Source organism: Channa argus, chromosome 14, assembly GCF_033026475.1.
Source record: "Channa argus isolate prfri chromosome 14, Channa argus male v1.0, whole genome shotgun sequence".
NCBI classification, from domain to species: Eukaryota; Metazoa; Chordata; class Actinopteri; order Anabantiformes; family Channidae; genus Channa; species Channa argus.
In genome coordinates, this window is record NC_090210.1 from 1 (window position 1) to 143,065 (window position 143,065).

The 143,065-nt window shown below is 41.4% G+C and overlaps 71 pseudogenes; all 71 read right to left on the reverse strand.

Annotated features, from left to right (window-relative positions):
* Positions 1-265: 265 nt before the first annotated feature.
* LOC137099096 (5S ribosomal RNA) lies at positions 266-384 on the reverse strand (annotated as a pseudogene).
* Positions 385-1,241: 857 nt separating this feature from the next.
* LOC137099093 (5S ribosomal RNA) lies at positions 1,242-1,360 on the reverse strand (annotated as a pseudogene).
* Positions 1,361-2,213: 853 nt separating this feature from the next.
* On the reverse strand, positions 2,214-2,332 carry LOC137099041 (5S ribosomal RNA; annotated as a pseudogene).
* An 857-nt stretch (positions 2,333-3,189) lies between these two features.
* Positions 3,190-3,308, reverse strand: LOC137099054 (5S ribosomal RNA; annotated as a pseudogene).
* Positions 3,309-4,165: 857 nt separating this feature from the next.
* Positions 4,166-4,284, reverse strand: LOC137099042 (5S ribosomal RNA; annotated as a pseudogene).
* Positions 4,285-5,152: 868 nt separating this feature from the next.
* Positions 5,153-5,271, reverse strand: LOC137099097 (5S ribosomal RNA; annotated as a pseudogene).
* Positions 5,272-7,087: 1,816 nt separating this feature from the next.
* On the reverse strand, positions 7,088-7,206 carry LOC137099099 (5S ribosomal RNA; annotated as a pseudogene).
* An 856-nt stretch (positions 7,207-8,062) lies between these two features.
* On the reverse strand, positions 8,063-8,181 carry LOC137099043 (5S ribosomal RNA; annotated as a pseudogene).
* An 857-nt stretch (positions 8,182-9,038) lies between these two features.
* LOC137099044 (5S ribosomal RNA) lies at positions 9,039-9,157 on the reverse strand (annotated as a pseudogene).
* An 868-nt stretch (positions 9,158-10,025) lies between these two features.
* LOC137099100 (5S ribosomal RNA) lies at positions 10,026-10,144 on the reverse strand (annotated as a pseudogene).
* Positions 10,145-11,960: 1,816 nt separating this feature from the next.
* Positions 11,961-12,079, reverse strand: LOC137099101 (5S ribosomal RNA; annotated as a pseudogene).
* Positions 12,080-12,936: 857 nt separating this feature from the next.
* Positions 12,937-13,055, reverse strand: LOC137099094 (5S ribosomal RNA; annotated as a pseudogene).
* Positions 13,056-13,912: 857 nt separating this feature from the next.
* LOC137099022 (5S ribosomal RNA) lies at positions 13,913-14,031 on the reverse strand (annotated as a pseudogene).
* An 857-nt stretch (positions 14,032-14,888) lies between these two features.
* On the reverse strand, positions 14,889-15,007 carry LOC137099102 (5S ribosomal RNA; annotated as a pseudogene).
* Positions 15,008-15,864: 857 nt separating this feature from the next.
* On the reverse strand, positions 15,865-15,983 carry LOC137099029 (5S ribosomal RNA; annotated as a pseudogene).
* Positions 15,984-16,840: 857 nt separating this feature from the next.
* LOC137099023 (5S ribosomal RNA) lies at positions 16,841-16,959 on the reverse strand (annotated as a pseudogene).
* Positions 16,960-17,815: 856 nt separating this feature from the next.
* Positions 17,816-17,934, reverse strand: LOC137099103 (5S ribosomal RNA; annotated as a pseudogene).
* Positions 17,935-18,791: 857 nt separating this feature from the next.
* On the reverse strand, positions 18,792-18,910 carry LOC137099030 (5S ribosomal RNA; annotated as a pseudogene).
* Positions 18,911-19,767: 857 nt separating this feature from the next.
* LOC137099024 (5S ribosomal RNA) lies at positions 19,768-19,886 on the reverse strand (annotated as a pseudogene).
* Positions 19,887-20,742: 856 nt separating this feature from the next.
* On the reverse strand, positions 20,743-20,861 carry LOC137099105 (5S ribosomal RNA; annotated as a pseudogene).
* An 856-nt stretch (positions 20,862-21,717) lies between these two features.
* Positions 21,718-21,836, reverse strand: LOC137099106 (5S ribosomal RNA; annotated as a pseudogene).
* Positions 21,837-22,694: 858 nt separating this feature from the next.
* On the reverse strand, positions 22,695-22,813 carry LOC137099107 (5S ribosomal RNA; annotated as a pseudogene).
* An 858-nt stretch (positions 22,814-23,671) lies between these two features.
* On the reverse strand, positions 23,672-23,790 carry LOC137099108 (5S ribosomal RNA; annotated as a pseudogene).
* An 858-nt stretch (positions 23,791-24,648) lies between these two features.
* Positions 24,649-24,767, reverse strand: LOC137099109 (5S ribosomal RNA; annotated as a pseudogene).
* Positions 24,768-25,620: 853 nt separating this feature from the next.
* On the reverse strand, positions 25,621-25,739 carry LOC137099111 (5S ribosomal RNA; annotated as a pseudogene).
* An 857-nt stretch (positions 25,740-26,596) lies between these two features.
* On the reverse strand, positions 26,597-26,715 carry LOC137099027 (5S ribosomal RNA; annotated as a pseudogene).
* Positions 26,716-27,571: 856 nt separating this feature from the next.
* On the reverse strand, positions 27,572-27,690 carry LOC137099112 (5S ribosomal RNA; annotated as a pseudogene).
* An 853-nt stretch (positions 27,691-28,543) lies between these two features.
* LOC137099113 (5S ribosomal RNA) lies at positions 28,544-28,662 on the reverse strand (annotated as a pseudogene).
* Positions 28,663-29,519: 857 nt separating this feature from the next.
* Positions 29,520-29,638, reverse strand: LOC137099045 (5S ribosomal RNA; annotated as a pseudogene).
* Positions 29,639-30,494: 856 nt separating this feature from the next.
* LOC137099114 (5S ribosomal RNA) lies at positions 30,495-30,613 on the reverse strand (annotated as a pseudogene).
* An 856-nt stretch (positions 30,614-31,469) lies between these two features.
* On the reverse strand, positions 31,470-31,588 carry LOC137099115 (5S ribosomal RNA; annotated as a pseudogene).
* Positions 31,589-32,445: 857 nt separating this feature from the next.
* On the reverse strand, positions 32,446-32,564 carry LOC137098999 (5S ribosomal RNA; annotated as a pseudogene).
* Positions 32,565-33,421: 857 nt separating this feature from the next.
* LOC137099000 (5S ribosomal RNA) lies at positions 33,422-33,540 on the reverse strand (annotated as a pseudogene).
* An 856-nt stretch (positions 33,541-34,396) lies between these two features.
* Positions 34,397-34,515, reverse strand: LOC137099033 (5S ribosomal RNA; annotated as a pseudogene).
* Positions 34,516-35,372: 857 nt separating this feature from the next.
* Positions 35,373-35,491, reverse strand: LOC137099001 (5S ribosomal RNA; annotated as a pseudogene).
* Positions 35,492-36,344: 853 nt separating this feature from the next.
* Positions 36,345-36,463, reverse strand: LOC137099002 (5S ribosomal RNA; annotated as a pseudogene).
* An 857-nt stretch (positions 36,464-37,320) lies between these two features.
* Positions 37,321-37,439, reverse strand: LOC137099040 (5S ribosomal RNA; annotated as a pseudogene).
* Positions 37,440-38,296: 857 nt separating this feature from the next.
* Positions 38,297-38,415, reverse strand: LOC137099052 (5S ribosomal RNA; annotated as a pseudogene).
* An 853-nt stretch (positions 38,416-39,268) lies between these two features.
* Positions 39,269-39,387, reverse strand: LOC137099003 (5S ribosomal RNA; annotated as a pseudogene).
* Positions 39,388-40,244: 857 nt separating this feature from the next.
* Positions 40,245-40,363, reverse strand: LOC137099005 (5S ribosomal RNA; annotated as a pseudogene).
* An 857-nt stretch (positions 40,364-41,220) lies between these two features.
* LOC137099006 (5S ribosomal RNA) lies at positions 41,221-41,339 on the reverse strand (annotated as a pseudogene).
* An 856-nt stretch (positions 41,340-42,195) lies between these two features.
* On the reverse strand, positions 42,196-42,314 carry LOC137099007 (5S ribosomal RNA; annotated as a pseudogene).
* An 853-nt stretch (positions 42,315-43,167) lies between these two features.
* On the reverse strand, positions 43,168-43,286 carry LOC137099008 (5S ribosomal RNA; annotated as a pseudogene).
* Positions 43,287-44,143: 857 nt separating this feature from the next.
* Positions 44,144-44,262, reverse strand: LOC137099047 (5S ribosomal RNA; annotated as a pseudogene).
* An 856-nt stretch (positions 44,263-45,118) lies between these two features.
* Positions 45,119-45,237, reverse strand: LOC137099009 (5S ribosomal RNA; annotated as a pseudogene).
* An 856-nt stretch (positions 45,238-46,093) lies between these two features.
* On the reverse strand, positions 46,094-46,212 carry LOC137099010 (5S ribosomal RNA; annotated as a pseudogene).
* An 857-nt stretch (positions 46,213-47,069) lies between these two features.
* Positions 47,070-47,188, reverse strand: LOC137099011 (5S ribosomal RNA; annotated as a pseudogene).
* Positions 47,189-48,044: 856 nt separating this feature from the next.
* LOC137099034 (5S ribosomal RNA) lies at positions 48,045-48,163 on the reverse strand (annotated as a pseudogene).
* An 857-nt stretch (positions 48,164-49,020) lies between these two features.
* On the reverse strand, positions 49,021-49,139 carry LOC137099012 (5S ribosomal RNA; annotated as a pseudogene).
* Positions 49,140-49,993: 854 nt separating this feature from the next.
* Positions 49,994-50,112, reverse strand: LOC137099048 (5S ribosomal RNA; annotated as a pseudogene).
* An 857-nt stretch (positions 50,113-50,969) lies between these two features.
* On the reverse strand, positions 50,970-51,088 carry LOC137099013 (5S ribosomal RNA; annotated as a pseudogene).
* Positions 51,089-51,945: 857 nt separating this feature from the next.
* Positions 51,946-52,064, reverse strand: LOC137099055 (5S ribosomal RNA; annotated as a pseudogene).
* An 857-nt stretch (positions 52,065-52,921) lies between these two features.
* LOC137099016 (5S ribosomal RNA) lies at positions 52,922-53,040 on the reverse strand (annotated as a pseudogene).
* Positions 53,041-53,896: 856 nt separating this feature from the next.
* Positions 53,897-54,015, reverse strand: LOC137099018 (5S ribosomal RNA; annotated as a pseudogene).
* An 857-nt stretch (positions 54,016-54,872) lies between these two features.
* Positions 54,873-54,991, reverse strand: LOC137099019 (5S ribosomal RNA; annotated as a pseudogene).
* An 868-nt stretch (positions 54,992-55,859) lies between these two features.
* LOC137099020 (5S ribosomal RNA) lies at positions 55,860-55,978 on the reverse strand (annotated as a pseudogene).
* An 857-nt stretch (positions 55,979-56,835) lies between these two features.
* Positions 56,836-56,954, reverse strand: LOC137099021 (5S ribosomal RNA; annotated as a pseudogene).
* An 869-nt stretch (positions 56,955-57,823) lies between these two features.
* On the reverse strand, positions 57,824-57,942 carry LOC137099095 (5S ribosomal RNA; annotated as a pseudogene).
* Positions 57,943-58,799: 857 nt separating this feature from the next.
* Positions 58,800-58,908, reverse strand: LOC137099053 (5S ribosomal RNA; annotated as a pseudogene).
* Positions 58,909-59,761: 853 nt separating this feature from the next.
* LOC137099049 (5S ribosomal RNA) lies at positions 59,762-59,880 on the reverse strand (annotated as a pseudogene).
* Positions 59,881-60,737: 857 nt separating this feature from the next.
* Positions 60,738-60,856, reverse strand: LOC137099037 (5S ribosomal RNA; annotated as a pseudogene).
* Positions 60,857-61,723: 867 nt separating this feature from the next.
* On the reverse strand, positions 61,724-61,842 carry LOC137099031 (5S ribosomal RNA; annotated as a pseudogene).
* An 856-nt stretch (positions 61,843-62,698) lies between these two features.
* Positions 62,699-62,817, reverse strand: LOC137099056 (5S ribosomal RNA; annotated as a pseudogene).
* An 853-nt stretch (positions 62,818-63,670) lies between these two features.
* Positions 63,671-63,789, reverse strand: LOC137099050 (5S ribosomal RNA; annotated as a pseudogene).
* Positions 63,790-64,645: 856 nt separating this feature from the next.
* LOC137099038 (5S ribosomal RNA) lies at positions 64,646-64,764 on the reverse strand (annotated as a pseudogene).
* An 867-nt stretch (positions 64,765-65,631) lies between these two features.
* LOC137099032 (5S ribosomal RNA) lies at positions 65,632-65,750 on the reverse strand (annotated as a pseudogene).
* Positions 65,751-66,606: 856 nt separating this feature from the next.
* LOC137099057 (5S ribosomal RNA) lies at positions 66,607-66,725 on the reverse strand (annotated as a pseudogene).
* Positions 66,726-67,582: 857 nt separating this feature from the next.
* On the reverse strand, positions 67,583-67,701 carry LOC137099025 (5S ribosomal RNA; annotated as a pseudogene).
* An 857-nt stretch (positions 67,702-68,558) lies between these two features.
* LOC137099026 (5S ribosomal RNA) lies at positions 68,559-68,677 on the reverse strand (annotated as a pseudogene).
* Positions 68,678-76,229: 7,552 nt separating this feature from the next.
* Positions 76,230-76,348, reverse strand: LOC137099036 (5S ribosomal RNA; annotated as a pseudogene).
* An 864-nt stretch (positions 76,349-77,212) lies between these two features.
* On the reverse strand, positions 77,213-77,331 carry LOC137099035 (5S ribosomal RNA; annotated as a pseudogene).
* Between the last annotated feature and the right edge of the window lie 65,734 nt (positions 77,332-143,065).

Here is a 143,065-nt window from a genome sequence, read left to right on the forward strand (position 1 = left end):
GAAGTGTAGGATGGACCAATCAGCTTCCTGTACTGCCCCCCAATCCGGCCAATCAGGCAGGGCACCTATAAGAACAAGAAAATAAAAACAACACATATGGCCAGGACCGTAACATGGTCTACTAGTAATGAAGCACGATGGTTGGCAAACCAATAAAGTAGCAAAACAGCAATGAAAGAACAAAATTTGATGAAAATATAGAACAATTTCTATGAATAAATAGGCAGTAACACCAGCTTGTGCTGCCCGTAAACCCAAGCAAAAAAGCTTACAGCACCTGGTATTCCCAGGCGGTCTTCCTACCAAGTACTAACCAGGCCCGGCTCTATTTGGCTGCCGAGATCGGACGAGATCGGGCGCTTAGAGAGCGGTGTGGCCGTAAGCTGCATTTGACATCATCAACAGCTCTTAAAAACGCTAGAGAAGCAGAATGCATGACACTTGCTAAGAAGAAGATAAATGTGGCAAAGTACAAAGTACTATAACTGTACTGGTCTGTTACGCCCCTGTCTAGGGGGTCAGGGTGCAACATACAAAGATAAATTAGCATGTTCCCTCTCCGATCCCCAAACCAAAATCCAGGATCGAGATGTTCCAACAGAATGATATTTATTTTAAACGAAAGAAAGTGTCAAACAAAACATGACACTACAACTCAGGGCGAACCAAGGCCAACATAATAAACAAAATAAGCCATTTCCCACAGAAAGTGCTAGCTAGCCTGATAGAAATAAACAAACCAAAAGACAGTCGCTAACCCTAACTCCCTAATGTGAAAACAGTCCAAAGAAAATGGCAGTTCACCCCTACAGATTTAATACTATTTACAAAATATACAATTTATAAACAAAACCACGGCACAAAACCTAACAATTCAAAAATGCTAAATAAGGTTTGGAAACCAAGAACAGCAAACAGGTGCTGATGCCAGAAAGAGCCTCGCTAGCTGTTGGGAACCGTACTTTTAAAACTCCAGGAAGTGAAGGATGGACCAATCAGCTTCCTGTACTGCCCCCCAATCCGGCCAATCAGGCAGGGCACCTATAAGAACAACAAAATAAAAACAACACATATGGCCAGGACCGTAACATGGTCTACTAGTAATGAAGCACGATGGTTGGCAAACCAATAAAGTAGCAAAATAGCAATGAAAGAACAAAATTTGATGAAAATATAGAACAATTTCTATGAATAAATAGGCAGTAACACCAGCTTGTGCTGCCCGTAAACCCAAGCAAAAAAGCTTACAGCACCTGGTATTCCCAGGCGGTCTTCCTACCAAGTACTAACCAGGCCCAGCTCTATTTGGCTGCCGAGATCGGACGAGATCGGGCGCTTAGAGAGCGGTGTGGCCGTAAGCTGCATTTGACATCATCAACAGCTCTTAAAAACGCTGGAGAAGCAGAATGCATGACACTTGCTAAGAAGAAGATAAATGTGGCAAAGTACAAAGTACTATAACTGTACTGGTCTGTTACGCCCCTGTCTAGGGGGTCAGGGTGCAACATACAAAGATAAATTAGCATGTTCCCTCTCCGATCCCCAAACCAAAATCCAGGATCGAGATGTTCCAACAGAATGATATTTATTTTAAACGAAAGAAAGTGACAAACGAAGAATGACACAACTCAGGACGAACCAAGGCCAACATAATAAACAAAATAAGCCATTTCCCACAGAAAGTGCTAGCTAGCCTGATAGAAATAAACAAACCAAAAGACAGTCGCTAACCTTAACTCCCTAATGTGAAAACGGTCCAAAGAAAATGGCAGTTCACCCCTACAGATTTAATACTATTTACAAAATATACAATTTATAACAAAACCACGTCACAAAACCTAACAATTCAAAAATGCTAAATAAGGTTTGGAAACCAAGAACAGCAAACAGGTGCTGATGCCAGAAAGAGCCTCGCTAGCTGTTGGGAACCGTACTTTTAAAACTCCAGGAAGTGTAGGATGGACCAATCAGCTTCCTGTACTGCCCCCCAATCCGGCCAATCAGGCAGGGCACCTATAAGAACAAGAAAATAAAAACAACACATATGGCCAGGACCGTAACATGGTCTACTAGTAATGAAGCACGATGGTTGACAAACCAATAAAGTAGCAAAACAGCAATGAAAGAACAAAATTTGATGAAAATATGGAACAATTTCTATGAATAAATAGGCAGTAACACCAGCTTGTGCTGCCCGTAAACCCAAGCAAAGAAGCTTACAGCACGTGGTATTCCCAGGCGGTCTTCCTACCAAGTACTAACCAGGCCCGGCTCTATTTGGCTGCCGAGATCGGACGAGATCGGGAGCTTAGAGAGTGGTGTGGCCGTAAGCTGCTTTTGACATCATCAACAGCTCCTAAAAACGCTGGAGAAGCAGAATGCACAACACTTGCTAAGAAGAAGATAAATGTGGCAAAGTACAAAGTACTATAACTGTACTGGTCTGTTACGCCCCTGTCTAGGGGGTCAGGGTGCAACATACAAAGATAAATTAGGATGTTCCCTCTCCGGTCTCCAAACCATAATCCAGGATCGAGATGTTCCAACAGAATGATATTTATTTTAAACGAAAGAAAGTGTCAAACAAAACATGACACTACAACTCAGGGCGAACCAAGGCCAACATAATAAACAAAATAAGCCATTTCCCACAGAAAGTGCTAGCTAGCCTGATAGAAATAAACAAACCAAAAGACAGTCGCTAACCCTAACTCCCAAATGTGAAAACAGTCCAAAGAAAATGGTAGTTCACCCCTACAGATTTAATACTATTTACAAAATATACAATTTATAAACAAAACCACGGCACAAAACCAAACAATTCAAAAATGCTAAATAAGGTTTGGAAACCAAGAACAGCAAACAGGTGCTGATGCCAGAAAGAGCCTCGCTAGCTGTTGGGAACCGTACTTTTAAAACTCCAGGAAGTGAAGGATGGACCAATCAGCTTCCTATACTGCCCCCCAATCCGGCCAATCAGGCAGGGCACCTATAAGAACAACAAAATAAAAACAACACATATGGCCAGGACCGTAACATGGTCTACTAGTAATGAAGCACGATGGTTGGCAAACCAATAAAGTAGCAAAACAGCAATGAAAGAACAAAATTTGATGAAAATATAGAACAATTTCTATGAATAAATAGGCAGTAACACCAGCTTGTGCTGCCCGTAAACCCAAGCAAAGAAGCTTACAGCACGTGGTATTCCCAGGCGGTCTTCCTACCAAGTACTAACAAGGCCCGGCCCTATTTGGCTGCTGAGATCGGACGGGATCGGGCGCTTAGAGAGCAGTGTGGCCGTAAGCTGCATTTGACATCATCAACAGCTCTTAAAAACGCTGGAGAAGCAGAATGCATGACACTTGCTAAGAAGAAGATAAATGTGGCAAAGTACAAATTACTATAACTGTACTGGTCTGTTACGCCCCTGTCTAGGGGGTCAGGGTGCAACATACAAAGATAAATTAGCATGTTCCCTCTCCGATCCCCAAACCAAAATCCAGGATCGAGATGTTCCAACAGAATGATATTTATTTTAAACGAAAGAAAGTGTCAAACAAAACATGACACTACAACTCAGGGCGAACCAAGGCCAACATAATAAACAAAATAAGCCATTTCCCACAGAAAGTGTTAGCTAGCCTGATAGAAATAAACAAACCAAAAGACAGTCGCTAACCCTAACTCCCTAATGTGAAAACAGTCCAAAGAAAATGGCAGTTCACCCCTACAGATTTAATACTATTTACAAAATATACAATTTATAAACAAAACCACGGCACAAAACCTAACAATTCAAAAATGCTAAATAAGGTTTGGAAACCAAGAACAGCAAACAGGTGCTGATGCAAGAAAGAGCCTCGCTAGCTGTTGGGAACCGTACTTTTAAAACTCCAGGAAGTGAAGGATGGACCAATCAGCTTCCTATACTGCCCCCCAATCCGGCCAATCAGGCAGGGCACCTATAAGAACAACAAAATAAAAACAACACATATGGCCAGGACCGTAACATGGTCTACTAGTAATGAAGCACGATGGTTGGCAAACCAATAAAGTAGCAAAACAGCAATGAAAGAACAAAATTTGATGAAAATATAGAACAATTTCTATGAATAAATAGGCAGTAACACCAGCTTGTGCTGCCCGTAAACCCAAGCAAAGAAGCTTACAGCACGTGGTATTCCCAGGCGGTCTTCCTACCAAGTACTAACCAGGCCCGGCTCTATTTGGCTGCCGAGATCGGACGAGATCGGGAGCTTAGAGAGTGGTGTGGCCGTAAGCTGCTTTTGACATCATCAACAGCTCCTAAAAACGCTGGAGAAGCAGAATGCACAACACTTGCTAAGAAGAAGATAAATGTGGCAAAGTACAAAGTACTATAACTGTACTGGTCTGTTACGCCCCTGTCTAGGGGGTCAGGGTGCAACATACAAAGATAAATTAGGATGTTCCCTCTCCGGTCTCCAAACCATAATCCAGGATCGAGATGTTCCAACAGAATGATATTTATTTTAAACGAAAGAAAGTGTCAAACAAAACATGACACTACAACTCAGGGCGAACCAAGGCCAACATAATAAACAAAATAAGCCATTTCCCACAGAAAGTGCTAGCTAGCCTGATAGAAATAAACAAACCAAAAGACAGTCGCTAACCCTACCTCCCTAATGTGAAAACAAGAAAAAACAATCAAAAGAAAATGGCAGTCCACCCCTACAGATTTAATACTATTTACAAAATATACAATTTATAAACAAAACCACGGCACAAAACCTAACAATTCAAAAATGCTAAATAAGGTTTGGAAACCAAGAACAGCAAACAGGTGCTGATGCCAGAAAGAGCCTCGCTAGCTGTTGGGAACCGTACTTTTAAAACTCCAGGAAGTGTAGGATGGACCAATCAGCTTCCTGTACTGCCCCCCAATCCGGCCAATCAGGCACGGCACCTATAAGAACAAGACAATAAAAAAAAACACACATGGCCAGGACCGTAACATGGTCTACTAGTAATGAAGCACGATGGTTGACAAACCAATAAAGTAGCAAAAAAGCAATGAAAGAACAAAATTTGATGAAAATATGGAACAATTTCTATGAATAAATAGGCAGTAACACCAGCTTGTGCTGCCCGTAAACCCAAGCAAAAAAGCTTACAGCACCTGGTATTCCCAGGCGGTCTTCCTACCAAGTACTAACCAGGCCCGGCTCTATTTGGCTGCCGAGATCGGACGAGATCGGGCGCTTAGAGAGCGGTGTGGCCGTAAGCTGTATTTGACATCATCAACAGCTCTTAAAAACGCTAGAGAAGCAGAATGCATGACACTTGCTAAGAAGAAGATAAATGTGGCAAAGTACAAAGTACTATAACTGTACTGGTCTGTTAGGCCCCTGTCTAGGGGGTCAGGGTGAAACATACAAAGATAAATTTGCATGTTCCCTCTCCGATCCTCAAACCAAAATCCAGGATTGAGATGTTCCAACAGAATGATATTTATTTTAAACGAAAGAAAGTGTCAAACAAAACATGACACTACAACTCAGGGCGAACCAAGGCCAACATAATAAACAAAATAAGACATTTCCCACAGAAAGTGCTAGCTAGCCTGATAGAAATAAACAAACCAAAAGACAGTCGCTAACCCTAACTCCCTAATATGAAAACGGTCCAAAGAAAATGGCAGTTCACCCCTACAGATTTAATACTATTTACAAAATATACAATTTATAAACAAAACCACGGCACAAAACCTAACAATTCAAAAATGCTAAAAAAGGTTTGGAAACCAAGAACAGCAAACAGGTGCTGATGCAAGAAAGAGCCTCGCTAGCTGTTGGGAACCGTACTTTTAAAACTCCAGGAAGTGAAGGATGGACCAATCAGCTTCCTATACTGCCCCCCAATCCGGCCAATCAGGCAGGGCACCTATAAGAACAACAAAATAAAAACAACACATATGGCCAGGACCGTAACATGGTCTACTAGTAATGAAGCACAATGGTTGGCAAACCAATAAAGTAGCAAAACAGCAATGAAAGAACAAAATTTGATGAAAATATAGAACAATTTCTATGAATAAATAGGCAGTAACACCAGCTTGTGCTGCCCGTAAACCCAAGCATTGGTATTCCCAGGCGGTCTTCCAACGAAGTACTAACCAGGCCCGGCTCTATTTGGCTGCCGAGATCGGACGAGATCGGGAGCTTAGAGAGCGGTGTGGCCGTAAGCTGCTTTTGACATCATCAACAGCTCCTAAAAACGCTGGAGAAGCAGAATGCACAACACTTGCTAAGAAGAAGATAAATGTGGCAAAGTACAAAGTACTATAACTGTACTGGTCTGTTACGCCCCTGTCTAGGGGGTCAGGGTGCAACATACAAAGATAAATTAGGATGTTCCCTCTCCGGTCTCCAAACCATAATCCAGGATCGAGATGTTCCAACAGAATGATATTTATTTTAAACGAAAGAAAGTGTCAAACAAAACATGACACTACAACTCAGGGCGAACCAAGGCCAACATAATAAACAAAATAAGCCATTTCCCACAGAAAGTGCTAGCTAGCCTGATAGAAATAAACAAACCAAAAGACAGTCGCTAACCCTAACTCCCTAATGTGAAAACGGTCCAAAGAAAATGGCAGTTCACCCCTACAGATTTAATACTATTTAAAAAATATACAATTTATAACAAAACCACGTCACAAAACCTAACAATTCAAAAATGCTAAAAAAGGTTTGGAAACCAAGAACAGCAAACAGGTGCTGATGCCAGAAAGAGCCTCGCTTGCTGTTGGGAACCGTACTTTTAAAACTCCAGGAAGTGTAGGATGGACCAATCAGCTTCCTGTACTGCCCCCCAATCCGGCCAATCAGGCAGGGCACCTATAAGAACAAGAAAATAAAAACAACACATATGGCCAGGACCGTAACATGGTCTACTAGTAATGAAGCACGATGGTTGGCAAACCAATAAAGTAGCAAAACAGCAATGAAAGAACAAAATTTGATGAAAATATAGAACAATTTCTATGAATAAATAGGCAGTAACACCAGCTTGTGCTGCCCGTAAACCCAAGCAAAAAAGCTTACAGCACCTGGTATTCCCAGGCGGTCTTCCTACCAAGTACTAACCAGGCCCGGCTCTATTTGGCTGCCGAGATCGGACGAGATCGGGCGCTTAGAGAGCGGTGTGGCCGTAAGCTGCATTTGACATCATCAACAGCTCTTAAAAACGCTAGAGAAGCAGAATGCATGACACTTGCTAAGAAGAAGATAAATGTGGCAAAGTACAAAGTACTATAACTGTACTGGTCTGTTACGCCCCTGTCTAGGGGGTCAGGGTGCAACATACAAAGATAAATTAGCATGTTCCCTCTCCGATCCCCAAACCAAAATCCAGGATCGAGATGTTCCAACAGAATGATATTTATTTTAAACGAAAGAAAGTGTCAAACAAAACATGACACTACAACTCAGGGCGAACCAAGGCCAACATAATAAACAAAATAAGCCATTTCCCACAGAAAGTGCTAGCTAGCCTGATAGAAATAAACAAACCAAAAGACAGTCGCTAACCTTAACTCCCTAATGTGAAAACGGTCCAAAGAAAATGGCAGTTCACCCCTACAGATTTAATACTATTTACAAAATATACAATTTATAACAAAACCACGTCACAAAACCTAACAATTCAAAAATGCTAAATAAGGTTTGGAAACCAAGAACAGCAAACAGGTGCTGATGCCAGAAAGAGCCTCGCTAGCTGTTGGGAACCGTACTTTTAAAACTCCAGGAAGTGTAGGATGGACCAATCAGCTTCCTGTACTGCCCCCCAATCCGGCCAATCAGGCAGGGCACCTATAAGAACAAGAAAATAAAAACAACACATATGGCCAGGACCGTAACATGGTCTACTAGTAATGAAGCACGATGGTTGACAAACCAATAAAGTAGCAAAACAGCAATGAAAGAACAAAATTTGATGAAAATATGGAACAATTTCTATGAATAAATAGGCAGTAACACCAGCTTGTGCTGCCCGTAAACCCAAGCAAAGAAGCTTACAGCACGTGGTATTCCCAGGCGGTCTTCCTACCAAGTACTAACCAGGCCCGGCTCTATTTGGCTGCCGAGATCGGACGAGATCGGGAGCTTAGAGAGTGGTGTGGCCGTAAGCTGCTTTTGACATCATCAACAGCTCTTAAAAACGCTGGAGAAGCAGAATGCATGACACTTGCTAAGAAGAAGATAAATGTGGCAAAGTACAAAGTACTATAACTGTACTGGTCTGTTACGCCCCTGTCTAGGGGGTCAGGGTGCAACATACAAAGATAAATTAGCATGTTCCCTCTCCGATCCCCAAACCAAAATCCAGGATCGAGATGTTCCAACAGAATGATATTTATTTTAAACGAAAGAAAGTGTCAAACAAAACATGACACTACAACTCAGGGCGAACCAAGGCCAACATAATAAACAAAATAAGCCATTTCCCACAGAAAGTGTTAGCTAGCCTGATAGAAATAAACAAACCAAAAGACAGTCGCTAACCCTAACTCCCTAATGTGAAAACAGTCCAAAGAAAATGGCAGTTCACCCCTACAGATTTAATACTATTTACAAAATATACAATTTATAAACAAAACCACGGCACAAAACCTAACAATTCAAAAATGCTAAATAAGGTTTGGAAACCAAGAACAGCAAACAGGTGCTGATGCAAGAAAGAGCCTCGCTAGCTGTTGGGAACCGTACTTTTAAAACTCCAGGAAGTGAAGGATGGACCAATCAGCTTCCTATACTGCCCCCCAATCCGGCCAATCAGGCAGGGCACCTATAAGAACAACAAAATAAAAACAACACATATGGCCAGGACCGTAACATGGTCTACTAGTAATGAAGCACGATGGTTGGCAAACCAATAAAGTAGCAAAACAGCAATGAAAGAACAAAATTTGATGAAAATATAGAACAATTTCTATGAATAAATAGGCAGTAACACCAGCTTGTGCTGCCCGTAAACCCAAGCAAAGAAGCTTACAGCACGTGGTATTCCCAGGCGGTCTTCCTACCAAGTACTAACCAGGCCCGGCTCTATTTGGCTGCCGAGATCGGACGAGATCGGGAGCTTAGAGAGTGGTGTGGCCGTAAGCTGCTTTTGACATCATCAACAGCTCCTAAAAACGCTGGAGAAGCAGAATGCACAACACTTGCTAAGAAGAAGATAAATGTGGCAAAGTACAAAGTACTATAACTGTACTGGTCTGTTACGCCCCTGTCTAGGGGGTCAGGGTGCAACATACAAAGATAAATTAGGATGTTCCCTCTCCGGTCTCCAAACCATAATCCAGGATCGAGATGTTCCAACAGAATGATATTTATTTTAAACGAAAGAAAGTGTCAAACAAAACATGACACTACAACTCAGGGCGAACCAAGGCCAACATAATAAACAAAATAAGCCATTTCCCACAGAAAGTGCTAGCTAGCCTGATAGAAATAAACAAACCAAAAGACAGTCGCTAACCCTACCTCCCTAATGTGAAAACAAGAAAACACAATCAAAAGAAAATGGCAGTCCACCCCTACAGATTTAATACTATTTACAAAATATACAATTTATAAACAAAACCACGGCACAAAACCTAACAATTCAAAAATGCTAAATAAGGTTTGGAAACCAAGAACAGCAAACAGGTGCTGATGCCAGAAAGAGCCTCGCTAGCTGTTGGGAACCGTACTTTTAAAACTCCAGGAAGTGTAGGATGGACCAATCAGCTTCCTGTACTGCCCCCCAATCCGGCCAATCAGGCACGGCACCTATAAGAACAAGACAATAAAAAAAAACACACATGGCCAGGACCGTAACATGGTCTACTAGTAATGAAGCACGATGGTTGACAAACCAATAAAGTAGCAAAAAAGCAATGAAAGAACAAAATTTGATGAAAATATGGAACAATTTCTATGAATAAATAGGCAGTAACACCAGCTTGTGCTGCCCGTAAACCCAAGCAAAAAAGCTTACAGCACCTGGTATTCCCAGGCGGTCTTCCTACCAAGTACTAACCAGGCCCGGCTCTATTTGGCTGCCGAGATCGGACGAGATCGGGCGCTTAGAGAGCGGTGTGGCCGTAAGCTGTATTTGACATCATCAACAGCTCTTAAAAACGCTAGAGAAGCAGAATGCATGACACTTGCTAAGAAGAAGATAAATGTGGCAAAGTACAAAGTACTATAACTGTACTGGTCTGTTAGGCCCCTGTCTAGGGGGTCAGGGTGAAACATACAAAGATAAATTTGCATGTTCCCTCTCCGATCCTCAAACCAAAATCCAGGATTGAGATGTTCCAACAGAATGATATTTATTTTAAACGAAAGAAAGTGTCAAACAAAACATGACACTACAACTCAGGGCGAACCAAGGCCAACATAATAAACAAAATAAGACATTTCCCACAGAAAGTGCTAGCTAGCCTGATAGAAATAAACAAACCAAAAGACAGTCGCTAACCCTAACTCCCTAATATGAAAACGGTCCAAAGAAAATGGCAGTTCACCCCTACAGATTTAATACTATTTACAAAATATACAATTTATAAACAAAACCACGGCACAAAACCTAACAATTCAAAAATGCTAAATAAGGTTTGGAAACCAAGAACAGCAAACAGGTGCTGATGCAAGAAAGAGCCTCGCTAGCTGTTGGGAACCGTACTTTTAAAACTCCAGGAAGTGAAGGATGGACCAATCAGCTTCCTATACTGCCCCCCAATCCGGCCAATCAGGCAGGGCACCTATAAGAACAACAAAATAAAAACAACACATATGGCCAGGACCGTAACATGGTCTACTAGTAATGAAGCACAATGGTTGGCAAACCAATAAAGTAGCAAAACAGCAATGAAAGAACAAAATTTGATGAAAATATAGAACAATTTCTATGAATAAATAGGCAGTAACACCAGCTTGTGCTGCCCGTAAACCCAAGCATTGGTATTCCCAGGCGGTCTTCCAACGAAGTACTAACCAGGCCCGGCTCTATTTGGCTGCCGAGATCGGACGAGATCGGGAGCTTAGAGAGCGGTGTGGCCGTAAGCTGCTTTTGACATCATCAACAGCTCCTAAAAACGCTGGAGAAGCAGAATGCACAACACTTGCTAAGAAGAAGATAAATGTGGCAAAGTACAAAGTACTATAACTGTACTGGTCTGTTACGCCCCTGTCTAGGGGGTCAGGGTGCAACATACAAAGATAAATTAGGATGTTCCCTCTCCGGTCTCCAAACCATAATCCAGGATCGAGATGTTCCAACAGAATGATATTTATTTTAAACGAAAGAAAGTGTCAAACAAAACATGACACTACAACTCAGGGCGAACCAAGGCCAACATAATAAACAAAATAAGCCATTTCCCACAGAAAGTGCTAGCTAGCCTGATAGAAATAAACAAACCAAAAGACAGTCGCTAACCCTAACTCCCTAATGTGAAAACGGTCCAAAGAAAATGGCAGTTCACCCCTACAGATTTAATACTATTTAAAAAATATACAATTTATAACAAAACCACGTCACAAAACCTAACAATTCAAAAATGCTAAAAAAGGTTTGGAAACCAAGAACAGCAAACAGGTGCTGATGCCAGAAAGAGCCTCGCTTGCTGTTGGGAACCGTACTTTTAAAACTCCAGGAAGTGTAGGATGGACCAATCAGCTTCCTGTACTGCCCCCCAATCCGGCCAATCAGGCAGGGCACCTATAAGAACAAGAAAATAAAAACAACACATATGGCCAGGACCGTAACATGGTCTACTAGTAATGAAGCACGATGGTTGGCAAACCAATAAAGTAGCAAAACAGCAATGAAAGAACAAAATTTGATGAAAATATAGAACAATTTCTATGAATAAATAGGCAGTAACACCAGCTTGTGCTGCCCGTAAACCCAAGCAAAAAAGCTTACAGCACCTGGTATTCCCAGGCGGTCTTCCTACCAAGTACTAACCAGGCCCGGCTCTATTTGGCTGCCGAGATCGGACGAGATCGGGCGCTTAGAGAGCGGTGTGGCCGTAAGCTGCATTTGACATCATCAACAGCTCTTAAAAACGCTAGAGAAGCAGAATGCATGACACTTGCTAAGAAGAAGATAAATGTGGCAAAGTACAAAGTACTATAACTGTACTGGTCTGTTACGCCCCTGTCTAGGGGGTCAGGGTGCAACATACAAAGATAAATTAGCATGTTCCCTCTCCGATCCCCAAACCAAAATCCAGGATCGAGATGTTCCAACAGAATGATATTTATTTTAAACGAAAGAAAGTGTCAAACAAAACATGACACTACAACTCAGGGCGAACCAAGGCCAACATAATAAACAAAATAAGCCATTTCCCACAGAAAGTGCTAGCTAGCCTGATAGAAATAAACAAACCAAAAGACAGTCGCTAACCCTAACTCCCTAATGTGAAAACAGTCCAAAGAAAATGGCAGTTCACCCCTACAGATTTAATACTATTTACAAAATATACAATTTATAAACAAAACCACGGCACAAAACCTAACAATTCAAAAATGCTAAATAAGGTTTGGAAACCAAGAACAGCAAACAGGTGCTGATGCCAGAAAGAGCCTCGCTAGCTGTTGGGAACCGTACTTTTAAAACTCCAGGAAGTGTAGGATGGACCAATCAGCTTCCTGTACTGCCCCCCAATCCGGCCAATCAGGCAGGGCACCTATAAGAACAACAAAATAAAAACAACACATATGGCCAGGACCGTAACATGGTCTACTAGTAATGAAGCACGATGGTTGGCAAACCAATAAAGTAGCAAAATAGCAATGAAAGAACAAAATTTGATGAAAATATAGAACAATTTCTATGAATAAATAGGCAGTAACACCAGCTTGTGCTGCCCGTAAACCCAAGCAAAAAAGCTTACAGCACCTGGTATTCCCAGGCGGTCTTCCTACCAAGTACTAACCAGGCCCAGCTCTATTTGGCTGCCGAGATCGGACGAGATCGGGCGCTTAGAGAGCGGTGTGGCCGTAAGCTGCATTTGACATCATCAACAGCTCTTAAAAACGCTAGAGAAGCAGAATGCATGACACTTGCTAAGAAGAAGATAAATGTGGCAAAGTACAAAGTACTATAACTGTACTGGTCTGTTATGCCCCTGTCTAGGGGGTCAGGGTGAAACATACAAAGATAAATTTGCATGTTCCCTCTCCGATCCTCAAACCAAAATCCAGGATTGAGATGTTCCAACAGAATGATATTTATTTTAAACGAAAGAAAGTGTCAAACAAAACATGACACTACAACTCAGGGCGAACCAAGGCCAACATAATAAACAAAATAAGCCATTTCCCACAGAAAGTGCTAGCTAGCCTGATAGAAATAAACAAACCAAAAGACAGTCGCTAACCCTAACTCCCTAATATGAAAACGGTCCAAAGAAAATGGCAGTTCACCCCTACAGATTTAATACTATTTACAAAATATACAATTTATAAACAAAACCACGGCACAAAACATAACAATTCAAAAATGCTAAATAAGGTTTGGAAACCAAGAACAGCAAACAGGTGCTGATGCAAGAAAGAGCCTCGCTAGCTGTTGGGAACCGTACTTTTAAAACTCCAGGAAGTGAAGGATGGACCAATCAGCTTCCTATACTGCCCCCCAATCCGGCCAATCAGGCAGGGCACCTATAAGAACAACAAAATAAAAACAACACATATGGCCAGGACCGTAACATGGTCTACTAGTAATGAAGCACGATGGTTGGCAAACCAATAAAGTAGCAAAACAGCAATGAAAGAACAAAATTTGATGAAAATATAGAACAATTTCTATGAATAAATAGGCAGTAACACCAGCTTGTGCTGCCCGTAAACCCAAGCAAAAAAGCTTACAGCACCTGGTATTCCCAGGCGGTCTTCCTACCAAGTACTAACCAGGCCCGGCTCTATTTGGCTGCCGAGATCGGACGAGATCGGGAGCTTAGAGAGCGGTGTGGCCGTAAGCTGCATTTGACATCATCAACAGCTCCTAAAAACGCTGGAGAAGCAGAATGCACAACACTTGCTAAGAAGAAGATAAATGTGGCAAAGTACAAAGTACTATAACTGTACTGGTCTGTTACGCCCCTGTCTAGGGGGTCAGGGTGCAACATACAAAGATAAATTAGGATGTTCCCTCTCCGGTCTCCAAACCATAATCCAGGATCGAGATGTTCCAACAGAATGATATTTATTTTAAACGAAAGAAAGTGTCAAACAAAACATGACACTACAACTCAGGGCGAACCAAGGCCAACATAATAAACAAAATAAGCCATTTCCCACAGAAAGTGCTAGCTAGCCTGATAGAAATAAACAAACCAAAAGACAGTCGCTAACCCTAACTCCCTAATGTGAAAACGGTCCAAAGAAAATGGCAGTTCACCCCTACAGATTTAATACTATTTACAAAATATACAATTTATAACAAAACCACGTCACAAAACCTAACAATTCAAAAATGCTAAATAAGGTTTGGAAACCAAGAACAGCAAACAGGTGCTGATGCCAGAAAGAGCCTCGCTTGCTGTTGGGAACCGTACTTTTAAAACTCCAGGAAGTGTAGGATGGACCAATCAGCTTCCTGTACTGCCCCCCCAATCCGGCCAATCAGGCAGGGCACCTATAAGAACAAGAAAATAAAAACAACACATATGGCCAGGACCGTAACATGGTCTACTAGTAATGAAGCACGATGGTTGACAAACCAATAAAGTAGCAAAACAGCAATGAAAGAACAAAATTTGATGAAAATATGGAATAATTTCTATGAATAAATAGGCAGTAACACCAGCTTGTGCTGCCCGTAAACCCAAGCAAAAAAGCTTACAGCACCTGGTATTCCCAGGCGGTCTTCCTACCAAGTACTAACCAGGCCCGGCTCTATTTGGCTGCCGAGATCGGACGAGATCGGGCGCTTAGAGAGCGGTGTGGCCGTAAGCTGCATTTGACATCATCAACAGCTCTTAAAAACGCTGGAGAAGCAGAATGCATGACACTTGCTAAGAAGAAGATAAATGTGGCAAAGTACAAAGTACTATAACTGTACTGGTCTGTTACGCCCCTGTCTAGGGGGTCAGGGTGCAACATACAAAGATAAATTAGGATGTTCCCTCTCCGGTCTCCAAACCAAAATCCAGGATCGAGATGTTCCAACAGAATGATATTTATTTTAAACGAAAGAAAGTGTCAAAAAAAACATGACACTACAACTCAGGGCGAACCAAGGCCAACATAATAAACAAAATAAGCCATTTCCCACAGAAAGTGCTAGCTAGCCTGATAGAAATAAACAAACCAAAAGACAGTCGCTAACCCTAACTCCCTAATGTGAAAACAGTCTAAAGAAAATGGCAGTTCACCCCTACAGATTTAATACTATTTACAAAATATACAATTTATAAACAAAATCACGGCACAAAACCTAACAATTCAAAAATGCTAAATAAGGTTTGGAAACCAAGAACAGCAAACAGGTGCTGATGCCAGAAAGAGCCTCGCTAGCTGTTGGGAACCGTACTTTTAAAACTCCAGGAAGTGTAGGATGGACCAATCAGCTTCCTGTACTGCCCCCCAATCCGGCCAATCAGGCAGGGCACCTATAAGAACAAGAAAATAAAAACAACACATATGGCCAGGACCGTAACATGGTCTACTAGTAATGAAGCACGATGGTTGGCAAACCAATAAAGTAGCAAAACAGCAATGAAAGAACAAAATTTGATGAAAATATAGAACAATTTCTATGAATAAATAGGCAGTAACACCAGCTTGTGCTGCCCGTAAACCCAAGCAAAAAAGCTTACAGCACCTGGTATTCCCAGGCGGTCTTCCTACCAAGTACTAACCAGGCCCGGCTCTATTTGGCTGCCGAGATCGGACGAGATCGGGCGCTCAGAGAGCGGTGTGGCCGTAAGCTGCATTTGACATCATCAACAGCTCTTAAAAACGCTAGAGAAGCAGAATGCATGACACTTGCTAAGAAGAAGATAAATGTGGCAAAGTACAAAGTACTATAACTGTACTGGTCTGTTACGCCCCGGTCTAGGGGGTCAGGGTGAAACATACAAAGATAAATTTGCATGTTCCCTCTCCGATCCTCAAACCAAAATCCAGGATTGAGATGTTCCAACAGAATGATATTTATTTTAAACGAAAGAAAGTGTCAAACAAAACATGACACTACAACTCAGGGCGAACCAAGGCCAACATAATAAACAAAATAAGCCATTTCCCACAGAAAGTGCTAGCTAGCCTGATAGAAATAAACAAACCAAAAGACAGTCGCTAACCCTAACTCCCTAATATGAAAACGGTCCAAAGAAAATGGCAGTTCACCCCTACAGATTTAATACTATTTACAAAATATACAATTTATAAACAAAACCACGGCACAAAACCTAACAATTCAAAAATGCTAAATAAGGTTTGGAAACCAAGAACAGCAAACAGGTGCTGATGCAAGAAAGAGCCTCGCTAGCTGTTGGGAACCGTACTTTTAAAACTCCAGGAAGTGAAGGATGGACCAATCAGCTTCGTATACTGCCCCCCAATCCGGCCAATCAGGCAGGGCACCTATAAGAACAACAAAATAAAAACAACACATATGGCCAGGACCGTAACATGGTCTACTAGTAATGAAGCACGATGGTTGGCAAACCAATAAAGTAGCAAAACAGCAATGAAAGAACAAAATTTGATGAAAATATAGAACAATTTCTATGAATAAATAGGCAGTAACACCAGCTTGTGCTGCCCGTAAACCCAAGCAAAAAAGCTTACAGCACCTGGTATTCCCAGGCGGTCTTCCTACCAAGTACTAACCAGGCCCGGCTCTATTTGGCTGCCGAGATCGGACGAGATCGGGAGCTTAGAGAGCGGTGTGGCCGTAAGCTGCTTTTGACATCATCAACAGCTCCTAAAAACGCTGGAGAAGCAGAATGCACAACACTTGCTAAGAAGAAGATAAATGTGGCAAAGTACAAAGTACTATAACTGTACTGGTCTGTTACGCCCCTGTCTAGGGGGTCAGGGTGCAACATACAAAGATAAATTAGGATGTTCCCTCTCCGGTCTCCAAACCATAATCCAGGATCGAGATGTTCCAACAGAATGATATTTATTTTAAACGAAAGAAAGTGTCAAACAAAACATGACACTACAACTTAGGGCGAACCAAGGCCAACATAATAAACAAAATAAGCCATTTCCCACAGAAAGTGCTAGCTAGCCTGATAGAAATAAACAAACCAAAAGACAGTCGCTAACCCTAACTCCCTAATGTGAAAACGGTCCAAAGAAAATGGCAGTTCACCCCTACAGATTTAATACTATTTACAAAATATACAATTTATAACAAAACCACGTCACAAAACCTAACAATTCAAAAATGCTAAATAAGGTTTGGAAACCAAGAACAGCAAACAGGTGCTGATGCCAGAAAGAGCCTCGCTTGCTGTTGGGAACCGTACTTTTAAAACTCCAGGAAGTGTAGGATGGACCAATCAGCTTCCTGTACTGCCCCCCAATCCGGCCAATCAGGCAGGGCACCTATAAGAACAAGAAAATAAAAACAACACATATGGCCAGGACCGTAACATGGTCTACTAGTAATGAAGCACGATGGTTGGCAAACCAATAAAGTAGCAAAACAGCAATGAAAGAACAAAATTTGATGAAAATATAGAACAATTTCTATGAATAAATAGGCAGTAACACCAGCTTGTGCTGCCCGTAAACCCAAGCAAAAAAGCTTACAGCACCTGGTATTCCCAGGCGGTCTTCCTACCAAGTACTAACCAGGCCCGGCTCTATTTGGCTGCCGAGATCGGACGAGATCGGGCGCTTAGAGAGCGGTGTGGCCGTAAGCTGCATTTGACATCATCAACAGCTCTTAAAAACGCTAGAGAAGCAGAATGCATGACACTTGCTAAGAAGAAGATAAATGTGGCAAAGTACAAAGTACTATAACTGTACTGGTCTGTTACGCCCCTGTCTAGGGGGTCAGGGTGAAACATACAAAGATAAATTAGGATGTTCCCTCTCCGGTCTCCAAACCAAAATCCAGGATCGAGATGTTCCAACAGAATGATATTTATTTTAAACGAAAGAAAGTGTCAAAAAAAACATGACACTACAACTCAGGGCGAACCAAGGCCAACATAATAAACAAAATAAGCCATTTCCCACAGAAAGTGCTAGCTAGCCTGATAGAAATAAACAAACCAAAAGACAGTCGCTAACCCTAACTCCCTAATGTGAAAACAGTCTAAAGAAAATGGCAGTTCACCCCTACAGATTTAATACTATTTACAAAATATACAATTTATAAACAAAATCACGGCACAAAACCTAACAATTCAAAAATGCTAAATAAGGTTTGGAAACCAAGAACAGCAAACAGGTGCTGATGCCAGAAAGAGCCTCGCTAGCTGTTGGGAACCGTACTTTTAAAACTCCAGGAAGTGTAGGATGGACCAATCAGCTTCCTGTACTGCCCCCCAATCCGGCCAATCAGGCAGGGCACCTATAAGAACAAGAAAATAAAAACAACACATATGGCCAGGACCGTAACATGGTCTACTAGTAATGAAGCACGATGGTTGGCAAACCAATAAAGTAGCAAAACAGCAATGAAAGAACAAAATTTGATGAAAATATAGAACAATTTCTATGAATAAATAGGCAGTAACACCAGCTTGTGCTGCCCGTAAACCCAAGCAAAAAAGCTTACAGCACCTGGTATTCCCAGGCGGTCTTCCTACCAAGTACTAACCAGGCCCGGCTCTATTTGGCTGCCGAGATCGGACGAGATCGGGCGCTCAGAGAGCGGTGTGGCCGTAAGCTGCATTTGACATCATCAACAGCTCTTAAAAACGCTAGAGAAGCAGAATGCATGACACTTGCTAAGAAGAAGATAAATGTGGCAAAGTACAAAGTACTATAACTGTACTGGTCTGTTACGCCCCGGTCTAGGGGGTCAGGGTGAAACATACAAAGATAAATTTGCATGTTCCCTCTCCGATCCTCAAACCAAAATCCAGGATTGAGATGTTCCAACAGAATGATATTTATTTTAAACGAAAGAAAGTGTCAAACAAAACATGACACTACAACTCAGGGCGAACCAAGGCCAACATAATAAACAAAATAAGCCATTTCCCACAGAAAGTGCTAGCTAGCCTGATAGAAATAAACAAACCAAAAGACAGTCGCTAACCCTAACTCCCTAATATGAAAACGGTCCAAAGAAAATGGCAGTTCACCCCTACAGATTTAATACTATTTACAAAATATACAATTTATAAACAAAACCACGGCACAAAACCTAACAATTCAAAAATGCTAAATAAGGTTTGGAAACCAAGAACAGCAAACAGGTGCTGATGCAAGAAAGAGCCTCGCTAGCTGTTGGGAACCGTACTTTTAAAACTCCAGGAAGTGAAGGATGGACCAATCAGCTTCGTATACTGCCCCCCAATCCGGCCAATCAGGCAGGGCACCTATAAGAACAACAAAATAAAAACAACACATATGGCCAGGACCGTAACATGGTCTACTAGTAATGAAGCACGATGGTTGGCAAACCAATAAAGTAGCAAAACAGCAATGAAAGAACAAAATTTGATGAAAATATAGAACAATTTCTATGAATAAATAGGCAGTAACACCAGCTTGTGCTGCCCGTAAACCCAAGCAAAAAAGCTTACAGCACCTGGTATTCCCAGGCGGTCTTCCTACCAAGTACTAACCAGGCCCGGCTCTATTTGGCTGCCGAGATCGGACGAGATCGGGAGCTTAGAGAGCGGTGTGGCCGTAAGCTGCTTTTGACATCATCAACAGCTCCTAAAAACGCTGGAGAAGCAGAATGCACAACACTTGCTAAGAAGAAGATAAATGTGGCAAAGTACAAAGTACTATAACTGTACTGGTCTGTTACGCCCCTGTCTAGGGGGTCAGGGTGCAACATACAAAGATAAATTAGGATGTTCCCTCTCCGGTCTCCAAACCATAATCCAGGATCGAGATGTTCCAACAGAATGATATTTATTTTAAACGAAAGAAAGTGTCAAACAAAACATGACACTACAACTTAGGGCGAACCAAGGCCAACATAATAAACAAAATAAGCCATTTCCCACAGAAAGTGCTAGCTAGCCTGATAGAAATAAACAAACCAAAAGACAGTCGCTAACCCTAACTCCCTAATGTGAAAACGGTCCAAAGAAAATGGCAGTTCACCCCTACAGATTTAATACTATTTACAAAATATACAATTTATAACAAAACCACGTCACAAAACCTAACAATTCAAAAATGCTAAATAAGGTTTGGAAACCAAGAACAGCAAACAGGTGCTGATGCCAGAAAGAGCCTCGCTTGCTGTTGGGAACCGTACTTTTAAAACTCCAGGAAGTGTAGGATGGACCAATCAGCTTCCTGTACTGCCCCCCAATCCGGCCAATCAGGCAGGGCACCTATAAGAACAAGAAAATAAAAACAACACATATGGCCAGGACCGTAACATGGTCTACTAGTAATGAAGCACGATGGTTGGCAAACCAATAAAGTAGCAAAACAGCAATGAAAGAACAAAATTTGATGAAAATATAGAACAATTTCTATGAATAAATAGGCAGTAACACCAGCTTGTGCTGCCCGTAAACCCAAGCAAAAAAGCTTACAGCACCTGGTATTCCCAGGCGGTCTTCCTACCAAGTACTAACCAGGCCCGGCTCTATTTGGCTGCCGAGATCGGACGAGATCGGGCGCTTAGAGAGCGGTGTGGCCGTAAGCTGCATTTGACATCATCAACAGCTCTTAAAAACGCTAGAGAAGCAGAATGCATGACACTTGCTAAGAAGAAGATAAATGTGGCAAAGTACAAAGTACTATAACTGTACTGGTCTGTTACGCCCCTGTCTAGGGGGTCAGGGTGCAACATACAAAGATAAATTAGGATGTTCCCTCTCCGATCTCCAAACCATAATCCAGGATCGAGATGTTCCAACAGAATGATATTTATTTTAAACGAAAGAAAGTGTCAAACAAAACATGACACTACAACTTAGGGCGAACCAAGGCCAACATAATAAACAAAATAAGCCATTTCCCACAGAAAGTGCTAGCTAGCCTGATAGAAATAAACAAACCAAAAGACAGTCGCTAACCCTAACTCCCTAATGTGAAAACGGTCCAAAGAAAATGGCAGTTCACCCCTACAGATTTAATACTATTTACAAAATATACAATTTATAACAAAACCACGTCACAAAACCTAACAATTCAAAAATGCTAAATAAGGTTTGGAAACCAAGAACAGCAAACAGGTGCTGATGCCAGAAAGAGCCTCGCTTGCTGTTGGGAACCGTACTTTTAAAACTCCAGGAAGTGTAGGATGGACCAATCAGCTTCCTGTACTGCCCCCCAATCCGGCCAATCAGGCAGGGCACCTATAAGAACAAGAAAATAAAAACAACACATATGGCCAGGACCGTAACATGGTCTACTAGTAATGAAGCACGATGGTTGGCAAACCAATAAAGTAGCAAAACAGCAATGAAAGAACAAAATTTGATGAAAATATAGAACAATTTCTATGAATAAATAGGCAGTAACACCAGCTTGTGCTGCCCGTAAACCCAAGCAAAAAAGCTTACAGCACCTGGTATTCCCAGGCGGTCTTCCTACCAAGTACTAACCAGGCCCGGCTCTATTTGGCTGCCGAGATCGGACGAGATCGGGCGCTTAGAGAGCGGTGTGGCCGTAAGCTGCATTTGACATCATCAACAGCTCTTAAAAACGCTAGAGAAGCAGAATGCATGACACTTGCTAAGAAGAAGATAAATGTGGCAAAGTACAAAGTACTATAACTGTACTGGTCTGTTACGCCCCTGTCTAGGGGGTCAGGGTGAAACATACAAAGATAAATTTGCATGTTCCCTCTCCGATCCTCAAACCAAAATCCAGGATTGAGATGTTCCAACAGAATGATATTTATTTTAAACGAAAGAAAGTGTCAAACAAAACATGACACTACAACTCAGGGCGAACCAAGGCCAACATAATAAACAAAATAAGCCATTTCCCACAGAAAGTGTTAGCTAGCCTGATAGAAATAAACAAACCAAAAGATAGTCGCTAACCCTAACTCCCTAATGTGAAAACACTCCAAAGAAAATGGCAGTCCACCCCTACAGATTTAATACTATTTACAAAATATACAATTTATAAACAAAACCACGGCACAAAACCTAACAATTCAAAAATGCTAAATAAGGTTTGGAAACCAAGAACAGCAAACAGGTGCTGATGCCAGAAAGAGCCTCGCTAGCTGTTGGGAACCGTACTTTTAAAACTCCAGGAAGTGTAGGATGGACCAATCAGCTTCCTGTACTGCCCCCCAATCCGGCCAATCAGGCACGGCACCTATAAGAACAAGACAATAAAAAAAAACACATATGGCCAGGACCGTAACATGGTCTACTAGTAATGAAGCACGATGGTTGACAAACCAATAAAGTAGCAAAACAGCAATGAAAGAACAAAATTTGATGAAAATATGGAACAATTTCTATGAATAAATAGGCAGTAACACCAGCTTGTGCTGCCCGTAAACCCAAGCAAAAAAGCTTACAGCACCTGGTATTCCCAGGCGGTCTTCCTACCAAGTACTAACCAGGCCCGGCTCTATTTGGCTGCCGAGATCGGACGAGATCGGGCGCTTAGAGAGCGGTGTGGCCGTAAGCTGCATTTGACATCATCAACAGCTCTTAAAAACGCTGGAGAAGCAGAATGCATGACACTTGCTAAGAAGAAGATAAATGTGGCAAAGTACAAAGTACTATAACTGTACTGGTCTGTTACGCCCCTGTCTAGGGGGTCAGGGTGAAACATACAAAGATAAATTTGCATGTTCCCTCTCCGATCCTCAAACCAAAATCCAGGATTGAGATGTTCCAACAGAATGATATTTATTTTAAACGAAAGAAAGTGTCAAACAAAACATGACACTACAACTCAGGGCGAACCAAGGCCAACATAATAAACAAAATAAGCCATTTCCCACAGAAAGTGTTAGCTAGCCTGATAGAAATAAACAAACCAAAAGATAGTCGCTAACCCTAACTCCCTAATGTGAAAACACTCCAAAGAAAATGGCAGTCCACCCCTACAGATTTAATACTATTTACAAAATATACAATTTATAAACAAAACCACGGCACAAAACCTAACAATTCAAAAATGCTAAATAAGGTTTGGAAACCAAGAACAGCAAACAGGTGCTGATGCCAGAAAGAGCCTCGCTAGCTGTTGGGAACCGTACTTTTAAAACTCCAGGAAGTGTAGGATGGACCAATCAGCTTCCTGTACTGCCCCCCAATCCGGCCAATCAGGCACGGCACCTATAAGAACAAGACAATAAAAAAAAACACATATGGCCAGGACCGTAACATGGTCTACTAGTAATGAAGCACGATGGTTGACAAACCAATAAAGTAGCAAAACAGCAATGAAAGAACAAAATTTGATGAAAATATGGAACAATTTCTATGAATAAATAGGCAGTAACACCAGCTTGTGCTGCCCGTAAACCCAAGCAAAAAAGCTTACAGCACCTGGTATTCCCAGGCGGTCTTCCTACCAAGTACTAACCAGGCCCGGCTCTATTTGGCTGCCGAGATCGGACGAGATCGGGCGCTTAGAGAGCGGTGTGGCCGTAAGCTGCATTTGACATCATCAACAGCTCTTAAAAACGCTGGAGAAGCAGAATGCATGACACTTGCTAAGAAGAAGATAAATGTGGCAAAGTACAAAGTACTATAACTGTACTGGTCTGTTACGCCCCTGTCTAGGGGGTCAGGGTGAAACATACAAAGATAAATTTGCATGTTCCCTCTCCGATCCTCAAACCAAAATCCAGGATTGAGATGTTCCAACAGAATGATATTTATTTTAAACGAAAGAAAGTGTCAAACAAAACATGACACTACAACTCAGGGCGAACCAAGGCCAACATAATAAACAAAATAAGCCATTTCCCACAGAAAGTGTTAGCTAGCCTGATAGAAATAAACAAACCAAAAGATAGTCGCTAACCCTAACTCCCTAATGTGAAAACACTCCAAAGAAAATGGCAGTCCACCCCTACAGATTTAATACTATTTACAAAATATACAATTTATAAACAAAACCACGGCACAAAACCTAACAATTCAAAAATGCTAAATAAGGTTTGGAAACCAAGAACAGCAAACAGGTGCTGATGCCAGAAAGAGCCTCGCTAGCTGTTGGGAACCGTACTTTTAAAACTCCAGGAAGTGTAGGATGGACCAATCAGCTTCCTGTACTGCCCCCCAATCCGGCCAATCAGGCACGGCACCTATAAGAACAAGACAATAAAAAAAAACACATATGGCCAGGACCGTAACATGGTCTACTAGTAATGAAGCACGATGGTTGACAAACCAATAAAGTAGCAAAACAGCAATGAAAGAACAAAATTTGATGAAAATATGGAACAATTTCTATGAATAAATAGGCAGTAACACCAGCTTGTGCTGCCCGTAAACCCAAGCAAAAAAGCTTACAGCACCTGGTATTCCCAGGCGGTCTTCCTACCAAGTACTAACCAGGCCCGGCTCTATTTGGCTGCCGAGATCGGACGAGATCGGGCGCTTAGAGAGCGGTGTGGCCGTAAGCTGCATTTGACATCATCAACAGCTCTTAAAAACGCTGGAGAAGCAGAATGCATGACACTTGCTAAGAAGAAGATAAATGTGGCAAAGTACAAAGTACTATAACTGTACTGGTCTGTTACGCCCCTGTCTAGGGGGTCAGGGTGCAACATACAAAGATAAATTAGCATGTTCCCTCTCCGATCCCCAAACCAAAATCCAGGATCGAGATGTTCCAACAGAATGATATTTATTTTAAACGAAAGAAAGTGACAAACAAAAAATGACACAACTCAGGGCGAACCAAGGCCAACATAATAAACAAAATAAGCCATTTCCCACAGAAAGTGCTAGCTAGCCTGATAGAAATAAACAAACCAAAAGACAGTCGCTAACCCTAACTCCCTAATGTGAAAACGGTCCAAAGAAAATGGCAGTTCACCCCTACAGATTTAATACTATTTACAAAATATACAATTTATAACAAAACCACGTCACAAAACCTAACAATTCAAAAATGCTAAATAAGGTTTGGAAACCAAGAACAGCAAACAGGTGCTGATGCCAGAAAGAGCCTCGCTTGCTGTTGGGAACCGTACTTTTAAAACTCCAGGAAGTGTAGGATGGACCAATCAGCTTCCTGTACTGCCCCCCAATCCGGCCAATCAGGCAGGGCACCTATAAGAACAAGAAAATAAAAACAACACATATGGCCAGGACCGTAACATGGTCTACTAGTAATGAAGCACGATGGTTGGCAAACCAATAAAGTAGCAAAACAGCAATGAAAGAACAAAATTTGATGAAAATATAGAACAATTTCTATGAATAAATAGGCACTAACACCAGCTTGTGCTGCCCGTAAACCCAAGCAAAAAAGCTTACAGCACCTGGTATTCCCAGGCGGTCTTCCTACCAAGTACTAACCAGGCCCGGCTCTATTTGGCTGCCGAGATCGGACGAGATCGGGCGCTTAGAGAGCGGTGTGGCCGTAAGCTGCATTTGACATCATCAACAGCTCTTAAAAACGCTAGAGAAGCAGAATGCATGACACTTGCTAAGAAGAAGATAAATGTGGCAAAGTACAAAGTACTATAACTGTACTGGTCTGTTACGCCCCTGTCTAGGGGGTCAGGGTGCAACATACAAAGATAAATTAGGATGTTCCCTCTCCGATCCTCAAACCAAAATCCAGGATTGAGATGTTCCAACAGAATGATATTTATTTTAAACGAAAGAAAGTGTCAAACAAAACATGACACTACAACTCAGGGCGAACCAAGGCCAACATAATAAACAAAATAAGCCATTTCCCACAGAAAGTGTTAGCTAGCCTGATAGAAATAAACAAACCAAAAGATAGTCGCTAACCCTAACTCCCTAATGTGAAAACACTCCAAAGAAAATGGCAGTTCACCCCTACAGATTTAATACTATTTACAAAATATACAATTTATAAACAAAACCACGGCACAAAACCTAACAATTCAAAAATGCTAAATAAGGTTTGGAAACCAAGAAAAGCAAACAGGTGCTGATGCCAGAAAGAGCCTCGCTAGCTGTTGGGAACCGTACTTTTAAAACTCCAGGAAGTGTAGGATGGACCAATCAGCTTCCTGTACTGCCCCCCAATCCGGCCAATCAGGCAAGGCACCTATAAGAACAACAAAATAAAAACAACACATATGGCCAGGACCGTAACATGGTCTACTAGTAATGAAGCACGATGGTTGGCAAACCAATAAAGTAGCAAAACAGCAATGAAAGAACAAAATTTGATGAAAATATAGAACAATTTCTATGAATAAATAGGCAGTAACACCAGCTTGTGCTGCCCGTAAACCCAAGCAAAAAAGCTTACAGCACCTGGTATTCCCAGGCGGTCTTCCTACCAAGTACTAACCAGGCCCGGCTCTATTTGGCTGCCGAGATCGGACGAGATCGGGCGCTTAGAGAGCGGTGTAGCCGTAAGCTGCATTTGACATCATCAACAGCTCTTAAAAACGCTGGAGAAGCAGAATGCATGACACTTGCTAAGAAGAAGATAAATGTGGCAAAGTACAAAGTACTATAACTGTACTGGTCTGTTACGCCCCTGTCTAGGGGGTCAGGGTGCAACATACAAAGATAAATTAGGATGTTCCCTCTCCGGTCTCCAAACCATAATCCAGGATCGAGATGTTCCAACAGAATGATATTTATTTTAAACGAAAGAAAGTGTCAAACAAAACATGACACTACAACTCAGGGCGAACCAAGGCCAACATAATAAACAAAATAAGCCATTTCCCACAGAAAGTGCTAGCTAGCCTGATAGAAATAAACAAACCAAAAGACAGTCGCTAACCCTAACTCCCTAATGTGAAAACGGTCCAAAGAAAATGGCAGTTCACCCCTACAGATTTAATACTATTTACAAAATATACAATTTATAACAAAACCACGTCACAAAACCTAACAATTCAAAACTGCTAAATAAGGTTTGGAAACCAAGAACAGCAAACAGGTGCTGATGCCAGAAAGAGCCTCGCTTGCTGTTGGGAACCATACTTTTAAAACTCCAGGAAGTGTAGGATGGACCAATCAGCTTCCTGTACTGCCCCCCAATCCGGCCAATCAGGCAGGGCACCTATAAGAACAAGAAAATAAAAACAACACATATGGCCAGGACCGTAACATGGTCTACTAGTAATGAAGCACGATGGTTGGCAAACCAATAAAGTAGCAAAACAGCAATGAAAGAACAAAATTTGATGAAAATATAGAACAATTTCTATGAATAAATAGGCAGTAACACCAGCTTGTGCTGCCCGTAAACCCAAGCAAAAAAGCTTACAGCACCTGGTATTCCCAGGCGGTCTTCCTACCAAGTACTAACCAGGCCCGGCTCTATTTGGCTGCCGAGATCGGACGAGATCGGGCGCTTAGAGAGCGGTGTGGCCGTAAGCTGCATTTGACATCATCAACAGCTCTTAAAAACGCTGGAGAAGCAGAATGCATGACACTTGCTAAGAAGAAGATAAATGTGGCAAAGTACAAAGTACTATAACTGTACTGGTCTGTTACGCCCCTGTCTAGGGGGTCAGGGTGCAACATACAAAGATAAATTAGCATGTTCCCTCTCCGATCCCCAAACCAAAATCCAGGATCGAGATGTTCCAACAGAATGATATTTATTTTAAACGAAAGAAAGTGACAAACGAAGAATGACACAACTCAGGGCGAACCAAGGCCAACATAATAAACAAAATAAGCCATTTCCCACAGAAAGTGCTAGCTAGCCTGATAGAAATAAACAAACCAAAAGACAGTCGCTAACCTTAACTCCCTAATGTGAAAACGGTCCAAAGAAAATGGCAGTTCACCCCTACAGATTTAATACTATTTACAAAATATACAATTTATAACAAAACCACGTCACAAAACCTAACAATTCAAAAATGCTAAATAAGGTTTGGAAACCAAGAACAGCAAACAGGTGCTGATGCCAGAAAGAGCCTCGCTAGCTGTTGGGAACCGTACTTTTAAAACTCCAGGAAGTGTAGGATGGACCAATCAGCTTCCTGTACTGCCCCCCAATCCGGCCAATCAGGCACGGCACCTATAAGAACAAGAAAATAAAAACAACACATATGGCCAGGACCGTAACATGGTCTACTAGTAATGAAGCACGATGGTTGACAAACCAATAAAGTAGCAAAACAGCAATGAAAGAACAAAATTTGATGAAAATATGGAACAATTTCTATGAATAAATAGGCAGTAACACCAGCTTGTGCTGCCCGTAAACCCAAGCAAAAAAGCTTACAGCACCTGGTATTCCCAGGCGGTCTTCCTACCAAGTACTAACCAGGCCCGGCTCTATTTGGCTGCCGAGATCGGACGAGATCGGGCGCTTAGAGAGCGGTGTGGCCGTAAGCTGCATTTGACATCATCAACAGCTCTTAAAAACGCTAGAGAAGCACAATGCATGACACTTGCTAAGAAGAAGATAAATGTGGCAAAGTACAAAGTACTATAACTGTACTGGTCTGTTACGCCCCTGTCTAGGGGGTCAGGGTGCAACATACAAAGATAAATTAGCATGTTCCCTCTCCGATCCCCAAACCAAAATCCAGGATCGAGATGTTCCAACAGAATGATATTTATTTTAAACGAAAGAAAGTGTCAAACAAAACATGACACTACAACTCAGGGCGAACCAAGGCCAACATAATAAACAAAATAAGCCATTTCCCACATAAAGTGTTAGCTAGCCTGATAGAAATAAACAAACCAAAAGACAGTCGCTAACCCTAACTCCCTAATGTGAAAACAGTCCAAAGAAAATGGCAGTTCACCCCTACAGATTTAATACTATTTACAAAATATACAATTTATAAACAAAACCACGGCACAAAACCTAACAATTCAAAAATGCTAAATAAGGTTTGGAAACCAAGAACAGCAAACAGGTGCTGATGCCAGAAAGAGCCTCGCTAGCTGTTGGGAACCGTACTTTTAAAACTCCAGGAAGTGTAGGATGGACCAATCAGCTTCCTGTACTGCCCCCCAATCCGGCCAATCAGGCAGGGCACCTATAAGAACAAGAAAATAAAAACAACACATATGGCCAGGACTGTAACATGGTCTACTAGTAATGAAGCACGATGGTTGGCAAACCAATAAAGTAGCAAAACAGCAATGAAAGAACAAAATTTGATGAAAATATAGAACAATTTCTATGAATAAATAGGCAGTAACACCAGCTTGTGCTGCCCGTAAACCCAAGCAAAGAAGCTTACAGCACGTGGTATTCCCAGGCGGTCTTCCTACCAAGTACTAACCAGGCCCGGCTCTATTTGGCTGCCGAGATCGGACGAGATCGGGAGCTTAGAGAGTGGTGTGGCCGTAAGCTGCTTTTGACATCATCAACAGCTCCTATAAACGCTGGAGAAGCAGAATGCACAACACTTGCTAAGAAGAAGATAAATGTGGCAAAGTACAAAGTACTATAACTGTACTGGTCTGTTACGCCCCTGTCTAGGGGGTCAGGGTGCAACATACAAAGATAAATTAGCATGTTCCCTCTCCGATCCCCAAACCAAAATCCAGGATCGAGATGTTCCAACAGAATGATATTTATTTTAAACGAAAGAAAGTGTCAAACAAAACATGACACTACAACTCAGGGCGAACCAAGGCCAACATAATAAACAAAATAAGCCATTTCCCACAGAAAGTGCTAGCTAGCCTGATAGAAATAAACAAACCAAAAGACAGTCGCTAACCCTAACTCCCTAATGTGAAAACGGTCCAAAGAAAATGGCAGTTCACCCCTACAGATTTAATACTATTTACAAAATATACAATTTATAACAAAACCACGTCACAAAACCTAACAATTCAAAAATGCTAAATAAGGTTTGGAAACCAAGAACAGCAAACAGGTGCTGATGCCAGAAAGAGCCTCGCTTGCTGTTGGGAACCGTACTTTTAAAACTCCAGGAAGTGTAGGATGGACCAATCAGCTTCCTGTACTGCCCCCCAATCCGGCCAATCAGGCAGGGCACCTATAAGAACAAGAAAATAAAAACAACACATATGGCCAGGACCGTAACATGGTCTACTAGTAATGAAGCACGATGGTTGGCAAACCAATAAAGTAGCAAAACAGCAATGAAAGAACAAAATTTGATGAAAATATAGAACAATTTCTATGAATAAATAGGCAGTAACACCAGCTTGTGCTGCCCGTAAACCCAAGCAAAAAAGCTTACAGCACCTGGTATTCCCAGGCGGTCTTCCTACCAAGTACTAACCAGGCCCGGCTCTATTTGGCTGCCGAGATCGGACGAGATCGGGCGCTTAGAGAGCGGTGTGGCCGTAAGCTGCATTTGACATCATCAACAGCTCTTAAAAACGCTAGAGAAGCAGAATGCATGACACTTGCTAAGAAGGAGATAAATGTGGCAAAGTACAAAGTACTATAACTGTACTGGTCTGTTACGCCCCTGTCTAGGGGGTCAGGGTGCAACATACAAAGATAAATTAGCATGTTCCCTCTCCGATCCCCAAACCAAAATCCAGGATCGAGATGTTCCAACAGAATGATATTTATTTTAAACGAAAGAAAGTGTCAAACAAAACATGACACTACAACTCAGGGCGAACCAAGGCCAACATAATAAACAAAATAAGCCATTTCCCACAGAAAGTGCTAGCTAGCCTGATAGAAATAAACAAACCAAAAGACAGTCGCTAACCCTAACTCCCTAATGTGAAAACGGTCCAAAGAAAATGGCAGTTCACCCCTACAGATTTAATACTATTTACAAAATATACAATTTATAACAAAACCACGGCACAAAACCTAACAATTCAAAAATGCTAAATAAGGTTTGGAAACCAAGAACAGCAAACAAGTGCTGATGCCAGAAAGAGCCTCGCTAGCTGTTGGGAACCGTACTTTTAAAACTCCAGGAAGTGTAGGATGGACCAATAAGCTTCTTGTACTGCCCCTCAATCCGGCCAATCAGGCAGGGCACCTATAAGAATAAGAAAATAAAAACAACACATATGGCCAGGACCGTAACATGGTCTACTAGTAATGAAGCACGATGGTTGGCAAACCAATAAAGTAGCAAAACAGCAATGAAAGAACAAAATTTGATGAAAATATAGAACAATTTCTATGAATAAATAGGCAGTAACACCAGCTTGTGCTGCCCGTAAACCCAAGCAAAAAAGCTTACAGCACCTGGTATTCCCAGGCGGTCTTCCTACCAAGTACTAACCAGGCCCGGCTCTATTTGGCTGCCGAGATCGGACGAGATCGGGCGCTTAGAGAGCGGTGTGGCCGTAAGCTGCATTTGACATCATCAACAGCTCTTAAAAACGCTGGAGAAGCAGAATGCATGACACTTGCTAAGAAGAAGATAAATGTGGCAAAGTACAAAGTACTATAACTGTACTGGTCTTTTACGCCCCTGTCTAGGGGGTCAGGGTGCAACATACAAAGATAAATTAGGATGTTCCCTCTCCGGTCTCCAAACCAAAATCCAGGATCGAGATGTTCCAACAGAATGATATTTATTTTAAACGAAAGAAAGTGTCAAAAAAAACATGACACTACAACTCAGGGCGAACCAAGGCCAACATAATAAACAAAATAAGCCATTTCCCACAGAAAGTGTTAGCTAGCCTGATAGAAATAAACAAACCAAAAGATAGTCGCTAACCCTAACTCCCTAATGTGAAAACACTCCAAAGAAAATGGCAGTCCACCCCTACAGATTTAATACTATTTACAAAATATACAATTTATAAACAAAACCACGGCAAAAAACCTAACAATTCAAAAATGCTAAATAAGGTTTGGAAACCAAGAACAGCAAAGAGGTGCTGATGCCAGAAAGAGCCTCGCTAGCTGTTGGGAACCGTACTTTTAAAACTCCAGGAAGTGTAGGATGGACCAATCAGCTTCCTGTACTGCCCCCCAATCCGGCCAATCAGGCAGGGCACCTATAAGAACAAGAAAATAAAAACAACACATATGGCCAGGACCGTAACATGGTCTACTAGTAATGAAGCACGATGGTTGGCAAACCAATAAAGTAGCAAAACAGCAATGAAAGAACAAAATTTGATGAAAATATAGAACAATTTCTATGAATAAATAGGCACTAACACCAGCTTGTGCTGCCCGTAAACCCAAGCAAAAAAGCTTACAGCACCTGGTATTCCCAGGCGGTCTTCCTACCAAGTACTAACCAGGCCCGGCTCTATTTGGCTGCCGAGATCGGACGAGATCGGGCGCTTAGAGAGCGGTGTGGCCGTAAGCTGCATTTGACATCATCAACAGCTCTTAAAAACGCTAGAGAAGCAGAATGCATGACACTTGCTAAGAAGAAGATAAATGTGGCAAAGTACAAAGTACTATAACTGTACTGGTCTGTTACGCCCCTGTCTAGGGGGTCAGGGTGCAACATACAAAGATAAATTAGGATGTTCCCTCTCCGATCCTCAAACCAAAATCCAGGATTGAGATGTTCCAACAGAATGATATTTATTTTAAACGAAAGAAAGTGTCAAACAAAACATGACACTACAACTCAGGGCGAACCAAGGCCAACATAATAAACAAAATAAGCCATTTCCCACAGAAAGTGTTAGCTAGCCTGATAGAAATAAACAAACCAAAAGATAGTCGCTAACCCTAACTCCCTAATGTGAAAACACTCCAAAGAAAATGGCAGTTCACCCCTACAGATTTAATACTATTTACAAAATATACAATTTATAAACAAAACCACGGCACAAAACCTAACAATTCAAAAATGCTAAATAAGGTTTGGAAACCAAGAAAAGCAAACAGGTGCTGATGCCAGAAAGAGCCTCGCTAGCTGTTGGGAACCGTACTTTTAAAACTCCAGGAAGTGTAGGATGGACCAATCAGCTTCCTGTACTGCCCCCCAATCCGGCCAATCAGGCAAGGCACCTATAAGAACAACAAAATAAAAACAACACATATGGCCAGGACCGTAACATGGTCTACTAGTAATGAAGCACGATGGTTGGCAAACCAATAAAGTAGCAAAACAGCAATGAAAGAACAAAATTTGATGAAAATATAGAACAATTTCTATGAATAAATAGGCAGTAACACCAGCTTGTGCTGCCCGTAAACCCAAGCAAAAAAGCTTACAGCACCTGGTATTCCCAGGCGGTCTTCCTACCAAGTACTAACCAGGCCCGGCTCTATTTGGCTGCCGAGATCGGACGAGATCGGGCGCTTAGAGAGCGGTGTGGCCGTAAGCTGCATTTGACATCATCAACAGCTCTTAAAAACGCTGGAGAAGCAGAATGCATGACACTTGCTAAGAAGAAGATAAATGTGGCAAAGTACAAAGTACTATAACTGTACTGGTCTGTTACGCCCCTGTCTAGGGGGTCAGGGTGCAACATACAAAGATAAATTAGGATGTTCCCTCTCCGGTCTCCAAACCATAATCCAGGATCGAGATGTTCCAACAGAATGATATTTATTTTAAACGAAAGAAAGTGTCAAACAAAACATGACACTACAACTCAGGGCGAACCAAGGCCAACATAATAAACAAAATAAGCCATTTCCCACAGAAAGTGCTAGCTAGCCTGATAGAAATAAACAAACCAAAAGACAGTCGCTAACCCTAACTCCCTAATGTGAAAACGGTCCAAAGAAAATGGCAGTTCACCCCTACAGATTTAATACTATTTACAAAATATACAATTTATAACAAAACCACGTCACAAAACCTAACAATTCAAAAATGCTAAATAAGGTTTGGAAACCAAGAACAGCAAACAGGTGCTGATGCCAGAAAGAGCCTCGCTTGCTGTTGGGAACCATACTTTTAAAACTCCAGGAAGTGTAGGATGGACCAATCAGCTTCCTGTACTGCCCCCCAATCCGGCCAATCAGGCAGGGCACCTATAAGAACAAGAAAATAAAAACAACACATATGGCCAGGACCGTAACATGGTCTACTAGTAATGAAGCACGATGGTTGGCAAACCAATAAAGTAGCAAAACAGCAATGAAAGAACAAAATTTGATGAAAATATAGAACAATTTCTATGAATAAATAGGCAGTAACACCAGCTTGTGCTGCCCGTAAACCCAAGCAAAAAAGCTTACAGCACCTGGTATTCCCAGGCGGTCTTCCTACCAAGTACTAACCAGGCCCGGCTCTATTTGGCTGCCGAGATCGGACGAGATCGGGCGCTTAGAGAGCGATGTGGCCGTAAGCTGCATTTGACATCATCAACAGCTCTTAAAAACGCTAGAGAAGCAGAATGCATGACACTTGCTAAGAAGAAGATAAATGTGGCAAAGTACAAAGTACTATAACTGTACTGGTCTGTTACACCCCTGTGTAGGGGGTCAGGGTGCAACATACAAAGATAAATTAGCATGTTCCCTCTCCGATCCCCAAACCAAAATCCAGGATCGAGATGTTCCAACAGAATGATATTTATTTTAAACGAAAGAAAGTGTCAAACAAAACATGACACTACAACTCAGGGCGAACCAAGGCCAACATAATAAACAAAATAAGCCATTTCCCACAGAAAGTGCTAGCTAGCCTGATAGAAATAAACAAACCAAAAGACAGTCGCTAACCCTAACTCCCTAATGTGAAAACAGTCCAAAGAAAATGGCAGTTCACCCCTACAGATTTAATACTATTTACAAAATATACAATTTATAAACAAAACCACGGCACAAAACCTAACAATTCAAAAATGCTAAATAAGGTTTGGAAACCAAGAACAGCAAACAGGTGCTGATGCCAGAAAGAGCCTCGCTAGCTGTTGGGAACCGTACTTTTAAAACTCCAGGAAGTGTAGGATGGACCAATCAGCTTCCTGTACTGACCCCCAATCCGGCCAATCAGGCAGGGCACCTATAAGAACAACAAAATAAAAACAACACATATGGCCAGGACCGTAACATGGTCTACTAGTAATGAAGCACGATGGTTGGCAAACCAATAAAGTAGCAAAACAGCAATGAAAGAACAAAATTTGATGAAAATATAGAACAATTTCTATGAATAAATAGGCAGTAACACCAGCTTGTGCTGCCCGTAAACCCAAGCAAAAAAGCTTACAGCACCTGGTATTCCCAGGCGGTCTTCCTACCAAGTACTAACCAGGCCCGGCTCTATTTGGCTGCCGAGATCGGACGAGATCGGGCGCTTAGAGAGCGGTGTGGCCGTAAGCTGCATTTGACATCATCAACAGCTCTTAAAAACGCTGGAGAAGCAGAATGCATGACACTTGCTAAGAAGAAGATAAATGTGGCAAAGTACAAAGTACTATAACTGTACTGGTCTGTTACGCCCCTGTCTAGGGGGTCAGGGTGCAACATACAAAGATAAATTAGCATGTTCCCTCTCCGATCCCCAAACCAAAATCCAGGATCGAGATGTTCCAACAGAATGATATTTATTTTAAACGAAAGAAAGTGACAAACGAAGAATGACACAACTCAGGGCGAACCAAGGCCAACATAATAAACAAAATAAGCCATTTCCCACAGAAAGTGCTAGCTAGCCTGATAGAAATAAACAAACCAAAAGACAGTCGCTAACCTTAACTCCCTAATGTGAAAACGGTCCAAAGAAAATGGCAGTTCACCCCTACAGATTTAATACTATTTACAAAATATACAATTTATAACAAAACCACGTCACAAAACCTAACAATTCAAAAATGCTAAATAAGGCTTGGAAACCAAGAACAGCAAACAGGTGCTGATGCCAGAAAGAGCCTCGCTAGCTGTTGGGAACCGTACTTTTAAAACTCCAGGAAGTGTAGGATGGACCAATCAGCTTCCTGTACTGCCCCCCAATCCGGCCAATCAGGCACGGCACCTATAAGAACAAGAAAATAAAAACAACACATATGGCCAGGACCGTAACATGGTCTACTAGTAATGAAGCACGATGGTTGACAAACCAATAAAGTAGCAAAACAGCAATGAAAGAACAAAATTTGATGAAAATATGGAACAATTTCTATGAATAAATAGGCAGTAACACCAGCTTGTGCTGCCCGTAAACCCAAGCAAAAAAGCTTACAGCACCTGGTATTCCCAGGCGGTCTTCCTACCAAGTACTAACCAGGCCCGGCTCTATTTGGCTGCCGAGATCGGACGAGATCGGGCGCTTAGAGAGCGGTGTGGCCGTAAGCTGCATTTGACATCATCAACAGCTCTTAAAAACGCTAGAGAAGCACAATGCATGACACTTGCTAAGAAGAAGATAAATGTGGCAAAGTACAAAGTACTATAACTGTACTGGTCTGTTACGCCCCTGTCTAGGGGGTCAGGGTGCAACATACAAAGATAAATTAGCATGTTCCCTCTCCGATCCCCAAACCAAAATCCAGGATCGAGATGTTCCAACAGAATGATATTTATTTTAAACGAAAGAAAGTGTCAAACAAAACATGACACTACAACTCAGGGCGAACCAAGGCCAACATAATAAACAAAATAAGCCATTTCCCACATAAAGTGTTAGCTAGCCTGATAGAAATAAACAAACCAAAAGACAGTCGCTAACCCTAACTCCCTAATGTGAAAACAGTCCAAAGAAAATGGCAGTTCACCCCTACAGATTTAATACTATTTACAAAATATACAATTTATAAACAAAACCACGGCACAAAACCTAACAATTCAAAAATGCTAAATAAGGTTTGGAAACCAAGAACAGCAAACAGGTGCTGATGCCAGAAAGAGCCTCGCTAGCTGTTGGGAACCGTACTTTTAAAACTCCAGGAAGTGTAGGATGGACCAATCAGCTTCCTGTACTGCCCCCCAATCCGGCCAATCAGGCAGGGCACCTATAAGAACAAGAAAATAAAAACAACACATATGGCCAGGACTGTAACATGGTCTACTAGTAATGAAGCACGATGGTTGGCAAACCAATAAAGTAGCAAAACAGCAATGAAAGAACAAAATTTGATGAAAATATAGAACAATTTCTATGAATAAATAGGCAGTAACACCAGCTTGTGCTGCCCGTAAACCCAAGCAAAGAAGCTTACAGCACGTGGTATTCCCAGGCGGTCTTCCTACCAAGTACTAACCAGGCCCGGCTCTATTTGGCTGCCGAGATCGGACGAGATCGGGCGCTTAGAGAGTGGTGTGGCCGTAAGCTGCTTTTGACATCATCAACAGCTCCTAAAAACGCTGGAGAAGCAGAATGCACAACACTTGCTAAGAAGAAGATAAATGTGGCAAAGTACAAAGTACTATAACTGTACTGGTCTGTTACGCCCCTGTCTAGGGGGTCAGGGTGCAACATACAAAGATAAATTAGCATGTTCCCTCTCCGATCCCCAAACCAAAATCCAGGATCGAGATGTTCCAACAGAATGATATTTATTTTAAACGAAAGAAAGTGTCAAAAAAAACATGACACTACAACTCAGGGCGAACCAAGGCCAACATAATAAACAAAATAAGCCATTTCCCACAGAAAGTGTTAGCTAGCCTGATAGAAATAAACAAACCAAAAGATAGTCGCTAACCCTAACTCCCTAATGTGAAAACACTCCAAAGAAAATGGCAGTCCACCCCTACAGATTTAATACTATTTACAAAATATACAATTTATAAACAAAACCACGGCAAAAAACCTAACAATTCAAAAATGCTAAATAAGGTTTGGAAACCAAGAACAGCAAACAGGTGCTGATGCCAGAAAGAGCCTCGCTAGCTGTTGGGAACCGTACTTTTAAAACTCCAGGAAGTGTAGGATGGACCAATCAGCTTCCTGTACTGCCCCCCAATCCGGCCAATCAGGCAGGGCACCTATAAGAACAAGAAAATAAAAACAACACATATGGCCAGGACCGTAACATGGTCTACTAGTAATGAAGCACGATGGTTGGCAAACCAATAAAGTAGCAAAACAGCAATGAAAGAACAAAATTTGATGAAAATATAGAACAATTTCTATGAATAAATAGGCAGTAACACCAGCTTGTGCTGCCCGTAAACCCAAGCAAAAAAGCTTACAGCACGTGGTATTCCCAGGCGGTCTTCCTACCAAGTACTAACCAGGCCCGGCTCTATTTGGCTGCCGAGATCGGACGAGATCGGGCGCTTAGAGAGCGGTGTGGCCGTAAGCTGCATTTGACATCATCAACAGCTCTTAAAAACGCTGGAGAAGCAGAATGCATGACACTTGCTAAGAAGAAGATAAATGTGGCAAAGTACAAAGTACTATAACTGTACTGGTCTGTTACGCCCCTGTCTAGGGGGTCAGGGTGCAACATACAAAGATAAATTAGCATGTTCCCTCTCCGATCCCCAAACCAAAATCCAGGATCGAGATGTTCCAACAGAATGATATTTATTTTAAACGAAAGAAAGTGACAAACAAAAAATGACACAACTCAGGGCGAACCAAGGCCAACATAATAAACAAAATAAGCCATTTCCCACAGAAAGTGCTAGCTAGCCTGATAGAAATAAACAAACCAAAAGACAGTCGCTAACCCTAACTCCCTAATGTGAAAACGGTCCAAAGAAAATGGCAGTTCACCCCTACAGATTTAATACTATTTACAAAATATACAATTTATAACAAAACCACGTCACAAAACCTAACAATTCAAAAATGCTAAATAAGGTTTGGAAACCAAGAACAGCAAACAGGTGCTGATGCCAGAAAGAGCCTCGCTTGCTGTTGGGAACCGTACTTTTAAAACTCCAGGAAGTGTAGGATGGACCAATCAGCTTCCTGTACTGCCCCCCAATCCGGCCAATCAGGCAGGGCACCTATAAGAACAAGAAAATAAAAACAACACATATGGCCAGGACCGTAACATGGTCTACTAGTAATGAAGCACGATGGTTGGCAAACCAATAAAGTAGCAAAACAGCAATGAAAGAACAAAATTTGATGAAAATATAGAACAATTTCTATGAATAAATAGGCACTAACACCAGCTTGTGCTGCCCGTAAACCCAAGCAAAAAAGCTTACAGCACCTGGTATTCCCAGGCGGTCTTCCTACCAAGTACTAACCAGGCCCGGCTCTATTTGGCTGCCGAGATCGGACGAGATCGGGCGCTTAGAGAGCGGTGTGGCCGTAAGCTGCATTTGACATCATCAACAGCTCTTAAAAACGCTAGAGAAGCAGAATGCATGACACTTGCTAAGAAGAAGATAAATGTGGCAAAGTACAAAGTACTATAACTGTACTGGTCTGTTACGCCCCTGTCTAGGGGGTCAGGGTGCAACATACAAAGATAAATTAGGATGTTCCCTCTCCGATCCTCAAACCAAAATCCAGGATTGAGATGTTCCAACAGAATGATATTTATTTTAAACGAAAGAAAGTGTCAAACAAAACATGACACTACAACTCAGGGCGAACCAAGGCCAACATAATAAACAAAATAAGCCATTTCCCACAGAAAGTGTTAGCTAGCCTGATAGAAATAAACAAACCAAAAGATAGTCGCTAACCCTAACTCCCTAATGTGAAAACACTCCAAAGAAAATGGCAGTTCACCCCTACAGATTTAATACTATTTACAAAATATACAATTTATAAACAAAACCACGGCACAAAACCTAACAATTCAAAAATGCTAAATAAGGTTTGGAAACCAAGAAAAGCAAACAGGTGCTGATGCCAGAAAGAGCCTCGCTAGCTGTTGGGAACCGTACTTTTAAAACTCCAGGAAGTGTAGGATGGACCAATCAGCTTCCTGTACTGCCCCCCAATCCGGCCAATCAGGCAAGGCACCTATAAGAACAACAAAATAAAAACAACACATATGGCCAGGACCGTAACATGGTCTACTAGTAATGAAGCACGATGGTTGGCAAACCAATAAAGTAGCAAAACAGCAATGAAAGAACAAAATTTGATGAAAATATAGAACAATTTCTATGAATAAATAGGCAGTAACACCAGCTTGTGCTGCCCGTAAACCCAAGCAAAAAAGCTTACAGCACCTGGTATTCCCAGGCGGTCTTCCTACCAAGTACTAACCAGGCCCGGCTCTATTTGGCTGCCGAGATCGGACGAGATCGGGCGCTTAGAGAGCGGTGTGGCCGTAAGCTGCATTTGACATCATCAACAGCTCTTAAAAACGCTAGAGAAGCAGAATGCATGACACTTGCTAAGAAGAAGATAAATGTGGCAAAGTACAAAGTACTATAACTGTACTGGTCTGTTACGCCCCTGTCTAGGGGGTCAGGGTGCAACATACAAAGATAAATTAGCATGTTCCCTCTCCGATCCCCAAACCAAAATCCAGGATCGAGATGTTCCAACAGAATGATATTTATTTTAAACGAAAGAAAGTGTCAAACAAAACATGACACTACAACTCAGGGCGAACCAAGGCCAACATAATAAACAAAATAAGCCATTTCCCACATAAAGTGTTAGCTAGCCTGATAGAAATAAACAAACCAAAAGACAGTCGCTAACCCTAACTCCCTAATGTGAAAACAGTCCAAAGAAAATGGCAGTTCACCCCTACAGATTTAATACTATTTACAAAATATACAATTTATAAACAAAACCACGTCACAAAACCTAACAATTCAAAAATGCTAAATAAGGTTTGGAAACCAAGAAAAGCAAACAGGTGCTGATGCCAGAAAGAGCCTCGCTAGCTGTTGGGAACCGTACTTTTAAAACTCCAGGAAGTGTAGGATGGACCAATCAGCTTCCTGTACTGCCCCCCAATCCGGCCAATCAGGCAAGGCACCTATAAGAACAACAAAATAAAAACAACACATATGGCCAGGACCGTAACATGGTCTACTAGTAATGAAGCACGATGGTTGGCAAACCAATAAAGTAGCAAAACAGCAATGAAAGAACAAAATTTGATGAAAATATAGAACAATTTCTATGAATAAATAGGCAGTAACACCAGCTTGTGCTGCCCGTAAACCCAAGCAAAAAAGCTTACAGCACCTGGTATTCCCAGGCGGTCTTCCTACCAAGTACTAACCAGGCCCGGCTCTATTTGGCTGCCGAGATCGGACGAGATCGGGCGCTTAGAGAGCGGTGTGGCCGTAAGCTGCATTTGACATCATCAACAGCTCTTAAAAACGCTGGAGAAGCAGAATGCATGACACTTGCTAAGAAGAAGATAAATGTGGCAAAGTACAAAGTACTATAACTGTACTGGTCTGTTACGCCCCTGTCTAGGGGGTCAGGGTGCAACATACAAAGATAAATTAGGATGTTCCCTCTCCGGTCTCCAAACCATAATCCAGGATCGAGATGTTCCAACAGAATGATATTTATTTTAAACGAAAGAAAGTGTCAAACAAAACATGACACTACAACTCAGGGCGAACCAAGGCCAACATAATAAACAAAATAAGCCATTTCCCACAGAAAGTGCTAGCTAGCCTGATAGAAATAAACAAACCAAAAGACAGTCGCTAACCCTAACTCCCTAATGTGAAAACGGTCCAAAGAAAATGGCAGTTCACCCCTACAGATTTAATACTATTTACAAAATATACAATTTATAACAAAACCACGTCACAAAACCTAACAATTCAAAAATGCTAAATAAGGTTTGGAAACCAAGAACAGCAAACAGGTGCTGATGCCAGAAAGAGCCTCGCTTGCTGTTGGGAACCATACTTTTAAAACTCCAGGAAGTGTAGGATGGACCAATCAGCTTCCTGTACTGCCCCCCAATCCGGCCAATCAGGCAGGGCACCTATAAGAACAAGAAAATAAAAACAACACATATGGCCAGGACCGTAACATGGTCTACTAGTAATGAAGCACGATGGTTGGCAAACCAATAAAGTAGCAAAACAGCAATGAAAGAACAAAATTTGATGAAAATATAGAACAATTTCTATGAATAAATAGGCATTAACACCAGCTTGTGCTGCCCGTAAACCCAAGCAAAAAAGCTTACAGCACCTGGTATTCCCAGGCGGTCTTCCTACCAAGTACTAACCAGGCCCGGCTCTATTTGGCTGCCGAGATCGGACGAGATCGGGCGCTTAGAGAGCGGTGTGGCCGTAAGCTGCATTTGACATCATCAACAGCTCTTAAAAACGCTGGAGAAGCAGAATGCATGACACTTGCTAAGAAGAAGATAAATGTGGCAAAGTACAAAGTACTATAACTGTACTGGTCTGTTACGCCCCTGTCTAGGGGGTCAGGGTGCAACATACAAAGATAAATTAGCATGTTCCCTCTCCGATCCCCAAACCAAAATCCAGGATCGAGATGTTCCAACAGAATGATATTTATTTTAAACGAAAGAAAGTGACAAACGAAGAATGACACAACTCAGGGCGAACCAAGGCCAACATAATAAACAAAATAAGCCATTTCCCACAGAAAGTGCTAGCTAGCCTGATAGAAATAAACAAACCAAAAGACAGTCGCTAACCTTAACTCCCTAATGTGAAAACGGTCCAAAGAAAATGGCAGTTCACCCCTACAGATTTAATACTATTTACAAAATATACAATTTATAACAAAACCACGTCACAAAACCTAACAATTCAAAAATGCTAAATAAGGTTTGGAAACCAAGAACAGCAAACAGGTGCTGATGCCAGAAAGAGCCTCGCTAGCTGTTGGGAACCGTACTTTTAAAACTCCAGGAAGTGTAGGATGGACCAATCAGCTTCCTGTACTGCCCCCCAATCCGGCCAATCAGGCACGGCACCTATAAGAACAAGAAAATAAAAACAACACATATGGCCAGGACCGTAACATGGTCTACTAGTAATGAAGCACGATGGTTGACAAACCAATAAAGTAGCAAAACAGCAATGAAAGAACAAAATTTGATGAAAATATGGAACAATTTCTATGAATAAATAGGCAGTAACACCAGCTTGTGCTGCCCGTAAACCCAAGCAAAAAAGCTTACAGCACCTGGTATTCCCAGGCGGTCTTCCTACCAAGTACTAACCAGGCCCGGCTCTATTTGGCTGCCGAGATCGGACGAGATCGGGCGCTTAGAGAGCGGTGTGGCCGTAAGCTGCATTTGACATCATCAACAGCTCTTAAAAACGCTAGAGAAGCACAATGCATGACACTTGCTAAGAAGAAGATAAATGTGGCAAAGTACAAAGTACTATAACTGTACTGGTCTGTTACGCCCCTGTCTAGGGGGTCAGGGTGCAACATACAAAGATAAATTAGCATGTTCCCTCTCCGATCCCCAAACCAAAATCCAGGATCGAGATGTTCCAACAGAATGATATTTATTTTAAACGAAAAAAAGTGTCAAACAAAACATGACACTACAACTCAGGGCGAACCAAGGCCAACATAATAAACAAAATAAGCCATTTCCCACATAAAGTGTTAGCTAGCCTGATAGAAATAAACAAACCAAAAGACAGTCGCTAACCCTAACTCCCTAATGTGAAAACAGTCCAAAGAAAATGGCAGTTCACCCCTACAGATTTAATACTATTTACAAAATATACAATTTATAAACAAAACCACGGCACAAAACCTAACAATTCAAAAATGCTAAATAAGGTTTGGAAACCAAGAACAGCAAACAGGTGCTGATGCCAGAAAGAGCCTCGCTAGCTGTTGGGAACCGTACTTTTAAAACTCCAGGAAGTGTAGGATGGACCAATCAGCTTCCTGTACTGCCCCCCAATCCGGCCAATCAGGCAGGGCACCTATAAGAACAAGAAAATAAAAACAACACATATGGCCAGGACTGTAACATGGTCTACTAGTAATGAAGCACGATGGTTGGCAAACCAATAAAGTAGCAAAACAGCAATGAAAGAACAAAATTTGATGAAAATATAGAACAATTTCTATGAATAAATAGGCAGTAACACCAGCTTGTGCTGCCCGTAAACCCAAGCAAAGAAGCTTACAGCACGTGGTATTCCCAGGCGGTCTTCCTACCAAGTACTAACCAGGCCCGGCTCTATTTGGCTGCCGAGATCGGACGAGATCGGGAGCTTAGAGAGTGGTGTGGCCGTAAGCTGCTTTTGACATCATCAACAGCTCCTAAAAACGCTGGAGAAGCAGAATGCACAACACTTGCTAAGAAGAAGATAAATGTGGCAAAGTACAAAGTACTATAACTGTACTGGTCTGTTACGCCCCTGTCTAGGGGGTCAGGGTGCAACATACAAAGATAAATTAGCATGTTCCCTCTCCGATCCCCAAACCAAAATCCAGGATCGAGATGTTCCAACAGAATGATATTTATTTTAAACGAAAGAAAGTGTCAAACAAAACATGACACTACAACTCAGGGCGAACCAAGGCCAACATAATAAAGAAAATAAGCCATTTCCCACAGAAAGTGCTAGCTAGCCTGATAGAAATAAACAAACCAAAAGACAGTCGCTAACCCTAACTCCCTAATGTGAAAACGGTCCAAAGAAAATGGCAGTTCACCCCTACAGATTTAATACTATTTACAAAATATACAATTTATAACAAAACCACGTCACAAAACCTAACAATTCAAAAATGCTAAATAAGGTTTGGAAACCAAGAACAGCAAACAGGTGCTGATGCCAGAAAGAGCCTCGCTTGCTGTTGGGAACCGTACTTTTAAAACTCCAGGAAGTGTAGGATGGACCAATCAGCTTCCTGTACTGCCCCCCAATCCGGCCAATCAGGCAGGGCACCTATAAGAACAAGAAAATAAAAACAACACATATGGCCAGGACCGTAACATGGTCTACTAGTAATGAAGCACGATGGTTGGCAAACCAATAAAGTAGCAAAACAGCAATGAAAGAACAAAATTTGATGAAAATATAGAACAATTTCTATGAATAAATAGGCAGTAACACCAGCTTGTGCTGCCCGTAAACCCAAGCAAAAAAGCTTACAGCACCTGGTATTCCCAGGCGGTCTTCCTACCAAGTACTAACCAGGCCCGGCTCTATTTGGCTGCCGAGATCGGACGAGATCGGGCGCTTAGAGAGCGGTGTGGCCGTAAGCTGCATTTGACATCATCAACAGCTCTTAAAAACGCTAGAGAAGCAGAATGCATGACACTTGCTAAGAAGGAGATAAATGTGGCAAAGTACAAAGTACTATAACTGTACTGGTCTGTTACGCCCCTGTCTAGGGGGTCAGGGTGCAACATACAAAGATAAATTAGCATGTTCCCTCTCCGATCCCCAAACCAAAATCCAGGATCGAGATGTTCCAACAGAATGATATTTATTTTAAACGAAAGAAAGTGTCAAACAAAACATGACACTACAACTCAGGGCGAACCAAGGCCAACATAATAAACAAAATAAGCCATTTCCCACAGAAAGTGCTAGCTAGCCTGATAGAAATAAACAAACCAAAAGACAGTCGCTAACCCTAACTCCCTAATGTGAAAACGGTCCAAAGAAAATGGCAGTTCACCCCTACAGATTTAATACTATTTACAAAATATACAATTTATAACAAAACCACGGCACAAAACCTAACAATTCAAAAATGCTAAATAAGGTTTGGAAACCAAGAACAGCAAACAGGTGCTGATGCCAGAAAGAGCCTCGCTTGCTGTTGGGAACCGTACTTTTAAAACTCCAGGAAGTGTAGGATGGACCAATCAGCTTCCTGTACTGCCCCCCAATCCGGCCAATCAGGCAGGGCACCTATAAGAACAAGAAAATAAAAACAACACATATGGCCAGGACCGTAACATGGTCTACTAGTAATGAAGCACGATGGTTGGCAAACCAATAAAGTAGCAAAACAGCAATGAAAGAACAAAATTTGATGAAAATATAGAACAATTTCTATGAATAAATAGGCACTAACACCAGCTTGTGCTGCCCGTAAACCCAAGCAAAAAAGCTTACAGCACCTGGTATTCCCAGGCGGTCTTCCTACCAAGTACTAACCAGGCCCGGCTCTATTTGGCTGCCGAGATCGGACGAGATCGGGCGCTTAGAGAGCGGTGTGGCCGTAAGCTGCATTTGACATCATCAACAGCTCTTAAAAACGCTAGAGAAGCAGAATGCATGACACTTGCTAAGAAGAAGATAAATGTGGCAAAGTACAAAGTACTATAACTGTACTGGTCTGTTACGCCCCTGTCTAGGGGGTCAGGGTGCAACATACAAAGATAAATTAGGATGTTCCCTCTCCGATCCTCAAACCAAAATCCAGGATTGAGATGTTCCAACAGAATGATATTTATTTTAAACGAAAGAAAGTGTCAAACAAAACATGACACTACAACTCAGGGCGAACCAAGGCCAACATAATAAACAAAATAAGCCATTTCCCACAGAAAGTGTTAGCTAGCCTGATAGAAATAAACAAACCAAAAGATAGTCGCTAACCCTAACTCCCTAATGTGAAAACACTCCAAAGAAAATGGCAGTTCACCCCTACAGATTTAATACTATTTACAAAATATACAATTTATAAACAAAACCACGGCACAAAACCTAACAATTCAAAAATGCTAAATAAGGTTTGGAAACCAAGAAAAGCAAACAGGTGCTGATGCCAGAAAGAGCCTCGCTAGCTGTTGGGAACCGTACTTTTAAAACTCCAGGAAGTGTAGGATGGACCAATCAGCTTCCTGTACTGCCCCCCAATCCGGCCAATCAGGCAAGGCACCTATAAGAACAACAAAATAAAAACAACACATATGGCCAGGACCGTAACATGGTCTACTAGTAATGAAGCACGATGGTTGGCAAACCAATAAAGTAGCAAAACAGCAATGAAAGAACAAAATTTGATGAAAATATAGAACAATTTCTATGAATAAATAGGCAGTAACACCAGCTTGTGCTGCCCGTAAACCCAAGCAAAAAAGCTTACAGCACCTGGTATTCCCAGGCGGTCTTCCTACCAAGTACTAACCAGGCCCGGCTCTATTTGGCTGCCGAGATCGGACGAGATCGGGCGCTTAGAGAGCGGTGTGGCCGTAAGCTGCATTTGACATCATCAACAGCTCTTAAAAACGCTGGAGAAGCAGAATGCATGACACTTGCTAAGAAGAAGATAAATGTGGCAAAGTACAAAGTACTATAACTGTACTGGTCTGTTACGCCCCTGTCTAGGGGGTCAGGGTGCAACATACAAAGATAAATTAGGATGTTCCCTCTCCGGTCTCCAAACCATAATCCAGGATCGAGATGTTCCAACAGAATGATATTTATTTTAAACGAAAGAAAGTGTCAAACAAAACATGACACTACAACTCAGGGCGAACCAAGGCCAACATAATAAACAAAATAAGCCATTTCCCACAGAAAGTGCTAGCTAGCCTGATAGAAATAAACAAACCAAAAGACAGTCGCTAACCCTAACTCCCTAATGTGAAAACGGTCCAAAGAAAATGGCAGTTCACCCCTACAGATTTAATACTATTTACAAAATATACAATTTATAACAAAACCACGTCACAAAACCTAACAATTCAAAAATGCTAAATAAGGTTTGGAAACCAAGAACAGCAAACAGGTGCTGATGCCAGAAAGAGCCTCGCTTGCTGTTGGGAACCATACTTTTAAAACTCCAGGAAGTGTAGGATGGACCAATCAGCTTCCTGTACTGCCCCCCAATCCGGCCAATCAGGCAGGGCACCTATAAGAACAAGAAAATAAAAACAACACATATGGCCAGGACCGTAACATGGTCTACTAGTAATGAAGCACGATGGTTGGCAAACCAATAAAGTAGCAAAACAGCAATGAAAGAACAAAATTTGATGAAAATATAGAACAATTTCTATGAATAAATAGGCAGTAACACCAGCTTGTGCTGCCCGTAAACCCAAGCAAAAAAGCTTACAGCACCTGGTATTCCCAGGCGGTCTTCCTACCAAGTACTAACCAGGCCCGGCTCTATTTGGCTGCCGAGATCGGACGAGATCGGGCGCTTAGAGAGCGATGTGGCCGTAAGCTGCATTTGACATCATCAACAGCTCTTAAAAACGCTAGAGAAGCAGAATGCATGACACTTGCTAAGAAGAAGATAAATGTGGCAAAGTACAAAGTACTATAACTGTACTGGTCTGTTACACCCCTGTGTAGGGGGTCAGGGTGCAACATACAAAGATAAATTAGCATGTTCCCTCTCCGATCCCCAAACCAAAATCCAGGATCGAGATGTTCCAACAGAATGATATTTATTTTAAACGAAAGAAAGTGTCAAACAAAACATGACACTACAACTCAGGGCGAACCAAGGCCAACATAATAAACAAAATAAGCCATTTCCCACAGAAAGTGCTAGCTAGCCTGATAGAAATAAACAAACCAAAAGACAGTCGCTAACCCTAACTCCCTAATGTGAAAACAGTCCAAAGAAAATGGCAGTTCACCCCTACAGATTTAATACTATTTACAAAATATACAATTTATAAACAAAACCACGGCACAAAACCTAACAATTCAAAAATGCTAAATAAGGTTTGGAAACCAAGAACAGCAAACAGGTGCTGATGCCAGAAAGAGCCTCGCTAGCTGTTGGGAACCGTACTTTTAAAACTCCAGGAAGTGTAGGATGGACCAATCAGCTTCCTGTACTGACCCCCAATCCGGCCAATCAGGCAGGGCACCTATAAGAACAACAAAATAAAAACAACACATATGGCCAGGACCGTAACATGGTCTACTAGTAATGAAGCACGATGGTTGGCAAACCAATAAAGTAGCAAAACAGCAATGAAAGAACAAAATTTGATGAAAATATAGAACAATTTCTATGAATAAATAGGCAGTAACACCAGCTTGTGCTGCCCGTAAACCCAAGCAAAAAAGCTTACAGCACCTGGTATTCCCAGGCGGTCTTCCTACCAAGTACTAACCAGGCCCGGCTCTATTTGGCTGCCGAGATCGGACGAGATCGGGCGCTTAGAGAGCGGTGTGGCCGTAAGCTGCATTTGACATCATCAACAGCTCTTAAAAACGCTGGAGAAGCAGAATGCATGACACTTGCTAAGAAGAAGATAAATGTGGCAAAGTACAAAGTACTATAACTGTACTGGTCTGTTACGCCCCTGTCTAGGGGGTCAGGGTGCAACATACAAAGATAAATTAGCATGTTCCCTCTCCGATCCCCAAACCAAAATCCAGGATCGAGATGTTCCAACAGAATGATATTTATTTTAAACGAAAGAAAGTGACAAACGAAGAATGACACAACTCAGGGCGAACCAAGGCCAACATAATAAACAAAATAAGCCATTTCCCACAGAAAGTGCTAGCTAGCCTGATAGAAATAAACAAACCAAAAGACAGTCGCTAACCTTAACTCCCTAATGTGAAAACGGTCCAAAGAAAATGGCAGTTCACCCCTACAGATTTAATACTATTTACAAAATATACAATTTATAAACAAAACCACGGCACAAAACCTAACAATTCAAAAATGCTAAATAAGGTTTGGAAACCAAGAACAGCAAACAGGTGCTGATGCAAGAAAGAGCCTCGCTAGCTGTTGGGAACCGTACTTTTAAAACTCCAGGAAGTGAAGGATGGACCAATCAGCTTCCTATACTGCCCCCCAATCCGGCCAATCAGGCAGGGCACCTATAAGAACAACAAAATAAAAACAACACATATGGCCAGGACCGTAACATGGTCTACTAGTAATGAAGCACGATGGTTGGCAAACCAATAAAGTAGCAAAACAGCAATGAAAGAACAAAATTTGATGAAAATATAGAACAATTTCTATGAATAAATAGGCAGTAACACCAGCTTGTGCTGCCCGTAAACCCAAGCAAAGAAGCTTACAGCACGTGGTATTCCCAGGCGGTCTTCCTACCAAGTACTAACCAGGCCCGGCTCTATTTGGCTGCCGAGATCGGACGAGATCGGGAGCTTAGAGAGTGGTGTGGCCGTAAGCTGCTTTTGACATCATCAACAGCTCCTAAAAACGCTGGAGAAGCAGAATGCACAACACTTGCTAAGAAGAAGATAAATGTGGCAAAGTACAAAGTACTATAACTGTACTGGTCTGTTACGCCCCTGTCTAGGGGGTCAGGGTGCAACATACAAAGATAAATTAGGATGTTCCCTCTCCGGTCTCCAAACCATAATCCAGGATCGAGATGTTCCAACAGAATGATATTTATTTTAAACGAAAGAAAGTGTCAAACAAAACATGACACTACAACTCAGGGCGAACCAAGGCCAACATAATAAACAAAATAAGCCATTTCCCACAGAAAGTGCTAGCTAGCCTGATAGAAATAAACAAACCAAAAGACAGTCGCTAACCCTAACTCCCAAATGTGAAAACAGTCCAAAGAAAATGGTAGTTCACCCCTACAGATTTAATACTATTTACAAAATATACAATTTATAAACAAAACCACGGCACAAAACCAAACAATTCAAAAATGCTAAATAAGGTTTGGAAACCAAGAACAGCAAACAGGTGCTGATGCCAGAAAGAGCCTCGCTAGCTGTTGGGAACCGTACTTTTAAAACTCCAGGAAGTGTAGGATGGACCAATCAGCTTCCTGTACTGCCCCCCAATCCGGCCAATCAGGCAGGGCACCTATAAGAACAAGAAAATAAAAACAACACATATGGCCAGGACCGTAACATGGTCTACTAGTAATGAAGCACGATGGTTGGCAAACCAATAAAGTAGCAAAACAGCAATGAAAGAACAAAATTTGATGAAAATATAGAACAATTTCTATGAATAAATAGGCAGTAACACCAGCTTGTGCTGCCCGTAAACCCAAGCAAAAAAGCTTACAGCACCTGGTATTCCCAGGCGGTCTTCCTACCAAGTACTAACCAGGCCCGGCTCTATTTGGCTGCCGAGATCGGACGAGATCGGGCGCTTAGAGAGCGGTGTGGCCGTAAGCTGCATTTGACATCATCAACAGCTCTTAAAAACGCTAGAGAAGCAGAATGCATGACACTTGCTAAGAAGAAGATAAATGTTGCAAAGTACAAAGTACTATAACTGTACTGGTCTGTTACGCCCCTGTCTAGGGGGTCAGGGTGCAACATACAAAGATAAATTAGGATGTTCCCTCTCCGGTCTCCAAACCATAATCCAGGATCGAGATGTTCCAACAGAATGATATTTATTTTAAACGAAAGAAAGTGTCAAACAAAACATGACACTACAACTCAGGGCGAACCAAGGCCAACATAATAAACAAAATAAGCCATTTCCCACAGAAAGTGCTAGCTAGCCTGATAGAAATAAACAAACCAAAAGACAGTCGCTAACCCTAACTCCCAAATGTGAAAACAGTCCAAAGAAAATGGTAGTTCACCCCTATAGATTTAATACTATTTACAAAATATACAATTTATAAACAAAACCACGGCACAAAACCAAACAATTCAAAAATGCTAAATAAGGTTTGGAAACCAAGAACAGCAAACAGGTGCTGATGCCAGAAAGAGCCTCGCTAGCTGTTGGGAACCGTACTTTTAAAACTCCAGGAAGTGTAGGATGGACCAATCAGCTTCCTGTACTGCCCCCCAATCCGGCCAATCAGGCAGGGCACCTATAAGAACAAGAAAATAAAAACAACACATATGGCCAGGACTGTAACATGGTCTACTAGTAATAAAGCACGATGGTTGGCAAACCAATAAAGTAGCAAAACAGCAATGAAAGAACAAAATTTGATGAAAATATAGAACAATTTCTATGAATAAATAGGCAGTAACACCAGCTTGTGCTGCCCGTAAACCCAAGCAAAGAAGCTTACAGCACGTGGTATTCCCAGGCGGTCTTCCTACCAAGTACTAACAAGGCCCGGCCCTATTTGGCTGCTGAGATCGGACGGGATCGGGCGCTTAGAGAGCAGTGTGGCCGTAAGCTGCATTTGACATCATCAACAGCTCTTAAAAACGCTGGAGAAGCAGAATGCATGACACTTGCTAAGAAGAAGATAAATGTGGCAAAGTACAAAGTACTATAACTGTACTGGTCTGTTACGCCCCTGTCTAGGGGGTCAGGGTGCAACATACAAAGATAAATTAGCATGTTCCCTCTCCGATCCCCAAACCAAAATCCAGGATCGAGATGTTCCAACAGAATGATATTTATTTTAAACGAAAGAAAGTGTCAAACAAAACATGACACTACAACTCAGGGCGAACCAAGGCCAACATAATAAACAAAATAAGCCATTTCCCACAAAAAGTGTTAGCTAGCCTGATAGAAATAAACAAACCAAAAGACAGTCGCTAACCCTAACTCCCTAATGTGAAAACAGTCCAAAGAAAATGGCAGTTCACCCCTACAGATTTAATACTATTTACAAAATATACAATTTATAAACAAAACCACGGCACAAAACCTAACAATTCAAAAATGCTAAATAAGGTTTGGAAACCAAGAACAGCAAACAGGTGCTGATGCCAGAAAGAGCCTCGCTAGCTGTTGGGAACCGTACTTTTAAAACTCCAGGAAGTGTAGGATGGACCAATCAGCTTCCTGTACTGCCCCCCAATCCGGCCAATCAGGCAGGGCACCTATAAGAACAAGAAAATAAAAACAACACATATGGCCAGGACCGTAACATGGTCTACTAGTAATGAAGCACGATGGTTGGCAAACCAATAAAGTAGCAAAACAGCAATGAAAGAACAAAATTTGATGAAAATATAGAACAATTTCTATGAATAAATAGGCAGTAACACCAGCTTGTGCTGCCCGTAAACCCAAGCAAAAAAGCTTACAGCACCTGGTATTCCCAGGCGGTCTTCCTACCAAGTACTAACCAGGCCCGGCTCTATTTGGCTGCCGAGATCGGACGAGATCGGGCGCTTAGAGAGCGGTGTGGCCGTAAGCTGCATTTGACATCATCAACAGCTCTTAAAAACGCTAGAGAAGCAGAATGCATGACACTTGCTAAGAAGAAGATAAATGTTGCAAAGTACAAAGTACTATAACTGTACTGGTCTGTTACGCCCCTGTCTAGGGGGTCAGGGTGCAACATACAAAGATAAATTAGCATGTTCCCTCTCCGATCCCCAAACCAAAATCCAGGATCGAGATGTTCCAACAGAATGATATTTATTTTAAACGAAAGAAAGTGTCAAACAAAACATGACACTACAACTCAGGGCGAACCAAGGCCAACATAATAAACAAAATAAGCCATTTCCCACAGAAAGTGCTAGCTAGCCTGATAGAAATAAACAAACCAAAAGACAGTCGCTAACCCTAACTCCCTAATGTGAAAACGGTCCAAAGAAAATGGCAGTTCACCCCTACAGATTTAATACTATTTACAAAATATACAATTTATAACAAAACCACGTCACAAAACCTAACAATTCAAAAATGCTAAATAAGGTTTGGAAACCAAGAACAGCAAACAGGTGCTGATGCCAGAAAGAGCCTCGCTAGCTGTTGGGAACCGTACTTTTAAAACTCCAGGAAGTGTAGGATGGACCAATCAGCTTCCTGTACTGCCCCCCAATCCGGCCAATCAGGCAGGGCACCTATAAGAACAAGAAAATAAAAACAACACATATGGCCAGGACCGTAACATGGTCTACTAGTAATGAAGCACGATGGTTGGCAAACCAATAAAGTAGCAAAACAGCAATGAAAGAACAAAATTTGATGAAAATATAGAACAATTTCTATGAATAAATAGGCAGTAACACCAGCTTGTGCTGCCCGTAAACCCAAGCAAAAAAGCTTACAGCACCTGGTATTCCCAGGCGGTCTTCCTACCAAGTACTAACCAGGCCCGGCTCTATTTGGCTGCCGAGATCGGACGAGATCGGGCGCTTAGAGAGCGGTGTGGCCGTAAGCTGCATTTGACATCATCAACAGCTCTTAAAAACGCTAGAGAAGCAGAATGCATGACACTTGCTAAGAAGAAGATAAATGTGGCAAAGTACAAAGTACTATAACTGTACTGGTCTGTTACGCCCCTGTCTAGGGGGTCAGGGTGCAACATACAAAGATAAATTAGCATGTTCCCTCTCCGATCCCCAAACCAAAATCCAGGATCGAGATGTTCCAACAGAATGATATTTATTTTAAACGAAAGAAAGTGTCAAAGAAAACATGACACTACAACTCAGGGCGAACCAAGGCCAACATAATAAACAAAATAAGCCATTTCCCACAGAAAGTGTTAGCTAGCCTGATAGAAATAAACAAACCAAAAGATAGTCGCTAACCCTAACTCCCTAATGTGAAAACAGTCCAAAGAAAATGGCAGTTCACCCCTACAGATTTAATACTATTTACAAAATATACAATTTATAAACAAAACCACGGCACAAAACCTAACAATTCAAAAATGCTAAATAAGGTTTGGAAACCAAGAACAGCAAACAAGTGCTGATGCCAGAAAGAGCCTCGCTAGCTGTTGGGAACCGTACTTTTAAAACTCCAGGAAGTGTAGGATGGACCAATCAGCTTCCTGTACTGCCCCCCAATCCGGCCAATCAGGCAGGGCACCTATAAGAACAAGAAAATAAAAACAACACATATGGCCAGGACCGTAACATGGTCTACTAGTAATGAAGCACGATGGTTGGCAAACCAATAAAGTAGCAAAACAGCAATGAAAGAACAAAATTTGATGAAAATATAGAACAATTTCTATGAATAAATAGGCAGTAACACCAGCTTGTGCTGCCCGTAAACCCAAGCAAAAAAGCTTACAGCACCTGGTATTCCCAGGCGGTCTTCCTACCAAGTACTAACCAGGCCCGGCTCTATTTGGCTGCCGAGATCGGACGAGATCGGGCGCTTAGAGAGCGGTGTGGCCGTAAGCTGCATTTGACATCATCAACAGCTCTTAAAAACGCTAGAGAAGCAGAATGCATGACACTTGCTAAGAAGAAGATAAATGTGGCAAAGTACAAAGTACTATAACTGTACTGGTCTGTTACGCCCCAGTCTAGGGGGTCAGGGTGAAACATACAAAGATAAATTTGCATGTTTCCTTTTCCGATCCTCAAACCAAAATCCAGGATTGAGATGTTCCAACAGAATGATATTTATTTTAAACGAAAGAAAGTGTCAAACAAAACATGACACTAAAACTCAGGGCGAACCAAGGCCAACATAATAAACAAAATAAGCCATTTCCCACAGAAAGTGCTAGCTAGCCTGATAGAAATAAACAAACCAAAAGATAGTCGCTAACCCTAACTCCCTAATGTGAAAACAAGAAAAAACAATCAAAAGAAAATGGCAGTCCACCCCTACAGATTTAATACTATTTACAAAATATACAATTTATAAAGAAAACCACGGCACAAAACCAAACAATTCAAAAATGCTAAATAAGGTTTGGAAACCAAGAACAGCAAACAGGTGCTGATGCCAGAAAGAGCCTCGCTAGCTGTTGGGAACCGTACTTTTAAAACTCCAGGAAGTGTAGGATGGACCAATCAGCTTCCTGTACTGCCCCCCAATCCGGCCAATCAGGCAGGGCACCTATAAGAACAAGAAAATAAAAACAACACATATGGCCAGGACCGTAACATGGTCTACTAGTAATGAAGCACGATGGTTGGCAAACCAATAAAGTAGCAAAACAGCAATGAAAGAACAAAATTTGATGAAAATATAGAACAATTTCTATGAATAAATAGGCAGTAACACCAGCTTGTGCTGCCCGTAAACCCAAGCAAAAAAGCTTACAGCACCTGGTATTCCCAGGCGGTCTTCCTACCAAGTACTAACCAGGCCCGGCTCTATTTGGCTGCCGAGATCGGACGAGATCGGGCGCTTAGAGAGCGGTGTGGCCGTAAGCTGCATTTGACATCATCAACAGCTCTTAAAAACGCTAGAGAAGCAGAATGCATGACACTTGCTAAGAAGAAGATAAATGTGGCAAAGTACAAAGTACTATAACTGTACTGGTCTGTTACGCCCCTGTCTAGGGGGTCAGGGTGCAACATACAAAGATAAATTAGCATGTTCCCTCTCCGATCCCCAAACCAAAATCCAGGATCGAGATGTTCCAACAGAATGATATTTATTTTAAACGAAAGAAAGTGTCAAAGAAAACATGACACTACAACTCAGGGCGAACCAAGGCCAACATAATAAACAAAATAAGCCATTTCCCACAGAAAGTGTTAGCTAGCCTGATAGAAATAAACAAACCAAAAGATAGTCGCTAACCCTAACTCCCTAATGTGAAAACAGTCCAAAGAAAATGGCAGTTCACCCCTACAGATTTAATACTATTTACAAAATATACAATTTATAAACAAAACCACGGCACAAAACCTAACAATTCAAAAATGCTAAATAAGGTTTGGAAACCAAGAACAGCAAACAAGTGCTGATGCCAGAAAGAGCCTCGCTAGCTGTTGGGAACCGTACTTTTAAAACTCCAGGAAGTGTAGGATGGACCAATCAGCTTCCTGTACTGCCCCCCAATCCGGCCAATCAGGCAGGGCACCTATAAGAACAAGAAAATAAAAACAACACATATGGCCAGGACCGTAACATGGTCTACTAGTAATGAAGCACGATGGTTGGCAAACCAATAAAGTAGCAAAACAGCAATGAAAGAACAAAATTTGATGAAAATATAGAACAATTTCTATGAATAAATAGGCAGTAACACCAGCTTGTGCTGCCCGTAAACCCAAGCAAAAAAGCTTACAGCACCTGGTATTCCCAGGCGGTCTTCCTACCAAGTACTAACCAGGCCCGGCTCTATTTGGCTGCCGAGATCGGACGAGATCGGGCGCTTAGAGAGCGGTGTGGCCGTAAGCTGCATTTGACATCATCAACAGCTCTTAAAAACGCTAGAGAAGCAGAATGCATGACACTTGCTAAGAAGAAGATAAATGTGGCAAAGTACAAAGTACTATAACTGTACTGGTCTGTTACGCCCCAGTCTAGGGGGTCAGGGTGAAACATACAAAGATAAATTTGCATGTTTCCTTTTCCGATCCTCAAACCAAAATCCAGGATTGAGATGTTCCAACAGAATGATATTTATTTTAAACGAAAGAAAGTGTCAAACAAAACATGACACTAAAACTCAGGGCGAACCAAGGCCAACATAATAAACAAAATAAGCCATTTCCCACAGAAAGTGCTAGCTAGCCTGATAGAAATAAACAAACCAAAAGATAGTCGCTAACCCTAACTCCCTAATGTGAAAACAAGAAAAAACAATCAAAAGAAAATGGCAGTCCACCCCTACAGATTTAATACTATTTACAAAATATACAATTTATAAACAAAACCACGGCACAAAACCTAACAATTCAAAAATGCTAAATAAGGTTTGGAAACCAAGAACAGCAAACAGGTGCTGATGCCAGAAAGAGCCTCGCTAGCTGTTGGGAACCGTACTTTTAGAACTCCAGGAAGTGTAGGATGGACCAATCAGCTTCCTGTACTGCCCCCCAATCCGGCCAATCAGGCACGGCACCTATAAGAACAAGAAAATAAAAACAACACATATGGCCAGGACCGTAACATGGTCTACTAGTAATGAAGCACGATGGTTGACAAACCAATAAAGTAGCAAAACAGCAATGAAAGAACAAAATTTGATGAAAATATGGAACAATTTCTATGAATAAATAGGCAGTAACACCAGCTTGTGCTGCCCGAAAAACCCAAGCAAAAAAGCTTACAGCACCTGGTATTCCCAGGTGGTCTTCCTACCAAGTACTAACCAGGCCCGGCTCTATTTGGCTGCCGAGATCGGACGAGATCGGGCGCTTAGAGAGCGGTGTGGCCGTAAGCTGCATTTGACATCATCAACAGCTCTTAAAAACGCTGGAGAAGCAGAATGCATGACACTTGCTAAGAAGAAGATAAATGTGGCAAAGTACAAAGTACTATAACTGTACTGGTCTGTTACGCCCCTGTCTAGGGGGTCAGGGTGAAACATACAAAGATAAATTTGCATGTTCCCTCTCCAATCCTCAAACCAAAATCCAGGATTGAGATGTTCCAACAGAATGATATTTATTTTAAACGAACGAAAGTGTCAAACAAAACATGACACTACAACTCAGGGCGAACCAAGGCCAACATAATAAACAAAATAAGCCATTTCCCACAGAAAGTGCTAGCTAGCCTGATAGAAATAAACAAACCAAAAGACAGTCGCTAACCCTAACTCCCTAATGTGAAAACAGTCCAAAGAAAATGGCAGTTCACCCCTACAGATTTAATACTATTTACAAAATATACAATTTATAAACAAAACCACGGCACAAAACCTAACAATTCAAAAATGCTAAATAAGGTTTGGAAACCAAGAACAGCAAACAGGTGCTGATGCCAGAAAGAGCCTCGCTAGCTGTTGGGAACCGTACTTTTAAAACTCCAGGAAGTGTAGGATGGACCAATCAGCTTCCTGTACTGACCCCCAATCCGGCCAATCAGGCAGGGCACCTATAAGAACAAGAAAATAAAAACAACACATATGGCCAGGACCGTAACATGGTCTACTAGTAATGAAGCACGATGGTTGGCAAACCAATAAAGTAGCAAAACAGCAATGAAAGAACAAAATTTGATGAAAATATAGAACAATTTCTATGAATAAATAGGCAGTAACACCAGCTTGTGCTGCCCGTAAACCCAAGCAAAAAAGCTTACAGCACCTGGTATTCCCAGGCGGTCTTCCTACCAAGTACTAACCAGGCCCGGCTCTATTTGGCTGCCGAGATCGGGCGCTTAGAGAGCGGTGTGGCCGTAAGCTGCATTTGACATCATCAACAGCTCTTAAAAACGCTGGAGAAGCAGAATGCATGACACTTGCTAAGAAGAAGATAAATGTGGCAAAGTACAAAGTACTATAACTGTACTGGTCTGTTACGCCCCTGTCTAGGGGGTCAGGGTGCAACATACAAAGATAAATTAGCATGTTCCCTCTCCGATCCCCAAACCAAAATCCAGGATCGAGATGTTCCAACAGAATGATATTTATTTTAAACGAAAGAAAGTGACAAACGAAGAATGACACAACTCAGGGCGAACCAAGGCCAACATAATAAACAAAATAAGCCATTTCCCACAGAAAGTGCTAGCTAGCCTGATAGAAATAAACAAACCAAAAGACAGTCGCTAACCTTAACTCCCTAATGTGAAAACGGTCCAAAGAAAATGGCAGTTCACCCCTACAGATTTAATACTATTTACAAAATATACAATTTATAACAAAACCACGGCACAAAACCTAACAATTCAAAAATGCTAAATAAGGTTTGGAAACCAAGAACAGCAAACAGGTGCTGATGCCAGAAAGAGCCTCGCTAGCTGTTGGGAACCGTACTTTTAAAACTCCAGGAAGTGTAGGATGGACCAATCAGCTTCCTGTACTGCCCCCCAATCCGGCCAATCAGGCACGGCACCTATAAGAACAAGAAAATAAAAACAACACATATGGCCAGGACCGTAACATGGTCTACTAGTAATGAAGCACGATGGTTGACAAACCAATAAAGTAGCAAAACAGCAATGAAAGAACAAAATTTGATGAAAATATGGAACAATTTCTATGAATAAATAGGCAGTAACACCAGCTTGTGCTGCCCGTAAACCCAAGCAAAGAAGCTTACAGCACGTGGTATTCCCAGGCGGTCTTCCTACCAAGTACTAACCAGGCCCGGCTCTATTTGGCTGCCGAGATCGGACGAGATCGGGAGCTTAGAGAGTGGTGTGGCCGTAAGCTGCTTTTGACATCATCAACAGCTCCTAAAAACGCTGGAGAAGCAGAATGCACAACACTTGCTAAGAAGAAGATAAATGTGGCAAAGTACAAAGTACTATAACTGTACTGGTCTGTTACGCCCCTGTCTAGGGGGTCAGGGTGCAACATACAAAGATAAATTAGGATGTTCCCTCTCCGGTCTCCAAACCATAATCCAGGATCGAGATGTTCCAACAGAATGATATTTATTTTAAACGAAAGAAAGTGTCAAACAAAACATGACACTACAACTCAGGGCGAACCAAGGCCAACATAATAAACAAAATAAGCCATTTCCCACAGAAAGTGCTAGCTAGCCTGATAGAAATAAACAAACCAAAAGACAGTCGCTAACCCTAACTCCCAAATGTGAAAACAGTCCAAAGAAAATGGTAGTTCACCCCTACAGATTTAATACTATTTACAAAATATACAATTTATAAACAAAACCACGGCACAAAACCAAACAATTCAAAAATGCTAAATAAGGTTTGGAAACCAAGAACAGCAAACAGGTGCTGATGCCAGAAAGAGCCTCGCTAGCTGTTGGGAACCGTACTTTTAAAACTCCAGGAAGTGTAGGATGGACCAATCAGCTTCCTGTACTGCCCCCCAATCCGGCCAATCAGGCAGGGCACCTATAAGAACAAGAAAATAAAAACAACACATATGGCCAGGACCGTAACATGGTCTACTAGTAATGAAGCACGATGGTTGGCAAACCAATAAAGTAGCAAAACAGCAATGAAAGAACAAAATTTGATGAAAATATAGAACAATTTCTATGAATAAATAGGCAGTAACACCAGCTTGTGCTGCCCGTAAACCCAAGCAAAAAAGCTTACAGCACCTGGTATTCCCAGGCGGTCTTCCTACCAAGTACTAACCAGGCCCGGCTCTATTTGGCTGCCGAGATCGGACGAGATCGGGCGCTTAGAGAGCGGTGTGGCCGTGAGCTGCATTTGACATCATCAACAGCTCTTAAAAACGCTAGAGAAGCAGAATGCATGACACTTGCTAAGAAGAAGATAAATGTGGCAAAGTACAAAGTACTATAACTGTACTGGTCTGTTACGCCCCTGTCTAGGGGGTCAGGGTGCAACATACAAAGATAAATCAGCATGTTCCCTCTCCGATCCCCAAACCAAAATCCAGGATCGAGATGTTCCAACAGAATGATATTTATTTTAAACGAAAGAAAGTGTCAAACAAAACATGACACTACAACTCAGGGCGAACCAAGGCCAACATAATAAACAAAATAAGCCATTTCCCACAGAAAGTGCTAGCTAGCCTGATAGAAATAAACAAACCAAAAGACAGTCGCTAACCCTAACTCCCTAATGTGAAAACAAGAAAAAACAATCAAAAGAAAATGGCAGTCCACCCCTACAGATTTAATACTATTTACAAAATATACAATTTATAAACAAAACCACGGCACAAAACCTAAAAATTCAAAAATGCTAAATAAGGTTTGGAAACCAAGAACAGCAAAGAGGTGCTGATGCCAGAAAGAGCCTCGCTAGCTGTTGGGAACCGTACTTTTAAAACTCCAGGAAGTGTAGGATGGACCAATCAGCTTCCTGTACTGCCCCCCAATCCGGCCAATCAGGCACGGCACCTATAAGAACAAGAAAATAAAAACAACACATATGGCCAGGACCGTAACATGGTCTACTAGTAATGAAGCACGATGGTTGACAAACCAATAAAGTAGCAAAACAGCAATGAAAGAACAAAATTTGATGAAAATATGGAACAATTTCTATGAATAAATAGGCAGTAACACCAGCTTGTGCTGCCCGTAAACCCAAGCAAAAAAGCTTACAGCACCTGGTATTCCCAGGCGGTCTTCCAACCAAGTACTAACCAGGCCCGGCTCTATTTGGCTGCCGAGATCGGACGAGATCGGGCGCTTAGAGAGCTGTGTGGCCGTAAGCTGCATTTGACATCATCAACAGCTCTTAAAAACGCTAGAGAAGCAGAATGCATGACACTTGCTAAGAAGAAGATAAATGTGGCAAAGTACAAAGTACTATAACTGTACTGGTCTGTTACGCCCCTGTCTAGGGGGTCAGGGTGCAACATACAAAGATAAATTAGCATGTTCCCTCTCCGATCCCCAAACCAAAATCCAGGATCGAGATGTTCCAACAGAATGATATTTATTTTAAACGAAAGAAAGTGTCAAACAAAACATGACACTACAACTCAGGGCGAACCAAAGCCAACATAATAAACAAAATAAGCCATTTCCCACAGAAAGTGCTACCTAGCCTGATAGAAATAAACAAACCAAAAGACAGTCGCTAACCCTAACTCCCTAATGTGAAAACGGTCCAAAGAAAATGGCAGTTCACCCCTACAGATTTAATACTATTTACAAAATATACAATTTATAACAAAACCACGGCACAAAACCTAACAATTCAAAAATGCTAAATAAGGTTTGGAAACCAAGAACAGCAAACAGGTGCTGATGCCAGAAAGAGCCTCGCTAGCTGTTGGGAACCGTACTTTTAAAACTCCAGGAAGTGTAGGATGGACCAATCAGCTTCCTGTACTGCCCCCCAATCCGGCCAATCAGGCAGGGCACCTATAAGAACAAGAAAATAAAAACAACACATATGGCCAGGACTGTAACATGGTCTACTAGTAATGAAGCACGATGGTTGGCAAACCAATAAAGTAGCAAAACAGCAATGAAAGAACAAAATTTGATGAAAATATAGAACAATTTCTATGAATAAATAGGCAGTAACACCAGCTTGTGCTGCCCGTAAACCCAAGCAAAGAAGCTTACAGCACGTGGTATTCCCAGGCGGTCTTCCTACCAAGTACTAACAAGGCCCGGCCCTATTTGGCTGCTGAGATCGGACGGGATCGGGCGCTTAGAGAGCAGTGTGGCCGTAAGCTGCATTTGACATCATCAACAGCTCTTAAAAACGCTGGAGAAGCAGAATGCATGACACTTGCTAAGAAGAAGATAAATGTGGCAAAGTACAAAGTACTATAACTGTACTGGTCTGTTACGCCCCTGTCTAGGGGGTCAGGGTGCAACATACAAAGATAAATTAGCATGTTCCCTCTCAAATCCCCAAACCAAAATCCAGGATCGAGATGTTCCAACAGAATGATATTTATTTTAAACGAAAGAAAGTGACAAACGAAGAATGACACAACTCAGGGCGAACCAAGGCCAACATAATAAACAAAATAAGCCATTTCCCACAGAAAGTGCTAGCTAGCCTGATAGAAATAAACAAACCAAAAGACAGTCGCTAACCTTAACTCCCTAATGTGAAAACGGTCCAAAGAAAATGGCAGTTCACCCCTACAGATTTAATACTATTTACAAAATATACAATTTATAACAAAACCACGTCACAAAACCTAACAATTCAAAAATGCTAAATAAGGTTTGGAAACCAAGAACAGCAAACAGGTGCTGATGCCAGAAAGAGCCTCGCTAGCTGTTGGGAACCGTACTTTTAAAACTCCAGGAAGTGTAGGATGGACCAATCAGCTTCCTGTACTGCCCCCCAATCCGGCCAATCAGGCACGGCACCTATAAGAACAAGAAAATAAAAACAACACATATGGCCAGGACCGTAACATGGTCTACTAGTAATGAAGCACGATGGTTGACAAACCAATAAAGTAGCAAAACAGCAATGAAAGAACAAAATTTGATGAAAATATGGAACAATTTCTATGAATAAATAGGCAGTAACACCAGCTTGTGCTGCCCGTAAACCCAAGCAAAGAAGCTTACAGCACGTGGTATTCCCAGGCGGTCTTCCTACCAAGTACTAACCAGGCCCGGCTCTATTTGGCTGCCGAGATCGGACGAGATCGGGAGCTTAGAGAGTGGTGTGGCCGTAAGCTGCTTTTGACATCATCAACAGCTCCTAAAACGCTGGAGAAGCAGAATGCACAACACTTGCTAAGAAGAAGATAAATGTGGCAAAGTACAAAGTACTATAACTGTACTGGTCTGTTACGCCCCTGTCTAGGGGGTCAGGGTGCAACATACAAAGATAAATTAGGATGTTCCCTCTCCGGTCTCCAAACCATAATCCAGGATCGAGATGTTCCAACAGAATGATATTTATTTTAAACGAAAGAAAGTGTCAAACAAAACATGACACTACAACTCAGGGCGAACCAAGGCCAACATAATAAACAAAATAAGCCATTTCCCACAGAAAGTGCTAGCTAGCCTGATAGAAATAAACAAACCAAAAGACAGTCGCTAACCCTAACTCCCAAATGTGAAAACAGTCCAAAGAAAATGGTAGTTCACCCCTACAGATTTAATACTATTTACAAAATATACAATTTATAAACAAAACCACGGCACAAAACCAAACAATTCAAAAATGCTAAATAAGGTTTGGAAACCAAGAACAGCAAACAGGTGCTGATGCCAGAAAGAGCCTCGCTAGCTGTTGGGAACCGTACTTTTAAAACTCCAGGAAGTGTAGGATGGACCAATCAGCTTCCTGTACTGCCCCCCAATCCGGCCAATCAGGCAGGGCACCTATAAGAACAAGAAAATAAAAACAACACATATGGCCAGGACCGTAACATGGTCTACTAGTAATGAAGCACGATGGTTGGCAAACCAATAAAGTAGCAAAACAGCAATGAAAGAACAAAATTTGATGAAAATATAGAACAATTTCTATGAATAAATAGGCAGTAACACCAGCTTGTGCTGCCCGTAAACCCAAGCAAAAAAGCTTACAGCACCTGGTATTCCCAGGCGGTCTTCCTACCAAGTACTAACCAGGCCCGGCTCTATTTGGCTGCCGAGATCGGACGAGATCGGGCGCTTAGAGAGCGGTGTGGCCGTGAGCTGCATTTGACATCATCAACAGCTCTTAAAAACGCTAGAGAAGCAGAATGCATGACACTTGCTAAGAAGAAGATAAATGTGGCAAAGTACAAAGTACTATAACTGTACTGGTCTGTTACGCCCCTGTCTAGGGGGTCAGGGTGCAACATACAAAGATAAATCAGCATGTTCCCTCTCCGATCCCCAAACCAAAATCCAGGATCGAGATGTTCCAACAGAATGATATTTATTTTAAACGAAAGAAAGTGTCAAACAAAACATGACACTACAACTCAGGGCGAACCAAGGCCAACATAATAAACAAAATAAGCCATTTCCCACAGAAAGTGCTAGCTAGCCTGATAGAAATAAACAAACCAAAAGATAGTCGCTAACCCTAACTCCCTAATGTGAAAACAAGAAAAAACAATCAAAAGAAAATGGCAGTCCACCCCTACAGATTTAATACTATTTACAAAATATACAATTTATAAACAAAACCACGGCACAAAACCTAACAATTCAAAAATGCTAAATAAGGTTTGGAAACCAAGAACAGCAAAGAGGTGCTGATGCCAGAAAGAGCCTCGCTAGCTGTTGGGAACCGTACTTTTAAAACTCCAGGAAGTGTAGGATGGACCAATCAGCTTCCTGTACTGCCCCCCAATCCGGCCAATCAGGCACGGCACCTATAAGAACAAGAAAATAAAAACAACACATATGGCCAGGACCGTAACATGGTCTACTAGTAATGAAGCACGATGGTTGACAAACCAATAAAGTAGCAAAACAGCAATGAAAGAACAAAATTTGATGAAAATATAGAACAATTTCTATGAATAAATAGGCAGTAACACCAGCTTGTGCTGCCCGTAAACCCAAGCAAAAAAGCTTACAGCACCTGGTATTCCCAGGCGGTCTTCCAACCAAGTACTAACCAGGCCCGGCTCTATTTGGCTGCCGAGATCGGACGAGATCGGGCGCTTAGAGAGCTGTGTGGCCGTAAGCTGCATTTGACATCATCAACAGCTCTTAAAAACGCTAGAGAAGCAGAATGCATGACACTTGCTAAGAAGAAGATAAATGTGGCAAAGTACAAAGTACTATAACTGTACTGGTCTGTTACGCCCCTGTCTAGGGGGTCAGGGTGCAACATACAAAGATAAATTAGCATGTTCCCTCTCCGATCCCCAAACCAAAATCCAGGATCGAGATGTTCCAACAGAATGATATTTATTTTAAACGAAAGAAAGTGTCAAACAAAACATGACACTACAACTCAGGGCGAACCAAAGCCAACATAATAAACAAAATAAGCCATTTCCCACAGAAAGTGCTACCTAGCCTGATAGAAATAAACAAACCAAAAGACAGTCGCTAACCCTAACTCCCTAATGTGAAAACGGTCCAAAGAAAATGGCAGTTCACCCCTACAGATTTAATACTATTTACAAAATATACAATTTATAACAAAACCACGGCACAAAACCTAACAATTCAAAAATGCTAAATAAGGTTTGGAAACCAAGAACAGCAAACAGGTGCTGATGCCAGAAAGAGCCTCGCTAGCTGTTGGGAACCGTACTTTTAAAACTCCAGGAAGTGTAGGATGGACCAATCAGCTTCCTGTACTGCCCCCCAATCCGGCCAATCAGGCAGGGCACCTATAAGAACAAGAAAATAAAAACAACACATATGGCCAGGACTGTAACATGGTCTACTAGTAATGAAGCACGATGGTTGGCAAACCAATAAAGTAGCAAAACAGCAATGAAAGAACAAAATTTGATGAAAATATAGAACAATTTCTATGAATAAATAGGCAGTAACACCAGCTTGTGCTGCCCGTAAACCCAAGCAAAGAAGCTTACAGCACGTGGTATTCCCAGGCGGTCTTCCTACCAAGTACTAACAAGGCCCGGCCCTATTTGGCTGCTGAGATCGGACGGGATCGGGCGCTTAGAGAGCAGTGTGGCCGTAAGCTGCATTTGACATCATCAACAGCTCTTAAAAACGCTGGAGAAGCAGAATGCATGACACTTGCTAAGAAGAAGATAAATGTGGCAAAGTACAAAGTACTATAACTGTACTGGTCTGTTACGCCCCTGTCTAGGGGGTCAGGGTGCAACATACAAAGATAAATTAGCATGTTCCCTCTCCGATCCTCAAACCAAAATCCAGGATTGAGATGTTCCAACAGAATGATATTTATTTTAAACGAAAGAAAGTGTCAAACAAAACATGACACTACAACTCAGGGCGAACCAAGGCCAACATAATAAACAAAATAAGCCATTTCCCACAGAAAGTGCTAGCTAGCCTGATAGAAATAAACAAACCAAAAGACAGTCGCTAACCCTAACTCCCAAATGTGAAAACAGTCCAAAGAAAATGGTAGTTCACCCCTACAGATTTAATACTATTTACAAAATATACAATTTATAAACAAAACCACGGCACAAAACCTAACAATTCAAAAATGCTAAATAAGGTTTGGAAACCAAGAACAGCAAACAGGTGCTGATGCCAGAAAGAGCCTCGCTTGCTGTTGGGAACCGTACTTTTAAAACTCCAGGAAGTGTAGGATGGACCAATCAGCTTCCTGTACTGCCCCCCAATCCGGCCAATCAGGCAGGGCACCTATAAGAACAAGAAAATAAAAACAACACATATGGCCAGGACCGTAACATGGTCTACTAGTAATGAAGCACGATGGTTGGCAAACCAATAAAGTAGCAAAACAGCAATGAAAGAACAAAATTTGATGAAAATATAGAACAATTTCTATGAATAAATAGGCAGTAACACCAGCTTGTGCTGCCCGTAAACCCAAGCAAAAAAGCTTACAGCACCTGATATTCCCAGGCGGTCTTCCTACCAAGTACTAACCAGGCCCGGCTCTATTTGGCTGCCGAGATCGGACGAGATCGGGCGCTTAGAGAGCGGTGTGGCCGTAAGCTGCATTTGACATCATCAACAGCTCTTAAAAACGCTAGAGAAGCAGAATGCATGACACTTGCTAAGAAGAAGATAAATGTGGCAAAGTACAAAGTACTATAACTGTACTGGTCTGTTACGCCCCTGTCTAGGGGGTCAGGGTGCAACATACAAAGATAAATTAGCATGTTCCCTCTCCGATCCCCAAACCAAAATCCAGGATCGAGATGTTCCAACAGAATGATATTTATTTTAAACGAAAGAAAGTGTCAAACAAAACATGACACTACAACTCAGGGCGAACCAAGGCCAACATAATAAACAAAATAAGCCATTTCCCACAGAAAGTGCTAGCTAGCCTGATAGAAATAAACAAACCAAAAGACAGTCGCTAACCCTAACTCCCTAATGTGAAAACAGTCCAAAGAAAATGGCAGTTCACCCCTACAGATTTAATACTATTTACAAAATATACAATTTATAAACAAAACCACGGCACAAAACCTAACAATTCAAAAATGCTAAATAAGGTTTGGAAACCAAGAACAGCAAACAGGTGCTGATGCCAGAAAGAGCCTCGCTAGCTGTTGGGAACCGTACTTTTAAAACTCCAGGAAGTGTAGGATGGACCAATCAGCTTCCTGTACTGCCCCCCAATCCGGCCAATCAGGCAGGGCACCTATAAGAACAAGAAAATAAAAACAACACATATGGCCAGGACCGTAACATGGTCTACTAGTAATGAAGCACGATGGTTGGCAAACCAATAAAGTAGCAAAACAGCAATGAAAGAACAAAATTTGATGAAAATATAGAACAATTTCTATGAATAAATAGGCAGTAACACCAGCTTGTGCTGCCCGTAAACCCAAGCAAAAAAGCTTACAGCACCTGATATTCCCAGGCGGTCTTCCTACCAAGTACTAACCAGGCCCGGCTCTATTTGGCTGCCGAGATCGGACGAGATCGGGCGCTTAGAGAGCGGTGTGGCCGTAAGCTGCATTTGACATCATCAACAGCTCTTAAAAACGCTAGAGAAGCAGAATGCATGACACTTGCTAAGAAGAAGATAAATGTGGCAAAGTACAAAGTACTATAACTGTACTGGTCTGTTACGCCCCTGTCTAGGGGGTCAGGGTGCAACATACAAAGATAAATTAGCATGTTCCCTCTCCGATCCCCAAACCAAAATCCAGGATCGAGATGTTCCAACAGAATGATATTTATTTTAAACGAAAGAAAGTGTCAAACAAAACATGACACTACAACTCAGGGCGAACCAAGGCCAACATAATAAACAAAATAAGCCATTTCCCACAGAAAGTGCTAGCTAGCCTGATAGAAATAAACAAACCAAAAGACAGTCGCTAACCCTAACTCCCTAATGTGAAAACAGTCCAAAGAAAATGGCAGTTCACCCCTACAGATTTAATACTATTTACAAAATATACAATTTATAAACAAAACCACGGCACAAAACCTAACAATTCAAAAATGCTAAATAAGGTTTGGAAACCAAGAACAGCAAACAGGTGCTGATGCCAGAAAGAGCCTCGCTAGCTGTTGGGAACCGTACTTTTAAAACTCCAGGAAGTGTAGGATGGACCAATCAGCTTCCTGTACTGCCCCCCAATCCGGCCAATCAGGCAGGGCACCTATAAGAACAACAAAATAAAAACAACACATATGGCCAGGACCGTAACATGGTCTACTAGTAATGAAGCACGATGGTTGACAAACCAATAAAGTAGCAAAACAGCAATGAAAGAACAAAATTTGATGAAAATATAGAACAATTTCTATAAATAAATAGGCAGTAACACCAGCTTGTGCTGCCCGTAAACCCAAGCAAAAAAGCTTACAGCACCTGGTATTCCCAGGCGGTCTTCCTACCAAGTACTAACCAGGCCCGGCTCTATTTGGCTGCCGAGATCGGACGAGATCGGGCGCTTATTTTTTTTATCTTTTTATTATCAAAAATACATTCTACAAAAAGAAATTAGGTATATACAGAGATAAATCAACAAAACATTACATCCATAGTTCTTTCAACTAAATTAAACAACTTAAAGTACGATCTATTTCTCTAATGTAAATACATATATTTATAAATATAGGGGGATAACATTATAAACATGTCATATATCTATCCATATCTATCTATCTATCTATCTATCTATCTATCTATCTATATATATATATATATAAATACCCATACATTTACACACAGCTACCTCTTTATATATATCCATATCTATATACATATACATACATATATACATACAAACATACATACAAATATACACACACACGCATACATTATACACACATACATTCATGTACCCGTACCTATATATATTTACATCTACACATACACATACATATATACATATATATATATATATATATATATATATATATATATATATATATATATATATATATATATATACACACAAATACATACCAATACATATACTCATATAATAATAGGTCAATAAAAAAATCACCCAAAATCAAAGTGCATTCTACCCTCCCCATCTAACACACATAAATCATTTTTAACCCCCCATTTAATAAGAAACCCCTCATTATCAAGCGAAAACAGAATACTCAAATAATGTGACACCATATTTTGAAAAACCAACACCCTCCTCATCTTTTTCCCATCATACAATGCATAATTTCTGGCTATATACACAACATGACGAGCTACACTCAACAAAAAATTCACTAATCCCACATTTATTTTTGTATGTCCCTTCACTAACCCAAAACACCACACCCAATCCCATGCCTCACCTTCCAAACCAGTCACCTTACACTTATTTCTTAATAGACTTTTTACCCAATTCCTGAATTTTTGTGTGACCTCACAGTACAACAACAAGTGGTTAAAATCTTCATCTTCCACCCTACAGACCAGACAGGTTCTCGCATACGTGCTCTTACTAATCTGGTGGAGGACGACAGAAACCAGCACCCTTCTGTGACGCAGCAGGAAGTTTGAGTTTGCTATTGCAGGGGGAAGCCATTTATCATGCATATTAGTCCATATTGAAGAAGTGGGTCGGGTAGGGAACACATGAGACCATGAGGAGTTTGCTGTGGGCTGTTTGAATATTTTGTCAATTAGAACCTTGTACCAAAATTTTGACTGTAAATCTTTAAATTCCCTATTTTTGCAATCACCGGAGAGTGAAAAATCAATTCTGCCATCCCCCACCAGCCCACCGTCTGCTTCCTGCAACTTCTCCCTCCATTCCAGTGGCATTCTCTGACCGATGTCTGTACAGAATTGTAACACCTTGGTCCATCTGATGTTCACACCTTTCCTTCTTACTTTCTTAAGGACTTCCAGAGGGTTTAAGGCCCCTGTCTGGTCCAGAACATCCCCAATTTGGTGAAACACCCCATTTAAGGCACCCCGACCAACCAGCAATCTCTCCCGGCCACCGAGACGCGGGTTCCCAAAGATTGGCTGTTTAAGTACATCTTCTTTCGAAAACATTTTGCACTCTAGATGAGGCAAGACCTGAACCCACGCCTCAGCGGCCTCCTGGAAAAGTGGGTCCGCATCTGCCACAGGCCGTGCCAGCGCACTGCTGCATAAGTTATACTCCCCACACTCACCCCTCCTCCTTATCTCTGCATCGAAATAGTCCTTCCAAATATAACCAGTTTTATCACATAGCCATTTTTTAAAAAGTTTTAGTCTTAAAGATACTAATTTAGTTTTCAAATCGCAGAGATTCAAACCCCCTTTTTCGTATGGCCCAACTAGTGTCTTGTGCGCAATAGTAAAGGCCTTGCCTTTCCACAAGAAACCACTGATAGCGCTGCACAGTCCGGACAGTACATCGCCCGGCAGGTGACAGACCTGCATGGCATAGACCAGCCCCGGCACTATTATAGAGTTTAAAATGACCACTCTTCCCTTCAGCCCAAGACCTCTCATCTTCCACAGTCCCAGCCTGGACCTACACCACGCAAGCCTCTCCTCCCAGGTTTTGCGGACGCTGACCAGCGGCTGAGGACAAATATATATTCCAAGCAGCTTGACCTCAGTCTCACCCCTTTTAAAATTCAGACCCACATCCCCTAGAGCAGACCCGGGCCCACAAATAAGGCTGGATTTCTCCCTATTCACTCGGGCTCCCGCCGCCTGCTCGTATGCCTCAAGGTGCTTTAGCACCTGTTGCAAACTCTCACCATCTTTAACCATAATGCTTATATCATCGGCATACTGAGCTATTCTGAACTCATTGCCTTTGGGAGATGTTATCCCCTTGATAAGCGGATCGGTTAAGATGCATTGTGCAAGAGGCTCTGCTACAATTGCATATAGCATGGCAGACAGCGGACATCCCTGCCTCACTGATCTCTCTAGGGGGAAAGGATCTGTTAAGAGGCCGTTACATTTCACGACACTAGTAGCCCGGCTGTACAACAACTTCACCCATTCTCGAAAAATTGGGCCGAACCCAAAAACCCCCAGACATCCAAAGAGAAACTCATGACTGACCCTGTCAAATGCCTTCTCCAAATCAACACTGAGGTATATGCCCCCTGTCATCATTAGATTTTCGAAAGACAACTTTGTTGACAGGATGCAGTCAGCAATATCCCTCCCCGGAATACTGTAAGTCTGGGTAGGCCCAATTATCGAGCCAATCACTCCTTTGAGCCTAAAACCCAGTACCTTTGTCAGGATCTTATAGTCAGTGTTGAGCAGGCTAATTGGTCTATAGTTCGCTAGGTCAGATTTTTCCCCTTTATTTTTATACACAAGAGTGATCACTCCCCTCAGGAAGGACTCTGCACACCTGCCCTCCTCCTGTATGGCAAAAAACAGCCTGCAGAGGACAGGGGCCAGCAGGTGACTGAAATGCTGGTAGAATTCAGCTGAGAGACCGTCCGAACCTGGGCTCCTTGATGTATTCAGGGCTAAGATTGCCTCTTTCACTTCTTCTAACTGGATGTTTTCATCACATAAAGCCGCATCCTCGTGACTGAGGGAGCAGCTAATTTTCCCAAGTACTTGATTTAACTTTATCTGTGAAATCTCTTGCCTACTAAATAAACTGGAATAAAAATCTTGCACGGTTTGTAAAATATCCACTGAATCAGTATGTGTGTTACCCTCCGAGTCCTTTATTTCAGAAATATATGTTTTGGACTGTTTCCTCTTTTCCAGGCCCAGAAAAAATGCAGTACAGCGCTCACCTTTCAACATATGCTGCGCTTTGCTGCGGATCATTGCATATTTAAAACCGGAACCAAACCCGACGCTAGCAAGCACAGATCTATTCTAGATTGTTTCAGCCTGCCCAACACCACTTGCCTGCGCGAATACGCACGGGTACCGGGGTTCAGTACTCTCCATGCATCCATCAAATCACACTCTTCCATCCATTCAAACACAGCCGACCTGCTAGTGTCATTCTTAAATTTATTGTTGGCACCCACATCTATCCTAGCCAGCGTCACATTCCAGTCCCCTATCACCACCGAGCGATCATCTGTCCATCTTTTACAGCGCCTGAAAAAAACCCTCCTCTCTCCTTCACTATTTGGCACATATAAGTTCACAATTCTATATCTCTTACTTTGTTCAATTACATCGATCACCAGTAGCCTTCCCTGATCATCCTTAGCAATTTGCACGACACTCTCAAACAGTCCAGGCTTCACAAAGATTGCTACCCCTGCAGTTTTGTCTGGGGATAGAGAATAAAAAAGATCCCCTCTCCAAAAGCACTCTATGCTTTTTATTGTCTCAGAGGTCCACCTGCATTCCTGGACGCACAGGATGTCACACAGCATTTTCCCGCAAAGCTGTTCAATTCTCTCAATGCTTTTAAGCCCATTCAAATTTTGAGAAAAAAGCAGCATTCCCAGCAAAAAAACTAGAATCGGCCCTGTCATTTTTTGGCACATTTCTTACCCTCATTTCTATACCCTCCCTCAGTTCCACTTAGCTTACCCTGCTGTACCCTCTTCCTAACCTGTTTTACCCATTGGACATCCATCTCCAAATCTGAGTCCACGCTAGTAGCCTGGGGAGCCAGCGGGGCTACATCAGAAGTGGGTATTCGAGTGGTGGATTCTACTTCATTTTGCGAGTGAGGCACATTCGGCTCAGGCCGGGGTGAGTCTAGCCAGCCCCCTTCAGGGCGACTCGCCGCATCCCCGCTCCAGTCCGCCAGCACATGATCCATACTGGATCCCAACTCATCGACCCCCTCATTTCTTATGCCCTCTTGCACCAACAAGTCAGCACTCTGTGACACCATCTCATCTCCAAGCTCATTCTCACTCTCTGTCTCGCTACCCAGGGCTGGCTCCTCTGCAGGCCTGACATTACTCCTTTCATCATCAGAGATGGAGTCCCGATTTACCACCCCTTCCCCTTCACCTGCATTACGGCAATTACATTGCTCCGCTGGGGCATGGCACGCAACACACCTGTGCGCCCAGGCATCACACTCACGTGCATAATGACCCTGCTTATTGCACTTAAAGCATGTAAAATCAGGGCAATCTCTAACTATATGTCCAGGCTGTAGACACATCCTACACACTTTAACCTGATTATTATGGATAACCCTAAAATATTCTGGCCCTGTGGCCGTCATAAATTTAGAGGAATATGGCAATGATTGTACAGTTTCATTAAATTTAACTTTAACATATCTTGTTCCATCCGCCACATCAGTCCCAGGCCATAACCGTCTTTTAATCGGAGAGATTGCTCTCACCCCCCACACATCCAGTTTTTCCAAAATGTCCTCATCCGCAATATAGGCCGGCAGATTCAAAAACGACACCACCAATTCATCGATAGCTAAAGTTTTAACCATCACCACAGCTCTACCCACTTTAAATCCGTCTAAGAGTCTTTTTTTCCCAGCCTCGCTCTTGACCGTCACCTCGTATTTATTCGGCCCCGTCTCCCGCAATGCCACGATGCCTCCACACACATCACGCATTGCTCTCAGCAGTTCCATTGTCTTCACTCTCTCCTCTCCCACCACCTCAGCCAAAACAGTCAAATCTCTATCATACCGCATTTCTTTCTGCGTCTCTGTCACTCCACCCGGCACCGAACGCGTGCTTACCCGATCTCCCTGTTGTCTCTCATCCGCCGCCACACAGTCATTCTCCATTCTCCGACCAGGCCGCTCCTTTGCAATCTCCATCCTTTTCTCCACCTGCTTGACACCTTTATTCAGCGACTTCCTCGTCTCCTCCGCCAGCTCCAGCTCGTTCCCTCTCAATGTGCTTTCCCCACCGACGCCATTTTTCTCCGTTTCCATTCTCCTCCTTCCGCTTTTTCCCGCCACTGTAAACCAGGCTTCTTCTTCTCGCCTGCCTCTGCCGTTCTCCATTACGAGTAGTCTATCAGAACTCGCTCAAAAACGAAAACCCAAAAAAGTCCAAAAACTAGAAAACCACAATAAATAAAGGCGCCCCCGAACGGAGAAACTCCGCCGGGGGGTTTCATAAAGATATTGAAAACAAACTCAAACTCACTATACTGGCTAGGCAAAACACTAATATGAAAACGAAAAATGCGCGACAAACGCGAAGCAGCTCACATGCGTGTCTCTACCTGAAGCACACTGATTCGGAAAGACCACTCCCCTTTCCTCCTCCAATCGGGCGCTAAGAGAGCGGTGTGGCCGTAAGCTGCATTTGACATCATCAACAGCTCTTAAAAACGCTGGAGAAGCAGAATGCATGACACTTGCTAAGAAGAAGATAAATGTGGCAAAGTACAAAGTACTATAACTGTACTGGTCTGTTACGCCCCTGTCTAGGGGGTCAGGGTGCAACATACAAAGATAAATTAGGATGTTCCCTCTCCGGTCTCCAAACCATAATCCAGGATCGAGATGTTCCAACAGAATGATATTTATTTTAAACGAAAGAAAGTGTCAAACAAAACATGACACTACAACTCAGGGCGAACCAAGGCCAACATAATAAACAAAATAAGCCATTTCCCACAGAAAGTGCTAGCTAGCCTGATAGAAATAAACAAACCAAAAGACAGTCGCTAACCCTAACTCCCAAATGTGAAAACGGTCCAAAGAAAATGGTAGTTCACCCCTACAGATTTAATACTATTTACAAAATATACAATTTATAAACAAAACCACGGCACAAAACCTAACAATTCAAAAATGCTAAATAAGGTTTGGAAACCAAGAACAGCAAACAGGTGCTGATGCCAGAAAGAGCCTCGCTAGCTGTTGGGAACCGTACTTTTAAAACTCCAGGAAGTGTAGGATGGACCAATCAGCTTCCTGTACTGCCCCCCAATCCGGCCAATCAGGCAGGGCACCTATAAGAAAAAGAAAATAAAAACAACACATATGGCCAGGACCGTAACATGGTCTACTAGTAATGAAGCACGATGGTTGGCAAACCAATAAAGTAGCAAAACAGCAATGAAAGAACAAAATTTGATGAAAATATAGAACAATTTCTATGAATAAATAGGCAGTAACACCAGCTTGTGCTGCCCGTAAACCCAAGCAAAAAAGCTTACAGCACCTGGTATTCCCAGGCGGTCTTCCTACCAAGTACTAACCAGGCCCGGCTCTATTTGGCTGCCGAAATCGGACGAGATCGGGCGCTTAGAGAGCGGTGTGGCCGTAAGCTGCATTTGACATCATCAACAGCTCCTAAAAACGCTGGAGAAGCAGAATGCATGACACTTGCTAAGAAGAAGATAAATGTGGCAAAGTACAAAGTACTATAACTGTACTGGTCTGTTACGCCCCTGTCTAGGGGGTCAGGGTGCAACATACAAAGATAAATTAGCATGTTCCCTCTCCGATCCCCAAACCAAAATCCAGGATCGAGATGTTCCAACAGAATGATATTTATTTTAAACGAAAGAAAGCGACAAACAAAAAATGACACAACTCAGGGCGAACCAAGGCCAACATAATAAACAAAATAAGCCATTTCCCACAGAAAGTGCTAGCTAGCCTGATAGAAATAAACAAACCAAAAGATAGTCGCTAACCCTAACTCCTTAATGTGAAAACAAGAGAAAACAATCAAAAGAAAATGGCAGTCCACCCCTACAGATTTAATACTATTTACAAAATATACAATTTATAAACAAAACCACGGCACAAAACCTAACAATTCAAAAATGCTAAATAAGGTTTGGAAACCAAGAACAGCAAACAGGTGCTGATGCCAGAAAGAGCCTCGCTAGCTGTTGGGAACCGTACTTTTAAAACTCCAGGAAGTGTAGGATGGACCAATCAGCTTCCTGTACTGCCCCCCAATCCGGCCAATCAGGCAGGGCACCTATAAGAACAAGAAAATAAAAACAACACATATGGCCAGGACCGTAACATGGTCTACTAGTAATGAAGCACGATGGTTGACAAACCAATAAAGTAGCAAAACAGCAATGAAAGAACAAAATTTGATGAAAATATGGAACAATTTCTATGAATAAATAGGCAGTAACACCAGCTTGTGCTGCCCGTAAACCCAAGCAAAAAAGCTTACAGCACCTGGTATTCCCAGGCGGTCTTCCTACCAAGTACTAACCAGGCCCGGCTCTATTTGGCTGCCGAGATCGGACGAGATCGGGCGCTTAGAGAGCGGTGGGGCCGTAAGCTGCATTTGACATCATCAACAGCTCCTAAAAACGCTGGAGAAGCAGAATGCATGACACTTGCTAAGAAGAAGATAAATGTGGCAAAGTACAAAGTACTATAACTGTACTGGTCTGTTACGCCCCTGTCTAGGGGGTCAGGGTGCAACATACAAAGATAAATTAGGATGTTCCCTCTCCGGTCTCCAAACCAAATTCCAGGATCGAGATGTTCCAACAGAATGATATTTATTTTAAACGAAAGAAAGTGTCAAACAAAACATGACACTACAACTCAGGGCGAACCAAGGCCAACATAATAAACAAAATAAGCCATTTCCCACAGAAAGTGCTAGCTAGCCTGTAGAAATAAACAAACCAAAAGACAGTCGCTAACCCTAACTCCCTAATGTGAAAACAGTCAAAAGAAAATGGCAGTTCACCCCTACAGATTTAATACTTTTTACAAAATATACAATTATAAACAAAACCACGGCACAAAACCTAACAATTCAAAAATGCTAATTCCTACCAAGTACTAACAAGGCCCGGTTCTATTTGGCTGCCGAGATCGGACGAGATCGGGTGGTTCTTTTTTTTTTTTTTTTTATCTTTTTATTATCAAAAATACACTTTACAAAATAAAAAATTAACTATAAACAGAGAAACATAAAGAAAAAGAATAAATTCATTAGGCTTTTTTCAATCACATTAAAGCAAAGCAAGCCTCTTTCCCCTTATTTTTTCCACATATATGTATGCACATATATACATATATATATATATATACATATATACACATACATATACATATATATACATAGACATACATATACACACACATGAATACACATACATATATACACATGCATACACACATCCCATCGCGATCCATATTCCAAACACATGATCCACATTCCAGACACGTGATCCACATTCCAAGATTACTTTCCAGCAATGTGATCCACATTCAAGGTCACTATTCACGTTCCTTTAACGTGATACCCACTCCAAGATCACGATCCAGGCTTCAATAAAGTGATCCACATTCCAAGATCACAATCCACTTTTCAAACGCATGATCCTCATTCCAAGATCACGATCCACATTCCAAACAAATGATTCACATTCCAAACACATTATCCACATTCCAAGATTACGATCCACATTCCAAACAAATGATTCACATTCCAAACACATGATCCACATTCCAAGATCACGTTCCAGCAATGTGATCCACATTCCAAGATTGCGATCCACATTCCAAACCCATGATCCACATTCCAAGATCATGATTCACATTCCAATATTGCAATCTAATTTCCAGCAATTCCAATATTGCAATCTAATTTCCAGCAATGTGATCACATTCAAGATCACGATCCATATTCTAATAAAGTGATCTACGTTCCAAGATCATGATCCACATTCCAGCTACGTGATCCAGATTGCAAAGTCATGATCCAAATTTCAAGCATGTGATCCACATTCCAAAATCACGATCAGCATTCCTATAAAGTGAACAGTTACAAAGGTCATGAACTATATACTCAATATAAAAATCCAAAATCCAATGATATTTTCCAGACTGCAAGAAAATCATCCACATTTTAAAAACATGTTTAACATTCTAAGATGATGATCCAAATTTCGTCATGGAGATTCCTCATACACCATTTATATTCCCAATTTACAATGCGAATGGAATCTGATCCGTATTTTATAAAATATACATTTTAATATATAACTAAGGAATACAATAGGCATTTCAGCTCCAAATCACATTGCCAGACACAAAGATGCAGTTAAAGAGACAAAAGGTGTGTCACTGCATGGCTGCGTTGTTTGTGGTCTCTCTGTATTCCACTTGGACACTCCATGATTTGGCCTGAAGATGAAACTACAAGAATTTTTGTCTACGCTTCAGCTGAGACCATCATACCAAAACTGGTCTTTTATGGGCATGGATGACATGTTATTTACAATTAGTCATTTATCAGATGCATTTGTCCAAAACCACTTTGGAATAACTGTGGGGTTCAGTTTCTTCCCCAGGGAAACCTCAACATGAAACCAAGGGTTTGTCTTGCAGCTTGTCTGGTATGTCAGATGGAACACCCACTGAATTATTTATAAATCTATTCCAGGGGAGACAGGTGATAATGCAACTATTGTTCTCATAAGAGAAAAATGCATCATTCCTATTTTTACTATGTAAAATTGTCCATGGGATACAGGGTCATGGCTTTTCATGTCCAAAATAAAATTAAAATAAAGATAATAATTTTTTTACTCATTACGCTATAGTACACAGAGTAATCTTTACCATAGACTTCCTGACACCTTACAAACAAAAGTCTATTACAGTGCCTTCTCTAGTAAATGTGAGAGTAGTAAGCATTAGGAGTTAACAGTAAAATTAAATTTTGACTATTCAATGTTTGTGCATGTCTTATTTATCCGTATTTACTGTTAGGAACCTATATGGTGATGTCATAGACTCATAATCAAGTAGTAAATGTCTGTAATCCTTCTTTGATTGCTTGACAGTAGGGTGAAAATTCCTTCCATGGTAGAAGACACCCCCAAAAGTGCAACTGAATTTGAAAAGTATGATTTCTATTTTTATTTTACTTTTACATTCTATTATAAAAGAAAAAAAAAAGCATTGCCTTTTTCTAACCAGTTTACATTTTCTTATTCAGTAAAGTGTAAAAATAAATAAAAGACAATAAAAATCTAATCTGGGCAAATTCTAAGGCAGAAACTGGAAGATACCATTTTAAATTAGGGTGGAGTGAGGATAGATAAGTTAAAGATGTGTTATAACATTTTTTGACTTTTACCATATAGTTGGCCTTTAAATAACTGAGAACTAATAATATTAATAACAATATATTTTATTTTTATGTTATCCCTGATGACGTTACACAGGCAATCACAGCAAAACCTTTGACATCACTGTTTCATGCCAAAACATGTTTGAGAGGGGACTTATGCAATGGCAGCGCCAAAAAAATCCATCCCCAACTATACATGTAAATGTTAGCTTTTTAGGTGAAGATGGGATTGATACAGGGGTTCTCTGTAAAGTATTCCTGACAGGTACGTGTAGGGCTTGTGTACGTTAAACCATTTGCAACTCTGTGTCACGGTGTACTTCCTGGTTTTGGACTTTTATTTTGTGGCCCTTTCTCCTTACTTCCTGTCCCTGGTTCTTTTTGCCCAGCTTTACCCTTGTTGTCCCTCATTGTTTGCACCTGTTCCCTCCTCTATGTAAGTTCTGTCTTCCCTTCACTCCCCTGTCAGATCCTCGTCGTTGTTAACGGGGGCACTGCCATTGTGGTTCCTGTCTTAAGTGCCGTTGTTATTACCCTCACCAACCCTAGGTAAAAGCTATATGTGTGTTTCATGGACTTTTGCATTCGGGACTCTTGTTGCTCTTGGACTTTTGTTTTCTGGACCCTGTGCAGCTTTTCCCTTTGGTCTGAGGTTTGGGGTTTGATTTGTTTCTTAGTGTTTTTCCTGTTGATTCATTGTTTAGTAGCTTACTTTCATACCCGTGTCCTGTTTAGTTTGGCATGTTCCCTCTTTATTAGTTTTCTTGTCGTGTCCCATGTCTTCGTTCTAGTTTAATAGTTATTGTTATCCGTGCCTAGTTGTTTAGTTTCTCTCCTGTTTTAGTAGCTTTTGTTATCTGAGTCTGATGTGCTTAGTTATCTCTGTTTTCCAGTTTTCTTAGACTTCCCCGTGTGGTCATTTAAGTTATTAGATTTTCCGGGTCTTGTTTATTTTCGAGTCTTGTGTATATTTTGGCCAATTAGGTTCTTCTCTTGTTGTCGATTAGTTTCTGTTGTCTTTTACTTTCCCTCAAGTAAACTCCCCTCGTGTTCGGGTTCTGTGGCTTGTCTGTGTCTTATCTGTACCGAGCTTGTTTTCTTGTAACCTCCTGTTAGGAGCGGTTTCTGTTTTTTTTTAAGCCCCTGCCAATAAAAGCCCTTTTGTTACAGCATCCCTTGCACTGTCTCCTCTCTTGGGTCCATCCTCTAACCAAAACCGTGACACTCTGACAATTCTACACCCAATTTTAGGTCTTGATGAAATGTTTCACCAAAGAAATTATCTAATTTCTAACAATAACTTTAAGTAACCATCCTCTAATAATACAATTGAGTGTTATTGTGATTATTCATTTAATGAATGGCAAAATAATATTTTCAATAAATGGTCACATTAAAAACCGAAGTTCATACACACAGGAAGAGACTGGAACATTGCCTGTTATCTTCAAATAAAAAGACTTTTCATTACAGTGTCTTGAATGTCTACACATAGAGTAGATTATATAAAGAGACGTGATTAATAATTGTACATAATGCGTAATAATCTTATTTCAGGAATGATGGCAAGCATAGAGGAGCGTTTCTTTCACAAATGCACACATGGCAGAAGTCCTTACTAATTGTTGTGTGATTTGGACAAAGGTAACTTCATGTATATGATTTATGCTTCATGTCAGTCTGATGTCAAGGTGGAAATGCTATTAACTACTTATAACAATCCAATGACAAGTCATTGTTTGTCAAATCTTGTTGTATAATTCTTAAAACACATTAGTTTATTTCATTTTTCCAGGACTGTTGGACTTATGGCTGTCAGCTTGGCCCAATGAGGACCATCTCCAAACTTTCTGATGCCTTGGTGTGACAGCTTCCTGTACAGTGGGTCCCTAGACAAAGAGAACATGGACAAAAATTATGTGTCCACACTCACAACAATGATCTCTTATCTCTTGTAAGAATATAGATTTTTTTTTTTCATAATTCAACACAAGTTAAATGCCAGTTGATAGACTAAACGTTAATATACCAGATTCAAAATTAAAGGCAGATATTACTGTTACTCTATTTGGACAGAACATAACAAAAAAGGACCAATTAACATCCAGTAAACATGTGCAGACAACCTATGATTAAACAACCATTTGATGTACCTAGAGGGGAAAAAAATCGTTAACATAGCATGACGCCAACCATTAACACTCGGATCACTGACACTTAAACAGTTTGTTATAATTACAGGTGGAGGGATCACAATTCTTGATCTTAAAGAAGAAATCATAAACTGGGAACACAGGCTTAATCAGCGTGGAAAAGAGAAATAATTTGGTTTGTTGGGTCTCTTGCCATAATTATGCAACTTGTCCTGTAGGCTCAACAACTGTAGGTAAAAGAAACATTGCCTAACCATTTGGTAATGTTATAATGACCAATTTCCATTCTGGTATATAATTAGGCTAGCTGCTGATAAAGGGCTTGACCACATCTAACTGAGACTTCATATTCCCTTCTGTAAAAGTTATGCCATATTTGGCTACTCATGTCCCCCAGTTTGAGAAAATACTTCTTTGCTGATTAATAAAGATAAGGCATGATGCTGCTAAACTAGGCACCATTTACACAATTAATTTAGTATTCGGTGCTAAAATTTAAAGTTTCATGATTCTGTCATGTTGTGTCATTGCATGTGTGTTTATGTGATTTACTTCAAAACAGTGGAGTTGTCACCCATGCACATCTGAGGCTGCTCCGGGTCCTGCGCCTGTTAAAGAATGGCTTGCATTTATATGGCTTTAATGCTATATTGGCCAGTCACCATTAAATCTATAAGCCAATGACTAAGTTTTCAATATAAATGATATTTAAGTTATTATTTATATAAAATCCTGTTATGCATTCCAACATTACTGCTTGCAGGCACAATCTGACAGGATATGTTTTTGAAGTAATTATGATTCCAAAATACTATATATTTCAGTATTGGTTAGAGCTGATGTATACACTGTCATGGCCTAAATTAGTGTATGTTCATGTATTTTTCGATAATCTAAACAGTGATATAGTTTATGTGGTAATGTTTCCTTCAGTTGACAAGACCAGGTGTTCGCCAGGTGTGTTTTAACCACGGCTTAACAATTACATTTACATTTACATTTACATTTAGTCATTTAGCAGACGCTTTTATCCAAAGCGACTTACAAGTGAGGTACAAGGCAGCAAAAATCTAAGTCAAGGAGAAAACATCAAAGCAAAGTCCTATCAGAGAAGTGTTTACAGTTCACGAGATACAAGTGCAAGAGAGCAGAAAGGATTTTTTTATTTATTTTTTTATTTATTTTAATTTTTTTAAAAGATTTAAGTGCATAGGAAGATATTACTTTTTACAGGAGATGACATTTGACTATTTTAAATTGGATAAACCTAATGGTTATGTGCTTTTATCAGACTTCATCATTTCTGTGTGCCATGCAGAATTCAATGAGACGCTAAAACAAATAACAGCTTGAGATGACCCTTATTATTACATGCAGGATTTCCTTCAAGAACTGGAGTAGGGTTAATCATTTGTTTTTCAACATGCAAGTAATTATTAGTACAAATATTCTATTTAGCTTGATTTCTGCAGCATAATTAGCAATTCCTATTGTATCCATTTTGTCTGTGTAATAGTAGGAGACTGTTGCATATCTTTGTCCTCCCCAAACATTTCTGCACCCTGTAATATTTGCTTGTGCAGGCTGAAACCCTAACCCGTTTAATCTAGGCCGAATATTAAACTTAAAGGTTTAGATGTCAAGGGTGTTCATGCAACAGATATATTCTAGTTTTGGAAGGTTTGACTGCAAAAGTGAATGGGTAATTTTGTTAGTCAATAAATCTCATGGGGATTTTAATGTTACTCCATGCACAGTCTCATCTAACTGTCAGTGAATCTGTTAAAATGTCAGTACTTCAAGTTTAACCAAACAAAATGTCTAGCACTGTCACTACTACTGTAATGTCTCTAACTGTCTTAAGAATTAAAGACACTGCCACAGATAGATCTTTTAAACTAGTTTGTAAGGACAGGGCACCTCTATATGAAATGTAAAAAGGTTTGTAATGTTAAAATCTGTACTGTATATGCAATTGCATTTTGTGGTTAGACTTACTATGACAATGGTTCATGTGAAGACACCGAATATAAATGTCTCTACCATGGGAGTCAGATGCCTGTGTGGGGTTCACAGATCCTTGAAGGTCTGCTATATCTTGCTCATTTAGGAGGGTGAGTTATTCTGGAACAACAACACCAGATTCTGGCACTCTCCTAGTCAGTGTAGTAAATGGTCTACACTGACTAGGAGCAACTAAGTTGGGGTTCAGTGTCTTGCTCAATGACCTTTACCTCACATATAAAACAAGTCTCTAAGACAGCCTTCTTCCACCTACGGAACATTGCAAAATTAGCAGCATCCTGTCTCAAAGTGAAGCCAAAAAACTAGTCCATGCATTTCTTATTTCTATGTTGGACTACTGTAATTCCCAACTTTCAGGATGCCCCAGTAACTCCCTAAAGAGCGTGCAATAAATCAAAATGCTGCACCTGACTGGAATTAGCAAGAAGGTAAATGGTAAATGTTCTGCACTTTTATAGCACTTTTCTACCTATTGGCACTCAAAGCGCTTTACACTGCTTCTTATTCACCCATTTACACTCACAATCACACACACACTCACACACCGATGGGGGAGCTGCTATGCAGCTGGCCAACACTCACCGGGAGCAACTAAGTTGGGGTTCAGTGTCTTGCTCAAGGACATTTCGACATGTGACTGGAGGAGCTGGGGATTGAACCAACAACTGTGAGATTGGTGGACAACCTTACTGCGTCACAGTCGCCCCAAGAGATATTTCATATTTCACCTAAACAGTTGCTTGTATAGCGCTTTTATCCAAAGCGCTTTACAATGTTTATTCCCATTCACACACTGATGGCAGTGGCTGTCATGGAAGGTGCTGACCTGACCCACCGGGAGCGATTTGGGGTTTAGTGTCTTGCCCAAGGACACTTGGACATGTAGCCGGGAGCAGGGATCGAACTGATGACCCTGTGGTCCTTACCAAGTGAGCTACTAGCTTCTCTCCATTTACTTCCCATTAAATTTAGAATAGAATTTAAAACCCTGCTTCTTACATATAAAGCTCTGAATGGTCAGGCTCGACGGATGAAGCGGGGAGAGTCATTGAGATAAATTCATTTCACCTAACCCTAACCCCCTAACCCTAACCCACAATGGCCATTTAAATTTAAAATCAATTTTTTGTCTGGAATTCCGTGTCCGAACCCTAATTTAGAATTGGCCTTAAAGTGTAGTGGAAGTTAATTTAAAAATTGTTTTCAGGGAGAGGGAACCCAAACTTGGGATCAGGGATGTCTGGGGGGAGGGATGCACTCTGGGAATCAGGGACAGTGTCATGGCCTGTGCCACGAACCCTAATTTGGGTCTATTTTAAATTTGTTCCTAACCCCCTAACCCTAACCCCCTAACCCTAAGCCTAACCTGTTTTCTGTTTCCTAACCCTAACCCCCTACCCACTTTCTCTCTCCTAACCCACTTTCTTTCTCCTAACCCTAACCCCCAACCACTTTTTTTATCCTAACCCTAACCCCTCACCCATTTTCTTTTTCCTGGGCCCAACCCCTTCTCCTAATCCTAACCTTGGAGTTGAAAAAAATAAGGAACATAACTAATTATATGTCTAAAGAAAGTTGGGGATCTAAAAGAGAATAAAAATACCAATTTTGGAATGATAACTAACATAGTAGAATAAATATAATTACCTAAATAGATATAAATATGTAAGGGCATAGTTGTTATGTTAAAAAGTCACAGGCATTTAGGAATTTCAGAAAACAAAGCTTAAACTGGAGAAAGAAACACGAAAAACAATTAAGGTGGGAGGGCCTATATAAAAGGAACACAGATCGGAGCTGCTCATTTCTGCTCTGACCGTGACACTGATCACATCAGCTTTAGTTGCTGAAAGCCTGCAACCAATATAAGTTTTAGATTGTGCCCTGGCCTGAAGAAGACCCCTCGGATCGAAACGTTGCATTTGGGCACATTTTTCTTTTACTTTCTTTTGAAAAGGTAGAAAAAAAACAAGAAAAAAACATTGAGACACACACACACACACACACACATTTTAATTTTATTACAAATTTTAGTATTCATTTGGTTTAAATCATTGAAATATACAATTTTGTTTGCATTAAAAACAATTTGATTTATAATTATAGTGAATTTTTCATATTTCCTCATTTTTTTAGTTTATTAATAAATATTTATAACACCCTATTAAAATGAGCTACAGAGCTCAAGAACAGTGGACAGAGGTCCACTATGGAAAGTGGGGACGGCGTCCTAACCCTAACCCCCTAACCCTAACCAATGCCTAACCCTAAAAACTCTGAAAGTGTTGCCTAAACCCCAACTAGCCCTGATGTCGCTGACCCTAATCGTCCCCTAACCCTAACCACTTCGTGGTTCAGGCCTAATCCCAACCAGTTGGAACCCACTCAGCGCTGACAGAAACACTCTTCTGGAAAAGACGGACAACCCTCCTCCAATCAGAGGCATCCAAACGTCTACCAGCTCAACACACGACTGTCTCAGGACCTCCTGGGTACTGTCTTTTATGCCAGTCTCAAAATAAGAAAATGATTCAACTCAAAGTCTATCTGATTCCAAAACAACACAGCTGTCTCAGGGCCTCCTGGGGGCTGTGCTTAATGTTAATTTCAACACAAGCTAATGTAGTTGACTCCAAAACAGCACAGCTGTCTCAGGGCCTCCTGGGGGCTGTTTTTAATGTTAATCTCAACCCCAAAAAACTATTCAACTCAAAGTCTATCTGACTCCAAAACAACACAGCTGTCTTAGGGCCTCCTGGGGGCTGTCTTTAAACTTAGCTTCAACACAAAAAATCCCACCAAAAATCTACTCAACTCAAAGGTAAGTGTCTCTCCATACATCTGTCTCAGGGTCTCCTGGGGGCTGTCTTAAATCTGGAGAGTCTCCTCAACAATTGGACAACTGCTCCTCAAACCACCGTTACTGGCCGGCCTGCAAACATCGACTTGAGAACCAGTGAAACTTCATCAAAAACTGCATCAGAGACTTAACCACTCCTACAACAAACTCATCAGAAATCAACCAAAAATCAAGGACACAATGTCATCTTTCATTAGGAAGACGGCACACAGTATCAGGGAACCAGAGTGACAAGTGTCGGCCTGTGCCATGCCTTTGACTCTCTACTCCAAACCGCCCAGTAGACGGACGAAGCGGGGAGAGTCATCGAGATAAATTCATTTCACCTAACCTGTCCCTTGCTCCTGACCCTAACTCTGATTTTTTTGGCTGTCGGCCACTATTCAGGTGTTGAGAGGAGGGGGGTTACTGTACAGGAGTTGGTACACACGGAGTGTTGTTCCCAGAAAGGGGATCAGGGAAAAAAATTGTTTTTGCCCTTAACAGTAGCACCGCCTTCTCCGACCTTTGATGCCGCTCCCCCTTTCCTTGATTAAGGAAAACAAAATTCTTTTTTTTCTAGCTCAGAGAGAAATGGCCTTTTATTTGGTCCTAATGAGGACCTATGTCCTTTAGATGATTCTGTGTCACATATAAATATGGAAAGGAATGAAATTATAAATGGTCAGTCCATTTGGTCAAATGTGGCAGTTTTGAGGTCAGATTCCATCTCTCCTTTCCCCTCACAAATGAGTAACTCTGGACAGGCAATTACATTCATTGGTGGTAATGCTGAGGTAGAGAGGATCTCTTCTCCCTCCGGTCAGCCTCCCGGGGATGGTGTACTCCCTCGGGCACTGGGACAGAGACCAACTTGTCATCCCAGGAACTCTCAAAAGATCAGGAGGTGGTCTTTGGAAGTGAAGGAGCGGGTGATAGTATTGGGAGATTCTAATCTGTCCAGATTTCGGAATATAACTGTCCATCGGTCCAGGTTGATAGTTTCCCTGGAGCATAGATCCATCATTTGAAGGGTGTTTTAGGAAAGTTGAACCCACAAACTGTCACTCAAAAAGTTAAATGGTAAATGGTCTGCACTTATATAGCACTTTTCTACCTATTGGCACTCAAAGCGCTTTACACTGCTTCTTATTTACCCATTCACACTCACAATCACACACATTCATACACCGACGGGGGAGCTGCTATGCAGCTGGCCAACACTCACCGGGAGCAACTAAGTTGGGGTTCAGTGTCTTGCTCAAGGACACTTCGACATGTGACTGGAGGAGCCGGGGATTGAACCAACAACTGTGAGATTGGTGGACAACCGCTCTACCTTCCTGCGCCACAGTCGCCCAGTTGTGCTCTCAGTGGGTCTTAATAACTGCTTGACGGGAAACCTGTTGCCAACTATTAAAAAGCAATTCCAGCAGCTTGTGGCTCTGGCGAAGAGGATTTTCCCTCATGCGGGGATTTGGGTACCTTTAATCCAGTGTTCAACTGAGCTTCCATTAGAAGCACAGTCTTTGATAGAACAACTTAATCTCTTCTTATTGACACACTTTAGAACTTTGACCATGGTGGAGGAACACCTTTTCAAAGTACAGACCCAGGATCCGGTCCATTGGACAGCTAGAACAGCATCTCTTATTTTAGATTCTTAGATGAAACAATTAAACTAAGAGTTGGGGGACCGAGTCCTCTCACCCCGTCCTCTTCTATTAAAATGAATTTGTCTCTCACTTACCATTTGACAGAAATGGAACAATTGCTGTAGGAAAGAGGCCTCTTTTTGTCCCGACATCAGCAGGTGAGGATAAAAACTGCCTTAGGAAGGACCTATATGAGTATTATTAAATTTATAGACGACTTAAATTGTTGTATCATTTTAATTTTATTGACACAGTCTTTACAGGAGGAGACTCGGGGGGGAAATTGGTAAGATTATGGAGGAAATATGGAGACAGGGCTATACAGAACAAACAGAGGAATTACTTGATTGGTCAAGACCCTACTCTTCCACGCAAATTTTATTTGCTCCCTAAAGTCCATAAGGACCCTAGCACGTGGACTGTGCCACATGAAATTCCTCCCAGTCGATCAATTGTATCGGACTGTGGGAGTGAGTCTTATGGAATTGCAGAATATATTGCCTATTTCTTGAATCCCTTGTCTCAGAAATATGAAAGCTATATCAAAGATATATATGCGTTTGTGGATAAAATTCAAACGATGGTTCTTTCACCTGGAGCTATGCTCTTTACCATTGATATTGATTCTTTATATACTAATATAGATACTCAATTAGGTCTAAAAGCAGTAAAACAGGTCTTGGAGGGTTGTCCAGATCCTACTAGGGCAGATGAAGCTCTTTTGTCTCTTTTAAAACTTAGTCTAACTAGGAATGATTTTGAGTTCAACTCCAAGAATTATCTAAGTACACGGGACGGCCATGGGAAAGAAGCATATGCCCCAGCATATGTCAATATTTATATGGCCGATTGGGAACAGACTGTCTTTCCCAAGTGCCCAAAGATCCCCTTATTCTATGTCTGATATCTGGATTATATTTTTGGAATTTGGACCCATTCTGAAGTGGACTTTAGACATTTTATTAATGTGTTAAACGATCATCATGATTCCATTTCGCTTAAATAAAACTTACCGTCTGAACACGTTGAATTTTTGCACACTCAAGTCTTTATGATAAAAGATACTGCAGATAGATGGACATTAGGGACTAGAGTTTAATTTAAACCAACTGATACTCATGCCTTGTTGCATTAAAATATTAATCATCCTAAACATACATTTACAGAGATTATCAAATCTTAATTAATAAGGTTTAGAAGAAGATGCACAAGACCAGAGGATGTTGAAGTTGCTACAAGTATCCTGTTAAAAGTCCTTAGAACTAGGCGTTATAGTCGCAGCTTTTTGCGCTCTGTAAAGAGAGAGGTACAACAGGGCTCTTGCCAGGGGCGGAGGCTAAATGAAGGAGAGGGGAATAAAAACATCATCCCTCTGGTAACACACTTTTCCCCAGCTGCAATTAAAAGGCAGGCAATCTCAAAAGCTCATTTTAGTAGGCTACAGGATAGTATTGAACCCTTCTCTGATTTCAGAGTTATATCTGCATTTAGACGTCATAAAAACTTGAAAGACCTGTTGGTTCATGCGTCAATGGAGAGTCAGAGACTAAATTCAAAGATCATACATTTTAGATCAATACAATATATTGAAAATAAATTTACGGGGTTAGGAGCTCCAGTGAGTAAACTCTTTCAGCTGGAGTCCTCCAACTTGGTGTATGTTGTAGAATGTCGAGTGTGTGGTAAATTATATGTAGGACAGACCAAAAACACACTGATGCAACGCTTAAAACAACACATATTATATTGAGCGAGTAAACAAAAGGATTGAGTTTTATGTTCACTTGGTAGTCACAGCAAAGATGATTTGGTGATTTCAGGTTTAGAGTCCAGGGTAACCTGGTCAACAGCTCAAAGACTGGCAGCAGAAAGACGTTGGATTAAAAAATTACAAACTAATAAACCCAACGGATTGAATGAAGTTTAAGGAAGTTCTGCAAATGATGATTGGTTTTGGTGCAGATTTAAGCCAGAGACTTGTGAGTTGTGGAAGGCTAAGTGAGCCTGGTCCAGTCTACCATCAATGGTATTCTGGACCTCTTTTCCTGTTTTTTTCAAAAAAAAAAAAAAAAGTTTCACCATGGGCAATTGGCAGAAAAGTGGAGGGAGAGGGCCTGCAAGCCCGTGCTATGGGCTTGTTCGGTTGGACAGTCCCTCTTTTAAGCTTTTATTTTTCCTAACTCCTAACCATAACCATAACCCCCTAACCCTAACTCGCCCCGCAACACCTCTGACCAAACACGGTAAAGGGACGGACTGAGGATGAGATCCCAGGGGATGGCCTGTGCATTTCCGGTCCCTCATGAGGGGGCACCGATTTCTTCCTTTATTCGTAACCCTAACCCTACCCTATCCCTAACCCACTTCATCCTTAATCCCAACCAATTGGAAGCCACCCAGCACTGACAGAAACACTCTTCTGGAAAAGGCTGACAATCCTTCTCCCATCAAACATCTGTCTCAAGACCTCCTGGCCACTGCCTCTAATGCCAGTCTCAACACAAGCTAATGTATTCAACTCAAAGTCTATTTGACTCCAAAACAGCACAGCTGTCTCAGGGCCTCCTGGGGGCTGTCTGGAGAATCTCCTCAACAATTGGACAGCTGCTATTCAAACCATCGTTACTGGCCAGCCTGCAAACATCAACTTGAAAACCAGTGAAACCTCATCAAAAACTGCATCAGAGACTTGACCACTCCTACAACAAACTCATCCAAAAATCAAGGACACAGTGTCATATTTTCGGTAAGAAGAAAGCATACAGTATCAGGGAACCAGAGTGACATGCCTTTGACCCCCTTCTCCATAGAGAGAACCCAACAATTCCCCCTTGAGCAGCCCTCGGCAACAGTTGAGAGGAAAAACTCCCTTTAACAGAAAAAACCTCCAGCAGAACCAGGCTCAGGGTGGGCAGCCATCTGCCTTGACCGGTTGGGGTGAGTGGAAAGTGAAGAGAGAAAAGAAGACAGCAACAAAAGCAACAACAAAACATTGGGCACGTTGATATGACAGGTAGCTGCACACTGGAAAACACACAGCTTCAAAGCCCGGGGGCACCTGCAGAGAGGACAGACAGAGGAAGACAGAAGGAGAAAGACAACTACGGGAGAAAACAGAGTTAATGTCATACAGTAGTTACAATTTTGAGGAGAGAGGAGAGGAGAGAGAGACAGGAGGAGGGGGGGTCCCCCAGCAGTCTAAGCCTATAACAGCATAACTATAACTAAGTATCAGCTTTATGAAAGAGGAAGGTTTTGAGCCTAGACTTAAAAGTAGAGAGGGTGTCTGCTTCCCGAATCAGAACTGGAAGGTGGTTCCACAGGAGAGAAGCTTGATAGCTAAAGGCTCTGCCTCCCAGTCTACTTTTGGAAATTCTGAGAACTGCAAGTAGTAGGCCTGCATTCTGAGATCGAAGTGGTCTACTGTGATGATATGGTGCTATCTATATATGATGGAGCATTAGCATTCAGAGCTTTATATGTAAGAAGCACATCACATGTGCAATACTGCACAACCCTATCACCTACCTGAGTTTTTGTTTTTTTTTGTTTTTTTTACAGTCAGGCTCTTGTCAAATCAGGAGAGAGCATCTTCTACCCCACCTTGACTAAATGGTAAATGTTCTGCACTTATATAGCGCTTTTCTACCTATTGGCACTAAAAGCGCTTAACACTGCTTCTGATTCACCCATTTGCACTCACAATCACATACACACACAGAGGGGAGCTGCTATGCAGCTGGCCAACACTAACCAGGAGCAACTAAGTTGGGGTTCACTGTCTTGCTCAAGGACACTGACATGTAAGTGGAGGAGCCGGGGATTGAACCAACAACTGTGAGATTGGTGGACAACCGCTCTACCTTCCTGCGCCACAGTCGCGTCCGGAGAAAGCATCTTCCACCCAACCTTGACTACCAACCAACATGCAAGTTAATTTGCCAAGGTGTAAAGTGGGGTGACTCTTTACCACCAGCATAACCCCGTAATAACCCAAATTCCACACCACAGCTCCAAGTTTATTTTTCACCATCTGGCTCTCGTCCAACAAGGAGAGAGCCTTTTTGACTACCGATTAACATGGAAGTCAATTTGCCAAGGTACAAAGCAGGATGACTCTGTATCACCAGCATACCATTGTAATAAACCCAAATTCCACGGGAATGGTGTGGCGGGATTGCCGACGTCTTGTTGGTTGTCTTCTAAGTCCGATGGTGTCTGCCATCTGTGGCTCAGGAGCAGGAACTGGCGGTTCAGGGGTAGGTTGCGTGGAGGCTGGGGTTTGGTGGATGGTTGAGCCAGGAACTAAAACAGGAACAGGTGAGCATCTGACTGACTCGGGGAGAGGCGGAACTGTAGTTGAGTCGGGAATGGACACAGGAACAAAAGGAGCATCAGCCAACCCCAAGATAGGTTCAGGAACAGGTACGATGGCCACCAACTCAGAAACTCAGGAACTGGGACAGAGTGCATGTCGGTGGGCTGGAAACCGGAAGTAGTTCTATTCAATCCAACTTTATTTATATAACGCCAATTCACAACAAAGTCATCTCAGGGCATTTTACAGAACAAAGTCAAGATTATAAAGATGTATAAAGAGAACCCAACAATTCCCCTTGGAGCAAGCCATAGGCAACAGTGGAGAGGAAAAACTCCCTTTAATGGAAGAAACCTGCAGCAGACCCAGGCTCAGGGTGGACGGCCATCTGCCTCGACCAGTTGGGGTGAGTCGAAGGGGAAGAGAGAAAAGAACAGAGCAACAAAAAGCAACAACAAAACATCGGGAGATTGGTATGACCAGTAGCTGCACGCTGGAAGACACACAGCTTCAAAGCCAGGGACACCTGCAGAAAGGGACAGAGAGAGGGGGACAGACAAGGACAAAGACAACTACGGGAGAGAACACACAGAGTTAATGACATACCTAGGTGACAATTGTGGGGTGAGAGGAGAGGAGAGATGGTTAAGAGGAGGAGAGGAGCTCAGTGCATTGGGGGGTGGGTCCCCCAGCAGTCTCAGCCTATGGCAGCATAACTAGAACCAACTATATGCTTTATTAAAGAGGAAGGTTTTAAGCCTAGACTTAAAAGTAGAGAGGGTGTCTGCTTCCCGAATCTGAACTGGGAGCTGGTTCCACAAGAGAGGAGCTTGATAGCTAAAGCTAAACTGGGAGTATATGGTGCTATGAGATCTTCTATATATGATGGAGCCTGACCATTCAGAGCTTTATCCGTAAGAAGCAGGATTTTAAATTCTATTCTAGATTTAATGGGAAGCCAATGGAGAGAAGCTAGTGCAGGTCAGCACTCTTGCTGCAGCATTTTGGATTAATTGCAGGATCTTAAGGGAGTTACTGGGGCATCCTGAAAGTAGGGAGTTACAGTAGTCCAACCTAGAGGTAACAAATGTATGGACCAGTTTTTGGAAAGTAGTGTGGATGATGGCATGACCTCAAGGGTCGAGAGGTGTAGCTGACATGAGTGATTTGGTCTGAGGCCCCTGTAACCATAAGGGTCAATTTGCCTCTCTAAAAAAAAAAAAATGTGATCAGGGAGCCCAAGAAAATAACTCTGTATCGAAGCCAAAAACTAAATTACCTCCATCAGTTTCATAATGAATCCCTCCCTCGCGTTGCTGGGTCCGATTTTGGTCAGGTCATTCTGTATGTATGTAATATGTGTTGTATGAAGATCCAAGAGGCAAAGATGTGAGAGGGATGTGGAATGTAGTAGTTTTATTTGTGAAGAAACAAGGGATAAATAACAAATCTAAACAGAGGCTAGGCCAAATAACAGAGTAAAACCACAAACTAAGCACATAAACCAGGGAACTTAAGAAACTAAAATATCAAAATCTGAACACAACATATAACAGAACCAGGGCTAGTGAAACAAAAACATCCCTCCAGAGACACGGAGGGCAAATTCAGACTTGGGCTAGAATAAAATACAAATTACGGAAACCAGGAGAGAACTGTGTACTAGATCAGGAAAGGATAACTGGAGTGAGTACGAGAAAAACAGGACTGGTAAAACGAAGGAATTTACTAGAAAATTAACCTGTGCACAACAAGCAGGGTGGGAATTGCTATGAGAAACAACCATTGACATTTAGCAAACAACAACAACAGAGCTACCATAAAAAACACAAAAAACCACAACCAAACCTCAGACCAAAAATAGACAGGGTGTGGCAGGAACTACGGCAATTACCTGACAGTGGAACCAAGGGGAGAGCTGGGTTTTAATAGGCAGGGGAACAGGTGAAAACAATTGGTAAGCTGGAGAAATGAAATTGGAACAGGAAGTGTAGAAAAGGGGTACAAAATAAAACTCCAGGACAGCAATTGAATGTGATGGCCAGATCATTACACTTATATTGCCTTGGCTTACAGTGAGATACCCTTACCTGCTCTGGAGTAGCATTTCATACCATCCTGGAGAATGTGCCTTTATGGTTGTCCTCAGACAGGAAGAGGAGGGTTACTACTAAATGTATAAATAAAACATTAATTAAATACATATTTAAGAGGAAATAGTCTCACATTCGCGTTGCTCAGCCACCAATTTGATGTTTTATATGAATTCATCATTGCTATAAAAAGTACTATAAATGTATGTGGGTCTAACAATAAATCAAAATAGACTTGCATCTGTTGTTATGGTTTGTATAGGGATTTGCAAGGATTCGAGTAAGGAGACAGCAGGAGGAGGGATAAAGGAAAGGGAATTTATTTATAAAGAAACAGGAGGGGTTAATAACTAAATATCACTCCACGAGGAGGGTAATAACTTACAGAACAAACTTGCCCAACAAAAGGTAACAACAGACTATACACAAACGGGGTGAACGACAGACAGGACAGCTATTCAAACAAATGGGGTGGACACATACAAGAGAGACACAAAGTAGGGTACACCCACAACCAGACGAGACCTTAACTAATTCTAACACACAGGTAAAAGTATAAAATAACATGATGACATAATGAACAGAACTAAACAGGCGGGAATAAAACATAAACAAATTAAACTAGAGGCAGATGGAAATTAACAGGAGTAACTAATACAGGGAACAGGGTAAAACAACCAGGCAGAGGAGAAACTAATGCAAACTTAACAAGGAATAACCAAACCACAGCAGGGACCAAAGAATAAAGCTGAACAGGAGAAACTGACATGAGAATTTCTAATATCTACAATACAATTGTTAGTCATTATGAGAGGGGGCGGATGTAGCTTATTTGGTAAAGGCAGTTGTCCACGGACCACAGGGTCAGTGGTTCCCCAGTGCCAGCTATATGTCGAAGTGTCTCTGGGTAAGACACTGAACACCCGACAGCCCTTTCCCATCTCCAGCTGTGCAGTGCTCGCCCAAGCCCATTAGGAATTGGGAGGGTTGTGTCACGAAGAGCATCCGGCGTAAAAACTACCAAATCAAGAGGTGGACAATGATCTGCTGTGGCGACCCTGAACTCACGGGATAAGCCAAAAGGACAAAAAATAATTAATTGTCAGTCATTATAATTTTTATTTCAGATATCCAAACTAAAAAATAAACATAATGTATATTTAAATATATAGTGACTAGTGCAATTAAAATGCAATAGTAGGTATCTACAATTAGAATTTTAACATTAATGCAACTGCTCATATCCATAATCATATCCATAACATTCATGTTACTACATCTGTCAGACCGCTAGGAAATCAAATTAAATAATTTGACCCGCTTTTGTACATTCTATGCTGTTTGCGACCCATTTGAATGTGTGTGATTACACTTATACAAAACCTAGTCATACATTTTTATTTATTCAGATGTGTGCATCTACAGGTCATAATAGAAAATGCTGTAGAATTCAGTCAGGAATCCAAGCTGTGGTACCCACTGTGGTGCTGTCTAGTGCTGAAGGGATTTAATCCTGTGAGTGAGACACCAGATAAGGCACCTGAGGCACTGTCTGATGCTGAGGTAAGTCATGGGGGTGTTGACTGTGACCTTTACACAGGGGAAACTAACGCTTGCAAACTGCACACTCAGCAGTCTCATATCTGAGACAAGCAGTGCTCTGATTTGACTATGCTGGTTGATTAAACATTGTGCTGACTTTTCTGATTTTCAGGGTTAGCGTTATAATAATCTCTGTGTTTGTAACACTTGATTAGATTATTGTACCATTGATATGCAATAAAAATTATTATTGTTCAGTCCATAACTCCACTCGGGTATTTAGTTTGTCTTTATGGGGATATAATCTGTTGGGACTGTTGAATGCAACCGCAAGGGGGCACAAGCCAGTGTCTTCTTGTGCCAGTCCCAAGTCTGGATAAATGCAGAGGGTTGTGGCAGGAAGGGCATCTGACGTAAAACACATGCCAAATCAAACATGCGAATCGTGACAAAGACTTCCATACCGGATCGGTCGGGGCCCGGGTTAACAACGACCGCCACCGGTGCTGTTGACCTACAGGGTACCGGTGGAAATTGGACTACTGTTGGTCGAAGACGAAGAAGAAGAGGAGGAAGGTGTGTTCGTAGGCAGAGAGAGAAGAGGAAAGCTAAGAATGTAGGACTGACAGTAGGGACTTTGAATGTTGGTACTATGACAGGGAAGGCTAGGGAGTTGATCGACAAGATGCAGAGAAGGAAGGTGGACATACTGTGTGTCCAGGAGACCAGGTGGAAAGGTAGCAAGGCTTGAAGCTTAGGAGCAGGGTTCAAGTTGTTTTACCATGGGTCAGATAGGAAGAGAAATGGAGTAGGAGTTATATTGAAAGAGGATTTTGTGAGGAATGTTCTAGAGGTGAAAAGAGTATCAGACAGGTTGATGAGTCTGAAGCTGGAAGTTGAAGGGGTGATGTTCAATGTTGTGAGTGGTTATGCCCCACAGGTAGGATGTGAATTAGAAGAGAAGGAGAAATTCTGGAGTGAGTTAGATGAAGTGATGCAGAGCATCCCCAGAGGTGAGAGAGTTGTCATTGGTACAGATTTCAATGGGCATGTAGGTGAAGGGAACAGAGGTGATGAGACTGTTATGGGCAGGTTTGGTGTTCAGGACAGGAACGCAGAAGGTCAGATGGTGGTTGACTTTGCAAAGAGGATGGAAATGGCTGTAGTAAACACTTTCTTTCAGAAGAGGCAGGAACATTGGGTGATGTACAAGAGCGGAGGGAGAAGCACTCAGGTAGACTACATCTTGTGTAGACGTTGTAATCTGAAAGAGATCAGTGACTGTAAAGCATTGGTAGGGGAGAGTGTAGCCAGACAACACAGGATGGGGGTGTGTAAAATGATGCTGGTGGTGAGGAAGATAAGGAGGACTAAGGCAGAGCAGAGGACGAAGTGGTGGAAGTTGAAAAAGGAAGAATGTCGTTTAGTTTTCAGGGAGGAGCTGAGACAGACTCTGGGTGGTTTGGAGGTGCTTCCAGATGACTGGACTACTACAGCTAATTTGATCAGGGAGACAGGTAGGAGGGTACTCGGTGTGTCATCTGGAAAGAGGAAAGCGGACAAGGAGACTTGGTGGTGGAACGAGGAAGTTCAGGAGTGTATACAGAGAAAGAGGTTAGCTAAGAAGAAGTGGGACACTGAGAGGACTGAAGAGAGTAGACAGGAGTACAGGGAGATACAGCGTAAGGTGAAGATAGAGGTGGCAAAGGCCAAACAAAGAGCATATGAGGACTTGTATGTTAGGTTGGAGGGAGAGGTGGATTTGTACAGGTTGGCCAGACAAAGAGATAGAGATGGAAAGGATGTGAAGCAGGTTAGTGTGATTAAAGATAAGGATGGAAATGTATTGACAGGTGCCAGGAGTGTGATGGGAAGATAGAAGGAGAACTTTGAAGAGTTGATGAATGAGGAAAATGAAAGAGAATGAAGAGTAGCAGAGGTGACTGGTGTGGAGCAGGAAGTAGCAAAGATTAGTAAGAGTGATGTGAGGAGGACATTGAAGAGGATGAAGAGCGGAAAGGCAGTTGGTCCTGATGACATACCTGTGGAGGTATGGAAGTGTCTAGGAGAGGTGGCAGTAGAGTTTTTGACTAGTTTGTTTAACAAGATCTTGGAGAGTGAGAGGATGCCAGAGGACTGGAGGAAAAGTGTTCTGGTACCAATTTTTAAGAACAAGGGAGATGTGCAGAGCTGTGGCAACTACAGAGGAATAAAGCTGATGAGTCACACAATGAAGTTGTGGGAAAGAGTAGTGGAAGCTCGGCTAAGGGAAGAGGTGAGTATTTGTGAGCAGCAATATGGTTTCATGCCTAGAAAGACTACAACAGATGCAGTATTTGCTTTGAGGACGCTGATGGAGAAGTACAGAGAGGGTCATAGGGAGTTGCATTGTGTCTTCGTAGATTTAGAAAAAGCGTATGACAGGGTGCCGAGAGAGGAGCTGTGGTATTGTATGAGGACGTCTGGAGCGGCAGAGAAGTATGTTAGAGTGGTGCAGGACATGTATGAGAGCTGTAAGACAGTGGTGAGGTGCTGTAGGTGTGACAGAGGAGTTCAAGGTGGAGGTGGGTCTGCATCAAGGATCGGCTCTGAGCCCCTTCTTTTTTGATCTGGTGCTGGACAGACTGACAGGAAACTCCGTGGACTATGATGTTGCGGATGACATTGTGATTTGTAGTGAGAGCAGGGAGCAGGTGGAGGAAAATCTAGAGAGGTGGAGGTCTGCTCTGGAAAACAGAGGAATGAAGCTTAGCCGCAGCAAGACAGAATACATGTGTGTCAATGAGAGGGACCCAGGTGGAATGGTGAGGTTACAGGGAGATGAGGTGAAGAAGGTGCAGGACTTTAAGTACTTAGGGTCAACGGTTCAGAGCAACGGAGAGTGTGGAAAAGAGGTGAAGAGGTGAGTGCAGGCAGGTTGGAACGGTTGAAGAAAAGTGTCAGGTTTGTTGTGTGATAACAGTGTTTCAGCAAGAATGAAAGGAAAGATGTTCAAGACGGTGGTGAGACCAGCAATGTTGTTCGGCTTAGAGACAGTGGCACTGAAGAAAAGACAGGAGGCAGAGCTGGAGGTAGCAGAGCTTAAGATGTTGAGGTTCTCTTTGCGAGTGACAAGGATGGACAGGATCAGGAATGAGGACATCGTGTTAGATGTTTCGGAGATAAAGTCAGAGAGGCCAGATTGAGGTGGTTTGGACATGTTCAGAGGAGAAACTGTGAATATATCGGTAGAAGGATGCTGAGGTTGGAGCTGCCAGGCAGGAGGTCTAGAGGAAGAGCAAAGAGGAGATTTATGGATGTAGTGAGGGAGGACATGAAGTTAGTTGGTGTGAGTGAAGAGGATGCAGAGGACAGAGTTAGATGGAGGCACATGATTCGCTGTGGAGACCCCTGAAAGGGAAGAGCCCAAAGGAAAAGAAGAAGAATCTGTTGGGACTGTTGGGTATGTACACTGACAGCTCCTATTATTCTATTTGAAGATAATTTCTGAAAACAAATACATTATACAACAACAAAACAGTGCAACCAACAGTGACAGCATTAATGACTGATGCTTGTTCAAGCTGTTGCTGAAGCTGTTTTTTTCTTTTATCTAGAGTTCATAAAGTATTATCCCTGCTAATGCTCTGCTCCTGCTGAAAAAACATATATTACATATATATAAACATATGTTTTTAACAGTGACCTTAGAAGACCCTGGGAGACCATCTTCTTTAAATTACAAACACAAAATAAAAAGGCCCTATCAGCTCTCTGAAGCTTTACGGCACTTAATTTTTCCAACCATTTTATAATTCCTGCCTGCAAATCACTGAACATTCACAGTTTTATCTTGCATCCACATATTTCCTCAGAATATTTACATTGTCAATATCCAACAGAAATCACAGAGGACAACCTTTTAAAGCTACAGTGTGCAACCTTTTTCAACTTTCTATATCTTTTAAACAGAAATATGCTCCAGCCCTTATTTTAATATGGAAAGGTGTAGTGCAATACAGGCTCACTGAATAGCACTCACTGGCAGGGATGGAGAGAATTTCACTTCTAAAAGCTTTAAGAGTCCTTCTGACCAACCAAAGAATTTCTGTGATTATGTGGTGGGAGTGTAAAAAATTAAGCAAAGTTGTATGACAAGAGGTAGAGGGAGGACTGGGGAGGAAGAAAAGTGTAAACCACATTAGTGTTGGCTTAAGTTGTGAACTATAGTTTTAACTGGGGCTTGTTAGTTGATGGATCACAAACTATTACAGATACTTGGCTGGCCAACAGCACCAAGGAATCTGCCAGTATGTTCAGGTTATTGTCAAAACAAACCATTGCTTCAAGACTTCTCCATAATAAAGTGTGATTTTTTTTTCTTCCTTAAAATACTTTATATTTTATTGTTTAAATCTCTAAAGGTTTAAAGATATTTTGACTGCTTGAGTGAAGCAGAACATGCTAAAACAAAGGCTTTCAGAATGCCTTTTTATTCTTCTATATATGTATTAAAAAGAGTTTTAAAAATATTACTTTAGTGTTAAGGTTGCTGCTAAGATTATTCTTGAAACAGTGAATCAGTTACCAGTAACAAGTATTCACTTACTTTACGTACTTTTATCCAAAGCAATTTGCGAGTAAACATATAACTGCAAATGTGTCTTAATTAGCTGGGTTAAATGGTAAATTGTCTGCACTTACATAGCACTTTTCTACCTATTGGCACTCAAAGCCCTTTACACTGCTTCTTATTCACCCATAAACCCATGGGGGAGCTGTTATGCAACTGGCTAACACTCACCGGAAGCAACGAAGTTGGGGTTGAGTGTTTTGCTCAAGGACACTTCGACATGTTACCAGAGAAGCCGGGGATTGGTGGATCGCTGCTCTACCTTCTTGTGCCACAGTCGCCAACAGTTTTCAGATTTCTGTTCAAATTACGATGCACAGAAATTGCACGACGACAGCTGGGACAGGTTCCAGCAACCTGACCCCTAACAGAGTAATGAGAAGAGTAATGAGAAGAGATATAGGAAATTATAGGAGATATAGGAAATTGATAACTGTCATGGCCCATGAATTTATTTTGTGTTTTGTCTTTACTTCCTTCCTGCCTTGACCAGATGGCAAACCACCCTGAAGCCTGGTTCTGCTGGAGGTTTCTTCCGTTAAAGGGAGTTTTTCCTCTCCACTGTTACCTAGGGCTTGCTAAAGGGGGGTTTGTTGGATTTCCCCTACATATCTATATAGTTGTGACTTCATTATCTAAAGTAACTTGAGATGTTGTTGTGAATTGTCGCTATATAAATAAAGTTGAATTGAAATAAATTTAATTCATATCCCAAACTTTTATTTTGTAGCCACTCATCTTCCCTCTCTGCCAGATAGTTACCTCATCTTCCATGCTCGGCTCGTCATCGTTCCTCCCAACAGCTTTATCACTCAACATCATCTTTGATTAGTTATACCTATTACTCTGTCTAAACCCAGTCCTCCCCACAGATCCTTGCCAGATCGTCACTCGTGTTTTAAGGTTTATACCTGCCACCAATGGACCCCTGTTTGTGCACAGATTGAACTACTGTTGTCTGTTAAGCTGTAGCCCAGCAGTTCCCAAGCACCGTGGAGGCCAGACTGGCTGGGACACAGTTCAAAGAAGAAATGTTAAACAGAGGTCCAACGCTCACATCACATGTCTCATTGATTTCCCCCACTCAGTGAAACACCCACTGGAAAAACTAATTTTCTGTAAGTTGTTGGTCACCTGTTAATTTGGCTGTTGTGTTCAGCACTCACCTATTTAGACTGTTCTTCTGACATTTCAACTCTCATGCCTGCTCCATGTATAACTATTAACCTGCTTATTTTAAGTCAGTTTATGGTTAAAATATGCTAATGCAACTTATTGTTCACATCGTGCAGGTGCAGGCCACGCCTGTTGTATTTGCGCTTCTTTTTTTTCCGTGTATTTCTTTTACTTTTATTCCTTTTTGTATTTCTAGTTAAATATATATTTAAATATCCAGTTTGATGTGTCAAGAGTACCCTCTCTAGCCACGTGGTTAGATGAAGTTTTTACCTCTGTTTTTTTCATCTGAACTTTTCTAAATCAAGCAGTGACCAGTAAACACTCTCTGGAATCGGCTCATTTATTTATAATTGGGAATAGCTGATCTGGCTCCAGCAGACTAGCACCGTGAATTTAAGTTTCATTCAGACTTTAAACATCCCGGACGAAATAAAGAGGAAAAAAGTGAGAGGTTGCAGAGCTGGTAAAAAGCATAAAAAGATTTTAGTGCAAAAAAAACTTTTATAGTCTGATTAAAGTGACAGTTTTGACTGACTGAAGAGGTAGTTGAATGAAATCAGTTCTATCTTGAGGTAGTGTTCTGTTGAATGAGGTTCATAGTTCTGAGGTGCCTGGGGCAGAAGAGGGAAGGGGCAAGTTCGGGAGCAAGTTCAGCTTCCTGACAGCCTGATGAATGAATCTGTCCTTCAGTCTGCTGGTCCTGGCCTGTAGACTCCACAGTCTTCTCCCTGATGGCAGCAGACTGAAGAAGCTGTGTGAGTGGGATCACCTGCAATGCAGAGGGCTTTGTGGGTGGGACAGGTTTCATAAATGTCCTGGAGGGAGGGGAGAGAGACACGTGGAGAAAGTAGAGACGCTGCTGTAATTTCTTGGCCAGTGCTGCAGTATTGTCAGTCCAGGAGAGGTCCTCTGTGATGTGCACACCCAGGAGCTTGGTGCTGCTCACCCTCTCCACAGTTGCATTGTTGATAGTTAGAGGAGCATGCTGAGTGTGTGCTCTCCTGCAGTCAACAACAATTTCCTATGTCTTTTCCATATTCAGAGAGAGATTGTTGTCACCGCACCACCCGGCCAGGCGGCTCACCACTCTCCTGTAGTTTGTCTCATCTTTGTTGCTAATAAAACCCACCCCAGTCGTGTCATCCGCAAACCTAATAAGGAGGTTGGAGTTGTGTGATGGTGTGCAGTCGTGGGTCAGCAGTGTGAAGAGAAGGGGGCTCAGCACACATCCTTGGGGGGCCCCAGTGTTTAGTGTGATGGTGCTGGATGTGTTACTGCCGACCCGTACTGCCTGAGGTCTACCGGTCAGAAAGTCCAACAGCCAGTTGCACAGTGAAGTGTTGAGCCCCAGGTGGACCAGTTTGTGAATGAGCTGTTGAGGGATGATAGTGTTGAATGCTGAACTGAAGTCAATGAACAGCATTCTGACGTATGTGTCCTTTTTGTCTAGATGTGTGAGTGCTGAGTGGACAGCAGTTGTGATGGCATTACCGTTTGAGCGGTTGGACCGATATGCAAACCGATATGCTTAAACATATTCCAGTCAGTGGTGTCAAAACAGTCCTGAAGAGCCTCTGATGACCATTCCGGCCACACTTGTATCCGTTTTTGTTTGGCGAATTTGACGAGCGGTCTGTATGCACGCATTAGCATGACAGTGATGTGGTCCGAGGCACCCAGGTGGGGGAGGGGAAGGGCTTTGTAAGCTCCTCTCTATGTGGTGTAAACAAAGTCTAAAATCTTATTACCTCATGTTGGAAGGTTGATGTGTTGGTGTATTTTTGGAAACACATTCTTTAAGTCTGCATGGTTGAAATCCCCAGCTATGATGGGAAAAGCATCAGGGTTGGCTGTCTGCTGCTCACTGATGTACTGGTGCACTTCATTAAGTGAATCATTCCTGTTGCTGTTGTTGTTCGGAGGAATGTAAACAGAAACTAGAAGTATGGCTGTAAGGGGATGACCAGACATATCTGTCTACTATGGTAGATCGGCAGATAGAACGGCCGGCACTTGATAATCATAAAGTCCACCAGGAGTCGAGCAGTGTTTGCAGATCACAACAGCATTGCGGCACCACGCATCATTGATGTAAACACAAAGCCCCCCATGGCGGGTTTTTCCTCCCGCGACGAGATATCTGTCCCCTCGATAGCATGTTAGCTGATCGAGCTGAATAGCGCTGTCCGGAATGCTGTTTCTAAGCCATGTTTCCGTGAACACAAAAACACAGCAGTCTCTTACAGTCCTCTGAGTTGACCGTAGTTATTGGATGTTGTCCTGGGCGACTGTGGTCCAGGAAGGTAGAGCTCACAGTTGTTGGTTACAGCCCCACCTCCTCCAGTCACATGTCGAAGTGTCCTTGAGCAAGACACTGAACCCCAACTTAGTTGCTCCCGGTGAGTGTTGGCCAGTTGCATAGCAGCTCCCCCATCGTTGTATGAGTGTGTGTGTGATTGTGAATGTGAATGGGTGAATAAGAAGCAGTGTAAAGTGCTTTGAGTTCCATAGGTAGAACAGCGCTATTATAAGTGATAACCATTTACCATTTAGTCCAGTTTATTTTCCAAAGAGCGCACATTAGCCAGTAAGATGGTGGGGAGGGCTGGGTTGTGTGGATTAGCCATTAGCCTAGCCCAGATAACTCCGCGCTTACCCCTCTTCTGCTTCTTCTGACGCCGCTTGTGGCACCTCCGCTGTGGGCGAGATGCAGTAGTGGGGGTCAGTGATGTTGTAGGCCCCCGGAGCAGACCAAGTTCCCGCAGCTTTTCGGCGTGCACAGAGTTTAACTCTAAAAATGTAGTTCTGCCAATTTCCAACACAAACTCACAGCTGTATGCACGCTTAAAGACAAATTGACGTGATGGAGACATACAAAAACACTGTGACTCACAAGACAAAAAACACGAAAACAGCATTCTGTCGGGAGCGAGAGAAGCTGCTGCGTGTGGACGCGCCGTCATCTTTGCCGCAATTATTATTTTGAGTGGTTAACATGTAATCTTTTGGTAATGCTTAGGTGATGTTCTGAGGTCATCATTATGACAATAAATGCTATATTGCTCAGGCTGTCATATTTTGACAAGGACCTTCCACTTGTGTAGCCAGAAATCATACTGTAGCTAGGCCTACAATCTCCCAGGAAATCTCTTTTTGTTTTGCCGTGGCAGCTCTCTTTTCTAAATCTTCTGAACTCCTACTGTTGCTACCATATTAGACAGATATGTCTGGTCATCCCCTTACAGGGGCAAAGGGATGCCTAGCAACACTTAACCAAGACTTGGGATCTGCACCATCTCATATTGGGTGATGTAAACCCACAACTGTTTACATGGACACAACTGTTTACGTGGACATAACTGTTTACATTGAATCACATTTTCAATTTGCACATTTTTCAGAACTGCAATACCTCACCAAGAACGGCACTACCTTACTTTATTGCCTTATTCAGAACTGCACTACCTCACTTTTTAATGACTTAAGAACTGCACTACCTCACCTTTATTTCCTTATTGCTCTAATTTTTTTTTTTTCAATTTTTCTTCCTATTTTTATTTTACTTTACTGTATGACATTTAGTGTGGACGGCAAAGTAAGAATTTCATTGTGCAGGTAAACATGCTTTCTGTCTGTACATATGACAATAAACACTTTGAATCTTGAATCTTTGAATCTGGCCTGCTCTTGTCTGGCTGCATTGACTTCCTTCTTGTATAAGTTTTTCAATTCAATTCAACTTTATTTATATAGCGCCAATTTACAACAAAGTCAACTCAAGGTACTTTACAGAATAAAGTCCAGACTACACAAGTATGTAAAAGCCACCCAACAAATCCCCCTTCAGCAAGCCATAGGCAACAGTGGAGAGGAAAAACTCCCTTTAATGGGAGAAACCTCCAGCCGAACCAGGCTCAGGGTGGGCGGCCATCTCCCTTGACCAGTTGGGGTGAGTGGAAAGTGGAGAAAGAAAAGAAAAGAAAAGAGCAATGAAAAGCAACAACAAAACAACAACAAAAAGCAACAACAAAGCATTGTACAGGTTGTAGGACACAGAATTAATGGCATACAGTGGTGACAAATAAATGTATAGAGAAAAGCTAGTTAGGGTTGAGTGAGCAGTTTTAACTATAAGCTTTATCAAAAAGGAAAGTTTTAAGCCTAGTCTTAAAAGTAGAGAGGGTGTCTGCTCCCCGAATTTGGATTGGAAGCTGGTTCCACAGGAGAGGAGCTTGATAGCTAAAGGCTCTGCCTCCCGTTCTACTTTTGCAAACTCTGGGAACCACAAGTAGGCCTGTATTCTGGGATTGAAGTGGTCTAATCGGGCGATACTGTCAGGATCTTGTTGCGCTTCCTGTCCCTGGACTATTATTTTGTGGCCCCTTCTCCTTACTTCCTGTCCCTGGTTCTGTTCACCCAGCTTTACCCTTGTTGTCCCTCATTGTTTGCACCTGTTCCTCCCTCTATTTAAGTTCAGTCTTCCCTTCATTCCCCTGCCAGATCCTTGTCGTTGTTAATGTGGTCTCTGCCATCGTGGTTACTGTCTTCCTTGTTGTCATTATTATCCTCACCAACCCCACAGTAGACTCTGGACTTTTGGTAAAGCTTGAAACTTATGTTTCTTGAACTCTTGGGAGATCTGGACTCTAGCATCTTGGACTTTGGTATCCTGGACTCCATGTTTCCTGTGTGTTTTTGGTCTGAGGTTTGCCTTTTGTTTAATTCGGTATTTTGGTCTAGTCCCTAGTTTTCTCCGCTTGTTTTATCCTGTTTTTTCATGTTTAGGTTTGCTTGTGTGCTCTTCAGTTTGCCAGTGCTTTATGTTGAGTTTGTTTGTGTCTGCCTCCCCTTAGTCCTTGTGTGTATGTGTTCCTCCAACTCTGTAACTTTGGTATTGTTCCCTTCCAGTGTGTTTAAGTTGTGCTCCGTTTTACTTTAATCATTATTACGTGTTATCCTTTGTTCAGTAGTTCGTCCATTGATATTTCTTAGTCCCCTTAGCCTTACCCTTGTGTTTACCCGCTTTAGTGGTTCAACATTTATCTGTGCCTTATTTAGTCAGTAGCCTCTGTTAGTTCTTTCATTTCCAAGTCTAACTTGTCCCCTGAGCCTTAGCTGGGTTTATTCTGGTAATTCTGTTCCCCTCTTGTTTTAAGTTAACTCCTTTTGTGTGCTGGTCCTGTTCACCATTTACATCTGTCAATAAAAGCCCCTTATTTGCGATCCCTCTTACAGTCTCTTCACTTGGGTCCTCCCTTAACCTAAACATGACAGTAGGATCTGGCCTAAAATTGGACCCTGAGACGTGTAAGAGGCAAACCATGAATCTGTCTGAGGCAAGGGAGTTATAGCTTCAGGTTAGGGAGCAATCAGACTCTCAAGATTACTTTTTTGAAGACCCCAGTCCTTGTTATTCGGTTAGGTACATTGATCCCTATTATTTCAAGGGCCTCAGGCGTAGGAGGATCCCCAAACCTCAGACCAAATCACTTGTCCCTGACTCCCCTCAGTCTGTCAATATTCCTGAGGGTGTTTCCGGGCCGGCTGACACTCCCTCTGTCCCTGACTCTACCCCTGAGTCTGTTACAGCACCACCTGCCCTTAGGCCGGCCTACTGCCCACCTGTCCCAGTTCTGTCTCCGGTAGAGCCGACTCTACCAATACCTGAGGTGTCAGCTCTTGATCCGGGGCTGGCTTCATGTCCGGTTGACGCTCTCCCCAACTCAGTCCCGAGCAAGTCAGACCAGTTTGCCATAGAGCCACAGGTAGTCGGACCCTATATGCATAAGAAACGCTCAGCAAGACGTCGAAGGGCTCGGCACGCCAGCTCTTCCGAAACCCCAAGCCAGGGACCTCTCTCTAGCACCACCTCAGAGTCTAGCACTCGAGCTATGTCAGCTCAGGAAGCTAGGAAGAGGGAGGAGTTCAAAGTAATCGACAAACTACTGACTGTACTCAAGGCTAAGCTAAAGGCCTCCCTCCACGACCCTGCTACCAGCTGTGCTATTGTTAAGCGTATGGAGGACCTTATTCTGTCCCGGCCATGGCTACGGGAAATGGGGGCTGCTGTCATGCATCTGGCCAGTCTAAGGGAATTTCGGGCCATGCTGGGGGCCCAAATCCCCTCGCCTGTCCCTGTTGTGGTTCCCCCTGGACCTGAACCTTCTTCCACTGTCCCAGCTCCTGCCTATGAACCCGATTCTGCTGTTCCTGATCCTCTCACGGTCCCAGCTCCTGCCCCTGAACCTGATTCTGTTGTTCCTGCTTCTCTCACGGTCCCAGCTCCTGCCCCTGAACCCGATTCTGCTGTTCCTGCTCCTCTCACGGTCCCAGCTCCTGCCCCTGAACCCGATTCTGCTGTTCCCGCTCCTCTCACGGTCCCAGCTCCTGCCCCTGAACCCGATTCTGCTGTTCCTGCTCCTATCACTGTCTCAGATCCTGTCCCGGTCCAGAGGTCTGGGTCAGCCACCCCTCCACCCGCTCCTGTTCCGGGGCGCGTCTGGGTCAGCCACCCCGCCACCTCAGCTCCTGTTCCGGGGCGCGTCGACGCCGCCACCTCAGCTCCTGTTTTGGGGCGCGTCGACGCCGCCACCTCAGCTCCTGTTCCGGGGCGCCACCTGGGTCCAACCCCCAGGGAGAGTCGACGCCGGCACCTCGGCCCAACCCCCCGGGACAGTCGATGCCGCCTCTGGTGATTCTGCTCTGGCTCTTCCTGTTTCTGTCGCTGCGCCGAGGGTGGCGACCGCTCGTCTGGTTCCTGGTCCTCCTCCGTTGTCCGGCCGTGGTCCGGCCTGGCTCTGTTCCTGTTCCTGGCGTCGGGTCGGCCGTGGTCCGGCCTGGCTCTGCTCTTGCTCCTGTTCCAGTTCCTCGCTCGGGGTCGGCCGTGGCCCACTCCTGACCCTGTTTCTGTTCCTGGTTCCGGGCCAGCCAACACTCCTTCTGGTCAATCTACCAGCCCTCCTCTACGTCGCTTCAGCCGACGTCGCCGGCCTCCCGCCCGGCCCCCGGAGGGCCTTTGCTTCAGCCGACGTCGCCGGCCTCCCGCCCGGCTCCCTGCTGGGCCTCCTGTCCGGCCCCGGGAGGGCTTCTGCCGTCGCCGCCGGCCTCCTGTCCGGCCCCGGGAGGGCTTCTGCCGTCGCCGCCGGCCTCCTGTCCGGCCCCGGGAGGGCTTCTGCCGTCGCCGCCGGCCTCCTGTCCGGCCCCGGGAGGGCTTCTGCCGTCGCCGCCGGCCTCCTGTCCGGCCCCGGGAGGGCTTCTGCCGTCGCTCCCTGCTGGGTCTCCTGTCATGTCCTGGAGGGCTTCATGTAAGGAGGAGGGTTTTGAACTCTATTCTAGATTTTATGGGAAGCCAATGAAGAGAAGCTAGTGAAAGTGAAATAGGATCTCTCTTTCCTAATCTAGTCAGCACTCTTGCTGCAGCATTTTGGATTAATTGAAGGCTTTTTAGAAAGTTATTAGGACACCCCAGAAGTACGGAGTTACAGTAATCCAACCTAGAAGTAACAAATGCATGGACCAGTTTTTCGGCATCACTTTGAGACAGGATGCTTCTAATTTTAGCAATGTTCCGTAGGTGGAAGAAGGCTGTTCTAGAGATTTGTCTTATATGTGACGTAAACGCCAAATCCTGGTCAAAAATAACTCCAAGGTTCCTCACCGCAGTACTGGAGGCCAAAGTTATGTCATCTTAAGTAACTATATTGTTAGACAGCATATTTCTCATGTTTTTAGACCCAAAGAGGATGATTTCAGTTTTGTCTGAATTTAGAAGTAGGAGATTGTAGGACATCCAGGTCTTTATGTCTTTTAGAGATGCTTAAAGTTTGACTAACTAGTTAGTATCTTCTGGTTTCACAGATAAATAGAGCTGTGTATCATCTGCATAGCAGTGGAAGTTTATGGAATGTTTCCTAATAATTTTTCCTAAAGATGACATGTACAGATTAAAAAGTATTGGTCCTAACACAGAGCCCTGTGGAACTCCATAACTAACTTTGGTGCATAAACAAGAGTCATCATTAACATGAACAAGTTGGAATCTGTCTGACAGATAAGATTTAAACCAATGTAATGTGGTTCCTTTAATCCCAAATCCATGTTCTAGTCTCTGTAATAAAATGTTGTGGTCAATGGTGTCAAATGCAGCACTAAGGTCTAGTAAGACGAGTACGGACACAAGTCCATTATCTGAAGCCAGGAGAAGATCATTGGAGACTTTTACCAGTGCTGTTTCTGTACTATGATGAACTCTAAATCCTGACTGAAAGTCTTCATACAAATTATTCCTGTAAAGGTGATCACATAATTGTTTTGCAATTACTTTTTCAAGGATTTTAGAAATAAATGGGAGATTTGATATTTGTCTATAGTTGCCAAAATCAACTGGATCAAGACAAGGTTTTTTAAGTAATGGTTTGATTACAGCAACTTTATAGGCCTTTGGTACATAGCCAGTATCTAAAGATAGGTTAAAATGAACGTGTCTATTAAAGGTAGAACATCTTTAAGCAATTTGGTTGGAACAGGGTCTAAAAGACATGTTGTTAGTTTTGAGGAAGAGATATTTGAACTTAGCTCAGTGAGATCTATGGGTGAAAAGCAGTCTAAGATGGATTGGGGCCTTATTGAGGATTCTAGAGCTGTTGTATATGAAGATCTATCTGTAATATTTGTAGGGAGGATCTGGTAAATCTTTTCCCTAATGGCTACAATTTTATCAGTAAAGAAAGTCATAAAGTCATTGCTGCTCAAAGTTAAGGGAATACTAGACTCAACAGAACTATGGCTCTTAGTCAGCCTGGCTACACTGCTGAACAGAAAGCGGGGGTTGTTCTTGTTTTCCTCTATTAGTTCGGAATAATAATTTTTTGTACATTTTTAAACTGTTTTTCCAGGCTAACCGGGATTCTTCTAAATTAGTGGGACGCCACTTCCTCTCTAACTTTCGTGACGCCTGCTTTAAGCTGTGCATTTGTGAATTGTAGCATGGACGTCGGCTCCTCTGATTCACTGCCTTCTTTTTCAGAGGGGCAACTGTATCTAGTATCATACGCAGTGAGGCTGCAGAATCGTCAACTAAATAATCAATTTGTACAGGAGTAAGATGGCTACTCACCATAGTATTGACACATGGTGGTGAAAAAGATGAAGAAATAATTTCTTTGAATGTATTCACAGCATTTTCAGATAAACATCTGCTGTAGTGGAATTTTTTCCTAACTGCTGTATAGTCCGTTATTGTAAATTCAAATGTTATTAGAAAATGGTCAGACAGAAGAGAATTATGAGGAAATACTATTATCAGTTTCAATTCCATACGTAAGGACAAGGTCTAACGTGTGAATAAAACAGTGAGTGGGTTTAATTACATTGTGGGAAAAACCAATTGAATATAATAATAAATTAAACGCAGTGCTCAGGCAGTTACTGAATGTTAAAGTCACCCACTATAATGACTTTATTTGTACTAAGCACTAAATCCGACAGAAAATTCTATCAAAAACTCTGAATAAGGGACTGGAGGACGGTACACAATAACAAATAATAGTGTTTTTTGAGTTTTCCAGTTTGCGTGTGAAAGGCTAACAGTAAGGCTCTCAAATGAGTTATAACTATGATTGCTGCAACTCCTCCACCTCGGCCTGTGCTTCTAGGAACATAATAATTAATATGACTTGGGGGGGTTGACTCATTTAAACTGACATATTCTTCCTGCTGCAACCAAGTTTCAGTGAGACAAAATAAATCAATTTGACGATCATTTGTCAAGTCATTTACTAACAGAGATTTAGAAGAGAGATCTGATATTTAATAAGCCACATTTTAAAGTTTTGGGTTTTGGTTCAGTATGAGCAGTAGTCTTAACTTGTATTAGGTTTTTATAATTAACTCCCCTTGTGTTCATTTTTGGTTTAAAAAGTTTAGGTGGTCGTGGAACAGACATAGTCTCTATGGGGCAAAGAGCAGTGTGATTAAGATCATAACATTCAGCAAAATATTAATATTCCCTGGGTGAAAAATTACAATCCATAAGAGCTTCATTTTGTCTGTTGGTAACGTCAGATTCTATAAATATCTCGGGCTGTTTATACCTGTGGATGTTGTCAGGTGTTGGAGCGGAAGATGCAGGAGAGGTGAGCACATCGGAGCCACAGGTGTTTTCAATGGTCAGTCAGTCTCCGGAGACAGAGTTGTCATGCCAAAAACTGTAAGGCAAGTTTAGGAGGCAAAAGGCAGCTCACAGTCTTGGTTAGGGTAAGTTTAATCAGCAAGCAGGTGAAACATACACACAGAGCAGAACTACACTCAAGAGTGAGCCAAATCAGATTGATAAGGTTTTAAAGGTTATGGGTGTCTTTTAACCACTCAGCTCAGCAGGTGAGCTCAGGAATGACACAATCCAAATCAACCTTATAGAACATACACAAAGGTGAATACAGAATGCTCAGAAATCTCATTAGCAAGTCTCTGAGACTACTCATCTCCTATGTGTTCCCTTCTGGGACAGCTTCCCGATGAAGATCTGGTCTAAAGAAAGTGCAGACAGAAGGTCTGCTGAGGAACAAAAGCAGAGTTCAAAGAATCCATTTGGTCACCATGAACAGGCATCTTGCATTTTTAGGATGCAGGAAATTTCTCTCACACAAGTCACCAGTGACTTTTGTCCATGCACTTCACTGCAACTCTTTCACTCTCAAACAAGCATCTGTAGTCACTATGGCCACTTCTGATTTAGTCTGCTCCAGCTGTCCATAGGATTAGTGCAGAATTTCACTGTTAGTCATGCAAGTCTAATCTTTCTTCTACTTAGGCTTTCTCCAAGCCTCAGGAGAAGAAGGAGTGATGATAACCACAGCATAGGATTCCCCATCATCATAGGTTGGTCATTAAGCTAGAGTAAGCTTGGGTGGATTGGTTTAGACTTTTGCACAGACGGGCTACTGTTTTGGTCACTTTTTTTTTAGTTGGGGTCTTTCAGAATACACATCTGGGCCAATTACTTCTAGATTATCTGAACCATTATCCTGGTGGCCGATTTCTTAATTCAATTCAACTTTGTTTATATAGCACCAATTCACAACAAAGTCATCTTGAGACACTTTACAGATTAAAGTCAAGACTCTAAAGATGTATAGAGAACCCAACAATTACCCCTTGAGCAAGCCCAGGGCAAAAGTGGAGGTGGTGGAGAGGCAAAACTCCCTTTAACGGGAGAAACCTCCAGCAGAACCAGGCTCAGGTTGGTTAGCCATCTGCCTTGACCGGTTGGGGTGAGTGGAAATTGGAGAGAGAAATGAAAAGAGCAACAAAAGCAACAACAAAACATCGGGCAGGGTTGTAGGACCAGTAGCTGTACACTGGAAAACACACAGCTTCAAAGCCCGGGGACAACTGCAAAGAGGGACAGCAAGATGGAGACAGAGAAGGAGAACAACAACTACGCGAGAAAACACACAGAGTTAATGTCATACAGTAGTTACAATTTTGAAGTGAGAGGAGAGGAGAGAGTGACAGGAGGAGGGGGGTCCCCCAGCAGTCTAAGCCTATAGCAGCATAACCATAACTAAGTATAAGCTTTATAAAAGAGGAACATTTTGACCCTAGACTTAAAAGTAGAGAGGGTGTCTGCTTCCTGAATCAGAACTGGGAGCTGGTTCTATTTTTCCCTAACTGCTGTATAGTCCGTTATTGTAAATTCAAATGTTATTAGAAAATGTTGAGACCAATTGGAAGATGGAAGGAGAACTTTGAAGAGTTGATGATTGAGAAAAATGAAAGAGGTATTGCATGAGAACGTCTGGAGTGCCAGAGAAGTATGTTAGAGTGGTGCAGGACATGTTTGAGAGCTGTAAGACCGTGGTGAGGTGCTGTAGGTGTGACAGAGGAGTTCAAGGTGGAGGTGGGTCTGCATCAAGGATCAGCTCTGAGCCCCTTCTTGTTTACTCTGGTGATGGACAGGCTGACAGATGAGGTTAGACAGGAAGCTCCATGGACTATGATGTTTGCAGATGAAATTGTGAGAGGAAACACACAATGTCCAGGTGGATGAAAATGTAGAGAGGATGAGTTCTGCTTTGGAAAACAGAGGAATGAAGTTTAGCCGCAGCAAGACAGAATACATGTGTGTCAATGAGAGGGACCAAGGTGGAACGGTGAGGTTACAGGGAGCAGAGGTGAAGAAGGTGCAGGACTTTAAGTACTTAGGGTCAACGGTTCCGAGCAACAGAGAGTGTGGAAAACAGGTGAAGATGCGAGTGCAGGCAGGTTGGAATGGTTGATTAACTCCTCTTGTGGTCATTTTTGGTTTATGTAATTTAGTTGGTCGGGGAACAGACACAGTCTCTATAGGTATGTGGGAGTTGTACGGGGTTGACGGTTGTAAGGACACTGCAGAGAGGCGTGTAGGACTGGATCTCTGCATCCTAGGCTGAACTCTGGATTGTCATACTTTTGGTTGTTTAATAAAACCAGCCATATTTCTGGATAAGAAAGCTGCACCATCTAAAGTAGGATGGATGCCATCTCTCCTAATCAGCCTAGGTTTTCCCCAAAAACGTTTCCAATTGTCTATGTTGCCCACATCGTTTGCTGGACACCACCTAGACAGCCAGCGGTTGAATGACGACATGCGGGTGTACATGTCGTCACTAGTCAGATTTGGCAGGGGTCCAGAGAAAACTACGGGGTCCAACATTGTTTTGGCCAAGTTACGAACCGATCCAACATTCATTTTAGTGACCTCCAATTTGCGTAATCGGGCATCATTAACTCCCGTGTGAATAATGATCTTGTATTTATGTTTATCTTTAGCCAGGAGTTTCAAATATGATTCAACGTCGCCCGCTCTGGCCCCAGGAAGACATTTGACTACGGCCGCTGGAGTCTCTAACTTCACGTTAATGACTATAGAGCTGCCAATTACCAAAGTTGGTTTCTCAGCGGGTGTGTCGCTGAGTAGGGAAAATCGATTTGAAACATGAATCGACTGGTGGTGAACCTCAGGCGTCTGTTTAGCATTAGATCTCTTACGAACTGTCACCCAGCCGGACTGGCTTCCCGGCTGCTCGGGAACTGCCGGGGGACAGCTAACAGGGGCTACGCTAGGTTGGCCTGTACCAGCTACCGGGGCCTGACTAGCGGAGTTGTTTTCCATGGTGCGGAGCCGCGCTTCCAATTTCGTGAGCCTCGCATCCAAAGCTGCAAAAACCTTGTTACGTATACAAATATTTTTATATATACAATATTGTTACATCACTAAAGGAGGCAGACAAAAAACTGAACATGAGATACACCAAGCAAGTGAGAGAAGGAGAGACAGAGAAGCCATTGCTAACTGCTAGTGGAGCTAAAATAGGTAAAGTGGGGAATTAGTAAACGTTAACTAGATATGTTTTACAAGATCAAGTGCTTGTGTAATAACAAGCGTATTTCACGACTCAAGTATTAATTGTTGGGTGAAGAAATCACTTATTTAAGTAAAATAAGAGCTGTAATTAATAAGTAAACAGTCCTTCGATAGAAACCCAAGAGTGTGCAGAAACAGGAAGTGACGCAATACGCTTACCGCAGGCTGTTTTTCCTTACTGCATTTTTTTCACCTGTTCCCCTCACTATTTAGGTCTAGCCTTCCCCACAGTTCACTGTTCCCTATTCAGGCTCTTCTCTCTTCGAGTGTCTTTCTTGTATAATTAGTCTTGTAAGTACAAGGTCAGGGCCCTCCTCCAAAACAAATCTGACATGTGTGTGTGTGTGTGTGTAATGGGCTTTTGTTCCCAAAGATCTTGTTGAAAAAATAGTTTATTATAGACCATAACAAGCTTATCAAGGAGTTTTATTGTTATAATAACCTTATATCCATTATTGTATTATAACTGCAATTATTCTACATAAAGGGTTGTGATAAATATATTATTTTAATCGGGATCAATGTTTTTCAGTGACCTCAATAGGAAATAAATTGTAGAAACATTTGGGTAACTCAAATAATGTTACATTTGATACATGGGAAATTTTTGTGCAACGACACAAATCCAAGGAAACTTTGTAGGAATAGAATTCAACTGTATTATGATCTGGCCCTCACAGTCACTGGACTTTTATTTTGTCCCCCTGCCTTTTAAAAACCTAGTACTCCCCTTGATTCCCTGTCAGGTCATTGTCTTTGTTATCCGTTTTTCAGTTTGTCTACCCAGTCCTTGGTTAGTCCCTTAATGTATGTATGTGAGTGCCTATGTCCGAGTTAATTTCTTGTCTCTAGTATTATTTTGGCCTTCAGAAACTTCAGAAGCCAGTTTAATCCTCCTTGTACGAGTGAGTTATGTTGTTTTTCTTGTCTTTTCTTTAGAATTTTTAATAAAACTTATTTTCTTACCAAATCCCCTCCCGCTTTGTTGTACTTGGGTCCACCCTAAATGCCTACCCATGACCTCAACATTGCTTGAACAATCTGCAGATATTTCGAGAAAATCAAATGTTAGGTTGATGATTATTATTAAGAAATTCCTACTAAAATAGCTACTCACTAATGGCAACCCCTCCTGTGTAAACTCTTTTTATTGGTAGTCTAAAGTTGTTATTTTGGAAGGCTGTAGTGTGCAGAATGAGGTAAAATTGGGGGGGGGGGAAGAGTATATCTAGCCGTGGTTCTGTGACAGCTGACCTTGGAGCTCATTATTCACTGGTATCAGTGGACAGAAATCTGCAGAGAAAGTCTGATTCCCACTGGCTCTCCACATTAAATTAGATTAAGATTCACTGTGCTTCTGCTTTTCACCTCTCTTAACCAAGACAGTGGATAAATGGCCAGTGGCTGAAAAGAGACTGGAACAGTCCGGTTCTGAAAAAGAAGAATAATATGCACTGTGCAACTCTGCACAGACAGAACGTCGATCTCCTCTGAATACCTACCCTTTTGAGGATCAATACATCCTTGGACACTGAACAGGGAAAGTCCATTAAACATGCAAAGACATGTCACGGTGTAAAGAAATCTGAGCACAAATATCTGCATTGATTTTTAGGAGGGCGGTAGGTATTGGAGGGCTGCCTTTGGGGAATTATCTTGTACAAAACATTTGGGTTTTGGTTAACTTTAGCAGGCAAAAATCCAAATGCTCAACAAACACCAGCATCCAGGAAATGGCATGTAATGAATACTGCTGTTTGAATTGTTGCTTCATGGACCAACTATATTTTGGTCGAATCACAATATAATATTATTGGAAGCCAGTAACATGGACAGAAATAATCAGATAAGGATAAGAGAAGTATGTGAAGGGAATGGGGAGAAACAATAACTGACTGAAACACTTTCAAGTGTAGGAACCAGACAGCGAAGGTAGAGATAACAGGAGGCAGGCAGACATAAACTATATTAAGAGGAAAAAGCTGAATACTATGCGGATGGAGTGAGAGGAGTTAAAATGACCATTGGCCAGAGAAGGAATAATAACTAAGTGGGGACTGGGGCAGGGACCAGTAAAAGTGTAAGTACTAAACAAAACCGATAACAAAAATACCCTTAAAGGACTGTGGATGCACTACACAAAACATACATAACATAAAATAAAGGAGTAAGGACACATGGAGGAAGTAATAGAAACTAAGTTAAATAAGGTGGTATAGAAATACAAAGGGGTTGACTAAGAGCTTACGAAGGCTATCAGGGAGGTACCAGGTTGAATGTGATCATGGTCCCATGAGGGTGACCTGATTGCGTATGCACAGTGAATGGAATGGATGGTCTGCATTTATATAGCGCTTTTCTACCTATTGGCACTCAAAGTGCTTTACACTGCTACTTATTCACCCATTCACACTCACAATCACACACACACTTATACACCGATTGGGGGAACTGCTATGCAGCTGACCAACGCTCACCGGGAGCAACTAAGTTGGAGTTCCGTGTCTTGCTCAAGGACACTACAACATGTGACCGGGAGGAGCTGGGGATTTAACCAAAAACTGCAAGATTGGTGTACAACCGCTTTATCTTCCTGCACCTGTTGCGGCTTGGGCAGTTGGATATAACAACTGACATGGGTCCATGGACAACTTACCAACTGAGCTCCTCCACTCATATGTCAAAGTGTCCTTGAGCAAGACATGGAACCCCAACTTAGTTGCTCCCAGTGAGTGTTAGCCAGCTGCTTAGCAGCTCCCCCATTAGTGTGTGAGTGTGAATGGGTGAATGTGCTTTGGATACCAATAGGTAGAAAAGTGCAATATAAGTGCAGTACAATTTTAGGAAAATGGAAATCAACAGTGAGCCATGAAAAGCCTGGCCGTATGTCATTTAAGCTGTTGTTCCTTTTAGGTTGTGTTGAATGTTTTCAACGAGACTGAGTGCTCTTTGTTTGCGTTGATCTGTGTGTTTGAGTTTTAGGTGCCCTGTCTGATTAGGTGGATTGTGGGGCATTACCGGGAGGTGATTGGTTCATCTTACAGTTCTTGAGGTTTGAAAACTCTGGTTTCCACCAGCTGAAGTAGCTTCTCTGGCAGCAGCACCTTTACTCTGTCTTCTGCCTCCAAACTCTTGTAAACCTTGTTGTGCCATAGTCTTGTGTAATTATTGCATATTTTGTAAATACTATTACTTCTCACCATCTTGTAAATGTTATCTATAAATAGTATTGACCCTGTAGGGTTGAGCTGTTGCTTGTTCTTGAGGCATATCAGCAGAAGTTTAGAGCCTGTGAAAAATCTGCCAACCAAATGTATGTTGAGTTTGCACAGGAGAAATCTGTTTTGTTTGACAAGTGGTGCACAGCCAGTAAACTTAAGAGCCAGTGAACAGAAAGTGGACTCTCTGTCTAAAGCTACTGTGCTGGCCGATGAATTAGTTTTAACTTATTGTGGTACTTTGCCCTATGTGCGCCGTGAAAATAAGCTGACTAATAGCCCAAACAAAAAACCTAAGTTTTCTTCAAAAATGCTACAATGCACAAATCCCATTTCTTCCGAGGGCCAGGAATACTTCTATTGTTAAAAGGATTCATTCTCGTTCCCTCTTGCTCTGTACTTCAAACAAGGAGCTGAGCAAAAAGCCCTAAAACTGTCAGTTTCATATGATCTGCTCCTGTTCCTTCACCTATTCTCTGAATCCCCGAGGCAACTGGCTCCTACACTGATAACCTGATGAGAACTACCAGCCCTTCTTATTAGAAGGTTTAGTCTCCCTCACAGGGGATGAAAAGATCAGGTGCACATTACTTTTTACTTGATACTGGAGCCACCCAGTCGCTTATTTTATCAAGTTTTTTGCTGTTTTCCAGTGACTCATTCTGCAGATTAGATGCACCCATTTTGGGGGTCTAAAAGAGTGTTATCAGAGCTTTGTTGCACAGTCTTTTTAAGCTTTCCATTGATTTTTGTCACCATAAAAATCTGAAATTTGCCATGCTTACCCTTACCAGGGTTCGCTCTGATATTCGATAATGAAAGTTTTCCTGTCCCCCGAGGTAATTGAAAACCACGTTGCAATCTCTTTTTTTTTTTTTTTTTTTTTTGCATAATGCTCCCAACTCACACTCTGCAAGCCAAAATCTAAATTAATCTCTCAATCTAAACACCAAAGCAAACTCCTATCAGAAAACTGTTGATGACACAGATGTGCAAATTTGAAGATGTGATGGATTTGTCTGATACAGCCGATCAGCAGATGTTCCTAAGAAAGTGGAGCCACACTTAGATACCTGTGAAAAGTCCATAACTGCCAACTTAATTCCTACTGCTGCTGATCTGTCTTTTGCTGTTAGTAAAACTGAGCTTACCCACAAGCCGACCCATCTCTGGCTACTTATCCTCTGTTGCTCTGACAACACAGGTCCCTGTGCTTATGTTCCTTCTTAGGGATAGCTAGCACTTTCTTAGGGTAAACCAGGACCAAAATAACAAACAAAAGATTCTATTTCCCAAAGTTATTGTGCTTCACTTTGTTGACAAAGTTGTGGTGAAAAATTATACACTTAATTGTAATTTTGGAATTTTGGAGACCGGGGAGGGAACAGCCTTATTTTTTTCTTCTATGTTGCACTCCGAGCACTTAGACAGAAAATTGTTGTCTACATAAACCTAGCAGTGCATTCTTATGGAACACCAAGAGTTAACTTTACTGATCATCTCTCCTTCAACTGTGAATTATTTGACACCGAGTCACACTGGAATTCAGCTGAATAGATTAAACTAAACATAGTGAGGCATGCCATTAGTTTTGCAGGAATTCATAATTAAAAGAACACAAAAAATGAAACTTTTGAGCAGATAATAGCATTAAAAGTAAGAAGTTCCATATTAGTTATCTATAACACATCTCTCAAAACAGGGACTTTTCCAACCTCTTTCAAGCAGGCCTTGATTACCCCACTGCTCAAGAAGCCTTCTCTTGATCCCTCTGTAGTGGAGAACTACAGACCTGTCTCCCTCCTTCCTTTTCTGGCCAACATAATGGAACGAGCAGTGTTCAACCAACTCTCAGACTTTCTTTCCAAGAACAACCTCCTTGATGACAATCAGTCTGGCTTCAAGAGGGGTCACTCCACAGAAACGGCATTCCTGACTGTTGTGGAATATCTTCGAGCTGCAAAAGCCACAGGTCAATCATCTGTCTTAATTCTACTTGATCTATCATCAGCCTTTGACACTGTGAACCATCACATCCTCTTGTCCACACTCTCTGACTTGGGCATCCCTGGATCAGCTCTAGACTGGCTTTGTTCTTACCTTTCGGGAAGAACCTTCAAGGTATCCTGGTTGGGGCATCTTTCTCACTCTCATAGCCTCTCTACCGGTGTGCCGCAGGGCTCAGTTCTTGTTCCTCTCCTCTTTTCTATCTACACTTCATCCCAAGGTTCCATCATTCACTCACATGGTCTTTCCTATCACTGCTACGCTGATGACACACAGCTATTCCTGTCCTTTCCACCGGACGACTCCACTGTCTCATCGCGCATTTATGCCTGTCTCTCAGACATCTCAGCCTGGTTGAGTGAGAGACACCTTCAGCTAAACCTCTCCAAGACCGAAGTCCTTGTCTTCCCAGCCAGACCTTCGATGCAACACAACATCAGCATCAACATTGGATCTACAGTGATTGTCCCCACTAAATCAGCCAAAAATCTGGGGGTCATCATCAACGACCAACTGAGCTTTAAGTCTCTAAGGCTTGCAGATTTGCCCTCTACAACATCAGGAAGATCAGACCCTACATCACGGAATATACAACCCAACTCATTGTACAGGCGCTGGTCACATCTCATCTTGATTACTGCAACGCTTTATTGATGGGGTTACCGATATCCAAAATCAAACCCTTGCAGATGATCCAAAATGCAGCAGCTCGACTCATTTTTAATCAGCCAAAAAAGACCCATGTCACACCACTTTTTAGATCTCTACACTGGCTTCCTGTAGCTGCTCGCATCAGGTTCAAAGCTCTGTCTCTTGCTCAAAGGGTGGTTAACTTGACAGCTCCCGCTTACCTGAACTCACTCATTCAAGTCTACAATCCTTCTCGCCCGCTGCGGTCTGCCAACGAACAACGTCTGGTGGTCCCAGCACCGCATAGAAGACACCAAGCAAAACTGTTTAGCGGAATGATCCCACAATGGTGGAACGAGCTACCAAACTCTGCAAGCTCAACTGACTCTCTGCCAATATTCAAAAAACTACTGAAAACTGAACTCTTCCGCTTCTTCCTATGCACTTAAATCTCTAAAAAAAAAAAAAAAAAAAAAAAAATTCCTTTCTGCTCTTTCTCGCACTTGCATCTCGTGAACTGTGAACACTTTTCTGATAGGACTTTGCTTTGATGTTTTCTCCTTGACTTAGATTCTTGCTGCCTTGTACCTCACTTGTAAGTCACTTTGGATAAAAGCGTCTGCTAAATGACTAAATGTAAATGTAAATGTGAATGTAAATATTAGGCTCCATATTACTCTAAACTAAAAATGTTGCCAAAGCAGCATTTTTCTTCCTGGGCACCATGACTGTCTTTACATCTTCATGGTCATCTCTGGTTCAATAAAGAAAATTATTCTCAAAATGCAAAGCACAGTTCTACATATACCAAATCAGAAACCAAGATACTGGAAAGAGGGTGACCACTCTTAAAAAGATATTGAAATCAGAAGCTGGAAGATATCAATTTACTTTTTCTTTGCCAACCGTGGGGGAATAGCGTAAATGTCGTCATACGGTTATTAGCAAACAGTCAAGCAAGATGGGTTTATTGAAGAGGTCACAAAGAGGACACAGGTTGTGTCATGTTTAGAGGACTGCTTAAGATCAGAGTAGGCACTTTGTTGTTACGAGGCCCCAAACAATGTAGTAGATAGTAAATGGTCTGCACTTATATAGCGCTTTTCTACCTATTGGCACTCAAAACACTTTACACTGCTTCTTATTCACCCATTCACACTCACAATCACACACACTCATACACCGATGGGGGAGCTGCTACGCAGCTGGCCAACACTCACCGGAAGCAACTAAGTTGGGGTTCAGTGTCTTGCTCAAGGACACTTTGACATGTGACCAGAGGAGCCGGGGATTGAACCAACAACTGAAGAATGGTAGACAACCGCTCTACCTTCCTGTGCCACAGTCGCATAGTGGGTCCTGGGGTCACAAGATCCACAAGAATGTGCAATAAAAGGGTTTTATTGCTTCACAACTGATATTGCCAGATAACCTAAAAAGGGACAAGAATGATGACTGTCAACTGTGAGCACCTGGTTTCTTCAGTCATGTTTTGTGAGGGTGGTTACAGTTTTGGGTTTGAGTATAAATAGAAGGGGTTTGAGAGATCGGTTAGAAGACACCAACATCCATGTGTTCTTCTCCATGCCGGCATGTATTGAACTGAGATGGTTCATCACGCTGAGTTCTGTCAAGATTTAGTAACACTTGACTAAGGAAGCATGACCCAACTGTCTTACGTGATGGAATCTCTCCACTTTTGATTGATTGTGAACACCTGATTCAGGCAATCAGAGTTCGCTTTGCTGATATTTCTGTATCTTAGTGATTTTGTGTGTACAGTGCAGACATGGGTTACAGCTGAAATTTACCTTAGTTGCAAACAAGTACAAAATCTTTTACATTTAATTTTTTTTATGTTTTTTGTGCAAAGATAAGATTATTTGTTTTTCTTCTTTGACACATCCCATTGAATAGTTCCAAACCAAGCATCTCTTACTTGGAGCAACTGTGATGCATAAGGTAGAGCGGTCATCCAACAATCCCCCAGTTGGTGATTTAATCCCCAGCTCCTCCAATCACATGTCTTTGAGCAAGGCACTGAACTCCAACTTAGTTGCTCCCGGTGAGTGTTAGCCAGCTGCATAGCAGCTCCCCCATATGTGTATTTGATTGTGAGTGCAAATGGGTGAACAAGAAGCAGTGTAAAGCACTTTAAGTACTAATAGGTAGAAAAGCACATTTACTATTTATTCTGTCTCAAAACAGACAATATTACACACTGTGAATGTTGTAAATCTTAATCTTATGATTATTATTATACTTCTTCTGATTTTCCTGTTCCATACGTCTTTTGGCACTTAACTACTTCTGCCTAGTTTAAGCTATAAACACAGTTCAAACTTTAAAACATTTAGCTTATTAAGGACATGTGCTCTTCCATTAAGCTTCTTAATATCTTTTATATTTTTAAAATTACTTGGCATTTTTCAGTAATTTGTTCTGAAGCAAATTAATGGGGAGACTTCAGCTCCTCTTCAGCTTTGGCCTCTTTCAGCTTCAACTAGTTAGACACACTTCAGCCTAGAGAGACCATTCAAACTTTCAGCAAATCACAAGACTTTTAGCTATCAGTTTCTTTGAAATTTTTTCACATTCAAATTGTAAAATGGACTTGTGTTTTTAGTCCACCTGCAGTAATAGGTGAAGGTTCACTGATTGGACAATTGTTAGAATCTGTTTTCCTTTCTCCACATTAAGATGTAAATGGTTCTGCATATTTTGACCTACTGATATGTTAACTTTAACATGACTGTTTTGAAATGGTCATAGTAGTTACAAATTCTACTTTTCTTCCGGTGTTTGACTTACATTTTGCACTCAGCCATTACATTTCTACAGTTTCCAGGATTTTTATTCTACTATTTCATGTAACATCTACTTGAGGCTAAATAGTTAACCTTCAGCACTTAATTTTGTTTTTTATTTTTTTTTATAGTAAACATTTCAGCTGGGGCGGCTGTAACTCAGTTGGTAAGGCAATTGTCCATGTTCAGTTTCAGCTCTTTCAGCAATAACAGTTCATTTTTTTTTAGGTTTGCTTTTAAGCATAAAAATGCATGTGATTTCTTTTTGGAAATGCTTTTTCTAGATTACCAACTTTTTTGGGGGGGCGAATTTATTGATTAAGCAAAGGGCAAGTAGGCATAAAAAATCATGCAAACTAGCCAATATACACATTAGCATGGGACAAATGATGGCCAGGATGGCCAGGCATTAGAACACTAAGTGCATCATAGCTTGCTGTGTATGGGGACAACTCAGAGGGCCCATTGTTACTCCTGCTTGCCACAACATTAATACCAGTTGGTGATAAAGTTGGTGCAAGTTGTATACTGCAACAAAGAGTTTTTAAAATATAAAAATATATATTTCTATATGGGACATCTTATCAAATACTCATTATAAAGCACTAAGGTTGCAGCAATTAAACATCCAGTATCACAAGGGCTTACAATACTTGTCTCCTTTCCTGCAGTTTTTCCAACTAACCCATCCTTACACGTGTGGTATGTTCAGTCAGACGGTGGAAGATACCAGATATAACTATCTAAAACTTTATCGCTTATCTAAAATAGTATCTTCAGTCTTCTGGCTGCACAAACCTGATCCAGACAAAATCAAATTAGACACTTAGCAGAAATTAGAGGACAGTTATCAGCTAAGGTGTCTTAAAACAAGGGGAACATATCAGAGTCACTGAATATATCTATGGAACCCATGTGCAACAACTAGAAACCTCTGAGACTCTGTTTGATGCTTTTCTTTTATTTACATTATAGAATTAAACTCAGGGAAATTCACGCGTCCAAGTGGGCTGACCACAAATTTGCACTTAAGTACAATACTTAAATACAATACTTAAATACAATTAAGATCTACCTGCATGGGATTCTATAGTCTAAAACAGTAAAACATACTGAGTTGTTCACATACATCTGGACATTTTGTCAGGGTTTTGGTTAAGGGAGGGACCAAGTGAAGAGGATTGCAAATAAGGGGCTTTTATTGACAGATATAAATGGTGAACAGAGGTTAGTCCTAACAGGAGGATACTAGAAACCGGATTAAGAACAGGATTAGCACACGAAAGGAGTTAACTTAATTGAATCTAAGGTGACAACAGAGTGGGCGTTGAAAACAAGAGGGGAACAGAATTACCAAAATAAACACAGCTAAGGCTCAGGGGACAAGTTAGACTTGGAAATGAAAGAACTAACAGAGGCTAATGAATAAATAAGGCACAGATAAACGTTAAACTACTAAAGCAGGTAAGCACAAGGGTAAGGCTAAGGAGACTAACAGAAATATCAATGGACACAAACTACTGAACAAAGGATAACACGTAATAATGATTAAAGTAAAACGGAGCATGACTTAAAACACACTGGAAGGGAAAGATACCAAAGTAACAAAGTTGGGGGAACACATAAACACAACAACTAAGGGGAAGCAGACAAAAACAAACTCAACATAAAGCACTGGCAAACTGAAGAGCACACAAGCAAACCTAAACATGAAAAAACCAGGATAAAACAAGCAGAGAAACCTAGAGACTAGACCAAAATACTGAATTAAACAAAATGCAAACCTGAGACCAAAACCACACAGGAAACACGGAGTCCAGGATTCCAAAGTCCAAGATACTAGAGTCCAGATTTCCCAAGAGTCCAAGAAACATGAGTTTAGGCTTTACCAAAAGTCCAGAGTCTACTGTGGGGTTGGTGAGGGTAATAACGACAATGAAGTTAGGAACAACAATGGCAGTGACCACATTAGCAACGACAAGGATATGGCAGGGGAGTGAAGGAACTTCAGTAAGTGCAAGAAGATCCAGACACATTTAGTGTAGTTATGTGTAGAGGGTGCCAGTAGGGGGTACTGCCACATCATAACCAAATACCACAATAAAAGCACTGTGAAGGGAGCACACATGACAGTAAGACATGAGTGTAATCATCTAAAGCATAGAAATAACAGTTTTCTGAGTGATTTTTATTGTAAAAATTATTTCACTGTGTACTGGCATGTACAACGTTGTTAACAATTGTTTACTACACACAACAATGATGGAGTGGAGGAGGCTATGCAAATGTATGTTCAGGTGAAGTGGGAACACATAATAATAATTTGATAATTATTATTCCTTAATTATTCCTTAATTATTATAATTCCTTCCCTTTAAGACATCTCCATTCACACTCCAGTAGCTTCATTATCTATCCATAGAGATGTAAAGAACAAAATTAAATGTGTCTCTTGTAAGATTCTGGAGAACCATCCGAGATATGGTGAAGTGTTAATTCATGGGGGTGGTGGAGGGTTTTGTTCCTGTGAGGACAAGATGACTTTATAAGAAAGTCTTATCTGATGTCTTTTAGTTAAGGGCTAGTATAAGGGGGTAGAATTGCATTTAGGAATATTGGTGCATTGTCAAGATTAAGGGTGGACCCAAGTGAAGAGACAGCAAGGGAGAGGGAACTGATTAACAGGTTTTATTGAAAAAGGCTAAAGGATTAACATAAACTCGCTCCTGAGAGAAGAACACAAAAGAAAACAAGCCAAGTATCAAACATGAAACACAGGGATAACTAAACTAAATCATGAACTGAGCGAACCAAAACCTCGGACAGGGATCTGAAGCCTAAAATAAATCTGAATGGATAGACCTGGAAAACTTAAACTAACAAACAGGTAAACGCCAAACAAATACACGGATGAGAAACAAACCACTAAAATAGAATGAAAACATGGATATGACAAAGAAAACTTATGAACGGGAGCACAGAAACTTATACAGGACCTCAGGGGAGGCAGACATTAACAAATTGAACACAAAGCACTGGCAAATAGAAAAACACAGAAGCATAACTAAAACCTGAAATAACCAAGGCCAAACAAGTGGAAATTAACAAGAGGCTAAATCAAATCACTGAATGAAACAGAAGGCAAACCTCAAACACAAAACCCGGGAGCAACAGGCAGAGAAAATGTCCAAGCAACAAGAGTTCCGAAAGCAAGAGTCCATGAAACATACATACAGATGTGGGGTTGGTGAGGGTAATAACGACGAGAAAGACAGTAACCACGATGGCAGAGACCATATTAACAGTGACAAGGATCTGGCAGGGGAGTGAAGGGAAGACTGAACTTAAATAGAGGGGGGAACAGGTGCAAACAATGAGGGACAACGAGGGTAAAGCTGGGTAAACAGAACCAGGGACAGGAAGTAAGGAGAAGGGGCCACAAAGTAAAAGTCCAGGGACAGGAAGTGCAACAAGATCCTGACATGCATGGTATATTTTACATACCTCAAACTGCAGGAAGACATAGTGTACTACATACTGTACGACCGAGTGACTAAGACTTAGTGCTATATCCCTATCCTTCTTAATACATCAATGTTTATATAGTGCACAGTATTAAATGTGTTACTCAGCCACTTTATGGTCCTCCACAGCGCTTCAAGGCTATTAAGAAACCTCTTGCACCTCTCATCTTTTCATTTCCAACAGGAGTAAAAACTGTTTTCAAGGGAGAAGCTGTGATAAAGCCACTTTGCATTCATCAGGTGGACACGGAGTCCATCTGAAATCTGATACTGGTTTAAAAAGCTGCATGTGTAAATACAACCCACTCTCACATAAAAATGTACAATATCTATGTTGGTCCATGCAAAATGAAAAATGCACTAGTCTCATATGTGCTGTAAAGTATGTGATGCTAGAGTTTTTGTTATTGTATTACATGATTTTGTTTTCTTTTAGCAAAAAACAAAAGGCAATGGCAGATGTCCCCTCCTTTTTTAGGGGAAAATACAATGTATTAATGTATTTACTGCATTAAAATGTGTTTTGATTTTATTTGTTCCTATTTTGCATTTTCTATTTAGGGCAGTATTTGATATCATGGAGTACTACGACTAAAGAGGGGTAAATTAAGACTTCTTGAATATTAAACAGCAATAACAGTCCAAAAATTTGGCTGTAGTGCTGAATGGTAGGACTGGTGATGACAGAACTGGTGAGGGATTGCTGGTTATTCCAACCTCAGTGGAAAAAAAGAACAAAGCTATTGGATTAATGCTGTTTTGTTTTGCATGCTACGCAATCCATTGTTACTATTGTTATAAATAAATAAAATAAATTTACCCAACTTTACAGTTGTGTATATACGTGACAGCTCCTCCTCAGTTACAAATTTATTTTATGGGTGCAGTAAGTGTGGAAATGAAATGAACTTTCTGATCATCAAGCTTTAAAGTGTTCATTATTGTAACAGTAGACTAAGTAACACTAAATGTTGAGATGTTAAACACCTCATATGAGGCCTTCATTCTGTGTAACAACTGCAGCCTGGGCAAAAAGCTACCATTTGGAATGCCAAGTGTTAGACCTGTTAACACATCGCTGGTACTGCAAGGAATATAATGGCCCTCTTTACCAGCACATTTATAAGCAAAAACAATCATTTATGTGCAACACAAGCCTTCCTTTTGTAAACTACAATTAGAGACAACTACATACCACTGACTGGCAAGACTGGCCACAGCATTCACTGCATTGCAACAACACAAGTTGTTATGTCTTGCATCCCCTATATATCTATATCTAATCTATATCTATATCTATATAGATCTCTATCTCTATCTATCTATCTATCTATCTATCTATATAACTATATATAGATATATATCTACATATCTCTATCTCTATCTATATATCCATATCTATATCTATATCTGTTTTTTTAATTCCCCCTATTGTTATCTTGACCATAGTGTTTCTTGTTTGTAATGTTCTGGATTTAGAGTGATTTATATGTAAAGATTAGTAATACATTGTATATAGAATATATTTTGTTTATGTGGATTTTTTTGAAGAACGACAAGTTCTTATATATAAATATAATACATGTATTTAAAAAACAGTAATGGAGTTGATTGGAGTTCTAAGAAGGCAACTTTAGCAAGCTCATACAAGCCAACAGCATCAGCGGGCCATGCTGAATTAGATCCTTTATCCATTTGATGGGGACATCCTCACATGTTTACGCCAATACATGACTAAGTTTACTGGGTCATATTGGACAGGTTTTTAAAAAATGTCCTAACAATGGTTTCTGCTAAAAAATTATCTGCCTCATTCATCTTTGCATGACAGCACATTGGCTGAGCTGGCTGTTTACAAGATCCTAATATACAACAAATGGTTTAGGTGATCAGGTTTTAAAATGTAATCCCGTGAAGGTTCTTTTAAAATAAAACCTTACTAACAGGCACAAGTAACACTTTCAAAGCACCTTCCAACAGAAAACAACTAGCTATTAATACTGTCCTTTCTGACAAGGGGAACATTTTGTGACATTTCTGAAGTGAAAACTGAATCCTTTAAAGCACTTTAACTTTATTGAGTCAAGCTGTGTGAGCAGGCTTAAGCCTGCAAAAACGTAAAGAGTGCTGAATTACAAACCACCATTGCATCAACTTATTTAAAAAAAAAAGACAATTAACAGGAATTACTATTTTCTGTGACCACTTTGAAGTACATTAACATGAAACGTTTATAATTGTGTGCTATATTTTGTCAGTAAATTCATGCTGGCTTTGAGTTAACTATTACCACTACTACACAACAAGCTAAATCCCAGCAATGGGTACCAAAGTAGCAAACGACTATTCCTTTTTTCAGACAAGGTTGCAATTGCAACAATGACCATGCCATTCAAAATATCATCATCACAATTTTCTAGATAAGGGGTGGCAAAATCAGGAATTTTATACCCATCAGTATTTTATACCCACAATATTACCAGTGCCCCAATGGCTTACAACAAACTGATCTTTTTCACAGACCAGCTGCTAGCATATACCAGAAATTTTAAAAGAGACAAAAGAAGTCAGCTAGACACAGAAAGAGACAGGGACAAAGACACATACGAGCCAGAGAGGGAGTGAGACAGAACCAACAGTAAACAGAAACAAGGAGAGACTGAGAGAAAGACACAGAGAGAGATTTTAGTGACATCTTTATATAACCACAAGTCACTTTCACCTTTATCTTATCGCTGAAGTTCCTAACCCCTGGAGTAGCTCTCCAGAGTTTTCCAGAGTTTTCATGTACATACCACAGCCAGCTGTGGTAGTACTTACAACCTTTTTCCTCAGCATGCAGAGTAGCCCCTCTAATGTCTTCTCCCTGCCAAAAAATCTACATGTTATTAAGACAAGAGAAATTTGCAAAAAATAACATTTATTGTATTTATTTTTTATGTGATGCCTTCAGAAAGCTGGAAGGAAGGCTCTTCAGTCATCTGCCGTGAGGCACTGGAAGTACATAAGGCGTGATCCTTATGTACTTCCAGTGCTGTTTAGTTTCACAAATCACAACTTTCTACTTTTTCTCTTCTGGTGTGCAGCATTTACTTTTTTCTGTACCATATCACCATGTTTGTTCTTACATTTACAGCAAAGGTCTATATGCATCTGTATCTTTCAGTGTGTGCAGTTACATTCTATTTCCAGGAGTAGTTGTCTTCAGGTTCATTAGGAGGAGGAAATTTCCCCAATAACATCAATGTATGTATGAAACTTAAAAAAAAAAAATTTTTGGCTTCAGTTTTTGCAGTTATCCTGCAAATTGGTGAATGAGAGGCACTGCAAAGCAGGTTCCAATAAAGTAGAAAAAACACGAGGGGCAATATTATTTATATATATATATATATACATATATATATATATATATATATATAAAATTTTATTTTTTGTATTATTTTTTCTGTTCAGGTTCAAATTGATCTCAGTCTCCTCATTGTGTTCTTCCCACAAAATCCCAGAAGTAGATGTTTTACAGTCAATGCGTTGATATTCTTAGTTTACTGAGGTGTATCAAAAATGCCATTTTCCTCCTGTGTGTTGTGTCTTATTCTCAGTCAAATTGCCCAGAGAGAGGCTCTCGTGTCTGGGCAATTTTAAAACATGTCATTGCTTTCAGAAACTTAAGACTCAAAATATCAATATCATGTCTACATTAGCTTTCTAAAAATAAACCAATAGTGAGGGCAGGGAATATGCTGTCCATATCGTTTAGGAAGAAACCAGAGACACATCCATGGTAGATTTTGATGGAGTTTGATATGGCTGTACATCTTGACTGATGCAAATGCAGACCTCTGAAGATGACAGCTTTCTGAAAAGGCTTGTCAAAGAGCTAAAACTCTAAACCCTCGTTTCCTGCAGTATTCATTACATTTCACATTAAACAAAATAGACAGGCCAGACAACGAAGTGATCATTTGCTTTTACACCAAAAGTGCAGCACAAGGAAAACAAAGTTGTTGTTCTTTTTTTTAAACAATCTGTTCATTAAATCAGAGCATGGCATTGTTGTAGAAAAAGAAATGTCAGCTTAATGGCATGAACAATCATAAAGTATAAAGTGTAAACAAGCTCTATTGTTCCTTTCTAATCTAAAAGCCACAACAACACTACTGCTACATTCCTTTGATAAAATATCTCCTATAGTAAAATGTTATAAACACCTAAATAATAAACCCTCCCTTATTTAAAATTTACATTTCAGAGACGGTGACGTAATATCTTCTAATACACTGACCAATAAAGCTTTGAATTCTGCCAATTCTGTTTCTTTCCAATATTTAATATAGTAACAGTAAACAGATTACACAGTAATCACAAAATCCCCCAACTATCATAATTAGTACAAAGGCAGACTCAAGTGAGGAGACGGTGAGAGGGACTGAACTAACAAGCCTGTTTATTGTTAGAAAATCAGTAATAAACATAAATCACTCCTAACATAAGGGTACAAAGAAAAACATGATCAGAAACAGAAAAAACTGAACAACAAGAATTTCCGGGAAATAACTTAGAACACAAACCCAAATGAAAACAAGATAACCTACAAAAGGCAATTTCCTAGAAAGAAAGAAGATGACAATAAAAGGAAAAAAACAAAAGTCCAGGAAAAGTTGAATTCAGAAAGTAAAGAAAGTAGAAAGTAAGTAACAATGTAGGAAGCAAATAAATAAAAAGTTGATATTTAAAGTTTAAAGAAACAAAGGAAGAAGCAAAGTAAAGAGTTAAAATTAAAGTAAAGTGTAAAGTTAAAAGGAAAAGGTAAAAAAGTAACAAGCTGAAATAACAAAAGTTTAAAGAAGTAAAAAGAAACAAAGGAAAAGGTAAATATTCAAAGTTAAAAGAAGCAAAGAAAGAAGCAAAATAAAAAGTTGCTATTAAAAGCGTAAAGAAAGAAGGAAGTAACTATTTAGAAATGAAGGGACTATTCTGATAATGAAAAACTGAAAATTTTTAATTTTAGCATTTAAATGCTAAAAAGTGTGATGAAATACTTTTATTTGGAAATGGTGTTTCCTGTCTGTGAAGGAGTGTGTGTGTATGTGTGTGTGTGTGTCTCCACTGTGTATGTTGAAGGAGAAAAACTCAGGTAAAGTGTGTGGACAGACATAAGACAGACTGTGAAAATACTGAGACTTTGCCTTGCAAAATGTTCCAAATATGAAAAAGTATTCTAAAACAGCCCCCCGTTTGTGATTTGAGGTGAATTTCAGAACCTCTGTTATAATGGGCTCCAATGGGAGTTTGAGACAGCACTCTCTCTGCTTCTGGACAGAACAAAAGTTAAAAGAATTAGTAAGAAACAAAGGAAAAGGTAAATATTCAAAGTTTAAAGAAACAAAGAAAGAAGCAAAGTAAAAAGTTGCTATTAAAAGTGTTGTGAAAAAAGGAAGTAAAAGTAACAAGTTAAAGAACAAAAGTTAAAAGAAGTAGGAAGAAACAAAAGAAAAGGTAAATATTCAAAGGTAAAAGAAACAAAGAAAGAAGCAAAAGAAACAGTTGCTAATAAAAGTGTAAAGAAAAAACGATAGAAGTAACGATTTAGAAAAGAAGGAATACTGAAAAACTGAAAAAAGTTGAAAAGAGCTTTTAATTTGAAGATTTCTTTCCGGTGTGTGTATGTTTGGTTGTGTGTGTGTGTGTGTGTGTCAACTATTGGGAGACTTTACCACAAACTCATTTTAGCATTTAAATGCAAAATAATTGAAAAAGTATGATGGAAGGTTTTTATTTTGAAAGACTGTTTCCTGTCTGTGAAGGAGTATCTGTGTGTGTGTGTGTGTTTGTGTGTGTGTGTGTGTTTCTCCACTGTGTATCTTGAAGGAGAAAAACTCAGGTAAAGTGTGTGGACACAGCTCTGAGGCTGATCACATGATCTCATGCAGCTGTGTCCGTTACCATGACAATAACTGTAATTTTAGCATTTAAATGCTAAAAAGTGGATAGAGTATGATGAAATGCTTTTAATTTGAAAGGGTGTTTCCTGTTTGTGAGTGTGTGTCTCCACTGTGTATGTTGAGGGAGAAAAACTCAAGTAAAGTGTGTGGACACAGCTCTGAGGCTGATCACATGATCTCATGCAGCTGTGTCCGTTACCATGACAATGACTGCTGCCTGCCTGCTGAGTTATGTGAGCGAAATGCAAAGGAAGGCTGGGAAAGTACTGAGACTTTGTCTTGCAAAATGTTCAAATTATGAAAAAGTATAAAACTGTGAGTGGCAAAAGGCTTCAACGAACACGGTGTTGTGATTGTGATTTGTGATTTAAGTTTCCTGTCTGCGAGGGAGTGTGTGTGTGTGTGTGTGTGTGTGTGTGTGTGTGTGTGTGTGTGTGTGTGTGTTTGTGTTTGTTCATTTAGGCATTTAAATGCTCAATTCTTTTAAAGTATTTTAAAGTATAAGTATAATGAATGGCTTTTATTTTGAAATTGTGTTTCCTGTAGGTCAATGATGTGTTTTTGGTAGAACCTGGGCCTTTTACTGTAGCAAGCCATAATTTTAAAACTTATTTCACAATTTAAATGGCATAGTAAAAAAATATAGTAAAATAAATAGATTTATTTTTTATTTTATTATTTTTGTACATCAAAAATCTGTGCTTATGTTAGAACCTGGATCTTTTACTGCAAGGACACTGAAACCCCAAAGCAATTTTACTATATTTAAATGCCGCAAAAAATTGAAAAAGTATCAAAAGCCTTTTATTTTGAGAGCGTGTTTCCTGTGGTTTATGATTTTGAGCTCCTGTTAGAACTTGGGCCTTTTACTGTATGTAGACGTCACCATAACCTCTTTCAAAAATTTAAAATGGTAATATCTTGAAATTCTAAACAAAAGGGCTTTTATTTTGAAAGTGTATTTCCTATAGTTGAGTCATGGTACAACATATATCTTTTATCCCATAATCACTATATGCTTCCAAGTGCAGTAACTTCCTCTTAGTGACTGTTGATCTATAATAATAAAAGTTGATCTATTCTACCAAGACGTGAAGAGAAAATGGGCAATGTGGGTGTGAGTGAAAGTTAGCCTTCTAAAACCATGTACTTCTCTGTCACTCAACAGTGATACAATAACAAGTATATATGTAAGTATGTGTATGTGCGTGTTTGTGTACATGAGTGTGTGTGTATGTGCATGTGTGTGTTTATGTCTATTTTCCACTATTGTAGGCCTGGTGAACAGCAGGACAGCACAGGTCTTCATTGTGTTGTATCCTAATAAAACACAAATATATTATTTTGTCTATATATGTAGGAATGATTATCATGCTTGAATGTCTATTAATTTAGACTACTACATTACACAGGTAATAAACTTTAAATCACATTTATTACAATTATATGGTGATTTAGATAATATATACACCTCACAAGATGGCAGTTCTTCTACTTTCAAGATTTCTCCTCCTTTCATGTACACGGCAGGTGGGCAGACAATGCCATTATATCACCACCACACCACACTTCTGCAGGGACCTCAACCTGTGTTCCTGGGTCAAAACCATCAATTTCGCTGCTTCTTCTGCCAAACCTTCTACATCAAAAATGATCTTCTCTTCTGAGTTATTATCCTAAGAAATGAAGCGTTTATGACAGACAAATAGAGAGGTAGAATGAGGGTATTTATATTTATTTTATATTTATTCAGTATGTAAAATTTAGCAATGTGCCGTTGTATTACCAGAGAAACCGGTAAATACAGTAAAAAAAACAACTTACTGATATGGTGGTGAATGCGGTGCTGCACCCCTTTCGCCCCCTATGCCCCATAATTTTTAATGTTCAGGGGGGTTATTTTTACAGAGGCCCCTTCTCTCAAGTCCTCCAAGGCTGCCTCTCGCCACAGGGCCAATTTGGACTCTGCCCCCCTTCCGTTCACAACAATAATCTCCCTAAGGGAGATACCCCCCTGTTTTGACACTATGTTGATGACCTAAAAATAGATCAGAAGTTATTCTTATAAAAGTTGCGGTGATCTTAAGTTGATGAAATGTTTGTGTGTAAGGGTGTGAGCATTACCATAACATTATTAAAGCAAACTTACTCTATTCAGTGTCCCCGTGACTGTCACAAGGTCATTGGTGTCAGTTTCAGCAAATTTTTCAATTATGTTTATACATGTTGCTATATGTTTTGAGGAAGGTAACAGCATCTCCTCAGCCTGGACTTTCACCTCTCCTGGGACAGAAAGGTTGTTTGACCTACAAAAAACAATTGTAATTGAAGGACGCTTTAGTTCACAGTCCTTGACTTACAGGGTAAGTACAGCAAAGTTACTGTGTACTTATTAGTGACAATGGTTTACCTCCAAAGAAAACCTATTTGTAACACTGTAGATTACAGCATACTTACCGGGTAACATGATACCTTTTCATAATAAGTGTGAATATTTATGATGGAACTGCTTTGTAACTACAAATAAGTGTAAGAGGCTCAATTTTAAATTATGGCCCTCATTTGTTGTACCTAATCTATAACATCATGTAACAGTTGGGTTTGTATTTATTGATTTTTTTATAAAATAAAAAGCAATTTTGCTTTTACTTTTATTGCCTCAAAGCATGCAAACCAATTTAAATCAGTTGAACTTAATTTTCTAAACAATTTATTGATAAATTGGGGCGATTGTGGAAGAGCGGTAATCCACCAATCTTGCAGTTGTTGATTTAATCCCTGGCTCTTCTGGTACTGTGAAGGTACACCATTGTCACTAATAAGTATACTATAATACAAAGTAAGTAAGTTTGCTGTACTTACCCTAAGTCAAGGACTGTAATCTAAAGCGTTACCAAAATTTGGTTGTCATTTATTTGTCTTTCATGTATGTGTTTGTGTGTTTGTCTGTCTGTTTGTCATATATGTCTATTTGTGTGTGTGCCTGTCTTTCTATCTCTTTGTCACCTATTTGTCTGTCTGTCATGTCTATGTACAGTAGATAAGATTGATAGGAAACAATCAAGGGCTGGCACGTGTGTATATATACAGTCACATACACTTACGTGAACAGTTTGTTGTCTTGAGTCATGTTTTTAAACATGACTCAAGACAGATTTTTAAATCCAGCATCCGAAATTGTGAAGGATTTAAAAACATAAACTCCTCCTATTTGAATTACCCCCAGCTCTCCTTTGTCATGGCCCTTGTGATTAATTCTAAGGATCCGGGTCCCATCCCACATGATGGCCTCCATTTTAGATATTTGTGGATGAGGAACAAATTTGAACTCCCTTGCCTGTAAGTTGACAAAGTAGATGCATACATTTTAAATGTCACGTATAACTTTGTCATGTATAACTTTATGTGCTGAGAAATACATTAACAATAATAAACTACAACACCCTCATAATCGATTTTTGTTTTCATATGTTAAATAATTTTTTTTAAAAACAAAAACAAAATACTACCTGTATTGTTTCTTTAAAAGCAACACATGCAACTTTAAGAAAACTTGGCTTTGGTCGAGAGTATGGTTTTGAAGACTCAAAACACACCTGTAAAACATCTAATTTTATGGCATACACACATATAGTCCTTGACTACTTAAGTAAGTACTCCTACAAAATCTAATTCAATCCAATACAGTAGCTCTGCCATAAATTCTACCCATTCATTCTAAATAGAATGCACAAAAACATTAGAACTAGCTCTTTTTATAAAGCACTTCAGTATGACTCCAACACCCACTATGACCTCAATAATAAACACAATAGAATGATAACTTTTCTGACAGTTTTAACATATAAAAATGTCTTTCAACCTTGTAAAAGTAGAATTTATGGAAGAGCCGCTGTATTTAATTGTATTAGAATGTACAGATTTACCTTTGTTTAGCTGATTCACCTGCCACCCCACTAAAATCTAACTGATTTAGCAAGTGGCAAGTGATTAACTTCCAGAGATACAGTGAGTGAGGAACAAAAGAAGGAAGAGAGGCACAGGGAGATAAATGAGCATAATTGTCAGTAACAAGTATTTGCTTGGGAGAGTAACTAACCATACACTGTTAGATAACAGGCCAGCAATCACATCACCACATTGTTAGCTAAAAACGTTAGCTTAACTCTGCTGCACTTGAAGTAACTATTGTAACGGCCCAGCAAGTGGGTTAGTGTGGGGGCGGATGCAATCTGCCCGGGGGAATTATGGGTAAATGTGTTCTGAATAGTTCTGTGCTTTAATTGCTTAAATGTTAAATGTTGTTAAATGATTACGTTACAGTTAGTGTTATTAGGTGTGTTCACATGTTAGGTTTGCCATGTAAAGTGTATGTGTTAGCCGGCACCGTGAGTGAAGGTGATCAGTGTATGAATGGACCTCACGGTGATCGGCTACTTGTGGGTGTCTTCAAAATAAAGCTCAGCTATCTCTGTTGTGAGAGGTAGCTGTGAAAAGGCAAAAGTTGTGTTGTGATTGCTTATGTCAAACAGCTCAAGGCACTTGGGGTCGTGCGGTGTATGGGGCGCAAGTGTTCTCCCTTCCGCCTGCCATTTTGAACTATTTGTTGACGTTAGCTTGCTAGCACCCAAGCTAGCCGATTAGATTAGCTAAGTCAGTTAGGGTTAGCCTTAGCTTTAGCTTCACCGCCTCCCACAGTTAGCTCCCATAAACCGTGGGTTGCTACATTGGTGTCAGCAAGTGGGATTTATCGTCTAGTAGACGCCATAATGGAGCGAAGCATAGGTGAGTTAGAGCGTGCAGTCTTAGAGAGCAGCGTGCTGCTGGAGCACCTCAAGCTGGGGGCACGGCAAAAGGCCAGCGAGTCACGGCGACCCGACGGCACCAGTGTGGGCCGGTCTACACACTGCAACCCTGACCACGGGAGACGCGGACCGTTACCCATAACGGCAGTAAAGCTACCACGTTACAGTGGGCTGACTCCACTGGAACCCTACCTCGCCCAGGTCGAGTTGGCTGCCCTCCATGGGGGATGGAGCGGTGAGGAAACGGCTACTCACCTGGCCCTGGCCCGGGAAGGTCCTGCCTTGCAGGTGCTTGCTGACCTACTCCCAGAGGATCGTCGGGAGCTCCAAGCCATCACCGCCGCTCTCCAACGGCGCTTCGGGTAGAGAACCTCCGTTGAGCAGAGCAGAGAGCAGCTAGCTGGCCGCTACAGACATGACGGAGAGAGCTTGGGGGCTTTTGCCACTGATGTACAGCTCTACACCCAAACGCGGCTACCCCACCTTTCTGGTTGCAGCCCGAGAGGAACTGAGGTCTCCCCCTCCACTGACTAGGTAACAGCCCATGTGAGGGTAGTAATTTAAAATTGAACTTATTTGTAGTTACAAAGCAGTTAATTACAAATATTCACACTTATTATGAAAGGTATCATGTTACCCTTTAAGTCAAGGGCTGTAATCTACAGTGTTACAAATAGGTTTTCTTTGGAGGTACATTGTTACTAACAAGTACACAGTAACTTTGCTGTACTTACCCTGTAAGTCAAGGACTGTGAACTAAAGCGTCCTTCAATTACAATTAATATGCCTCTTGTAGATCAAACAACCTTTCTGTCCCAGGAGACGTGAAAGTGCAGGCTGAGGAGATGCTGTTACCTTCCTCAAGGGATATAGCATTAGAAGAATTCGCTGAAACTGACACCAATGACCTTGTGACAGTCACTGGCAGACTGACTAGAGTACGTTTGTTTTAATAATGTTATGGTAATGCTCACACCCTTACACACAAACATTTCATCAACTTAAGAACAGTGCAACTTTTTGAATAATTACTTCTTATCTACTTTTAGGTCAGCAACATACTGTTAAAACAGGGGGGTATCCCCCTTAGGGAGGTTATTGTCGTAAATTGAAAGGGGGCAGAGGCCAAATTGGCCCTGTGGCGAGAGGTAGCCTTGAAGGACTTAAGAGAAAGGGGCCTCTGTAAAAATAACCCACCTAAAAATTAAAATTATGGGGCATATGGGCGAAAGGGGTGCAGCACGTCATTCACCACATTCAGTAAGTTGTTTTTTTACACTGTATCTACCTGTTTCTCTGTTAAAACAATGGCCCATTGTTTAATTTTACATAAACAAACACATAAATATAAAATAAATAAAAATATCCTCATTCTACCTCTCTATTTGTCTGTCATAAACGCTTCATTTCTTAGGATAATAACTCAGAAGAGAAGATCATTTTTGATGTAGAAGGTTTGGCAGAAGAAGCGGCGAAATTGATGGTTTTGACCCAGGAACACAGGTTGAGGTCCCTGCAGAAGTGTGGTGTGGTGGTGATATAATGGCATTGTCTGCCCACCTGCCGTGTACATGAAAGGAGGAGAAATCTTGAAAGTAGAAGAACTGCCATCTTGTGAGGTGTATATATTATCTAAATCACCATATAATTGTAATAAATGTGATTTAAAGTTTATTACCTGTGTAATGTAGTAGTCTAAATTAATAGACATTCAAGCATGATAATCATTCCTACATATATAGACAAAATAATATATTTGTGTTTTATTAGGATACAACACAATGAAGACCTGTGCTGTCCTGCTGTTCACCAGGCCTACAATAGTGGAACATAGACATAAACACACACATGCACATACACACACTCATGTACACAAACACGCACATACACATACTTACATATATAATTGTTATTGTTCTTTATGTTTGTCAAATAAAGGTTTTCTTGTTAATTTGTAATTCTCTGTATATTATTACGATGATGGAAGTTATGGAAGAAAAAATAAAAAATAAAAGCCTTTCATAATATTTTATCCACTTTTTTGCATTTAAATGCTAAAATGACTTTGTGGTGAAGTCTCCCTGCACACACACCCTCACAGACAGGAAACACACTTAATTTCCTTGGAAAGCCTTTCATCATTCTTATTTTAATTATTTAGCATTTAAATGCTAAAATTAGTTTGTTTTGAAGTCTCCCTACAGTGGACACACACAGACAACCACACAGACACAGACAGGAAATACCCTTTCAAAATAAAATCCGTTCATAATATTTTATCCACTTTTTTAACAGTTTTTCAGCATTAAAATGGTTCCTTCATTTCTAAGTAGTTACTTCTAGCTTTTTTCTTTTCACTTTAATAGCAACTTTTTTACTTTGCTTCTTTCTTTGTTTCGTTTAACTTTGAATCTTTACCTTTTCCTTTGTTTCTTACTACTTTTAACTTTTGTTATTTCAACTTGTTACTTTTTCACTTCTTCCTTTTTTATTTACACTTTTAATAGCAACTTTTTACTTTGCTTCTTTTTCTGTCTCTTTTCAGTTTAAATATCAACTTTTTACTTATTTACTTCCATTGTTACTTTCTACTTTTTTTTTTTCTGAATTCAACTTTTCTTGGGATTTTGGATTTTTTCCTTTTATTGTCATCTTCTTTCTTTCTCTTTTTGTTCGTATTTATCTCTCTTCAGCGTTTGTGGCTTTGAACGTGCAAACGCCTCTGCTCTCATCAGCTTCTGAGCAGTCGGCCTCTACCGGGCGACTTAACAGCTCTCCCACGTAATTTTCTTGGAAATTGCCTTTTCTAGTTAGTGGGAGAGCTGTGACACAGCTCTCACACTTATGAGATCCTTTCTCTTTATTATTATTATTATTATTTTTATTATTTCGCCGTTTTTTGTCCGCTATCTACTCCTAGACGGTTTGTCGTAGAAACTCCGTTCCACTTCCTAAATGTAGGTCTCTTTTAGGACATTTGGGTATTACTTTTCTCATTAATAACTTTTATACTTTTTTATTATATTTCACTTTTTATCAACTTTTCTTCCCATTGAAAATTAATGGAAGCCACTTAAAACTTCCCTTCAACTTGCCTCTTTTCATCTGCCTCTTGTGTCGTCATACTTTGGAGTAGAAACTTCATTTAAACTTTATACGGGTCTAGACCCTTTCAACTTTTTCTGGGTGGATCAGCTTCTTTCTATCTTTTATACTTTTTGAATAATCACAGTTTTAGTTTTAGGCACCATTTGGAGCTTTTTCAACTTTACCATTAGTGTGTATTGCTGAATGTTGGAGCAGCTAGAGTGGGTGACATCACATGCACTCTAACTTTTCAGCTTCCACTTTTTTTTCAACTTCTTTCAGTAAATGTAACTCTCATAGTGACAGGACTGACGGTTCTTTCTCCAAGTGTCCAGAAGCAGAGAGACTGCCGTCTGAAACTCCCATTGGAGGAGTTTATGGAGTTTATGTTACTTTCTACTTTTTTTCTTTTCTAAATTCAACTTTTCTAGGGATTTTGGATTTTTTCTTTTTATTGTCATCTTCTTTTTTCTCTTTTTGTTCGTATTTATCTCTCTTCAGCATTTGCGGCTTTGAACGTGCAAACGCCTCTGCTCTCAGCAGCTTCTGAGCAGTCGGCCTCTACCGGGCGACTTAACAGCTCTCCCACGTAATTTCCTTGGAAATTGCCTTTTCTAGTTATTATTTTTATTTCGCCGTTTTTCGGTCACTATCTACTCCTAGACGGTTTGTCATAGAAACTCCGTTCCACTTCCTAAACGTAGGTCTCTTTTAGGACTTTTAGGTAGAAAAGCGCTATATAAGTGCAGACCATTTACCATTTGGAGCCCATTATAGCAGAGGTTCTGAAATTCTCTTCAAATCACAAACGGGGGGCTGTTTTAAAATCGCCACCACGCCTTCATTTTATGGAGTATCTTCAAATACAGTACATCAGTGTGTTCATTGAAGCTTTTTGCCGCTCACAGTTTTTGAAATTTTTCGATAGAACTAATACTTTTTCATATTTTGAGCATTTTACGAGGCATAGTCTCAGTACTTTTCCAGCCTGCCTTTGAATTTGGCTCACATGGCTCAGCAGGCAGGCAGCAGTCATTGTCATGGTAACGGACACAGCTGCATGAGATCATGTGATCA